Here is a 144,179-nt window from a genome sequence, read left to right as displayed (position 1 = left end):
GTTGTCAGTTCTTTTTTCAGATCTTTTTCTTTATTTCTCTTTGTGTCTCTTTTTGTCTGTCTCTCTGTCCTTCTGTCTGTCTGTCTCTATGTATCTCTCTCTTTCTCTGTCTATCGCATCCTCTTCATCTTCATTTTGCTGTCTATTGCTTTCTGTCTCTGTCTCTCTATCTATCTTTTTTCTTTGTCTCTGACATATTTCCTAAAATTTTCATGGGGTAAAGGAGAGAAGAGAGACAATGCTGCTTGTTGTCAGTGAGCCCATAGCCAAGAAATCCAAGAATGATTGTTTGTTTATAAGCACTTTATGGTCTGAACATGTTCAATAGTATGTTTCAATTTGAAGCAATTTGAAGTAAGCAAAGAACATTGGCTAATCTATCATAAATTTCTGTCTTTGCCCTGAAGAAAATGCATTTCCCACTTTCACCATTCAATTACATGACTCCTTCTTGAGGTTTGTCAAGCCAAAGCTTTGAAAGATTAAAAGAAAGGTGGAGGTTAGTCCTTGGGTTGAGATATTATTATATCTTTACATGTTTTCCTCCAGTTATTCCTTGCTGACTCCTTTATATATTCAGTGTACTTTACAATAAGACTGGGCAGTTTGTCAGAAATGATATGTCAGTCTACTGACCTCTGCTTTTTCCCTGCGAGAGACTGGATTGTTGCCCCTATATAGCCTTAGAACCTTATAATATTTTTAAAATATAGTCAGTTTGGAAGAATAGTCCCTTGAACTTTGGACTTTTCAGAGTCAGGGTAACCAGGAGGCCTCAGGTCAAGGATGTAGGATGGTGGGAAAGAGCCTTCCTCTCCATGCACATTCCTCCACATGTCCAAAACACCATAATATTCTAAATAATTTAAAATACCATATTTGACATGTAGACTATTACTTGAAACTCCCTGATTCAGGTCAATAAAGGAAACCAGGTCAAGTTCTGGCTGCTACCATAGTAAGTATACAATAGATTGCCAATGAATACACATCATTAACTAACTTCCATGGATATTTTGGCCATAAAAAAGACTCAATGGGAATAATATCATGCTGGGATAAAGACAACACAACAATAAGTCAAAGAGATCAAGAAAGAAGCCAGAACTGGGGAAAGGGACAAACATATAAGAAGAACAAATATTTGTTTGATGAATTAAAGAACAAAGGATGGAGCATAAGTGGATATGAGAGTTGGTATATAAACATGAGCCAAGGGAAGACAAATATTGAAGTTCCCAATCTGGTAAGAGGTCCAAGGTCCAAACAAAAAGTTACAAAGAGAGCACCACAGAATTATGAACAATCAAAAAAAAGGGATGATCGTTAAAAGTCAGCATGAATCCACCAAGCATGTTATAACAAATTAACCTCATTTCCTTTTGGTGAATATTGTGGTATAGAAGTCAGTAAGCAAATCAACAAGTATTTAAGCATTCATTTTGTGCCGAACACTGTACTAGGTGCTAAGGACAGAAATACAATGAATAAAATAATCTTTACTAGCATGGAGCTCACTTTCTGTGAGGAAGACATTCTAATGAGAACCCAGTCCTTATTGTCATGCGAAGTGTACTTCATCTGCTGTACTTCATCACACTGAGGATTAGGCATTCCAAATTCCATTCATTGGATATATCCAATTACTTGGCGAAGATTATCAATCCCATATCCATAATATCTCTTATATTCATCTATTCCTCTTCACTCACATTATAATACTCTTGATCAGGCCTTTATCTCTTCTGCTAGAGAGGAGATATATTATGATAGAAAGAATGTTACATTTAGAAAAAGAAATATTTGGATTTGAACCCTTGTTCCAACACTTACTGGCTGTATGACCATTATCGTTTCCACATTGCCTGCCAAAGAAAGTATAAACACCTATTCTTGGCATGTACATTTCTCCATGATTTGGCATCAAACTACCTTTATAGACTTATTTCACACTGCTCCACTTATGTTCCCTGTCCAATCTCAATTTTACTTCTCTCTTTATGCTACTCTTCACTCTCATTTTGCCCTTTCTCAAGCCTGTATCTCCTCTCATGGTACCTATTCCCTATATTTTAGTAGATTTATTTCTATCAAATTCTCCAGGTAATGAAACTTCTCTCTTGCTTCAAAGACAAATTTAGGTGTCCATGCAATTTTCCCAGCCTCCATACTTTTATCCAACTAACTCAATATGTCAATGCTATGATGTGACTGCTTTAAAAAATTAAAAAAGGAAGTTCTATTATAAAGCACATTAATAGAAAAAAATGTTTAAATGATAAGACAAGTAAGTCATCTTCCTCTGGTAATTGATCAAGAAACATCTGGAATATTGCAATCAGTTATCAGCCCCTTATTCTGACAACTGGTAGTCCAATGGATAGTACACTAAACCAAAAATCAGGAAAATTTGAGTTCAAATGTGACCTCAGATATGTACTGGCTATGTGACTTTGGGTAAGTCATTTAATTTCTTTCTGCCTCAGTCTTCTCATCTTAAAATGGGGATCATAATAATACCTACCTTCTAGGATTGCTCTGAGGATTAAATGAATCTACTTGGTCAAGTAAATGCTTCTGGCAGAGGACTATATCTGCTTGTCCACCCTCATCCCATCATCCCTACTAGGTAGCTGGTTTTAGTTACCATTACCAGTAAGACTTCCAGTCAGCTTCACTTGGGATTGACTCACAATTACAGAGAGAAGTTAACAGTATCTAACCTCTGGGATAATAAACTATCATATATCAAAGTTATCCTTATTCTTAGTGGGACTGTTGCCTCTAACCTGTTTGACCCCTGCCCATATTTTTTAAAACCCTTACCTTCTGTCTCGGAATAAATATTGGGTATTGGTTCCAAAGAAGAAGAATGGTAAGGGCTAGGCAATGGGGGTGTAGTGACTTAGTCAGGTCTCAGAGCTAGGATCCCTTCCCTACTCTTCTAGTTCTCAGAGACAAGGAGACAGAATGGAATAGGGAAGTGAGTGCTAGAATCAGATTAAAAAACACCTGGAGTCAGGAAGTCTAGCCAATTGACCATGAATTATGACTTCATCCCTTTGGACCTCTGTTCCTTCATCTGTAAAATGCAGATGATGATAAGTAATTTTAGTGCATAACTGAGAGGGTTAAGGTGAAATAAAAATGAAATTATGATATAAAATATTACATATTAATAGCTAGGATCTGTATAGTGCTTTAAGATGTATAAAATGCTTTACAAATTTCATTTGATCCTCACAGTAATCTTTTGAGGTGGGCATTGTTTATTACCCTCATTTTACATCAATAAACATTTGTTAATCATCTACTGTGTGCCATGCTTAACACTGGGAACACAAAAACATTTTAAAATTATCCCTGCCCTCAAGGAGCTTATAATCTAATGAGATGAGGAAATTGAGAGGTTAAGTGATTTTTCCCAGAGTCACACAGTAGGGAAGAATATAAGCAGAGGGTACCAACTCCCAAATCAGATAATTTGTTAAATTACTGTGGATGCTATGGATTTATTCAGTAGATATCAATACCATTAGTATGCATATAGCCTAAGTCCATGAAAGGCAGAAAGATAAATCACATTTACACAAAATTATTTATACCAATACTTTTGTAGAAGGAAAACCATGACCCAATGATCAAAGCATGACTAAGCAATAACATCTATTAAGAATTCAGAAAATCTTGAGAAGACTAGTACAAGCCAAGGCAAAGTAAGCAGAATCAGGAAGAATAATTCCCATGATGAACACAACATATAAATGATAACAAAATGGAAAGACTTCAGAAGGGACAGCTAGGTAGTACAGTAGATCGAGTGCCAATCCTGGAGACAGGAGGACATAGATTCAAATCTAGCTTTAGATACTTCCTAGCTGTATGACCCTGGATAAGGCACTTAACCCAAATGCCTAGGCCTTGCTGCTCTTGAAAGAAAGAAAGAAAGAAAGAAAGAAAGAAAGAAAGAAAGAAAGAAAGAAAGAAAGAGAGAGAGAGAGAGAGAGAAAGAGAGTGAAATAAAGAGAGAAAGAGAGAAAGAAAGAGAGAGAAAGAGAAAGAAAGAGAGAGAGAGAAAGAAAAAGAAAGAAAGAAAGAAAGAAAGAAAGAAAGAAAGAAAGAAAGAAAGAAAGAAAGAAAGAAAGAAAGAAAGAAAGAAAGAAAGAAAGAAAGAAAGAAAGAAAGAAAGAAAGAAAGAAAGAAAGAAAGAAAGAAAGAAAGAAAGAAAGAAAGAAAGAAAGAAAGAAAGAAAGAAAAAGTGCTAGAGGTGACATAAAGGAAGAAAGAGAAAGAGGGAACAAAAGAGAGAGAGAGAGAGAGAGAGAAGGGAAGAAAAGAGAAAAACATTTTATAACTGATCACTTCAGCAATTATAATTTTACCAGATTGATGGTGATATATGTTTCCCACCTCTGATTAAGTGGAATATATGTAAAGCCCTTAGCACAGTGCCTGGTATATAGAAGTGTCAGTGATAGAAAGTGATATAAAAAGTGATATGAAAGAAGTAATACAAAGAGATCAATAACACATTTATTAAAATGTGATTATAAAAGATGTTTGGTAAAAGATGGATAGACAAATGAGGAAAATCGGTGTATAAAGTGGCCAAACTAGAGCAAGATACAGCTAAAGTCCTTGCTTAGATGATCTTGGTTTGGAGTTAGCTTGAGCTCAACCTGGGCAAGTCACTGAACTTCTTTGTGTCTCAGCTTCTTAATTTTTAAAATGAGGCAGGTGGACTTAATGGCTTCTAAAATGTGAAGCCAGTATCCTGTGATCCTAAGTGGTGCCTGAGGAAAGTATTTAAAAATACCTATTAAGAACAACCTGTGACTCTGCCAGTTATCTATAAACACTCACTGGACTTGTTTACTGTAAACAAACCACTTCTAGGTCTTTGCCAAGAAAAGACCAAATGGGCTCACAAAGAGTACAATACTACTGGGGGAAAAAAAAAACCTGACTGAACAACAACTTGTTTACTAATCAAATACTTCAGGTTAAATGGGTGGGAAAGAAATTAAGAAAGAGCTAAAGACATAATTAGTAATTGTGATGACTAGGTGGCAGTGTTGTGTAATAGAGATTCCAAACCATAAAGGTGTAGCTATAGTGGGTAAGTGTGTGAGCCAATGTAATGTTATTTTAACTGATTATTATAATTAGATGAGAATTTATTATCAATAGATAATATGCTGGAGTTTTTTTCCTTGAGAACTAGCTCTTGAGGTAAGTTATATCCACCTAGAGGAGTGCAGGTAATGTCAACACCCTCTAAATTTCAGTACCCTGGGAGAAAGCACTGATCATCCAGCCCTGGCTATACTATTGGGGAGAACTGAAATGGGGAATCACTTAATTGTTATTAGAATAGGCTTGATGATTCTTTTACATACCTGGATTCCTCTATTGGCATCACTGTATTTAGCAAACCCATTGCTTTCTTTCTTTCTTTCTTTTTCTTTCCTTTCTTTTCTTTTTTTTTTTTTTTGGTAGTTACTGCTTCTGGATCCTCCATGACAGTGTAATGAAAGAGATAATATGGCAAAAGTCATAGGTCCAGAGTCAGGATCTCAATTCAAATCCCACTTTGGATGATTACTACCCCTGTGATTGGCAGCTAGGTGACACAGTGGATAGAGTCCCCAGCCTGGAGTCATGAAGACTCATCTTCCTGAGTTCAAATCTGGCCTGAGACCCTGGGCAAGTCATTTAAACATGTTTGCCTCAATTTGCTCATCTGTAAAAAAGATATGGAAAACCACTCTAGTATCTTTACTGAGAAAACCTCTAATCTAAAGGAGTCACAAAGAATCATACATGACTGAAACAACTGAATCATATCTGTGGGGTCCTGAAAAAGTCACTTTACCTCTGGTTAAATAAAACTAAATGCCCTCCAAAGCCACATGTAGCTCAAAATCTATGATCCTATGAAGGAAAGAGACAATTTATTAAGGATCTACTATGTGTATAACACCAAAGTAGGTATCATGGGGAACATGGGAAGTATTGGAGAAGAGATACAAAAGAAATCAAAGCAAGAACTGGGAGAAATTGTTCAATCTGTTAGAGATCTTTCCATTTGACCACTTTCCCTAGATTATGTATGCCATACAATTTTTCCTGACCACATTTATTCTTCTCACAAATATTTTCCCTGAACCTTTTCCTGATTCCAGGATAAAGATTCTCTACACAAAGAACCAAAGAAATGACCTCTCTGAAAAACATTCTCCTGATCTGTAAAAGAAGGCCCACTTGGCTTGTTTTTCCTGAGAGGACAAGAGGAAAAAAGAAGAAATGGCTGACCTCATATTCTGTTATATATAGGAAGCACAACATCAGATAATGTGGAAGAATAATTCATGGTTTCTCTGTGCCTGAATTGGAATTTAACACATATCATATACCCTGTATCAGTAGGATGAAGGGATATGAATACATATGTGCTTATTATGTAGTAGAGACCTCTTCCATATAAATTGTAGCACTCGACAGTACCCAATTTGTCCTTCTAACAAGCTCTTGGGGATTTTGTTCTTACCAGGTACAAGTGTAGGCTATATTTTGCAGCATAAGCAGTAGAAATGGCTGTACTGAAAATTTATTCATTAGCACCGGTTCAATAACCAGTGCCATATATTTCTTCATCTGAGCTCATGGAATTTTTACACTTTAATCAAATATTCATATGGGCTCATTTAATAGCACTTACAATGCTTATAGAGAAAGATGCAAAGGAAATATCCTACCAGGCTAGTGCATTTAGACAACAAACATTAAATAAGCTGCTTTAAGGGGTTAGCATCTTGTTACTGAAGGTCTTGACTGTTGTTCATCTGGAAAGTGAACATTACCAAATGTTTCTGCACCTTTTTCTTCTTTTTTTTTTAATTTTTGTTTTCCCTGCCAGACCTGTCATTTTAATCAGTAAAGGGAATTCCTAGTATAAACATTCCCTTCACTGATACAGACAGGTCATTCATCCATAACTGAGAAAGGGAAAGAGAAAAAGAAGGGAATGTGCCAACTTTACAATTATCTTCTCATTTGATCTTCTAAATGACTGTGGGAGGTAGGCACTGTTTTTATCCTCATTTTAGAGTTGAGGAAACTGAGGCAAACAGAAGGTAAGGGACTTATCCAGGGTCATGCAACTAGAAAGTATCTGAAATGAGATTTGAATTCAAGTTTTCCTAAATCCAGGCTCAGAGTTTTATCCACCGCACCACCTGGCTGCCTCTAGGATCTGGGACTCTAAGAGGTTAAATAACTCCTCTGTCCTCATCCAGCTTCTATATATCCAAAGCAAGGCTTGGGCTTAGATCTTCTCCTCCTTATCACTCTACATGTTCCTGTCTCTACACCCAACCAGAGCAAATTCCATTCTCCCACTTAACAGTGAAGAAGAAAAAGAAGAAACTAGCAATAATTAGGGCAGGTTTTCTTTCTCAGAAAAGGAAAATCTGCTGGTCACTGAAAACCTTGCTCTTTTTTCTTCACTTCAGAGATTGGCATCAAGTATGCTTTTCTCTCCCAAAGACAGACTTGTCTCTTTCCTCTCCGATGGGGATGGGGGGAAGGGATCGTGTGGAAACGATCTTTCTGCCCGTGGCTAATGAATTTATCTTCTGAAATGAATGTATCTTTGGGGATGGGATCAATGGCTTCTCTAATGAAAAGCACATTTCTATATGTGCTCCTAACAAGAACGCATGAAGGCCCTATTAAAATTGGAACCATATAAATCGCCCGGCTCTTAAAGCTAACTGTTTCCAGGTGCCAAAAGAATAGAACTTTAGTGCTGGCCGAGTCGATTTTGAACCTAATGCCTGCCTTGCTTTGTTCTTGAAAGTGTAAAGTTTCCCCCATTCCCTGTTTTATGACCACAGGTTTCTGGGTTGCATAACACCCTCTCAGAGAGCACCAAAGGGCTGAGTTTTATTGTTTTGTTTCGTTTTATTGACTACATGCTTTATTCGGCTAATATGTGCCAGAGAGGCAGGCAATAACATCTCAATTACACCACCAGCACTCTTCCTCCGAGCTCGGCAGTAGAGGCAGCGCACTTTATTACGTCCACATGCAGATGTTAAAAAGGAAGAAGAAAGAAACCAGGCAGGGCTGCAGCCCCTTTCCGGTTGAAGTGTTAAAACTGCAAAGTCTCCTCTCCCAGGTGATCCTTGAAAGCGAAGCATTTCCCAAAGAATAGCATTTTTGTTTCTGGAGCCATCCAGCAGCCAATCACCAGATCTCTCCTTTGGGAGAAAAGTATCTGGGGTCCTCGGGGGAAAAAAGCCAAAGGAGGTTTTCTCCCAGCCGGTGGGGAAGTGGGGAGGGAGGGCAGACGTTGGCAAGACACTGACTGTGCAGGCACATACCCAGCAATCATTAGGCACTAGACGAGACGGCAGAGTCCCAACCTTGGGCATCAAAATGCTTTTCATTGAAGGAAGAGAAGTTGGCTCGGGCATCAGGAATTATCCCCTTACATTTTGCAAAGACGCCAAGGGAGTTCTCACTCCCCCTTGGCAGCTCTCGGAATTGGGAAGGAGTGACCCCAATTTGACATCTCATTGGGAAAAGTGCATGCTGAGTGTCTAACTATACATGCAAAAAAGAAATGGAGAATGGAGGCAATTTTCCAGATTAAGGTAGGGGCAGGGGGGGAGGGCAGGATATGCAGGGAAAGCATATTTTTCCTGAAGTACAATACTTTAAAAAATAATCAGGAGTGGCGGGATTTCTTATTTCACCTTGACCTCTTTAGATAATTGCCATCATTCTCTATATTACATTATTAGCTCTAATCTTAATAGCATTGGAGGCTGCCTAGTGGAGGGAGGGGGAAGCACTGGACTGTGATTCAGAGGACCTTAATTCTATTACTAAGTATACCACTAATTATGGGATCTTGATTGACTCACTTTCATTTTCTCACCTGGGAAGTGAAAGAATTGGTGCTTTGGGGTGGAGTGGAGTGGGAGTGGACAATACACTATTTTTGGACGGTGGGGAACCCACTGAGTTTGGAATCAGTGTACTTGGGTGCAAATCTGGGATCCTATATTTATTATCTTATGACCTTGGGAAATTCACTTCACAGCTCTGGCCTTCATTTTTCCTACCTATAAAATAATCTGATTTCCAAAGTCACTTTCAGCACTGAATCTGATGCTCTCTAAGATTACTTCAAGCTCTATCATTCTATGATCCCTTTTCACATTTCTTGGCCATTAGTTCAAATCTCCGTTCTTTTTAAGACAGCATTTCCCAAATTAATTTGGCTACAGAATACTTTTGGACTTGAAATATATTGGAGAGAATAATAAACATTGGTCCTTGGGGCCTAGGATAATCACAGAATCCAACATTTGGAAAGGAGCATGAAGACTATCTAATCCAACCCAATGGAATAACCTTGAAATCAAGGTGGGAGGGCGAGGTCTGGGAAATTTTAGAAGAAATTAGATGAAATTATGCCTATTTTCATACCAAAAGATTGCTGCATGAAGCAAGTATTTGTATCTGTATATGATTTCATATTTAATATTTTAGAGAAGAAAATAGTACTAGTACCCAAATTGGCTCACAGATCCCCTATTAACATTCTATAAAACTCCAGGATTCAATAGAAAACAGAGTTTTGGGAAAACTGACTGGCTATTTGTGGCCTAATGGTTTGAAAATTAGTCAGTGGTAAGTAAAGATAAAGGAGATTTAAGTGAGTCAAAAACAAAACTCCAAACTCATAGGTTAAATCCTTTTTTGATTACTTTAAATTCAAATATTATAAAAGGGAAACATCGATGGAGAAGGTAAACAATTTACCCAAAATCACATGCTCTGAACAAAACTATGTTTTGCTAGATCAGAACTTAAAGAAAATTTCAAGGTCTAAATCTGCTTTGCTTGAAATATTGAAGAAATATCATAATACAGTTCTGGGAAACATCCACTACTTCAATGAAAGACTGTGTTTACTGCTATCAATGAGGGCACACAATCTAGGATTTAGAACAATAGGGGGCCTTATAAGTCATCTGGTCCAACCCTCTTGTTTCACAGAAGAGAAAACTAAGGTCTAAACAGAGATGAACTAAATTGTCCAAGGTCACCTCACTAAGAAATATCAGAGCTGGGATTTCAGCCCAGATTTCTGACTACAAGATGGATATTCTCATCACTAGACCATCTTGGGCCAGAACTTAAAGACAATTTTCCAATATCCAGGCAACTTTAGGCTAATGTTAATTAGGTATGAGGACTGACTAAAGTGGAAAGAAGGTGGGGAAAAAAACAACTTGATAAGTAATCTTTTAAAATCACCAGTAACTCAGATTTATAATAAACCAGGTCTAGCTAGTGAATACTAGCAAAATATATTATTCTTTACCCCCAACTAAAAAATGTTAACAAGAACAGAAACTGTGTTTTTGTTTTGTTTTTGTTTCAATAGTCAATTACATGGTGTAGTGGATAGAGCCTTGGTTCTGTTGTCAGAAGACCTGAGTTAAAATTTAGCTCCCTTCCTAGCTATATGGTTCTAGGCACGTCACTTAACCTTTGCCTACATCAATTTCCTAATCTGTAAAATAAGGAGAATACCACTACCTCCTGGAGTCTTTACAAGGATAAAATGAGATCTCTGTAAAATGCCTGGAAAATCTTTAGGTCTTATAAAAATACTAGCTCTTATTAGATCTTAAGATATCTGTAGTTATCACAGGACTGGCTATATAACAGACAACTCGATTCAACAAGTTCAGTTCAGTTCTGTGTGGAACCCGGTGCTAAATACTAGGAAAGATGCAAAGACTAGACAAGACATAGTTCTTGCTCACAAGGAGTGAAGTAATAAATTAATGAATAAATGCATGTGTATAAAGAAATAAAGTATAGAGAAAAAAGGAAAGAGAAACCAAGAAAGAAAAAAAGAAAGAAACCAAGAAAGATCATACTTTAGTCCTTATTGTGTGCTAAGATCTATGCTGACCCTGGGTTTACCTAGAGAAAAATATTACAATCCCTTCTGTAAAGTAGCTCACATTCCAAAACATACATATAGGAGTTTTAAACTCCAAGTCAGATGGAAAGGTCCAGGGGTCCAGGGTCCATAGAGTATGGTGGCAAAGAAAATGGTAATGCATCTTCCTTAATGTAATTTCTGTCAATAAAATCATATCAGTTTCTGATGCTGAGCCATTTGATGGGGTAAGGACTTCCTTTAGGAGTAGTATTTGGGCTGGGCTCTAAAGAATAAGAAAGCAAGAAGGACATCAAGAATTCTTAGCACATAGGTGAAAAGTCTTTTGGAAAAGGGGATAAAGGAAGAGAAAAAGTATACTTTGGTTGCCAAAGAGAACCTATGGAAGGGAGTAGTTTGAAATAACAAGAAAGATAGAGTGAAGTCATATTGTAAAAGGCCTTGAATTCCATACAGAAGAGTCTGAATTTTACTCAACTAGGGAGATATTGAAGGGTTTTGAGCAGAGGGGTGGTATGGCACAATCTATGTATAAGATAGATAAATCTATCAGCAACAAGAAGGAAAGTTTAGAGGGAAAGGAAAAATGAAGGCAAACATAATAGTTAGGAGGCAATTGCAATGGGCTAGGAAGAAATGATGGAATAGCTTCCTGGGGTGGTAAGCAATGGAAATGGGGAAAAAAAAAGAATGGATGTAGGAGAGAGTTCAGAGGAGAACTGCCAAGAGTAGGTAATTGAATAGATAGATAAAGACTTGCAGGATATTGAGAAGGGAGTAGGTGAGGAAGAAATAGAGATATCAAGTTGAGATAACTTCCTGTAAAACATGGGGTCACAGATCATCAAATCATGGGATCATAGCTCTAAAGATGCCCTTTAGGTATCTAAGTCTTTCATTAAAATATAAATTCCTTGAGAGGAAGAACTCTTTGTTATTCTCCATGGAGTCTTCCAGTAAAAAATAAACAGCCACTTCTTAGAGATGCTGTAGAAATGATCTTTGGTAAGTTACAAGTTGACCTAGAACCAAGATGAAAAACCTATGGCACATGTGTCAAACTGGCAGGCAGAGCTCTCTTTGTGGGCACCCCTGCAGACATCCACCAGAGTTTGTTACTAGAAAGTGAGAGTGACTTGGAGTGGAGCTGTTCCCCTCACCTTTGCCATGTGCCTGTGGCCATTTCTCACTTCACCCTTCTCTCTATTCCAGTAGCCCAATGAGACTGCTTCTCCCCTCCCCTGTTTGGGGTAAGGTACTGGGGGTGGGAGGCTCACACATTGCATGAGAGTATGGTACATAAGGCAGCTAATTGAGTTTTTGACCATGATGATTCCTATGGTGGGGTTGGAGAGGAGCTAGGTTTGAGGGGAGCACTCCATTTCTAAAAGTTTGTCATCATTGGCCTAGTGGGTTTCTGAGGTCTTGTCCAATATCTAATTCTGAGATTCTACAAAAGAGAAGTTCTGATTGCTAAAGGAGGTAGGAGGGGGTGGGTGAATAGGCAGAGGAATTAAAGTTAGCAAGGAGTACAATGGAAATAACTAGGAGAAGCAGGTATAGGGCTCAGAGCAAATAAAACAAATTTAGAAGAGGAGAAAGAAGGAAAAATGGGGTGGATATATTAAGGAAGGGCTCATTTTCCTGGTATCTTCAGAGAATAAAGTGTTCCACATAAATAAATTTTCTAGCTGCAACTTTAGCTTACATCTTCAAATGCCAAAACTTTGCTTATTTTAGAAATTTTTTTAAATAGAAATACCTCTTCCTCTGAGGCAGGAGGCAAGGAGGAAAAAGTTTGTAATGATGCTGAGAAGTTGTAAGGAATAGAAGAGGGAAGCTGCAAGCTCTGTTTGGATGACTTTGATCATTTCAATGAAGTAGGAGGTTAAGTCATGGCCTGTAAGGGTGAAGATGGGGGTACCACAGTCAGGAGATTAATGATAAGAGGCAAAATTTTAGAACAAAATGTTTCAGGGAATAAAATAGGAGTAAAAATGAGTTTGTTGATAATAATAAGGATGCTAGCAAGAGTTCTGGAAACTATTTCATATGTGAAAAATATTTTAAGGCAACTGGAATTCTTTATTCTGGAAAACAGAAGACTTACAAAGGACTTCAGACCTGTCAACGAATTGCCTCTAGGGTTAAGTATTAACTACTCAGGATGGCATTTAAGTCCTTCCACAAGTTGATTTCAACCCACATTTCAAATTACAGCCTGAACACACTCTACATTCCAGCAAAAGCAGCCTAGTAGCTCAGTTCCCTAAACTTGACATTTCATCTTCTTCACCTCTGTGTATATACAAGCTGTCCTCCATTCCTTGAAATGTGGTCCCTCCTTATCTCTGCCTTTCAGAAGTCTCTTCCTAAAATTCTCTGCTCATTACCTCCTGGGAAACTTTTGAATTGCTGGAGTTCTTTCATTCCTCAAATTATCTATATCAACTTATTCTCCTCCCCAAGAAAATTGAAAGCCCCCCCCCCCCAGGGAAATGACTGCTACTTTTTTGTGTTTCTATCTTCAGTGACTAGCTTAGTTCTGAATAAATAATTTATTGAATTCAGTGGAATCAAGTTCTCTTCTATAAAAGAGAACAGCCACTTAGGCCTCATTTCTCCAGTGAGAAGAACCAGGGCCATCCAGGGAAGCAAAAGGGATTCTTACTCAGCCTCAAAGTAGAAATATACAGTGGGAACAATTTTGCCCTGAGAACCAGAGGACCTATGCCCTTCATCAGGTAGTTGACCATGGGCAACTTAATTCATAGCTCTGGGCTTCTGTTTTCTACATTCAGCCACTAGTGATTTTTTCAAGCACAGAACTCCATCCCTCTTCTCACTAAACTCCAGTGGCTCCCCTGTCTCCTCCATGATCAAACACAAAATGCTCCCTCTGGCATTCACAGACCTTCATAATTTAGGTCCCTCCTACCTTCTCATCCTTTTCACACCTTATTCCTTGACATACTCTTCCATTCACCAGCACTAGCCTCCTTGCTTATTCCATGAACCAGACACTCCATCTTTCAGTTCTGGTCATTTTTTCGGGCTATTTCCAATGCCTTGGAAGCTCTTCATCTATATGTCCACCTATAGCCTTCCCTGGCTTCCTTCAAGTCCCAACTAAAATCTCATCCCATCCCATCCCACAAGAAGCCTTTCCCAACTCTTATTCATTCTAAGGGCATTTCTTCTCTTAAGTATGTCCTAATTCTCCTGTATTTAGTTTGTTTGTACATATTTGTTGGCTTGTCTCTCTCGTTGCTCTTTGAGGACCATCTTTTTGTATCCTCAGAGCTAGCACAATGACTGGGACCTACTAAGTGCTTAATAAATGTTTTTTGACTGACTTCAAGAGAAGCTGTAGGAATTAGGTAATCTGTAAGGTCTCTCCAAAGATCAGATGACAAAGAAGAAATAAGGGGAATAGGAGAAGAGGGAAGAAGAAAGGAGAAAAGGGGAGGGAGAATGGAAAAAGATGAGAGAGGAGGGGAACAGTGTCCCTTTAATATGTTTATACAGTCTTTCAGGCCATACATTTCAAACAGTTTTAAATTGATTTAATTAAATTCCTTTATAGGTTGAGGCTTCACTCTCCTAGTGAGTGGGAATTTCTACAAGGTGACCTTAGCTGTGGGATTTTTTTAATCCTCTTTTGGATGCAGAGATACTTCAGGTAAGATTTTCCACATCCTGATTTAGCCTTGCTATGCTGGGGATATAGGAGGCACAGTGGATAGAATGCCAGACGTGGAGTCAAGAAGCCTCTTCATCTTGAATTCAAATATGGCCTCAGACACTAACTGTTATAACCCTGAGCAAATCCCTTAAACCTATTTGCCTCAGTTTTATCATCTGTAAAATGAGCTAGAGAAGGAAATGGCAAATAACTGAAAATGACTAAAAAACAACAACAAAATCCTGGGTGTCACATTTTAAATTATCTCCAAGAAAAAATTTTCTCACCCCATAGCTTTATTTTAAGGAACTTAGAAACATATAATATTCCCACCATAGTTTACCCACACAAGCAGAAAAAGGCATACCTGTAGATTACTACCATGGGTTGCTCTCCAACCAAGAGAACAAGATAACTAGAATTCTCTTTCCAGGGAATGGTGAAAAAGACAAAGCTTCTCTTTGAAGCAGAGTGATCAAAACCAGAAAGAGAAAAAAGTGCTCTAATTATGCTGTCTGAAAACTACAAAATAGTGGCCCCTTACCCCTATTTTCCTAAATCAGTCCTTAATTTGTCTCTTCCTTCCTCTGTCTGTATCATGCCCCTATAAATATCTTTGGTTGCAACAAATAACTTGGAATGATCAAACACTCTGAACCAAGCACCATTGCTCTTATATCCTCCTATAATTGTTAAAATAAGATTATAGTTAGCTTGTCAACAATAATCACAGCAAATGTTTATGAAGTGTTGATTTGGATAAATATATTGTGCTACCACAATGAAGATATAAGGAAAAAACAAAGAATTCCCCACCCACAAAGAACTTGGAATCATAGATTTTTTTTTTGCTAGAAATGGTCTTCAATGTGATTTAGTCCAATCTACCCTCATTTTTAATAGATGAGGAAACCTGAGGTCCAGAGAAATTAAGTGAATTGTCACACATTTAACAAGTGAACAGATTTAAGTTTGAACCCTACTTCACTCTTGTGTCATGAGTTTATATTCTTATATAAAATTCTGTAGCTAGGTGGCACAGAGGAGAGTGTGATAATCTTGAAGTCAGTGAGATTTGAGTTCAAATCCTGCATCAAACACTACTTGGATAAAAACTTAACCTATTGAAACCTCAGTTTTCTCATCTGTAAAATATGAATAATAATGGCATCTCCTTCAAATGCTTATTATGAAGTTGAAATGAGATAAACTTTTAAGCACTCTATAAATGTTAGTTAATATTACTATTCTAGTTCATTAATTTTATTTTGATTGACAAATGTTTGGTTATAAATTTTGAACTTAACAGAGGGAGATTTTACAAGAAAATAGTTTCTGGTCTCATCATTAGTTATATTAGGGGGAGACCATAGTTTGAATAAAAGAAGAAAATTAAAACCTCATTGAATTGTTGAATGTGAAAGTAGAAAAGAAGAACCTTAAAGGTCATTTAATCCAATCCCTTCATTTTAAGGCTGAGGCATCTGAGGACTCAGGAGGTTCAGGGAACCATAGTAAAATAATAACTTCCTGGATCATTAGCTTCACCTCTTTGTGAGCCTGTTTTGATCTCATAAAATTTACAAATCATACATAATCTGCTACTGAAGTGATTTTTCCTATAGCAAAGGTCTCATCTTGTCACCCTCCTACCCAATAAACTCCAGGAATTTACAAAATGTTCTGTTTGTCATTCAAAGCTCTTCATAACTTAGCCCTCTCTACATTACCAGTCTTTTCATTCCTTACTCCCCAAAATGTTCTCTTCAATCCAGTGACACTAGGCATCTCGCTATTCCACAAACAAGAGAGCCCACCTCTCAGCTTTGAGCATTTCCTTTGGCTTTCCCTCCTCTTCTTGGACTATCCACTTCCTTGGTGTCCTTTAAGTCCCAACTGAAATCCCACCTTGTAAAGAAAGCCTTCTCCAGCCCCTCAATTCCAGCACTTTCCTTCTTTTGGTTATTTTCTATTTATCCTGCACATAGCTTGTGCTTTTTTTTTGTATGTTATCTCTTCCATTAGGTTTTAAGTTCCTTGAGAACTGAAACTACCTTTTGTCTCTTTTGGGTTCTTTAGGATATAACACAGTGGCTGGCATATAATAGATGTTTAATAAATGTTTATTGAATGAATGGATAATCTATTTTGATTTCTTGGACACAGGATCCATTACCACACTCCAAAGGAATTTGTATTGAAATTATTAAACATTTCATAAGTGAGCAAGAAAAGAAGCTTTGGAATTTTCTACTTTTTGTTGCTATTTTGATCACCAAATCATGAGAATTTATGACGGCTCAATACTCAGATAATCCATGATATTGAAGGCTTCTGTTGTTGTTCCATTGCACTGGACACAACCCTTCTATGATTTAGTAAATGACTTCAAGAGGTGTGAGGGCCAAAAATTCATCCCCCCGTGACCAACATAGTGATGAGCTTCTGCCAACTTTTAGCTAGGCAGATTCTTGTAGGAGAGACAGACAATCCATCACTAGGTAGTTCCCACTCTATAGAAACTGTCAGAACTTCTCCACTGGAATGACTTTTATTTTTTACTCTTACCTTCTATCTTAAAATTGATACTAGGTATTGATTCCTAGGCAGAATAGGCAATGGGGGTTAGATGCCCAGAACCACATAGCTAGGAAGTATCAGAGGCCATATCATCTCTGGGCCTGGCTCTCAATCCACTGAGCCACTGAGCCCCAAAATCTTTTAATAAGTGAATATGCTGTGCCTTTCCATGGTAGAGATATACACACATGCCATGTACTTTTCTGTGTACATTGTGAGAATAAACTGAGGCAATGCTTGTAAAATATAAGAGAGAGAAGCTGGCATAGCCAATAGAAAGCCAACCCCAAACCAAGAAGACAGAAGTGTAAGTCCTGCCTCTGGCTCATCCTGGCTTTGTGGCCACTGTCACTGAATGGACAAGTCTCTTCACCTCTCAGTGAACTCAGAAAATTCTCAAAGATAATAAGGTGCAGGCAAATTGCTGGCCTGCATCAGGGAGGGACTCCCCAAGATGGGAATTCCCCAAGGTGATGAAATCATAGGGATCAAAGAAGACTGAATACTTGATTCCAAACAGCATCCTCTGTTCTCCATACCCCCTGGACTTCATTGAAGTGGTCAGCTTTTACTCCTACCCTCTGGCACATAGACCCAGAATCAAAGACTGCTTCACGGACCAAATTAACTCAAGGGCACACAAACACAGAAATCATACATCTGCAAGTCAAAACATAAGCCCTCATACACACATGGATTCCGGAAATTTTTACAATACTCATTTGCTTCAGAGAAGGTCCTTCAGACATTTTAAAAGCTTAGACATAACTTAGCTCACTTTCCAGGATCCGTGCCAAGTCTTCCAACGTTCCCTGGGTTTCATTTTATTTACTCTAATGCCTTTCCTGCCACCCCCATTATAGTGGAGTTGAGAAAAGGGTTAAATGGGTGGGGAAAGTTCGACATGTTTAAAACCATTTTTTTCCTTTCTGTCCTGATTTTTGTGTGAAGGCAAGAAACCACAATAGATTCAATGCTCAATTTAAAATCAGGAAGATTTGGGTTTGAATCTTGCTTAAGACACTGTGTGTGTAATCATGGGGAAGTAAGTTTCAGCCTCAGACTCCTCATCTACAAAATGGAGATAGTGATGATTGCCTATCTCAGAGGGAATTGTTGTGGGAAACAAATGAGATGCTTTGTGAAACAGAAAACACTATATATTAGTGTCAGATATTAGTATTTGGGAAGTTAAAAAGCTGGTGACTTTCATCTTAAACTTTTAGCTCATCCATTTCAGCTCCAAATTGGGTTCATGTTCATTTCATATACCCTAAAGTTTTCTAAATCCAACACACACACACACACACACACACACACACACACACACACTGAGTGGGGCTGAGAGCTTTGTTTCAATTAGTTAAAAACAAAAAAAATCTGTAAAATTATTCCTGGTTTTCACTGCATTTACCATGAACTTTCTTCAATCATTATCTATGCCAGCTACAATTCCACCATAACGGACAACTTTAAGAGTTACTCAGCCCTGGAAATCAAGGACCAGAGCACTAACAATCTGGAATCCATATCATTGGCCCAATAACCTCTTTTTCCTCACAAAAACACATCCTGCGTGAGACTGTTAATTGTTTCCTTTAAAAGCACTGTCCTTAGTGCCAAAAATCTTTCAACTCAGGATTTCAAGGGCAGGAATACAGCTCCACACTCTAGTACCATTAGGCTTATTAATAATATAAACACACACACAGACACACACACACACACACACACACACACAGAAATGATAGAGTGGTTGGTATGTGTGTTATACCTTTTTAGGGGACCACCTAGGTCTCATTCCCCCTAGTTTCTGAGTCAAAGTAGCACATCTGATAATTCTAGATCAATACTTATTTATTAAGCACCTACAATATTAGAAGTAATTAAAAGCAAAATGTTACAGTGAACAGAGTTTTGACCTCTTTGCCAAGAAGACCTGAGCTTAAGCCCTACCTCTGACAAATGTGTGACATCAGGCAATCACTCAACCTCAGTGACCCAAGCAATTCTCTAAGACTATAAAATTGCAAAGAAGGTGTCAATCTGCTTTGGGAGAGTTTTCTTATTCAGGAATCCCCTACACCAATGAAAACATAAGTCTATCATTATCTTTTTGTGGTTGGCACTAAAACTATCAAGCAAAAATATAACACAATTCCAGTCTTCAAAGAGAGTACATTCTAGAGGTTGGAGTTGGGGCAATGATGTGCTGAATATACCTTGAATCAACTTGCAAAAACTGTTAAAATTTCAGTGTAAGCATTTATATATTTAAAATCATCAAATGCTACAAAACAGGGTTTGATTTATTGCTTTGTTGATTTCTAGAGTTAAGAAAATTATGGAAAAAATTCTAATGATGCAATTTAAACTGAAAAGTATATCCTGTGCACTTTCTTCTTTTTTTGGAGAGCCAGTTGTTAAACATTTACCACCCATTTATGGTGGGGGAAGGGCAGAGTGAGAAAAGAGACACATGACATTCATACTCATATTAGTTTAACCAATGTGGTAGATAGACTACAATAAGGACAAAGGAAAACTCTGAACAAGGTGGAAAATGTGAAGAAGGTAAAAATACTTTCATCTGGGGGAACAGAGAAGACTTTATAGAATATGAGATATCTGTGCTGTTTCTTTTATTTTAAACCCTTACCTTCCATCTTAGAATCAGTACTGTGTATTGGTTCCAAGACATGTAGCCCCAAGTAATGAGAGTGAACCCCAGATTGAAAGATCTCTGGGAAGCCATAGTCTGGCCAAAATCAGTCATGTAACCTGGGCATCATATGAGGCCCCCCAAACCCTTCCTGTACTTGGAAACAACTGGTTGTACTTGTTCTACCCACTGAAGCCTAACATTTCCCTGAGAATCTGGACTAGATGGTTACACATTGACATATTGGATTATTATTCTATAGAAAACTCTGTCTAAGTTTCAGTGAGGTAAACTAAGTCACTGTTCTAAGATTGTAAATCATTATTAACCATTGTACATGTAAAAAACTTGCCTAATCCCTTAACCTACATTATTTATCCTATAAATTATGTACCCCCAAATCATTAAACTTTGTTACTACTCAGTAAAAGATCTTTTCTGTGAGTCTTTGTCAATGTCAATCTCTGCCCTCCTATAATTGCACTGTCATTTTCCTCACCTTGGTTTGGAGACCCACGAACTGTTTCTGGAGCTGGTATCCTTCAAAGACAGGAGAGTAGTAAGGGCTAGGCAATGGGGGTTAAGTGGTTTGTCTAAGGTCACAGAGCTAGGAAGTGTCTGAGGTCAGATTTGAACCCCATCTCTAATTCTCAATGCACTGAGCCACCTCGCTGTCCCCAAGTGCTAATTCTTTAAGGAAGAAAAGGCTTCTAGAAGGTCATACATTTGCATTCTGGGCAAAGGGAGTAGCTTGTATGCCTGTGAAAAGCCAGGAGACAGTTATCCAGTTAGGCAAGAATATAGAATACTTGAGGTAGATACATGTGAAATGACTAGAAATTTGAAGATGCCAGCATGAAATTTCCTTACCTGGGCATTCATTATACCAATTCACACTGCAAGTCCAAATTGTGACAAGTTTTGCATGTTAGATTAAAGTCTTTGTATTTTATCCTAAAAGTGACAGGAATAACTGGAGGGCTTAGAGAGTATAAACGATCAGACCAAGACCTAAAGAAAATATTTTAGCAACTATATGGAGGACAAATCAGAAAGAGGAGAGTCTAGAGGCAGAAAAACCAATTTGGAAGCTATCAGTCTGCACAAGTAGTGATGAAAGTCTGAACTAAGGAGGTGGCACTGTGTATGTGTGCAGGGAAGGGGATGTTTGCAAGACATGTTACAAAGGTAGAAATGATAAGATATGGCAGTGGATCCGATATGTTTTGACTGATTGTCCATTGCCTAAAACCCTATCCCTACAAATCTACACATAAATTCTCACTCATTTATTAGGCACAGATCAGTCATATGTTCCTAGTGCCCAAGACAAAGATCTCCTCCCTTAGGGTTAAATTTCTTGATCCAGTGGAATGATCCAATGACAAGTTGACAGTGCTGTGATCCTGACCAGTCTCTCCATAGAGCTTGTGGCTGTGCTCCCTCTTATGGCTTCATTTATAATTCTAGCCTTTGGAGAAGGAGGAAGGAAATGAGGTCTAGCACTGGTTCTTGCCATAATTCTAAGTAATGGGGTCTTTGAAAATGTATCTGTACGTTCTTTGCAACTGTTCTAGTATATATCAAGAACAAGACTGATGGTGTACCATCCACACCAAAATTTAATTGACATTTAAATATATTCAAGTGGAGACAGCTGACAGTAACCCTCCTGACTGCTCAGTGTTCCTCTTGATCCTAGAAACTATGGTGTTCTGTTATCCAGAACAAAACAAGAGAGGTTGCTTCTTCCCTCTATAGTACATGATTATAGCTTGGGAATTAGAAGAGAGTTTAAAGGCTATCAAGCCCAATCCCCTCATGAGACACAGGAAGGATGTGTCTTGTCCAGGATCACACAGCAAGTTTTTGAGTAGAATTTGAACCTAGGTCTTCCTGACTTCAAGTATATAACCCAGGATACCAAGCTGCCTAAAAAAGAATCATCTTCATTTATACAAGACACAAAATTTGTCCTTCAATTCCAGGAATAAAAGAGTACCTAAGAAACCATTTCTTCAAAGAAATGAATATGAAATTAAAAGTTCTTTGGGGGATGAAAAGGTAATAAAGCCTCTGTCAAGCTCTAGACTAAAAGAGGTAAAATAGCACAGTAGTTCAAGAGTTATAATTTAGAGCTCCATATTTTGAAATCCCATGGTAACTGGCAGATGTTTAAGCAAATCAGAAAGGATTGAACTCCTTTATCTTAATATCTGTCAAAGTACCCAATAGTATGGAATAAAGGGTCTTTGGGAAGTTGTGGATCATTCAAGCTGACAAAATGAGATTGTTTTTCCTATCCTTTTCTAAATATCTTCTGATAGGATACGAACCTATATTTTCATTTGTAAAGAATATTTCTTACAATCAGAAAACTTTTAAAGTTCCCAGTTTGTATTTCATCTTGAAAGAAACTGAAATAGCTGGTCAGTACTACTTACTAACACTCCAAGCTCTAAACCCTTTAATAAGCTTATACCCAACAATCTCTGACCATACTTTAAAAAATAATAATAATTCAGACAATGAAGACATAGTCAGTACTAAGACAAGGAATAAGACTCAGGGCTGCAAAGTTATGCCTGAATTTGCTTTCAAAAGAGTGGGTAGTTTTCTAATTCATGATTAAAAAAACTCTACAAACATTTATTGAGTTCCTATTATATGCAAATTACTGTGAAATGTTGTGAGATCCAAAAAATAATTTTTAAAAATCTCTTGGCAAGGGCAGCTAGATAGTATAGTAGACTCCAGGCGAGGCCTTGAGTCAGTAGGACCTGGGTTCAAATAGGACCTTAGACTCTCACCAGCTGTGTGACTGTGGGCAAATCTCTTAACTCCCATTGCCTAGCCCTTTCTACTTTTTTGTCTTAGAATTGATAATATAGAAGGTAGGAGTTTTTTTCCTAATAAAATTAAATTTGAAAAATAATCTTGGCCCATAAGGTGCTTAATGAACTAAAGAAGGATGATTGTGGCAACTTTGTGGAGGATGGTTTAGAGAGAGGAGTAATAGTCTATAAGAAGACCAATTTGGAAGCTTTTAAGATAGTTTTGCAAAGAAGTGATAAGGACCTGAATTAAAATGTTAGCAATGAAAGTAAAGAGAAATGTTGGATACATTGTTTGGATGTTTCAGATTGCTTAGAATCAATGGGATTTCGCAGATGATTGGATATGAGGTAAAAGGGTAGGATGGAGAAGTCAAGAATGACTGAGAAATGGCTACATGAATGACTAGAATGATGATGGTACCCTCAATAGAAACGGGGATGCCCGGGGCAGCTGGGTGGCTCAGTGGATTGAGAGCCAGGACTGGAGATGGGAGGTCCTAGGTTCAAATCTGGCCTCAGACACTTCCCAGCTGTGTGACCCCCACTGCCTAGCCCTTACCACTCTTCTGCCTTGGAGCCAATACACAGTATTGATTCCAAGACAGAAGGTAAGGGTTTAAAAAAAAATAAAAAAATGGGGATGCCTACAAAAGGAATGGGTTTGGGGTGGGACAGCTAAGATGGCAGATATGAGTTTGAGATAATAGTAGAGTTTAATTCTTTCCCACAACTAAACAAGCAAAGATTGGGGTACAGGGGAAGCAACATACTAATTGGGAAATTCAAGGAGAAATCATTTGGGGTTAGTTTGCCAGCCCAGTAAGCAAGAGAAAATAGTTAAGTGGGGGTAAATCCAGGATGCACCTTTCAGAACAAGTAATGATCAGGATCCTGTGCCTATTACATACAGGGGAGAACCAAGCCTGAAGTTCTGTCACTCTGAAGCTATAGAGTGCCTCAGCTAGCTGACAGAGGCTTGGACAATCAGCTGGCCATTAAGCTCCAAACAAGGGCAAGCCTAAAATTGTCCCCAACACCCAAACTAGGCTTGAGAGTCTGGCACAGCTCAGACCAGAAAGGCAATAATATATGATCTAGATGAGAACTCTGAGGAAATGCTGAGAGTTTTCACATCCCTGGTTTGAGCCATCTCTGACCTTCTTGAAAAACACAAAGGAGAATACCCAGAGAAAGCAACATCAGAATCCCAGTTAATGTCACTCAGTACTAAATATGATCCCATTATTTCCTTCAGAAATGCACAGTCTGGGCCTAATAAAGAATACTAATTCAAGGAGTGATGTTGAAGGAATTAGTGAACAAAAAAAGACACTGACAAAGAGTTACAATGGATTCAGAGACATTCAAGACACTAATCAGAAAAAAAATGATTTTGTAATATCTAAACTGTTTGGCACAAAAGCAAACTAGAATTGCTAGAAGAAATAAAACAAACAGCACTTTCTCTCTGTGTATATATGTATATATATATGCACATATATAAGTATAAATGCGTGTATGTGTTATAAATTAAGAATGCTAGAGGAAAGAATTAGAAAAGAAATGAAAGTTCTAGAAAAAAATACTTGGAAGAATTAACAGTTTGGTTCAAGAGATACAAAAAAAAATTTTAAGAGGTCCAAAATCTTACCTGAGTAATAGATGCCCTAAAAACTGAAATGGATGACACCAAAGTTAATGATTCTATGAGACAAAAGAATTTTTAGAATATTTTAAAAAGTAATAGAAAATGAACAGGGCAGGTAGGTGACTCAATGGATTGAGTCAGGCTTAGAGATGGGAGGTCCTGGTTTCAAATTTGACTTTGGATACTTCTACTTGTTGGACCCTGGGCAAATCACTTAATCCTAATTGCCTAGTGCTTACCAATCTTTTGCTTTGAAACTAATATTTATTGTTGATTCCCATATGGAAGGTAAAGGTTTTTTTTTTTTTTTAATGACCAGGAAAACATATCCAGAAGAAAAAAATATATGAGAATCATTGGATTACCTGGAAGCCATATTCCACAGAAAAGTCTGGATGCCTTGATTTCTTCAAGAAATCATACCTTGACCCACTGAAAATGGAAAGAATTCTTGGAATGGAAAAAAAAACACCAAGTTGAAAACTTTTGGAAATTAAATATTTAAAATCCAAACTTCTATGTTAAAGAAAGAAGTAAATAGCTAGAAAGAAAGAATTCAAGGACAAAGAATCTAGTCAGGATCTGGCAGCTAGCTCTTTAATAGAGAGAAAAGTTTGCAATGCAATAACCCAAAAGGCAACTAAGAAATATATAGAAATATAACTAGGAAAAATTTAACCAGTAAAACTGAGTTTAATCCTATTTGGGGAAATCAACTGATCAATAAATCAATGAATCAAGTGTCTGCTTTGTGCCAGACACTGTGCAAAGCACTACAGATTCAAAAAGAAGTAAATGACAGTCTATGCCTTCAAGAAGTTGACAATATATTGGAGGAGACAACATGCATGCAAACAAAATGATACAAAGCAGGTTATCCATAGGATCAGAAAGATGGTACTTAAATAAAGAGATTGAGGAAGGCTTCCAATAAAAATTAGGATTTTATCTAGGACTTAAAGGAAGTCAGTAGTCACAATGGATTTTTTGTTTTCTTTTTTTAAACCCTTACCTTTTATCTTATTGCTTCCAAGGCAGAAGAGTGGTAAAGGTTAAGCAATGGGGGTTAAGTGACTTTCCAAGGGTTTCACAAATAGGAAGTGTCTAAGATCAAATTTGAACTCAGGGCCTCTTGTTCCTAGGCCTGGCTCTCAATCCACTGAGTCACCTACCTCTCCCTACTACCCACTGCAATAGATTTTAATGAAATATTTTATTTTAATAAAATTTAATAAAAATAGAAGGCCTCTAAAAATTATTGGTTTAATAAATTGAGCTGGATAGAAATTTTAGAATGCAAATACAAACATAAAGACATTTTTAAAAGTTAATTCATTTGAGGAAATATGATAGATTATACAAGAATGAAATACTTACATTCTAACAGAATAAGCAAGTCTTTACTCAGAACCCTGATGGCATCAGAATTTCCAGAGAAAGCTAAAAGAGAGTAGTTTTGTTTGCTTTGAAGATTCTAGAAGGGGGGAAAAAAGAGGGTGGGGAAGGAAAATGCTATGTGTCATTTCACAAAATGATGAACAAGGAAATACCTATTATATAATAAAATATGTACCACCTATATCATATGACCTGCCTTCTTGGGGGGAGGACAGGGGGAGAGAAAGGGAATGAACATGGATTGCAAAATGTCAGGAAATGAATATTAAAAATTACATCAATCTGTAATCTGGAAAAAATACTTTTTAAAAAGGGAAATGGATTCTATTAGGGAATAAAGGATAAGAAAAATGGAGCAGGGCATTTACTATCTCACTTAATAGACAAGTAGATGACAATATCAAAAAGAAGAAAGGTGTGGGAAAGTTGACAGCAGTTGAATTTACTCTGACCTGATCAAAAGAGTTTAGAAAATGCACACAGAGTTTGGTGAGGGAACATATTCTGCTCAATAGAGAAACAGAAAGGAATTGGGAAAGGAAAAAAGGAAGAATAAAAGGAAAGGTTGTTATTGTTGTTCAGTTGTTTTTCAGTTGTGTCCAAATCTTCATAATCCCATTTGGAGTTTTCTTGGCAAAGACACTGGAGTAGTTTGCCATTTCATTTTCCACCTCATCTTTCAGAAGAGGAAACTGAGGTTGATAGGGTTAAGTGACTTGCCCAGGGTCTGAGACCAAATTTGAATTCAGGAAAATGGATGACTCCAGGCCAAGTACTCTACCTACTGCACCACCTAGCTGACAAAGGTGGATAGATTTATGGGGGAAATGGTCATAAGCAAAATAAGCACCAATTTCAGATAGCATATCAGAGAGAAAAATTTAAAAGGAAAAGAAGAACTAGTAAAATATAGATGGGGAGAGAAGATAATACATTCTGTTTTTTGGACATATTAATTTAGATGTATCTCTGTATTTCCAACCACTACTAACAAGAAAGGGAAAAAAAACTGCTTTGTTTGTTAATTATCAGGATTCTTTCTCAGGTACATCAATAACCTGAAGGTCAGAGACATCAAGCAGATATCTGGTGTTGTGAGATGAGTTCAAGAGAAAGATTAGGTCTGTATATAGAGATCTGGCAATTATCTGCATAGAGATGATGGTTTGAACCATGGGCATTGATTTAAAAACCCAGGGAAAAGGTGGTAAGAAAGAATAAAAGGACAGGGAAACCCACAGTTGGTTATGGATCATGTATGCTGTTCTTGTCAAGGAGACTGAGGAATATTCAGAAATGTAGAAAAAAGAGTGAAGAGAGCAGCTTAGCAAAAACCTGGGAAGGTGACAGTAGCTAAGAGGAAACAGTGGACAGTGACAAAAAGAACTCAAGAGAAGTTAAGATACATGAAGACTAAAACAAAATGCCATTCATTTTGTAATAAAAAGATAATTAGCAAGCTTTGCAAGAAATAGGTAGAGTTTATAGCCAAATATCAAATTGAAATGGTTAAGGAATTGGGAGGGAAAAAAATAGAGGGAAATGAGCAAGTAATGTTATTCTTGAAGCTACAACTATAAATGAAAAGAAAGAAAAAAAGAGCTCAGTTGCCCTTTCAACATCAAGGAATCAATGTGAAGTAGGAAAAAGCCTAGGGCAAAAGAAAAACCAGCTTGCTGTTCTTAAGATACCACCTTCAACCATAAAACTTCCTGGTGGGGCAAAATCTTGCTCCTCTTATTAATTACCTTGAAGAAATAAATCACAGTTAAAAGCACACAACAGGAAACTCACCCTAGACATTCCCTAAAGAGCTCCATATTCTACCCTTAATATCTCAAGTGTGTATGAGTGCATGAGTGTGTGTGCCTATTAACATGAAATTAGACAGAGAAGGTACTGATTCCTTCCCTTCCCCATAAATGTGAATTGCCTTGCCAACACCCTGCCAAAGTGAAATGGTTTGGGTGGAGAGAATCAAGCAAATTGATTATTTTATAATGCTTTTCTTTCTTAGAAAAATCACACTGGGTGGGTTAACGCCTCTTTGTCTCAGTTTGATTTGAACATCTTGTTACATTTGTCTAAATGTGGTTTAAAAAGTTTGAGATTTATAAATATAAAAGAGGAGAACGTCCCTTTAAAAGTTACAAAGTAGTCATTGCTTTATGGAATGGTTTAGACAGCAAAATGGAGATACTAGGAATAATTTCCTCTCAAAGAATACAAAAAGGAAAGAGACTGTCAGGTGGGGGCAGGGTTGGGAAATGTTCTATTTAGGGAAACAACAGTCACAGGAGTTCATACTGCCAGTGAGGGGACAGGCTGGGTGACTTTGATCTTTCTCTTCTGGTAACTGTGGAGATCAAAAAGGAGCAGCCCCTTCATCCAGCTAAGGAGATGGGGAGTGCTGAACACTACTAGCGGAGTGAGAAAGCTGGTAATAATTAAAAGACTCCTGCTAAGAGAATTAAAACCTGTTGGAGAAGAAAGGCTGCAGGAGTTTTGACATCTGGTGAAAGTTCCTGAGCTGTGAACAACCCTCAGGAGGGCTTAACTCCAACTTAAAAGATTCAGGATGAAGTAATTCTATGCAGGATTTAGACTAGAACTGAGACTGATTGAAAAAGTGATTTGTAACTGCTAAGGACTAGTGAGTAAGGTACCTAATTGTACCTAGGGGATAGTTTTCTTTAACATCTTGCTCTAAGTGTCTTTTCTTTTAAAGATTACCTAATCTTATTAGTTGTTTCTGCCTAGCCATTGTAAGGTGTAACTTTTTTTATTAATTTAATTTTAAATACAATTAAATAGAAAAAAAACACTACTTTCTCTTTCTCAGTTAATTATGCCTATAGGAATTCCAATTGTTTGTACCACAAGGCTACAGATTAGGCATCAGTCTCTCCTTGTGTCAACTTCTAAGAACAGCCAAAGTATCTAGGAAGGACTAAATAATTTTGTTTGCTGGACTTAGAAACTGAAACTTAGAGTGAGGACAAATGTCCCTCAGAGCTTCTGTGAAATAGTATTCAAACATACAGCCAAAGCAACCTTTTCATCAAATAGAAATACACGTATCCCCCAAAATTCTGCAAGATGGGAAATTGTGTAGTTGCTGCTATTATGCTCCAAAGTTAATTTCCTATAAATTAGGCAGGTGCCATAGAATATGGTTTATTTGCTGCTACTCCTTTTTTCTATCATAAACATAGTAATAAATTCTGAGGTTTAAAATCATGTTTCTAATGAGAGATTAAAGGCTAAAATTATGTTAAACAGAAGTCTTAAAATTGTTATATGTCAAGTCTTGATATCTTAAACTATAATGTTTTGTTATTGGAAGGAAAAGTGATTATTTTTCAACATCTTTTCAAACTCAGGGCACCAATTTTATGTAGTACTCCTAGAGCAGGAAATACCATCTTTTAACAGTTACAATATTCATTTTCAAGGTTTCTGTTTTATTATTGTATAAGATATAAATTGTGCACATATTTAAAAAATAACCTTTCTTAACACTCCTTTAAAAACAATGATTGTTTTATGTGGGCTTCATTATCCTAATCAACTATTAAACTCTAAAGGCAGTACTGCCTGTTTACTTCTCCTATGCCTTTGCAAAATATCTCAGTTCACATGTTTACTATTTCTGTGTCCAATTAAGCCAAAGAGGAGCTTCATCTGAGTTTTACAGCCTAGCAGCCCACACAAGGCCTTGGGGAAAGACAAGGGAGAATAAAAGGCTGATACATTAATAGTTTCTCTCTGAATTGTCCATAATGCATGCCAAGAATTGTCACTCGGATTTTTGTTGTTGTACAAAAAGAAAAGAAAAAGTAGGGGAAAGGGAGAATAAAATTGCCATACAAATATCATGTCACCGTGCAATTAATTACTCTTTATAGTTTTTACATTGAGTTGGCATACTTATATTATTTCATCTTCACATATTCCTGTGGGATAATCAAGGCAGGTATTATTATCCCCATTTAGAAATATAGAAACTAAAGTTTAGAGAAACTAATTTAATTCCCTTGGGTCATATGATAAATGACACCTCTAGGACTAGAACCTGTGTCTTTTTATTTTCAATACAGTGCTCCCTTTATACAACTTAAATCCCATCTTCCACAGAAGCCTTCATAAGTCAGAGTTCATAGGTCCATGTTGTAGCAGAAAATTTTCCCCAAATTTTTGGTGGGCAGATCTACTTTTACTACACTACCACTTCCACTATCACTCCCACTACATATTTAGTCGTTTGTATGCTACCTCCTCCATTAGAAAATGAAATCTTTGAGGGCTAAGACCACATTTTGTCTTTCTTTGTATTCCTAGCTCTTAGCACAGTGCCAGGCTCACATTATGATTACCATGACAATTAAAAATAAATGCTTCTTCACTGGCTAACTGACTATGCTAAAAACACTAAGAAAGATAATAATTGGAGTTTTATTGGAGTGATTATTAAATTCACTCCCTTTTAATTCTATTTTTTAGAGAATATATATACCCCACCATTCTCTAAACATTTCCTTCGCCTTCCTACCCTCTTAGTTGTAGCAATGCTAATCTCTCCACTTGGAATATCCTTTTTTCCCCATCTATTGAAATCCTAATTGTCCTTCAAGTTTAGCTCAAATATGACTTTTTCATAGGATCTCAATAGAATAATAGAATCTCAGATTTGAGAGGTACCTCAGAGGTCATTGAGTCCCACCCTGACTTAGTCTAGAATTTCTTTGGAGACATAACTGACAAAAAGTGTCCGTGTCTCCTCTTGAAAATCCTCAGGGGAAGGGGAACCTGGTGCCAACAAAGAAGCCTCACTCTTCTTTTCAATATTTCTAGTTATTAGGAAACAATGTGCTATGCTTTTGACTGTACAGATTTATCCCCTCAGACTCAACCACTTTTTCACCTTTGAAACTTCCCTCAGTGCCTGGAAACTTCTCATGATTGATCATCATCTCACTGTCATGTCTGTGCCCTTCCCCTTTTTGTGGGTGCCTTCTGGGGGCCTCCATTTTGGAGCAAGGTATGCTATGCTTCACCCCCTTCCTAGCTGGATTTCACCACACTGTCCCCATGAGTAGCTTTCCCCCACCCACTTTTTACTTCACTTCAAAAATTGTCTTCTCTTATTAGAAAGTAAAACTCCTTGAGGACAGAGATTAGCTTTCTTTTCGCTGGTATTTTTATGCGCTCTGCTTAGCACAGTGTTTGACACATAGCAAATATTTAATAACATGCTTCTTATTTTGTGTTGCTTTTTATTTACAGCAAGCAAAAGTCTATATCTTTTTACCCATTATTGCTTGTTCTGTCCTCTGGGACCAAGCAGAACAATTCTAATCCCTCTTACATGACAGCCCATCAAATACTAGAAAATAGCTATCTCATTTCCTCTAAGTCTCCAAAGCAAATAAGCTCAGTTCCTTTGATCAATCTTCAGAAGACATGGGCTCAAGAACCCACACCATCCTGATCAACTTCCACTAAATACCCTCTAACTTGTCACTGCCTTTCTTAAAATGTGCCACCACTACCCCATCTAGAAGTTCTCTCTCCCTCCTCTGAATTTCCATAACATTTGGTTTGTACTTCACTTATTTCATTTACAACATTTTACTATAACATCACTTCCTCAACCCTAACTGGAAGTGACAGGCTGGATCCCCAGAGGATGGATCACTATTAATCTCTGGGTTCCAGAAGTACCCCTGAGGGACTAGATTTCTAGCACTGTATCACAAGCCCCTACTGGTGTGTTTACCACTGATAATGATTTAGTGATGCCTTCGTAAAAGGCATATGCTAAGACGGTATAACAAAAACAATTATACAAAACAAAAGTCTGGGCAAACATTTCTACAAAATAGATACAGTGTCTGTAGGGATAATGAGCTCAAATTTAGAATACAGAAGTGGTGAAACATATATGTTAGATATACATATAGCAAAGGTGCTTTATGTCCTCAAGTCTTTTCTTGAATTCATAACTCTCATTCTTCTCTGGTACAAGGGGACATGCTCCTTGAAGCTTTTAACCTCCTAGGACGACTATTTTTCTACATCTGTTTGTCTCCAATGTATTATTCTGTTTCAGGTCAATTGTTTTCTCCTATTGGTCCAGCACAGTAATGATAAACCATTTAGAGACCAAGTGCTCAAAATGCAACCCTTATATTACATGTGAGCTCCCCCCCCCCAGATAGGGGAGGGAGGAAACACTTCCATTGGGCTACTGGGCAGAGGTTGGGTGATGAGAGAAGAAATGCCCACAGGAGCACACAGAGAGGGGAGGAGTCCACTCCAGCACATGTGCCATAGGTTTGCCAACACTGGCCTAGTATTTCTGATCTCTCCTAGATATACTATATGCTACTGATCAAATATTTCAGATAACATGGTCAGAGAAGGAATGGGAGGAAAGAAACTCTTTTTCCCCTCTCCTAAGAGAGATACCCTTTCATATATATGTATGTATGTATGTACACATGTATGTGTATACATACATGTATGCATATATTAATATATGCATATAAATATGAATTATATATAATCGGATGCCCAATTCTTATCAGAGAAATTTTACACAGAGATTTTTCCTACTACTTCTTTTCTTATCCTAGGTGTGTTTATTTTGTTGGTGCAGAAGATCTTTAGTTTCAAGTAATCAAATTATCTATTTTATCTTTTCGAACTGCCTTTTTCTCTTGTTTTATTACACTTATGTCTACAAATTTCTTTTCTACTACTCAATCATAAGCTCTTCTATGGCAAGGACTTGCTTTAATCACTTCTATATCCCCACCTCATTTACCAAGTAGATAGTTAGTAGATGTTAGTTGAATTTTATTTAAAGCTAGGCCAAAAATCAATTGTTAGAATTAGGTTTTTATTATTTCAAAGGGCTATTAGTTAAAACTATTAAACTTCACGATTGTTTAAAGCCTTCTGTTCTGGGACCTTTTTCCCTGGAAACTCAGACAATCAATATAGAAAACATAGGTCAGCAGTCAACCAACTATACACTGAGGCAAAAAGCTTATGGCTCAATTAGGGAGATTCAATAAACATAGCCTTTTAAAAAAAATCTTAATGAAGATCAACAATAACCATGTGATATGTTCATTAAATAAAAGTATTTTATTTATATACATATAAATAAAAGAGCCTACTATGAGCAAGACATAATGTAAACTGGGCACTGTATAGATTACAAAGAAAGGCAAGACATGAATCACTGCCCTCTCTGAAAACTAAGTCTAAAACTGGGGGAGGGATCCTGTTTCTATCAGAGACCATAGATGCAGAGGGGAAAAAAAAAACTCAATTGAGGACCAGAAGCATGAGAGGATAGCAAATATTAAACAAATGACAATCCTTAACACATTTTAAAGTTTTTTTAATCTGCATTATTGAGATTTTCTCCATCATTTTATTAAACCCAGACAATTAACTAAACCATAAATCAAACCCTAGCTTGCTGATTTCCAGAGTGTGAAGGCTCACACTGAAGATTTAACAATCAGCTCTCTTAGAAAGCTGGGCCTAGTATATCCAAGCAACCAAAAATAACTTTCTAATTTTATTTGGTTATTTTCTTCTTCTTGGAAGGAAAGAAAGAAAAGTTTCAACTTATCTGCTCTTTTAAATGTGTTGGTCAGATACCATGCCTAGAATGCTCTCTCTCCTTTCTGATATCCTATAAAGTCCTTCTCTTACATTAAGTTATCTCAAGTACCATTTTCTATATAGTCTTTTCTGATGCACAGCTTCCCACCAAATGTGTGTCCTTCCTCCCAAACAACCTTTATTTAACTACTTTATATGTGTATATATGAATGCATATTCATTAGGTTAATATTTATGCTATATGCATCTTTATGTGTACTACTTATCTCTCCTGCAGAATGCAAGCTCTTTGAAAGGAAGGATTGTTTCATTCTCCGTACTTTTTTCCCCATTACCTACCATGAAGTAGATGCTTGATAAATACTTGTTGGCTGAATGATTAATGAACAGCTTATTAGGGATTGAAAAGAGAAAATGTCAGGAAAAAGAGGAAAAGAGGACAAAGTGAGAGAGGACAAAAGAATGGTAATCACTGGAGGACTAAGAGAAAGGATTCAGAGAAAGAACATAATAAAAGGGACAGAGGATTGATAACAACCTATTGGAAATATATGGAAATATATGGTAGATGGAATTCATGGTTTGTTAGAGTCCAAATAACCCCCCACAATATGTCTCTTTACCTAAATTCCCCACAAAACTGGTAAGTTTCTACTTCTATCCCTCAGGATCCTTACTCTTTTAATCCATTAACCCAAATTGACCAACTTTTTTCTAGTACTGAATGATCTTTGGTCAGAATCTGCTCCCTAAAATCTCCAACTTCAAATCCCAACCACTCCCATAGAATGGCAGCATTGGGCATTCTAACATACATCAAAATCACAAGTCCCAGTAAACAATCATGTCCTTGAGTATTTACAGTGATGGAATACTCACTACCCATGAAGGCAACCCATTTAGAAGTCCCATATCTCATCCAAACACAAACACACACACACACACTCACTCACTCACTCACTCATTCACTCACTCACTCACTTATACAATGCCTAACTAGAATATCTGGTCTACTCAATCTGTGTCCATTATTCAACCTCATGATCCTGGGTCATGTCCTGTTACCAATTCTCAACATTCACACTCACCAAAATTCACCTCTGATTTCTCTACCTTATAGAGTTATGTCCCTATATCCATGTATTAAGTATCTGCTGAATTCAGTTACTTTCAGTTGACCAGGAGGAAAAAATTAAAAATTTGAAAAATTCCAGAAAAAAATTTAATGGTTCATAAGTTTCAAACCACCCGCCAAACAATTACAGGATACAACATAATAAAGTCTATACATGACTCATCTCCCTTTGTTCCCATTCCAATGCTCACAATTGAAACTTTCCTCCAGTTTGTCTCTAACATTCTCGCTGATTACATTCTTGATAGCATTATCATGATGCCTTTTTTTCTTTTTAAGAAAGCACTTATTTACTTTAATAATGATCCCAAAGCCCAAGAGTGGGTGCAAGAGAGAGGTGCTAGGAGTGCAGTTGTGCCCCCATATGTGCTGATCTGGCAATCCACTATAATTAACAGCAGATATTCATTTATAACCATGGTTTTAGCCATCCATATTAATCTTGGAATATAACCCCCATCGATATGGAGTCCCTACTCTATCTGTTATTCCCTCAGATAAGGCTATCCCTGTGTGAAATCTTAGAATCTAAATCTACTACTAAAAATCTCTTCCATAATAAGCACAATTGTATTTATTGATTTAAACTGCTAAGATAGGAGTAAAATACTGACAGAGACTTCATTGTACAAAACTTACGATGGCAGAAGCATTTTAGACCTTTGAGATCCTTATTATATTGCCAAATCCTATGAAGGCAGGTAGTGTCTGTCTTATGGATCTCAAAATATATTTTTTTTAAATTATGTATTATTTTGAGAGAGAGAGATGGGTCCTGGACTTGTGATTTCACTGGGTTGGGGAATGCTGGGGGGAGGAAATATCCTCTACTTTTTGCAAGATTAACACCTTTTCTACAATTTACAGTTTTTGATTGCTGCTAAGAATTCTAAGAGATTAAATAAGAGTTCTAGGGCCAGGATGGGCCAATTGAAGAATTTTAACCCACAGCTTCCTAGCATTCCAGCCCACCTCTCTATCCACTATACCACCACTCCTTTTTCTTCTATAAGGAGTAGATTTTTCATAAATATTTGCTGAATTTAAACTATTACCTGAGGAAACCCAGACCCAGAGAAAGAAAGTGACTTGTCCAAGGTAATATAGTTAATTAGTTTCAAAGCCAGGACCTCTGACTCCTAAACTAGCCTTTTCCTTCCATATCAGCAGACAGATAAAATTAACAGAAGGTTGCATGGTCTAAGGAATTGAGAAAGAAATTATGATAGCCCATTAAAATTACTTCAGTGAAGATACTTTGTGACATATGGGAATGAACAAATCTCACAAGCATTCTTATAGTATCAATTACAGAGCAAATTTAATAACTATTAGTAGTGAAGCATAAATGTAACTCTATAATTTAGCCAGCTGGCTATCATAGCCTTCTGTCATCATCTTGAAAAACAGGACATTTCTCAAATCTATGTCTAAATAATGCAGTCTGGGCTTCATGACTTAAAATGTCTGATGAGAACAGGGAAGAAAATCCTTTTAATTTCTTCAGATTTCATAGAAGAATCTCAGAAACTCAGGTTTATTTGTACATTACCAGAAGTGGAATGTGTGCTTGTGTGTATGTGTGTGTGTGTGTGTGTGTGTGTGTTTATGTTTACACTGAGAGTATCAGATATCTAATACAATAGCTGTCCTTTATGTTTTATGAAATTTGGAAGTTACCAATGATTTACACTGGTCCAGAAGAATGACATGGAAAAAAAATTGGACTGGAAATCGGAATTCCTGTAGCATTATCCCCAGATCTATGACTAATTAGCTCTGTGAATTTGGACGAATCATTTAATTTCTCTGGGCCTCAGTTTCTCAATATTTAAAGTGAGGGAGTTGAACTAGATGATAAGTGAAGTTCCTTCCAGCTCTCACACTCTATAACTCTGCATATTTTGGCTCATTACTTTGGATCTTGGCATTCTTCTAATCTGTTGCAGCATATTTCATTCTTCCCTGGAACCTCCTATCATCCTTCTGGAAATTGCTACCCTCAAGGTGTAAGACAGAACCTTTACTTCCCTTGCATGTCAACTGTGTAGGCTGAAGAGTTATGGCATTCTGTGGGAGCCTAACTTGATTTTTATCCCTGCTTCCCACTACCTTGTGCTTCAAGTTCTTCTGCTAGTCCTGAGACTGTGTCACAACTTCTGGGTTCTCTTGAGTTCTAAAGGGTTTTTTTTGTGGTGATTACAATGGGCTGGCCAGGATGACTGTGAGAGAATAAGGCATTTAGGGGGGAGTACAGCTGAATAAAATCCCCCCAAAGCATCACTGCAAAGGCTAAGAACATTATTAAAATTATAAAATTGGATAAGAGGAGTCAGGAGTAACAATAACAACATAAAATATGGCCCCAGAGATGGTTCAGATCAAAATAAAAATAGATATTGCATAAGCATGTATCACTGAGATAGCAACATTCTGAATCTGCTAAGGGTCAGTACAGAGATATTTCTAGCAATGGCAAATAGTGTAATTATTTGCTAAACTTCAGTAAATAAGAAAATTTAAAAGAAAATAAGATGGGGAAGGGGGCAAGGCAAATTTCATGAAGAAGATAAGCAAGGGTATGAATTATTGGAGATGAATTCATATGTATAGAGTGGTCTTACATGTAGCAAGTCACATATATGAAGAGAACTGTTCCCTCCACTATAGATTGAAGGTGTCACTGTGTGGCTTGAAGAGGGGAAGAATAGATATTTCCAGTACTCTTCTCCCACCACATCCTTCTCCAGGGTTAACATTCTTTCTAGGGGGGATACTTCTGGGGGAGGGAGGGGGAAGTTGGGGCCAGAGACCACTCTACTCTTCTCTGAGAGGGGCTACAGGATTAGAATTAAATCAATCTGCTCCCTTAAGTGAATTTAGCCTAGGGATCAGTTCATTCCAACTTCTAATCACTATTTCTCATTGTTGATGGGAAGGAGGACCCCAAGCTCTATCTGTAAGGATGTAATTCTCTTCCCATTAAATACCAATTCTATAATTAGCACAGAATGAATAGCAAAGAAATTCATTTATCCAGGTGGGTTTTGCTAATAGAAATCAGTGAAAGTACACATAAAATATATAGGAAAATACAGTGAAGATATCCAATTGGAAACAAAATAATTCACCCCACCTAGAAAAAAAAAGTTCTATATCTTATCCAAGGAGAAACTCTTTGAAGTATCTAGTGTAGCAAGCTGTAGATAGGGACTCCTCTCTTGTCTTCCCAGAGTCTTTTTTAAGCAAATTAAAGTAGAGTTGGTCTTTTCAATAGAATTCAATTCAATTAATTCATACAAATATAAGATTATACATAAAGACTTTTGAATCTGTCAAAAATGACTCCTATACAATGGAAATAGAATCTTTAAGCCTTCAGATGTAAAACATACAATCTGGAATGAGAATGACAATAGATCATCATTCCTAGGTAAACTAAACCTATCTTATCATGTCCTAAATGAGATGAAAAGTGAGAAAGAGAAAGGGAAGAGAATGCTAGTCACTACTCTGCCTGCCAGGTGAGCAACCTTTGATTCACTACTACCTACAGAGATGATGAATATTCATCCATGATGCTCCTTGATGCCCTATATTTCAGAAGAAGAGAAGTAGCAGACCTTGGAGGTACTGCCTTCTGTTCCATTACCAACAGGAAAGAAAGAAAAAGCCCTCTGCATATCTGCCAATCAGGAAGAGGGAAAGATAGTCTAAAACATATAGTTGAGGAGTAAATCAGTGTAAGCACGCCCAGGGAAACCTTCAGTGGAAGGAACAACCCTAATACTAGTAACACCAGAGGAAACTGGCAGTTAAGGAATGGAATTCAGGTAAATCCACTGCATCTACCACCTAGGGGAACACAGGCACAGTACTCCCTCTACCCCAGAAGGGGAGCTGAGCCTCAGAATATAGACAAAATAATGGACCCCGCCAAAAAATGAGTAAAATACAAAGAAAAGGCCTAACCCTGGAAAGCTATTTTAACAAAAGGGAGGACCAAAATGCAAGCTTAGAAGAGGATATCAATACCAGTCCCCAAAGGCAAATATGAAAGGATGTCAGGCTCAAAATGAACTCCTGGAAGATATCTAAATGAGGATCAAAAAACAAATAATAAGAGACAAAGAAGAAAAATTAGAAAATTAGAACAATTAGAAAATAAAATGTTTGAAAAAGCCAACTGCTTAGAGCAAAAACTCACTGAAGAAAATTAGTACCCAAAAAAGGAAATATAAAACCTCACACAGAAAAATAACTTTCTAAAAAGGAAGTACAAAGCCTCAAATATGATAATAGCTCTAAAAACTAAAATTGCGCAAATGAAAACTAATGACTCTATTAGACAGCAGGAAACAATAAAAACACATTTAAAAGAATGAAAAAATAGAAGAAAATCTGAAATATATCACTGAAAACAAAAACCAAAAAAATAGAATCAGGAAAGTTAACCTAAGAATCATTGGACTACCTGAAAGCCATAATCAAAAAATAACCTGCACGGCATATTGCAAAAAAATGATCAGGGAAAGATGACTATCACCACCCTAAGACCACAAGCTCCTCTAAATATTTCTACTCTGGTCAAGTCAACTATTACTTGTTTGTTTTATGGTTTCTTCCTGGAATCTAGCCTTTCTCAGCCATTCTTTTGAAGAATTTGGGGTAATGAACTTTTTAATTTAATCTCTTCCTTTTCTAAGGAAGGAGTAAGTTTTTAATCAAGAAGGTCATGCCTTATTCACAACAGGAGTTGCTCTCCTCATTTCCATCAATATGGTTCAGTTTGAGAATCACTCTTTTATTTATATGAGTAGTAAGTAGGAGGAGAATGGTATTATATTTTCTGAGGAGTGAACTAAATTCAATTATAAATCAAGGATTCTGACCTTATAAATTAGGTTGAGTTTCCTTCTCAGGCTCATTACTCTTTGGATTAACTTTTTGGGAACTGGCTTCTGGATGAATTGGAGTGAGGAAGTAGTAAGTGTTGTCCTTCTCCCTCCCCCCAATCCAAACAATGATGAGTAACTAGATATCCATTATTAATTGTGATGTTATCAAAAAGAAGAAAAAATAGGTGCCTGGCAATAAATACAGTCCCCAAATGTCCCATAAGAGAGGAATTTGGGAGGGAACCCAACAATGTGAGCATTCTCGCTTGTGTTTACTTTGTAGTGCAGGTAACCAGGGGAATGGTACAGGGGCATCAAACCAAGCCATGCAGATTCGTATTGACTTAGAAAACCACCAATTAACATTATCTCCGTTGTAGTGTGTTTTTATTTTTTTTGCTAAACATTTCACAGTTACATTGTGATCTGGTTCAGTCTGCATGCCCTGTTTACCCTGGGCGAGTTTGAAACCGCTGCTGTAGTAGAAAGCACTCTGGCCTGGAAGTCAGAAAGACTTGTAATTGAATTGAGCATCAAACACTTACTAGCTGTTTACTAGCATTATTAATATGGCCCTCACCTCTCTCAGCCTCATCACCCGGCTGTAAAATGGTGATAATATTAGTAGCTCTGCTATAGCCAATGAGATAATATATGTAAAATGCTTCATAAACCTTAACACGTTCTGTATGAATATTAATTATTATCTTATTATTGTTATTATAAACCAAAAGGTGAAGATAGGGCAAGCTTTCTGAATTTAAACCATTTGGGGCTCAGTATATTGCTTTGTAATAAAGTAATAACAGGATATGTGCTTCAGAAATCTACTGGCAGATTCCAATTTTGTGCTTCACTATCATTGTGTCCTCCCCTCCCTCTGCTCCAAACTTCTTCTTGAGATATGCCTGTGGAGGCACCCTGGCATACAGAGAGGGGAAGCAAGAGATGAACGTGGTTGGTCCTGAAAGGAAATTCTTTATGACTTTCTTACTCTTTGAAGAAGTAGATTAAATATGCAGCTAATGTTTTGGAAATAATGTACTTAGGAGCAGAGGGGTATTATCTAGTTGCCTGCAGATCACACTCAGGTTATGACAAGCTGTTCAGTCTTTCATCCGTCTTAGATCATTTGGAAATCAAGCCGTTCAATACCTTCTTTTACACAGAAGTAAGAAATAAGATCCTTGGAGAAATCAGTGTTTTGAGTGATTAAAAACAGTTTCCCTGATTGAAAATCAGTCCAGTAGAGTATAAAGGGCAGATCTAGCTCTTTCCTTGAAGCTTTTGGGTCTCACTCCCCCAACACACTACATACTTCCCATGAGAAAATGAAACAGAGACCATTCATTCCATATATATATATATATATGCATGTATATATATAATATGTTGTCATTATATTATTTCTTTTTAATGTTATTTTTTAAATTTTGACTTCCAAATTCTCTCATCCTCCCTACCCACTGAGAATACTAGCAATAGACTATCAAATATACATACGATATCACATAAAAATATTTCCATCAGCCATATTACAAAATAAGAAAAAAAATTTAAGTGAAAAAATTATTAGTTCTCTCTTTGAAGGTGGATAGAATTTTTCATCATGACTCCTTTAGAATTAAAAGACCATTCATTCCTCAGGGATGCAACTCTGTATTTCTCAGTTACAAATATTAGTCATGTAAAGGGCTTTCAAAGTCATCTAATCTAACTCTTTTATAGATAACAGCCAAGCTTTATGTGGTGACTAGTCCAGAGAAGGGACTTGTCTAAGTTCATACATTAAATAAGTGGCAGGGCTGGGGACCTTAATCCGGGCTTTCCTTATTACAGCAGCCACAGAATAGGATTCAGTTACCCCCTGAATCTTCAATATTCCATTTATAAGGGAAAACACTATTTTATTATATTATTAAATAGACAGAGAGACTTTCAAAGCTTTTCATTTCATTCCAAGAGCATAATTGGCCAAAAGTCTGGGATAGACGGCTGAAATGCGGCTCCCTTCAAGGATCTCATTATCTCAAAAACTTCCTTCCCATTCCTTGATCATCTCTCCCTCCATGGCATTACCAGATTTTCCCTATACCTCTCTTACCTTAGTATCTGACAAGTAGTAAACATTTAATGTTGTTGTTGTTGCTGTTATTCAGTCGTTTTAGTCATATCCAACTCTTTATAACTCAATTTGGGGTTTTCTTGGCCTAGAAAGGGCTAGAAATTTGGTATTAAGTGACTTGCCCAGTGTCACACATCTAGTAAGTATTTCAGGTCAGATTTGAATCCAGGTCCTCCCAACTCCAAGAGTGCTACTCAATTCACTGTGCTACCTAGCTAACCCAATGAGCACATCTTTTGTTGGGAATCTCAACCACCCTGAAATATCAGAACAACAGGAGAAAAAATTAGATTTCTCATAGAATTTAGATTGATAGGATTCATGTAAGAAAAGTAGTACCAGTATTATGTCAGGTACATAAAACTATTCCTCTCAAAGATTTAAAAAAAAAATGCATGCCTCTTTGAGACTTCACACAAATTGTGTTACTTGTATCAGTGTCCATGTTTCTTATGGGCTTTGTATTTATAGACCTAGGTACTGAGTTAACACACTTTAGGGAGTTTAGATCCTTTCCTCAATGAAGGAGCCCCAAGAAACCAGACCAGAAGCCACAGTAGCAGGGCCCTCATGATCCAACTTAAGGAGCAACAGCTAATGCTAAAAACCTCCAAAGATTTATAAAACACACCATTTTCATATCTGTGCTTCAAGGAAACAGATTGAAACTAGGGGCACAATTGGGATGTGTGTGATTAAGAGGCAAAGGGTAGTACAGAGGATAGAGTAGTAGGCTTGGAGTCAAGAAAGCTCATCTTTTTTAGTTCAAATCTGGAGTCTATCTAGATATATGGAGTCAAATCTAGATATATGACCCTGGGAAGTCACTTAACCTTGTTCACCTCAGTTTCTTCATCTGTAAAATGAATTGGAGAAGGAAATGGCAAACCACTCCAGTATCCATGCCAAGAAAATCCTAAATGGGGTCAAAAAGAGTCAGACCTGACTGAACCACAAAAAATATTTTCACCAAATGATCACTTAAGTCCTCTAAATTTATAGAAAGGAGATACTACAGTACTGAAGAGGAGCTACTTGCCCTATTAATATCAATCCAGTCTAACCTTTATGATATAAATAGCTTTTCTGTCTACCTAGGAAGTTTGAGTTCTGTCTCTGAGTGGCTCAGTGGAAAGAATCAGAGCATCTAGAATTTAATCATGATTCTACCACTTACAACCTCTGTGATATTGAGCAAATCACATACCCTCTCTGGGTCTCAGTTTCTTTATATGTAAAATGAGGAGGTAAGACTAGATGGTCCCTAAAGGTATCTTTAGGGCTTAATCTCTGATATTTTTATCTTTTTATATCACCCACCACATCTCAAACACTTCAAGATAGGAGTACAATGGCAAGGTTTAAGAGAGCTACCCTTTCCCCTTAAATCACAGATATATCATAATTATACCACTAGTAGGAATCTACTTTCTCCAAAGAAAGGATAGAGTTTTCCTCTTGGCAGCAACTCCTTCTCAAAAACCTTGGAAAATTTTTCCCCTATGTAGCCCAGAATGTTGGCACCAAAACCAAACTAGGGAGTGTTTTTCATTCTATGTTCTTCAGAGAATACCTTGCATTCACCTTTAGGTGCCATAGATCCCACAGTGAGTATTTTCCAAGAACAGCCACCATAGTGCATTTTTAGCACTCATCCCACAGTGTATGGGTATCAATGAATGGTAAGCCAACATCCTCTCCCAGTTATTATCATCACTTGGACTTTCCAGTTATCCACAGCTTGAAGAAGATGCAGGTGATCATAGACTCATAAATTTCCAAACTAGAAAGGACCTTAGAGATGACACACATAGGAAGACTTTGCTTTAAGGACAATGGAAAGTTCTTATCAGAATATAGTGTCATGGAAGATGGCAAAGTGCAGGAGTTGTTAGGTTACAATGGTAAATCTAGTGGACAGAGCTTAGGGAAGATGGTAAGGCACATTTTAGTGGGAGGGCTGCATTTGGTAGCACTCTACTTATCCAGAAAATGTGAGCAGCCATATCTCTAAGACCTGAGCCAGAGGGTCAGAGTAGAGCAGAGCTAAGCAGAACTACTCCTAGTAGTCATCCATTCATCAGTATGTCAAATGGAAAGGAAATGAGTGCTGGGGCAGCTCCTGGCCTAGAGATAGTAAGTCCTGGATGTAAATCTGGCCTCAGACAATTCCTAACTATGTGACCCTGGGCAACTCATTTGATCACTTTTGCCTAGTCCTTCCTGCTTTTCTTCCTTGGAACAAATACTTAGTATTCATTCTAAGACAGAAGATAAGTTTTTTTTTAATATTATGAAATTTAAAAGCACAAGCTTGACTCCACAAAAAGAGATATAAGAAGGCATCCTCATTCCACTACTTTTCAGATATTAGAGGTTCATGGGGGTGGTACACTCCACACATATTCAGATCATTTTGATTTGTTGATCAGTTTTGCCAATTTTTTTCTCTTCTTTCTCTTTTTCTTTTCTTTATTTTTATTTGTTATATGGGATGGCTTTATGAGAGGAGGATAATGGAGAAATATGAATGTAAAAAGTTATCAACAAAAATAGTTAAGAAATAGAAAACCACATTTTTTAAATTTAACTTAAAATACCTATATTGATTAGCAGCTAGTTGATAGTATGTTGGTTTGGAGGCAGGAATATCCGAGTTCCAATTCTACCTCAGATACTTAGCCATGTGAGTCATGATAAGTCATTTGCCTTGCCTCCATTTCTTCATCTGCAAAATGGTCATACTTATAGCATTTACCTCAGGAGGTTTTTATAAGGATTAAATGAGATGATCTATGTAAAGCACTAGTTGGCCCCTGCCAAAAGCATACCCTACATCCAATATACATGCATATGTTCTGCCAATTAAAGATATTTTAGGCTGTGTTCTATTTTAAGATACATCTGAATTAATCTCTTGATCATTTGTACATTAATCTGAATTATTTTAATCAGATAATTCAAATATCTAGCTGAGGGTATTTAGACATTTAATTGGTGAGAGGAGTAGGGAGAAACAATTGTGGATCTGAAGAGTTGCGAAAATGGAGGCTTTATATATCTAGAGGGCATCATGAAAGCACAGGGGCAGAAGAGCAGGGAAGAAGAGGCAAGAGGTGAAAGAAAGATAAAGAAAGAATCTGAAATGGTGCCAAAATGTATTGGGAATGAATGGAAAGAGGTTGACAGTTTGAATTAAGATAGGAGAGCAAATTTAGAAAGTTATAAAAATAAGCATCAACAAAAATTTAGCAAATTCTTACTAGATGCCAGGCACTGGCTTAAAAAAATGGGGATAGAAACAAAATTAAAAAAAAATCCAAACTCCCAAAGAACTCACGGGCTAATGGAAGAGATGACATGCAAAGAGCTGTGTATGAACAAGATATATAGAGGACAAATTAGAGATAATGGATAGAGGAAAGGCAGTAAGATGAAGGAGGACAGGGAAAAATATTTTGAAGAAAGTGAAATGTTAGTTGGCCAAAACATTATTGAGGAACCAAAAGGAAGAGTTATTTGGCACAGAATTAAATAAAAATGATCCTAAGATTTAAAAATATACATTAATTATTAATATACAAGCAATAGTATCTATAATGCCTAAAATTTTTATAGCTCTTCAACATTTGCACCAGGCCCAAAAGACAGGAACTCAATCCTCACTTCTGGCTGTCTAGGAATTTTGGAGTTCCAAGGACAACAGACTAGGCACCTGTTCTATCCTGGTTGCAACAATTGAGAAGAAGAGTGATGAAGGAGCCCTCAATGATGGAGTGTGACTACTGTAGGACTCGGGCTCTGTCGGTTGTGGTCACTCCTATAAAAGTGAATTCCCTGGTTGTGGCCACAGGGGAAGACAGACTGACTACTTGCAGTGACAGTGGCAGAACTGCCCAGACTCTGTTTAGACTTCTTAAAGACCATCATAAACTGGGATTTGAGTAAGGAACCAGGAGTACATATGAACTTTTACTAAAAAAAAAAAAACCTGCAAGAACTAAATAGGACCCAGTAAAAAGTAAGCATAAAAAAATCCTGAAATATGAGGTAATATGCCTCAATACATTAGAAACTCCGGAACTCTGGCAAAAAATCAACAAATCTATTGGCCTGGCTGCTAAAATTAAAAAAATAAATAAATAAAAATAATCAAAGGAGAAAAAACCCAGCTATTGTTAGCTACTATGAGGACAAAAGACCTTGGCTCAAAAATCAGAGGACTTTGAAGTAAAAACGCCTACTTTGAAAACAGCAAAGAAATACAATAAATGGCTATGAGCTCTAAAAGAACTTTGGGAAGGACTTTAAAAAGGCCTCAAAACCCAAATTGGAGAGGTTGAGGAAAAATGGGGGGGGGCATTGTAATAAAATCAAGAAAATTATGAAAGAAAGATCGCCCAAATGGAAAGATATCCTGAAACTCACAGAAGAAAATAATTTATTAAGGTCAAAAATAGGGCAAGGGGAAGCCAACAATTTCCTAAAACCATAAGAAATAATAAAGTAAAATCAAAAGAATGAACTAATAGAAGAGAAAAGAAATATCTTATCACAGAAACAACTGAACTAGAAAATAGACCAAGGATATAAGAGTAGTTGGACTCCCAGAAAGCTGTGATGAAAAAAAGAGTTTAGCTATCAAAATACAAGAAATCATCAAGGAAAATTGGCCAGAAATTCTAGAATCAGATGGTAAAATAGAAATTGAAAAAGTCTACCAATCACTACCTCAAAGAGACACCAAGATGAAAATTCACAGGAATGTCATTGTTAAATTCCTCAGCTCCCAGATTAAAGAGAAAATACTATGAGCAAAAAGAAAAAAAAAACAATTCAACAATTCAAATACTGTGGAGCTAGTTGAGATAACAGAATTCTAAGTACCCACAAAATTAAAAGAATGCAAGACATGGAAAACAGCATTTTGAGAGCAAAATAATTGGACTTCCAACCAAGAATAACATGTTCAGAAAAGATGAACATAATTATAAAAGGAAAAAATTAGTATTTAATAAATTAAAGGAGTTTCAACTATATCTGAGGGGAAACCAGAACTCAACAGAACATTTTATCTATAAGAAAAATACAAAGATAATAAAAGACTAATCATAAGGCACTAAAAAGATTTGGTTCCTATATGAGAAAATGTTAGTTATGGCCTCTGGGAATAGCATCATTGCCTGGATATTTTGAAGGGGTATATGTGGATTGAAGACTTGAGGTTGAAGAGAATGGAATGGAATGAGCTGAAATGGTAGTGAAATTGACCTGTAGGAGGTAGGGTGGAATAACTATCTCATGTGGAGGAGAATGAAGGGAGGAACTGCCACAGAATAGGGGAGGATTGAGTGGAGGGCTGGTGGCACTAGAAGCCTACTCTCATCAGTCCTGGGATAAAGAGAGCACAACATACACAATTGAATTGTTTTATTTTTTAACATAAAAAAAGAATAGGGAAGGAGGATGGGATAAAGGAAGAATTTGGAGTCCCCTTGGGGGAAGGAGGGAATAAGAGAAAGAAAGGTGAGTGAAGAGTAAGAAGGGCAAGAGGATAAGTAAAGGGAGGGAAGGAAAAGATCCCTAGAGGGGAGTTACATCAAGAGGTAGGGGGTTAAGGTGAGGAGATAAGGAATGGAGTCTTAGAAAAAGATAGGGGATATATTTTTAGAACTGAACTCATATCAAGAAGTAGATTGATATGGCTTGGGAAGAGGAAAGGAAGGGATTTTAGAAAAGATGGATAGAATAAAAATTAAAAGATAAGAGGGAAGGGGTAAGGGAGGAATATTTGGTAAGGTGGGCTAATTTGGAACTAAACAGGCAAAGAAGGGGAGAAGATAAGGGAGGATTTTTTTTTGAAAGGGGTATGAATTAGAGAAGAATGCTCAAAGGAAATTACATATCTGAGAAAGAATACAGTGGAAAAAAGGAAGAAAGGGACAGACTAAGGAAGAATGGAGTAATAAAAATGTATAGCTAGAAACTATGACATTGAGTGTAAATGGGATGGATTCACATACAGGAAGAAAATGTATAGCAAAAAAAAAAGGATAAAAAACCAGGACCTGACAATGTACTATTTACAAGAAACACATTGAAAATGAGAGACATGCATAGAGGGAAGGTGAGAGACTGGAGCAGAATATATTATGCCTTAGCTGATCGAGAGAAGGCAGTGGTAGTAGTCATGATTTCTGACAGAGTTGGGGCTAAACTGGATATATTGGAATAGATGAACAGCATAACAATATTATAAAAGGGGCACTGTAGAAAATATGGCATTATCAATATGGACAGGTATGCACCAAGATTTATAGCATCCAGATTTTTAAAGAAAAAACTAAAAAGATACAGATGAAAATAGATAACAAAATAATAGGTGGGAACTTTGATTTTCCCCTCTCAGAATTAGATAAATCTAATCCCACCCCCCCAAAAAAAGAAAAAAAGAAATATATAATCTAGGAACACAGCCTTCTTGTTGCCATGTCACACTTTTGATTGATACTGAACTTTTAGTACAATAAAATCCTCAGATATTTTTCTAAAAAGAAAAAAAAGTTCCATAAAAGATATACAAATGAAAAATAACTTTAAATTAAATAATGACAGAGGGGAATGAATCCTGATAAATATTTAGAGGGAGTGATCAAGAAGTTTTCATATATACTGAGTTGAAATAAATTTTAGATAGTTACTAAGCAGATTAAATTAGTGCATTGATATTAAATATTGTTCTTAATTTTAAAAAATAAACACTCGGAATTGGAGCCTGATTATACTGATTTGAATCCCAATTCTAACACTTGTTACGATTTTAATATTGGGCAAGTCATGTGACTCCAATTAGACCAAGTTTTCTCATTTGTAAAGTGAGGGAGTTACATTAAATCATCACCAAGGTATCCTTGAAATCTGGTTTCCATCCTCATCAGCTAGCTGTTCTCCCTTTATTGTCAAATCCAGTGATCTTTTCTCAGACCTCATAATTCTTAACTGTTTTGTGACACTGATTCTTCTCCTTCCTGTCTGGTCTTTCTCAGTTTCTTTTACTTGAATTTCATTCATGTCTCACTGCCAGATGTGAGTGCTCCCTAATGGTCATTTTTGCTCTTTTATTCTCTCTATATTCCCTCTTTCAGTGATCTCATCAGCTCACAGGATTTTGATTATCATCTCTTTGCAAATGACTCCCAGATCTATAAATCCAGCCCCAACCTCTCTCTGGAGCTCGATTAAATCTTGCATTGCCAGCTACCTATTAGACATTTGGAACTAGATTGTTGTAGGAATCTCAAACTTAATGTTCAAAACAGAACTCATTAGCTTTTCCATAAAACTCACCCTGTGTCTATCCCCTTCTTATCAAGGGAATCTCATGTTTCCAGTTACCTTTAACTCTTCACTTTCTCACACTCCTTATATCCAATTCCCAGGATTTATCAATTCTATCTTTGTCTTACATGCAATATCCTCTTCTCTCAAACCACAACCACCTTAGTTCAAGCCCTCATCATATTTCTTACCCATATTATTTTAATAGCCTCCTCATTGTTCTCTTTCTTCTAAATCTCTCCTTTGTCTAATTATCCTTCACATAGAAATTAAATTAATATTGCTAAAGTACTTCTCTGATCATATTATTCCTCTTCTCAAAAAGTTCCAAGGACCCCTGATTACACCTAAAATATAAAACACTTAAAATTCACAATTAACGTGAATTTTCAACCTTTAAATTTTTGAACCTTTAAACCATTAAAACCAACCTTCAACTTACTTTTCCAGACTTGTCTCACATTTACTCTCCTGCATACTTTACATTTTCCAACCAAACCAGTTTCTTGTACATACATTACATTTCCTCCATCAGGTCCTCACTTTTGTATAATTATTCCCTGTTCACATAAGCTTCTTCATACTCCCAATTTTTTCCATATTTCATCTACTCTGCCACCACCTATACCAGAACATTCCTATTCCCCTTCCTAGTTGTTATAACCATGCTCTGCATTAATACTATACATGTATATCTGGTCTCAGACACTTCATAGCTGTGTGACCCTAGTTAAGTCATTTAATCCCTGTTGCTTAGCCCTTTCCACTCTTCTACCTTGGAATCAATACTCAGTATTGATTCTAAGATGGAAAGTAAAGGTAAAAATATTATTTGTATATGTGCATGTGCATATATATGAATGCTTACATCACATATATGCAAGCAGACAACATAACATAAATATGGCTGTCATGTATATATATATGCATATACATGTATATTTCTTATTTCTTACTTATATCAACAAATGTGGGCCTCATTACAATATAAACTCCCTGAGGGCAGAAACTCTTCATTTTTTCTCTTTATGTCTGATACCACTATGGCAGTCACAGGATAGGCATTTGATAAATGTTTGCTGATTTAATAAAAATCTATTTGGACTCTAAATCCTAGCATCTAATGGCTACAATGTCATGATTCTTCTTCTCTCCCTTCACTTTCTTTATGCTTGCTAACACAAACTCTGGACAGTATTTGCCTTCCTCCTACCCCATGTGGAGTGTGGGAGGAAAATAACCCTAATTCATTTTAATAACCCTGCCATAACAAGTCATGGGGTTAAAGAAATTGTGTTAGAAAGAGGTAAAAGAGGTGAATGAAGTCTTAGAAAAATTAGAGTTGACAGATATATAGAAAAAAATAAATAGGGACAAAAAGGAATACACATTCTTTTTAGCAGCACATGGTACATTCACAAAGATTGACCATATACTAGGTCATAAAAACATGGCATACAAATGAAGAAAAGAAAAAATAATAAATGCAACCTTTTCAGATCATAAGGCAATAAAAATAATGATCAGTAAGGGTACATGGAGAGATAAATCAAAAATTAATTGCAAATTAAACAATATGATTCTCCAAAATTGGTTAGAAAACAAATCATAGAAACAATTAATAATTTCATTGAAGAAAATTACAATAATGAGACATCCTTTCAAAATCTATGGGATGTAGCCAAAGCAGTACTCAGGGGAAACATATCTTTGAGTTCATATATTAACAAATTAGGGAGGGCAGAGGTCAATGATTTGGACATGCAAATCAAAAAACTTAAAAGTGAACAAATTAAAAATCCCCAGAAGAAAATCAAATTAGAGATCCTAAAAATTAAGGGAGAAATTAATAAAATTGAAAGTGATAGAACTATCAAACTAATAAATAAGACTAGAAGCTGGTACTTAAAAAAAACAAAATAGACAAAATACTGGTCAATCTAATAAGAAAAGTAAAGAAGAAAATCAAATTAACAGCATCATAGATGAAAAGGGAGAACTCACCTCCAATGAAGAGGAAATTAAGGCAATCATTAAAAAAATTTACTCAATTATATGGAAATAAACATGCCAATCTAGGTGATATGGATGAATATTTACAAAAATATAAATTGCCTAGATTAACAGAAGAAGAAATAGAATTCTGAAATAATCCCATATCAGAAAAAGAAATTGAACAGGCCATCAAAGAACTCCCTAAGAAAAAATCCCCAGGGCCTGATGGATTCACAAGTGAATTCTATCAAATATTCAAAGAACAGGTAATCCCAATACTATACAAACTATTTGACATAATAAGCAAAGAGGAAGTTATATCAAATTCCTTTTATGACACAAATATGGTACTGATTCCAAAGCCAGGCAGATCAAAAACAGAGTACAAAAACTACAGCCAAATCTCCTTAATGAACATAAATGCAAAAATCTTAAATAAGATACTAGCAAAAAGACTTCAGCAAGTGATCAGGAGGGTTATTCACTATTATCAGGTAGGATTTATACCAGGAATGCAAGGATAGTTCAATATCAGGAAAACCATCCACATAATTGATCATATCAACAAGCAAACCAACAAAAATCACATGATTATCTCAAGAGACACAGAAAAAGCCTTTGATAAAATACAACATTCATTCCTATTAAAAACACTAGAAAGTATAGGAATAGAAGGGTCTTTCCTAAAAATAATAAACAGTATCTATCTAAAACCATCAGCCAACAATATCTACAATGGGGATAAACTAGATGCATTCCCAATAAGATCAGGAGTGAAACAAGGATGCCCATTATGACCTCTATTATTTAACATTGCACTATAAACACTAGCAGTAACAATAAGAGAAGAAAAAGAAATTGAAGGTATTAAAATTGGCAATGAAGAGACCAAGCTATCACTCTTTGTGGATGATATGATGGTCTACTTAAAGAATCCTAAAGAATCAACTAAAAAGCTAGTCAAAATAATCAACAACTTTAGCAAAGTTGCAGTATACAAAATAAACCCACATAAGTCATCAGCATTTCCATTTATCTCCAACACATCTCAGCAGCAGGAATTAGAAAGAGAAATTCCATTCAAAATCACTCTAGACAATATAAAATACTTAGGAATCTATCTGCCAAGACAAACACAGGAGCTATATGAACACAACTAAAAAACACTCTCCACACAACTAAAACTAGATCTGAGCAATTGGAAAAACATTAACTGCTCATGGGTAGGATGAGATAACATAATAAAAATGACCATCCTACCCAAACTCAGCTATTTATTTAGTGCCCATCAAACTTCCAAAAAACTTTTTTACTGAATTAGAAAACACCATAACAAAGTTCATTTGGAAAAACAAAAGATTAAGGATATCCAAGGAAATAATGGGAAAAAAATACAAAGGAAGGTGGCCTTGCAGTACCAGATCTCAAACTATACTATAAAGCAGCGGTCATCAAAACAATTTGGTACTGGCTAAGAGACAGAAAGGAGGATCGGTGGAATAGACTTGGGGTAAGTGACCTTAGCAAGACAGTCTATGATAACACCAAAGTTCCCAGCGTTTGGGACAAAAATCCACTATTTGATAAAAACTGCTGGGAAAATTGGAAGACAGTATGGGAGAGATTAGTCTTAAATCAACACTTCACACCCTACATCAAGATAAACTCAGAATGGGTGAATGACTTAAACATAAAGAAAGAAACTACAAGTAAATTATGTCAACACCGAATAGTATACATGACAGATCTTTGGGAAAGGAAAGATTTTAAAACCAAGCAAGGCTTAGAAAGAGTCATGAAATGTAAAATAAATAATTTTGACTACATCAAATTAAATAGTTTTTGTACAAACAAAAACCAGTGTAACCAAAATCAGAAGGGAAATAACAAACTGGGAAACAATCTGACAAAGGTCTAATTACTCAAATTTACAAAGAGCTAAATCAATTGTACAAAAAAATCAAGCCATTCTCCAATTGATAAATGGGCAAGGGACACGAATAGGCAATTTTCAGACAAAGAAATCAAAACTATTAATAAGCACATGAAAAAGTGTTCTAAATCTCTTATATTCATAGAGAATGCAAATCAAAACAACTCTGAGGTATCACCTCGCAGCTAGCAGATTGGCTAACATGACAGCAAAGGAAAATAATGAACACTGGAGGGGATGCGGCAAAGTAGGGACATTAATTCATTGCTGGTGGAGTTGTGAATTGATCCAACCATTGTGGAGGGCAATTTGGAACTATGCCCAAAGGGTGATAAAAGACTGTCCGCCCTTTGATCCAGCCATAGCACTGCTGGGTTTGGACCCCAAAGAGATAATTAGGAAAAAGACATGTACAAGAATATTCATAGCTGCATTCTTTGTGGTGGCAAAAAATTGGAAAATGAGGGGATGCCCTTCAATTGGGGAATGGCTGAACAAATTGTGGTATATGTTGGTGATGGAATACTATTGTGCTCAAAGGAATAATGAACTGGAGGAATTCCATGGGGACTGGAACAACTTCCAGGAAGTGATGCAGAGCAAAAGGAGCAGAACCAGGAGAACATTGTACACAGAGACTGATACACTGTGGCACAATCAATTGTAATGGACTTCTCCATTAGGGGTAATGCAGTGATCCTGAACAACTTGGAGGGATCTATGAGAAAGAACACTATCCACATGCAGAGGAAAAACTGCAGGAGTAAAAACACCAAAGAAAAAACAACTGTTTGATTGCATGGGTCCAGGGGATATGATTAGGGATGTAGACTCTGAATGAACATCCTAGTGTGAATACCAACAATATGGAAATGGATTCTGATCAAAGACACATGTAATACACAGTGGAATTGTGTGTCGGCTACAGGAGGGGAGGGGAGGGGATAGTGGAAGGAGGAATAGAAAATGATTTTTATAACCAGGGAATAATATTCGAAATTGGCCAAATTAAAATTAAAAAAAGAGAAAAAAAGAAAAAAAAAGAAAATTGTGTTGCAGGAAGTCAGGTATTCTGTCAAGAGTCTAAACCTGGGGACTATTTACTAGGTAAAAGGTAGACTGTCCAGGTTATGAAGAAAGGGGACTAGGGATCAATAGATTCACCTTGAGCCAGCCTTCTGTCAATGATAGAGGCTTCTTCAAAGGTAAGAAGGTTGGGTTTGTGTTTCTGGTGACTGAGGATGATGGGTCCCCAGAAACAAAGCCCAAGTGAGAAGTGTCAGACTGGCCTGGCCCTGGACCTTGAGAGATTGTAGGGCTGCCATCACAGGGAAATGAAACATATGGTCCCCTACTCCACAAGGAAGCAAAAATTTACAGGAAACAAGCATATCAAAAGAAAAGAGCAGTGACTATGTGCTCAGAGGACCAGAGTCTTCATCCTGCTTCTGTCAAATTTACTTTCTGAATGACCCTGGTCAAGTCATTTAACTTTGTTGGACCTCAGTTTATTTGTTCATAAAATGGGAGAGGTGGAATGGGTGATAGACTAGATGGTCTCTGCAGTTTCTTCCAACTGATCCAGAGAGGCTTTTTTTTCTTTTAAGGATTAATTACATCCTCTACCAGAAGCCTCAGAATGAGCTCAGATTGCAAGGTCAGTGGGACAAAATGTTCTCCCCTAAGGAGTAGAGCAAAGAGCTGTGGATTGCAAATGTTTTTAGGGTCTAAGAGACAGTGAGGTGGAGAAATCAAAGGGTGCATTTTTGTGTCTCAAAATATCAAACTGGAAATAAATAAGATTGTTTTATGGTCTGTAGAGATACTTTTGTGTGGCTTAGCTGAAGGACATTTAGACCTAAAGTCAAGAAGACAGGAGTTCTAACCAGTCTTCCTTAGCACTTACTAGCTGTGTGCCTCTGGGCAATTCACTTTACCTATTTGCCTCAATTTCCACAATTATAAAATGAGGATAACAGTAGCACCGACCTCCTAGAGTTATTGTGAAGATCAAATGAGATAATATACGTAAAAAGCACTTAGGAAAGCATCTAGGAAAGAGGAGACTAAACAAATGCTTTTTCTTTCATAATTTCTTTCATAATTGCTGAATGAATATCCCAATAAGTGAAAAAAAAAAATCACTGCCCCTGCTGTCAACAGACCTGGGTGACCAAAGACTAGACCCAGGAAAGCAATGGAAGCCCTGATATAGTCCAGTGGTTGGAGTCCAGAATGTAGGCATTCTGCTATGTACCTGCGCCAATGGAGTCATAGTGCTCCAAAGACAGCCTAACTTCAATCTACTATCTAGGTTAAGAGAATTAGTTGAATTTCTTGTTCTTGAGGGTGCAGCATTTTGTCAGTTCTCTTTTCAGAATTTCTCTACAGGTAAGAATAGTATATTGATGTTCTGGAATGTTGAGGTAAAGTGCATTATACATACAGGTAAAAACAGAAAGGAACTATTTTTTGGTGTGATATTTTATACATATATAATATATCTCTATATATCTCATACATATATACATATATCACATGCATATTATACATATATTAAGTTGAGAAATATTATGAATAGAAATAGCTTCCATCTGAATGACTTTCCTAATCTAAATAAGTCAAGAAGATTTTTGTACACTTTTCATAAAAATCACAAAGAGAACATTATGATTATGAATGAAGGAATATTCAAACAATCCAAACACTGGCACTTTTAGTCCTTGTGGTCCTTTTTTTTTGTTTGTTTGTTTTCCTGAAAATATATAATTCTTATATCAGTCACTTTAGTTAGCCAGGATTTTAGCTTTCATTTTTAAGTGTTTTTTTTTTCTTTATGACTAAATAATGATGACTAGGGTAACCAAAAATCAAATTTCTTTCTCTCTGGTAAATGGAATCTTGATGGCCTTGTAATGTTGTACCCCTAGTTCTCTAATCAAATATATTCTCATAAGTCTTTACAAGTCATTGAGTTATGGGCTCATAAGGTTTTCTAGATCTGACTTAGATTTTTACTATATTTTAGTGCTTTAATGGCATTTTATATTGAATAGCTATAAAAGAAAAATATTTTATTCACCCCTTGCCCCTTAGATGGGTAAATTAAAATCACATAAAATTATTTTATAAATGATTAAGGATTCTATTAAATGGTTTAATAATTGAAACTGTGATATAATCAATATCAAGGAAATAAAAAAATAAAAATAAAATACCACCCATACTGAATGCCATTCCACTGAATCATAGAATCTAAAATTGGAAAGGGGACTTTAGAGGTCATCCAGTACAGCTTGTGTCTGAATAAGAAACCTCTCTATAATATCCCTATCAAATGCTCATCAACTTTTGACTTAGAGGCCAACAAAGAGGGGAAGCCACTACCTCCTTAGTCAGTCTATCCTACTTGTCCATAACTCTGATTTTTAGAAAGTTTATCCTTCAATTGAAACTAAATTTATGGGGCAGGTAGGTGACACAGTGAACTGAGTGCCAGGCCCAAGGATGGGAGGTCCTGGGTTAAAATTTAACCTCAGACACTTCCTAGCTGTGTGACCTTGGGCAAATCACTTAACTCCCATTCTCTAGCCCTTACTATTCTTCAGACTTGGAACCAATACACAGTATTGATTCTAAAATAGAAGGTAATGGTTTAAAAAAAAAGAAAGAAAGAAAAGATTAAATTTGACTCGGTGTCCTGCCTTTTGTCTTAAGGAATATCAGGTCTTGTTATCAGACTTGCTATTATAACTGTACTTTTGGGACCTCCAGGACTTTCCATTTACCCTAGACTTGAACTTTCTTCTATGTGTTGTCTTCCTGTGAGAGCCTTGAGAGCAGACTTTCTTCTTTTTCTATTTGTAACCACAGCACTTAAAGCCTTTTTATTCCTTCATTCATTTATTCCACATCATTGTTCCTATTTATACCCTCTGTGCTCATGCAGAACAAGTTTAATCTTCTTCCATATGATAGCTCTTTTTGAAAAAAAATTATTATATATTTATTATTCCCAAATACATATTCCCAAATACATACAAATACACATACATTACAAAAAAACAACTTTTAAATTTTGTTTTTTGACATTTTGTAATTCAGATTCTCTCCTTCCCTCCTTCCTCTCCCTACTCCCTGAGACAGCAAGTAATCTGCTATAGCATATACATGTGCTAACATGCAATACATATTTCCATATAAATTATGTTGTGAAAGAAGGCACATATCCCACATACAAAAATAAACTCATGAAGGAAATAAAGTGAAACACTGTATGCTTTGATCTGTATTCAGAATCCATCAGTTCCTCCAATGACAATGGATAGCATTTTTCACCATGGTTCCTTTGGATCTTAGACAACTCTTTTAAAACTTAAAGATAGCTACCATGTGGCCCTCCACTGAGACTTTGTTTCTCCAGACTACAAATCCCCAGTTCTTTCAACAGAGTTTTATAGAGACTTTTTATTATAGAGATTTTGGGGACTCAATATCCAACACCCATCATAAATTGTGGTAACAAATACAAAGCACAATACTCTAGATAGTGTCTGACCAGAGCAGAGTACCAGGGAGCAATCTCCTCCCTAGCCCTGGATACTATATCTCTTAATATGGAGTTAAAATGGATTCTTAATATAGTCTAAGATAGCATTGCATTTCTTGGCTGTCATACCATTCAATTAACTTATATTGAGTCCTTAAGCATTATTTGAAATGAACTACTGTATAACCAAACTTCCATTTGCATCCTGTATTTGTGTATATTTTTAAATCTCAAATGAAAGACGGTATCCATCCAAACTAAACTTCATTTTATTATATTCATCTCAGTGTTCTAACCCATTAAGATCCCTTTGAATCCTGACTTAATCATCCAAAGTATTAGTTATTCCTCATGGCTTTGTGTCATCTGAAAATCCTATCCTATATTACCTTTATCTAAGCTGTTGATAACAGTTCTAAACAACACAAATCCTTTAGGTGAACTGGTTTTAAGACTATGTGGCTCACCTTTCTTTAAGTTACATCACTCAACCAGCTCTGAACCTACCTAATTGAGGATAAGCATAAATCTAGCCCACATCTATCAATCTCCTCTGAAAAAATAGCATAAGAAACTGTCAAATACATTGCTAAAATTTACATCAACTATATACAGACTCTCTCTTTAATCTTCCAGACTAGTAAACCTGTCAAAAACAGAAATGAGGTTAATCTGTCATGATCTTTTTTTGTAGTTGATATGATGTCTCCATGATCATTGCTTCCTTTTCTAAAAATTTACCAGCCATCCTTTGTAAAATTTTATAGTCAAGTTATAATTTAGAGATTATATTCCACTTTCTTTTACTTTCTCCAATTCTATAGTACTTCGAGACTAATTGATTGAAAGTCACAATGACAATTAAAAGGCACTTTCCCTTAAGTTTCTCATTTTCTCTCTAGCATATAGTCTCACCTTATTGGCAAGACTTAAGAGTCAGAAAAGTTTTGCCTTTTTTATTTTTTCACCTGTTAGAAGGATGAAATTACATTAAAGTAAGTTATTAGAAATTGTTAGTTACTTTGCTTCTGACAAAGCTCTACTAGGTACCTAGATAATTAAAGTCTCCATTATTATTTGTATTTTAATGAATGTGTCTCAGACTCATAGACTATCAGAGAAGGAAGGGACAAGCGTGACCCCTGAAATGAGAGGTCCTTTTATTTTATTTTTTTTTAAACTCTTACCTTCCATCTTCCAAGGCAGAAGAGTGGTAAGGGCTAGGCAATGGGGGTCAAGTGACTTGCCCAGGATCACACAGCTGAGAAGTGTCTGAGGCCACATTTGAACCTAGGACCTCTGGTCTCTAGGTCTGGATCTCAATCCACTGAGCTACCCAGCTGCCCCTGATGTCCTCCTTTTAAAGGTGAGAAAAATGAGACCTAAGGAAGGTATTATTTATTTCAGTTAGAGGAAAGGCTAAGATTAAAATATAGATCTCTCATATCCTAGAACATGATGCTTTCCATTATACCATACTCTACTCTGAAATGTTGTATTTGGAATTAGATACTTGACCTAAGAGTTGTGGTGACATACATTTCATTATATACTTTACTATGTTACCTGTGAAGGCACAGGAATACCTTACAGAAGATACTTTATGCCAGAATGAATTATTGACTTTTAAATTGTAATAGCAAGAAGACAGCAAAGCATTCTCAAACTGACCCTGTTTGACACAGCTAATTATCTCTCTGTAGAAGAGTTAACACCTCATCCCTCTGTATAATTAAGTCTGAATCAATGGGGAGGGGTCGAAGTGTGGAAGAGATTCAATAAGGATTGTAGCATATAGTACATATACTCCTCCTTTATATAGCAAGTGTCAGGCTCATTACCAAATTTCCTCTTCATTTTTCTGTGCATTCATTTTGTTACCAGATTGATCCTTGAACATAATGAATGATATCTTAAGAGATCGTAACTACTATAGAAATGAGAATTTGAAAATAATTTTCCCAACAAAAAGTGTCTCAGTCCTATAGAAATAGGATTATAAAATTAAGAGTTTAAGTAAAGTTGAAGATGGTTTTGCAGAGGCTAGCATGGGCACATGCTAGGAACTCTGGAGAAAGGATTCTGGAATGTGGTGACAAAGGAAGGAGAGTTTTGAAGGTGCAATGGTCAATGGCACTTGCTTCCTGTTCTGAAACCTGAGAGGAAGGAGCTGCTTTTCACTGCTGAGCCTGTCTAACCAAGCCTGTTGGTGAGAGAAGGGAAACCTTTTGAATTCCTTTGGGAGTACCTTTTCTTACAGAAGAAACATACTTAAAGATCTTTATACTATCAACCCTGACTAGGAAGAGGCATTATCCAGAGTCTGTTGTTGTATGAGGTCCAGCTGGGGTGAACTGTCACCCTGAGTTCATCCTTATCCATCTTGGCAAAACTAATAACATCCATATAAACCAATAGGGGAGGATTTTAGTGTCAGGTAGCATAGACAGGATTTGGGAATATTTAGCCAGAAGCAGGGAGTATTAGGGCGCAACAAGATCACAAGGACTCCATCTCACAACAAACTAAGGGGGAAGAGGGAAATAAGAGTCCTTAAAGATTAGCGTATTCTCCTTCCTAAATCCTCCCTCCTTACCTTTGGTTTAACTAATGAACATGTTATTGTTACACCAAGAAGTTTTGACGACTGTTTTGTGCTCTGGCCCTAGTGTGATAAGATCAAATCAGTCTTACTTCACTAAAGGGCACTGGGGTATCCCTTGGTGAATAACAGCATTCACACATCTCAGTTTACCTAAATATTTCAGTCCTTTCTGAGAGAAATTGCCTACTCCGATAAGTTTGACAGATGGTTGATCATTATCATATTATTAGTTAGATTCAACAGGACCCTTTTTAAGAAATGGGCAAAGAAGCATAAAGTCAAGCTTACATAGAAAGGCACATACACTGCCATGTATGTATATATATATATATATAATATATTTGTAGATTTGTGTACACATATATATTGCATATTTATATATTTTCATAATACATAAATATAAAATATCCTTTAATTCTTCTCAAATTATATAGGAAACATAAGAATCTAATAGACTTACTACAAAATAAGAACTGAGGGAGGAAAGCAAAGGATATAAAAGGAAAAAAAGTAGAGAAAGAGGTAGTAATAGTAGTAGTAGTAATAGTAGTAATACTCAGAATTATAACCATTTTAGCATTTTAAAGTCCAGAAAGCTCTTTACATATCTCATTTGACCTCACAGCAATCCTATAAGCTAGGCACTATTATTATTCCTATTTTCAGATGAAGAAACTGAGGGATTAATTCATTTACTCAGGGTCTTATATAGCTAGTGGGTATCTATACCAAGATTTGAAATCATGCTATAGCCATTGTACTGCTCAGAGAATAAATATTTGTGTCTGTATTAAAGGCAGCTATGTAGCATAGTATATAGAACACTGGACCTGGATTTAGTTAAGGTCAAATCCAATTTCAGATACTGACTAGCTGTGTGCCCTAGGCAAGTCACTTAACTTCAGTTTCCTTAAGCCTTGGTATCCTCATCCATAAAATGGAAATAATAACTTCTACCTCCTAGATTTGCTGTGACAATCAAATAAAATCATATTTGTAGGGCAACTTGTAAATCCTAATGTACTATATGTCAACCATTATTGTTAGTAGTTGTTAGTAGTGAAACTCTTATAGTCTCTCAAATATTTTATGAAGAAATGCAAAAGTAATGCCAAGAACAATGGACCTACAGTCTGATTGGGGTAAGATCCTGTCTCTGCCTCTCAGTTTCATGAGCAGGAGAAAGTAATTTAGCCTCTTAGAGTCTCAGTATCCCAAAGAGGGATAATAATGCTTCTACTAATGATGGCTAGTTTCTTGAGAAGAAAGTATACTGTTGTAAAGTCCTAGATAAATATGAAAACTTATTCATAAACAATAGTAGAGAAGAGAGTATTTAGAAACACCCAAGTTATTTATATATAATATATTTATTATTTAGTTATTTTCATCAACATTCCGAAAAGGAGAATGACATCAATGGGTCCATAATAGGTAGTAGAAAGAACATTTACATATACACAAAACCTCCAAGTTGAAAGTACCTCAGAGGCCATGTAATCCAGAGCATATCTGAACAACAATTTCTTCTAAAAATATACCTGACTTAATGATTTTCAACAAGGTAAGGATCTAGGACAACTCCAAGTGATTCATGACACAAAAGGATATTTATGATAAAAGAAGGAACAGATGGAGTTCAAATGTAAACTGAAATATGTCATTCTTCATTTTTTACTCCACAAATTTTTCTCTGGTGTAGGCAATATATGTCTCTTTCACAGCACTGACAAACAGGGGAATGTGCATTGTATACATATGATTATGTATGTACAACCTAAACAATATTACCTGCATTCTTGGGGGACAGGGTGAGAAGGAAGGGGGGAAAATAATGAGAAGTAGATTTTGGACATAGCTAATGTGAGAATTAATTTCTCTTGGATAAGTATATTTATTATATATTAAATATTTATAATCAATCACGCATTATGTTGTTATGCTACATATTTTATTATGTTATATATACATACATAAATGGTAATTCAAAAAATAAAATAAAGCCTGGAAAGCTGTCATTCAGTCTCTACTTGAAGATCTCTAGTAACAGATAGCCCACTATTTCCCAAAACACCATTTCCTTGCCAGATTTTACTATTACAAAGTTTTCCCTCAAATTGAATCAAAATGGAACACTCCATAACTTTTATGCATTGTTCTTAGTTCTAGCCTCTGGAGATACATCGAATAAATCTAATCCCTCTTCCATATGATAGTCCTTCCAATGTTTGAAGACATGTCTTCCCACTAAGATTTGTCTTCTCTTCTTCAGATTAAAAACCTCCCAGTTTCTTCCATTGATCTTGGCATAGCATAATCCTGATGTCCTTTACCATACTAGTCATAGCCTCTTAACAACATAGAATTTGTCAATGTCCTTTCTAAAATATGGCCCCCCAGGACAGAACACAATACTCTATATGATCAAAAAACAAATACAAAAAGCAAAAGATCAAGGCAAATTCCTTAGTTGTGTAGTTTAAGCTCACATTAATTTTTTTGTCAGCCATGTCATGATTTAGACTCATGCAAAGTTTGCGATTTCCTAAAACTCCCAGATTTCATTCAGATTAACTGATACCTAGCCACATATTCTACATCTGGTACCTGTGAAGTTGATTTTTAAAACACAAATACAATTTTTTTTGTGTTCATTCCAGTTAGACTCTGTCATACAATGAATTAACTCTCTCTCCCCTTTGTGTCATCTGAAAGGTTGATAGGCTTACTTTATCCAAGTAATGACAAAACTGGCAGATAGCACAGAATAAAGTCTATGCCTAGAATATGCCACTAGAGAATTACTTGTAGGTTGACATATGAGTTAAGGTCAGACACTAAAGCAATTTGAATGCAAGCTCTCTGTGTGAGTTTGAAGAACTTTAAAATGAAAAGAAGACTTGACTTGTTTATCCTACCCATTTCAATTCCTACATTTGGCAGCAAAGCTCTCTCTAGATGAATGATTATGTGATGATTTTACTTGTGCTAGAGAGGAGAAAAGGAGAAAGCCCATAGACAAGACTTACCTGTCCAAATGAAATGTAATAATGAATATTCTTTATGGCAAATAGAGGGCCTCAAGAAGGCTGGAGATAGGAAAAGGATGCTATTGCTTTTCTTTCATTTTTTTAAGCCCTTACCTTCCATCTTAGAATCAATACTGTGCATTGGTTCCAAAGCACAAGATAGGTAAAGACTAGGCAATGGGAGTTAAGTGCCTTACCCATGGTCACACAAGTAGGAAGTGAATGAGGCCATATTTGAACCCAGGTCTCCTTGTCTCTAGGCCTGGCTTTCAATACATTCAGCTCCCTAGCTGCCCTGATGCTATGGATTTTCAAACCTTCCTCTAGATTGGAGTTCTATGAAAGTTCCCAAAATAACTCTCTGCTTTTGTATAAGAAAAGTCTCATCTGTATTAGGAACTCATTCTCCTTTGGGGGGAGTTCCAGGATGACAGTTGATGAAGAGCGAGGTAATATCTATTTGGGCTCTTTGGGTTCCATAATTAGTTAAAAAAAGATGAGAATCACAAGATTAGAATTCTTCTGAGCTACTTCATGTGGGCAAATATGGCAGATGCAGAGGTTCTTTGAGGCCATTTGAACTTAAGGGATACTTATTTATGAACTTATGACCAAAAAGTCAAGATGAGACCTTTTTTGAAAAATTTTGGGGTAAAAGTAAAAGAAAGTGTGAATCTAATGTGATTGTGTATGTGTGTGTGTGTATATATATATATATATTGTATATATATATATATATATACATATAATATTAACTAATTAATGTGAGTCTGACTTTTCCCAAGGATCTTTCCTTCTAGACAGTCTGATCATTGCCAAAAGGATTGTCTTCAGTTGTTCCCTGAAGAGAGGATAAATGATACTCCCATGGAGGTGCTTTTCATCTTTTCCCCTTGGGATTCTACATTTATGAATGCCAACTAAGTTTCTGAAGGAGAAAGGAAAAAATTTCCAATCTACAGCAATCCTAAAATGAAACAAAAGGTTCAAAATATGAATTATATGTGTGTGTACTTATACATTCTCTAGGTAGAAATAGATTCATTTGCCTTTCTTAGAAAAGGAAACATGGCACTTGCAGACACAAAATTCTAAAAAGCAAATAATCTTATTGTAAGGAAATCATATAAGCCACAAACCAAACACTATAAAATGAATCATGTCAAACATAGTTTAGCCCAACAACAATATCCATCCATTCATGACTATTCTTTTGATCCAGGCATTCAACCACTTTGTTTTATTGTCTAGCCCACAATGATCCATCTTCTCCACAAGGATGATGCATGGGGCATTCTATCCCATACTTTGAGAAAGCCTAATCAACTATCTATGGCATTCACCTGACATTGCAACCCTGTTAATAAAAGATATGAGACTCACCTGGCATGATGTGTCCTTGATTCAGCAATGTAAAAGTCGTTGCTTCCTTTCCTAGATGTTTGTTAACCCTCTGATTTTTTATATGATTTCACATTTTTGCTAAGATTCAAAGTCAAATTCCTAGAGTGCTCATACTTTATATTAAATATATATGTGTGTAATATTTGCTCCTTTCAAACCCTGAAATTCCTCTTCCATTTTCAATTTCTTTTTGAAAGATCACTGATGGTAAATTAATAATCATATCTTTCAGTTCTTTCAGAACTCTAAATTGTAATGTCTTTGGTTCTGGTGACTTTAAATCATCAGCAATAATTAAATACCCTCTTATTATCTCCTGACCTAGCTTGGGTTTTGACTCCTCATTACACATTTTTTTTTCCTTTTTAGTCCCAGAATAACTTTCTTTAGCAGAGAAAAAAGAAGTAAAAGGAGTTGAATAACATTTTTTTATCTCCATCATTTGTGATTATCTCAATCAACATTGTACCTGGAGGCAGAACACCTGAATTTGAAACCAAGTGGCCTCTGGACAAATCACATCCTTTTTGAGGTTTAGTCTCATTCATAAAAAAAAAAAGAAAGAAATAATGTATGGAGGTGGGGAAGTAGGACGTTCAGTGGATAGAGAGACAGACTTTGATACAGGAAATCCTAGGTTCAATTATGACCTCAGATACTTCCTAGCTGTGTGACCTTGGGCAAGTCACTTGACCCCCATTGCCTTGCCCTTACCACTCTTCTGCCTTGGAACCAGTATATAATATTAATTCTAAGACAGAAAGTAAGGGGTTTTTTCTCTAAAAAAGGGGGGGGGAAATAATTCTATTTTTACTATTTGCTTCTTGGGACTCTTGATTAAATGAGAAAACGTGGGCTCCAAAATCACTCTGCACAAGCTACACAATGAATTCAAATTCTATCTGTAAGATGATGGGGTTGGGCTTTATGATCTCTAAGACTCCTTGCAGCTCTAAGTCTTATAAAATATGTATAAAGTTCTTTGAAAGCAAAAAGTACTACAGTGTACATACAACATAAGTGACTGCAATCATCACCATAGTTACTGTGATGAATTAGATAAATATGATTATAATCCTTGGGCTAAATGTCCAATTCAGGCTACCCAATATTCTTGCTTTCATTTTAACTTCCAATGCCTAAGAGTTTGGAATATGATTTTCCTAAAATATGACCCAGAACCACTGCTCTTTCTCTTTATTTTCACAGTATTCCTCTTCAATAACAAGTTATCAAATCAGTCGATCAATTAACAACATTCATTAAGCACCTACTATGTACCAGATGTTCTGCTAAATGCCGGCTATATAAAGACAAAAAATGAAACAGTTCTTGCCTTCAAGAAGCTTATATTCTAACTACATATATGCATATATGTAAACATATGTACAAAAATCATATATGAAATAAAATTGAAGGCATTTGGCAAGTAGAAATAGTAGTAATAATAACAAAAGTCAGCAGATATGTAGCACCTATTATATTCCATATATATTCAATCTATAGAGCTTTATATATATTAACTTGTTTCTTTCTCACAATCACCCTCACAGATAGGTACTTTTATTATCTCCATTTTGCATAGGAAACTGAAGCAAATAGAAGTTAAGTGATTCACCCAGGAGTCACACAGCTAAGTTAGTAAGTATTTGAGGCTAGATTTGAATTCAGGTTTTCCTGATTCCAGGCTCAACATTCTATCCATTCACGGGGTCATATGAGATCACTTGTCAAAATCTGGCACATAAAATACTCACTTGGAATCCTGTCAAGCTGATTACAATAGGGGAAAAGATCTGATGATATTGTCACCAAAACTCTAATAGAAGATAGCTTGTGTTTTGGGTAAACATTTATAAATTGGAGCACTTCCAAAAGAGGGCGATAAGGATTATTAAACAAATTGCAGGGAGGGTTATAGGAGGAATTAAAAATGTTTAGAAAAAAGAAGAGGTTGAGGAAAAATATAATATATGGATCATCTCCCCATGTAATTCCCAAAGACAGAATCAAGACCGAAAGGTAGAAGTTACAAGAAAGATTTCTGCTCATTATAAGGAATTTTTTTCTAATAATCTGTGCTTCAGAAACAGCATTGTTCCCTGAATGGAAGATGAATTGCTGTGGGGAGACTGGAGGCAGACAAACTCAGTGGCAAGCTACTGCAATGGTCCAGGCATGAGGTGATAGGAGCCTGCACAATGGTGGTGGCAGTGTCAAAGGAGAGAAGAGGACATAATCAAGAGATTCACAAAGGTAAAATAGATTTTGCCAACATATTAGCTATGGGGAGTGAGAGATAGTGAGGAATGTAGGACGACACCTAGCTTATAAACCCAAGGGACTAGGAAGATGGTGTATTCCTTTATAGCAATAGAGAAGTAGAGGTGGAGGATTCAGGGATAAAGATAATTCCATTTTAGATATGTCGAGTTCAAGATGTTTTTTGGACATCCAATTCAAGATGTCTGAAAAGCTTGAAAATGTAATATCAGAGTTTAGCAGAGAGTTTGGGACAGGATACATAGAATTGTCAGCAATTTGGCCCAGTGGATAAAGTACTAGACCTGGAGTAATGAAGATTTGAGTTCAAATCAGATGCTAGCTTTATAACCCAGGGGAAGTTACCTAATTTTTTTTTTTGCCTTAATCTACTGGAAAAGAAAATAACAAACCATTCCAGAATCTTTGCCAAGAAAACTTCATGGACATTATGGTTCCATGGGGCCACAAAGACTTGGATATAACTAAATGACTAAATAACATAAAAAATAACTGATGTTATGGAGGAGATTTCTGCTTTGGGTGTAAAGTCAGACTACAGGATCACTAAATTTTCTTTGAACCCTAAGAGTCAAGACTTCTGGCACTGACTGAGTTGGTCAGTTTCTTTTGATTGCCTTCCAACACTAAGAAAAATGTACCAAATAAGACAAATTAGCAAAAAGGTAGGGGGAGGCTGAAGAAGATGAAAGATATTTTCATGGAATGAATCACTAAGAAAAAAAAATAGAGAAACTAGAAAAATGAGTAAGCCAACAAAGAGGTCCAAATACATTGAATAAACTTCGGAAGACAAAAGAAATTTAAAAGATATCTCAATTCCATTACTACAAAATATTAAGGAAACTTGATTCTCTCCTTCTGGTGCATGTGTGTGTGTGTGTGTGTGTGTGTGTGTGTGTGTGTGTGTGTGTGTATGTGTGTGATCACCTATGATTATCTCCTATGGACCATTGTTACTTGCATCCAATAGTCTAAGACAGAGCACAGAACAGATGTTTTCTCCCCTCCTATACTAGTTAACATTGTCATTGGTCAGGGCCTTGTGTGTGACCCAATTCATAATTCAAGGTACCACTGACATGTTTCTACCTGAGAAAGTAAGACAAAGGAGTGGGCCAACCCCTTAAGTGGGATTAGATCTACAATAAATTTATTGTACACTGAAATAGCCAGTACTAACTTTGTAACAGGAGATTTCTCTTCCTCATTATAAGAAACTCTTATTTTGAATAGAATTTATTGTGAAAGGAGGGGCAGCAAGATGGCTCAGTGGATAGAGTAATTGGCCTAGAATCAGGAAGATTTGAGTTCATATTTGACCTCAAAAATTTAGCTTTGTGACCCTGAGTAAGTCATAATTTCTGTTTGCCTTAATCCACTGCAGAAGGAACTGGCAAACCACTTCGGTATCTTTGCCAAGAAAATATGGACAATCTGGGTCCAAAAGGTTCATGAAGAGTTGGACATGAATGAACAACTAAATAAGAGCAATTGTGAAGGAATAAGGTTACATGTTGATAGCTGTTTGCTTTTCCTACATGTATCATAACATTTTGTAGCCATTAATTTGCTTGTGAAAAGTTTATTTTTTCTTCCATTATATCTTTGGTGAGAAGCCTTAGTATGAAGATTTCTCCCATCCCTTTGCCCCCACTTCTCCAAAAATACTGATACTTTCCTCAAAATCCTCCTTAGATAATTGAGAGAAACTGCCAGGTATAAGCCTACTATTCAGATAGCCACTGCCACCTAAGGTATTTGTGCCAAGGCTAGTCTACCAAAGAAAATAATCATGACTTCTGAAAACTATCCATGAACCCAATCACTTGCATCCTAGATAATCAGTGCCCTACAAACCTTCAAGTCCAGATTAAAAACATGGTGAGATTTTGCTAATGACCATGTCAGAAATAAGGCTTTCTGTTTAGATAAGCCAGATGATCCTGACTCATATTACAAAGCTGCTGAAGATTCACTAATGCCTGTCCTCTACAGCTGTACAAGTTTATCATTAGTGTGGAGACATAAAGACCCATCTCAAATCCAGGAGGAGGATCTGAGTCAATTAAATACCAATACCATTATCTTGGGATTCATGGCTGTGCTGTATCCATCAATAAACATAACTTGGATTTTTAAGTTAAACATTGGACTCTACTTTCATTCTTTAGGTGCACATTGGTTCACTTACCACGGAGCCATTCATTTTGAGACTATTTGCTGAATTGTTGGGAGAGGAATAAGAGAAACTGATCATTTCTTGAGTCTGGGAATTTAGCCCCTCAAAACCAGGACATGAAGAATCAAAGATGGCCTTTATATATCTGAATTTTCTTGCATTTTCTGAATCTCCTTGTCTTAGCTTTTTTTTCCCCATGATCTAAACTCCTGGCCTTTCTGGAACCATTTCTGGCTGTCAGATGACTCTTGCTTAAGCAGACTCGTGGGTCTTATGGCCAACCATGTCCCATGACTGTCCATACACCAGGGACACAACCATCATCATCTGGAAAGAGAAACAGCTGTGCTCTGGACTGCCTTACCTCTTATGACTATCTGATCTCCATCTTTTAACTGGTCTTGATTCAGAGTTCCTTTCTAAGATCCTTTCCCAGCCAACCCTTCTACAGAATGGCACTTTACCAATATTAACTTTATTGCTACCTGATACACTTCTGTATTATTACCATGCCCCCACAGGCTTCTATTTCACTTTTAAAATACTCTACACTCCACAGTTATAGTTGAGTAAAGTTCATTAAATCTGGCACAATGGAAAGAGCATTGGAATAAGAGTTTGGAAACTTAGTAACCTGTTAAACTATAAAATTAACCTGTAATGTGATCTTGGGCAAATCACAACCTCTTTCTTTGGCCTCAGTTTCTCACTGGTAAAAATGAAAGGGTTGGTCTAGCTGAGCTAAAGGTCCCATCCAGATCTAAATTCAACCCCCTTTCTAGGATGTCTTTTCAAAGGTCAATGTTCTCCTCCTTATAGCAAAAGGAATCTTAGGAGGGAGAAATGTAAAACAATTAAACCTGCTGTCTTTGGGCCTCCAATCTTAATTAGCTACCTCTCAGTTTTCCCTGAGGATCTCACTTGCAGTTGAACTGGCCATGTTAGAGGTCCCAAGTTGTAATTCAAAACCCAGACTAGATCTTCCTGAAATAAGAACAGGTTCCCAGCTGGGAAAGAAACAGAAAGCCTTTTAATTTGTTCTCCTCCACAAAAAAATTCACATTCCCCCAACATCAACTTTTACAGACACTATTATGTTACATCTTGGGTGCTTAGAGTCTAACATATTTTATGTTGCCCCCAGTGTCAAATTTCATAGAGATTTCAATTTTGTCAGGTACTCTGGCTTATACCCAGTTGTAGGATGGTTGGAATTACAGATGGCTTTCATATTCATAGGATCCCAGATCTGGAAGGGACCTTAAAGATCATTTAATTTGGTAGTTCCCAACTCTAAACCTTGGGATCCTTTTTTAACATCAAAAATTTACCAGAACTCCCTATGGTAGTAGTAATATTTTTAGTGTCTATTGAAGAAAATACATCATGACAAAAAGTTACTATTAATTCAGCAATATCTTTAAATGGATTTCTTTTTTAACCACAATGACAGTCATGTACTTTTGAAAAATAGCAATACATGTATTGTGGGATGTGTTATCATTTCTGTTTGGAGAGGGATGTTTATGAATTCACAGTCCTTTTGCAGAAACTTGGTAGCTCCTCAAACATCCAGACCCCAAAATTTAAATCCTTTATTTCCATATAAGGAAAGCCAGACAGATAAAATGACTTGTCCAAAGACTTGTTAAGGACAAACTAGTTAAGGACAGAACCCAGGCTAGAACTTAAGTCCTCTGACTCCAAGTTTCATTATCTTCTCTGTAAGTTTCTCTCAGTTTATATCACTTAGCACAATGGTAGGCATTCAACAAGTTTCAATTGCTTTGATCAATAAAAAGAATTAAACTTCTAAGAAAATCTTCCTTCTAAGCTTAAAGCAAATGTAAGAGTGTATTTGTTGTTGTTGTTGTTTTTTAGGAGGATTTTAAATCTAGGAAAGCATTTAGTACAGGAGTTGTTCACTTCATTTATGTCATGGGCCCTTTTGTCAGTCTGGTGAAGACTATTTACCTCTTTTCAGAAAAATGCTTTTAAATGCAGATAATAAAATGCATACCTTTTTAAAAGCCAATTTTATTGAAATGCAGTTTTCAAAATATCTTTTAAAACAAGTTCACAGACCTCAGATTAAGTAGACCTAACTTATTCTTTAAAAATTTCCCATTTTATTGCTTAGACAATAGGTTCGAGGTGAAAGCTTTTCAAGGTCTCTCAGAAGGGTAGTGACAGATCGGGGATCAGAAGGCAGAACAAAAGGTTTTTCCTTTTCCCAAGGAACTACACCATGCCTTTGGAGCTAACTGGTTTGGACAGCATGGACTGAATGCTCCCTGGAGTCAATATATCTAGCTGCCAGCTGTGCAAAATCCTCAAAGTTAAGGAGAGTGTTGACTCTACCTTGGCCCTGAGCCAGAGACCCCTGGAGCTGCAGCTGTACTGTTATACCCTTGGGGTCTGTCTTGAGGGACAGCTTTTGCTCTCTTTTGAGGCCCACAGCCATGTCTAAAGACTTTGTCAACAACAGCTGGCCATATGCACAGGAGATTTCAAGACCAAGGTTTCCTGTCTTGCCCTTAACTCCTAAGAGGAGGGTGGGGAACTGGAATGAGGGTGGGGATGGGGAGAAATCAGGCAATAGAGGTTGTAGCCCAGCACACAAGCCAAGTTAAGATGCATGATACACGAGAACAATTCAAATCTCTATCTGTATACTTTGTATTTTTATGATTTTGAAGAAATAGTGATAAATATAGAAAAGTATTGGAAGACTTAGATGAACTGATGCAAAATGAAGTGAGCAGAAGCTAGAAAATAGGAAACAATATCTACAAAAATGCAAATGTAACAAACAAACAAAAAACCCTTCAATGCTATGAATTATGACCAAATATGATCTCAAGGGCAAAAATGTGAGAATGTAACTTTCCTACTTTCTCCCTAATCTGCAATTATGGAGGACTGGGTATGGCACACTATATAATGTCAGATGTGATTGATATGTTGGTTAATTTTGCTAGGTTTTTTTTTCTTGATATTCTTTTTTAAAAGTTATTATAAGGAACTACTCTTTGGAAGAGTAAAAGAGTAGGAACATAATGGGAAATGAAGGTGAAATAAAATAAAAAGATATCAACAAAAATTTAAATTAAGAAAGAAATGATGCATTTTAAATCCATTATACTATATATTCTAGAATGCCAAAAGAATTAACGGAGAGAATTCATTATCTCATTTATTTCATTATATCATCTCACTTCACAGGCATTGTTCTGAGGAAAGCACTTTATAAACTGTAAGGCTTTATATAATTGTGAGTTAATAACACCAATCAATGGAATGAATTATTGTGAGAAAATTGCTTTAAAAGTCACAAAGTACTATATAAATGCAAGTTAATTTTTTTAATTATCCTCATTTTAGAGATGACAAAATTTAGTGTCATAGAGTGCAAAACCATAAAGCTAGTAAACAGTGGTGCTAAGACTAGAACCTAATGTCCTCCCCAATGGAATACCCTTTACATGTATTTTGCTGCCTCTGATTATTAAAAAGTTCAAGTAAAAACCCACTGATAAAAGCTCTAAAAATGTAAGCTATGAATTTCCTGCAGTGTCTGGGCTTATGAATTCCTCTTTGTGCATCCCACAGTGAGTAAAATTAGTGAATCTGAGAATTGCATTTCCCACCCTGAATTCCAGATGGCATTAAAAATTCCATTTTTGGAATGTTGGGTGTCACTCTCTCTGTTCAAGCCTACCTTGAGGCTTTAAATCTAAACTAGCATGGGTGACAGTAGGTAATATTCACTAACTTCTTTATTGTGTATAAGTAGATTATGTTCAAATCTGACCTTTTGACTATAAAGAAGATGATTTCTAATGTGATTGGCCAAGAAATTTCTGTAGATCTATTGACCAAAAAAAAGCAAGTTCACTTTCATCTAGTCTAAGAAGTGGATTGAACAGAGGCTTCTTTGTAAAATAATATTTGGGATCCAAGACTGTAGACTTGGAGATAAGATCGTAGCTGGAAGAATTATTGGTTATCATCTATTCTGCCCTCTTCAAATCTCTCTATTTTAAGTCTCATGTAGCCAGAGGTGTTATCTTATTCATCTGTGCAGATTCCACACACACCCCCAACATAGTATTGTGCAGATGAAAAGCATTTCTTAAGAAATTTGTTGAATGGATTTAATTGATAAGAAAAATTATATCCCCAATGGCACAGGACTAGAACCTATATCTTTTCATTCCAAATTCAATGTACTATAGAATTACGGAATTCAATTGACTGAAAATCTCATACTCTGAACTCTACTTACTCAGAACTTTCTTATCAATGGCTAGCATCCTCCTTCCAACTTACCTCTCAATGGTCCACTACCACATAACCATAAACAAAACAAAACAAAAACCTTCTCCATCTTGCACCATCTGTGCTCTCATCTCTTTTCTAATCAGTCCTGAATCTTTTTCCACTACATGCATTCTTCAATAGCCCATTGGAAGTTTCATTTTATTATAATCAAATTCAATTTAACCCTTAGTTTTTTCTTCAGTTGTCTCTTACCTCTCTTCATGTAAATGAAACTAAACTTTCAGGAAGGATAGCCTCTCTCTATCAATTCTTTCTTGGGTTGTGTTTTTTAACCAGAGGTTCACAGACTTCCAAGGAGCTTATGGAGGGTTTTCAAGGCATCCATAAAATGAGAAAAAAAAAATACATCTTTATTTCAAAAGAATAAGTTTCCATTTTATGTGTATTTTATTTTATGCATTTAAAAGCAGTATTTTAAGAAGGTGGCAATAGGGATCACCATAGCACCAGCAGGATTAATTCCACCAAAAAGGTTAAGACCCCTGCTCTGATGTTACCTAGAGGCAACATGATACAGAGGGAAAAAGTACTATCTGGAGAGTCAAAGGACATAAATTCATACTCTGCCTACCTATACAGCTTTGGGAAAAACACTTGATTTTCTTTGAATTCAGTTCCCTCATCTTTCAAATTAGGGGATTGGACTAAAGAGATTCTGAAATCCATTCCAGCTTTTTATCTATAATCCAATGCCATTTCTTTTAGAAGCCTATCAGCTTAGCCAACATTGACAATACAATTTTATCCATAAATATCCCTTTAGACTCTAGCTATATAGATTAGAATACTTAACAACATGACCTCCCTGGATTCAGCTCCATCCATGACAATACATCTCAAAGAAGCATGCATCACACCAAGTTGTGTGACTAAATTTAGAAATCATTTTCAATTGCAAATGAAATGGAATATGCACTCTTTGATGTAAAATATTTGCCCCTTGAAGGAGGAAGGGAAAGGACATGTCCATTGACAATCATATCCAACAAGGAGCTTAGAATATAGCTTCTGACCTAAATAATTAGAGAAAAATTAAGTGGTCATGTAATATAATAAAATTTATTTTGTTCATATAATAAAATGACAATACTGCCTCAATTAATTCACATATTCAGAGTCTTTCTAATAAACTAAAAAAAGATTACTTTGTAGAGTTTGAAAATAATAATGAAATATATATGAAGGAGCAAAAGTTCAAAAATTCCAACAGTAATAATGGGGAAAAAAGTGAGAAGGAAGGTTGCCTAGCAGTTATCAGATTTCAAACTCAACTGCAAAGTACTCATTAAAATGATGTGATATTAGTTAAAAACTAGAGAGGTTATTCACTGAAACAGATAAATCACACAATATAAAGAATAAAATGAACATAAAAGCACGTAAGAAACCCAGAGAGCCTAGTTACTGGGGTAAGGATTCAGTATTTGACAAAAAACACTGGTAAAATTGGAAAGCAATTTGGAAGAAATTATTTATAAACTAGCATCTTTCATAACCTTAAAATACATACATTTCTTAGACACAAATGTAACATGGTAAGCAAATTAGAGGAAGAAGGGGAAAAATTATCTTTCAGATCTATGTATAGCAAAGAAGTTCATGACTAAACAATAGAGAAGATCACAGAAAACAAAATAGATAATTTTGATTCCATAAAATTGAGATGTTTTTAGACAAATAGATCTAAATCATTTAAAATTTGAAGTGAGAACAGAGGTAGATTGCTCAGTGGATGGAGAACTAGGCCTTCAGATAGGAGGTCCTCAGTTCAAATTTGACCTCAGACAATTCCTAGCCGCATGTAACCCTGGGCAAGGCATTTTACCCCCTACCCCTTGCCTTGTCCTTACCTTTCTTCTACTTTGATTCTAAAATGAAAGGTAAGGATTTTTTTTATTAATTAATTAATTAAAAGAGAAATAAATTTAAAAATCTTTGTAGTAAATTTCTCTGATAAAGGTCTTATTTGTAAGATGTATAAGATCTTGATTAAAATGCATAAAACCAAAAGTCATGAATAGGTAATTTTTCCAGAAATTAATCTCATCTTTATTTTCCTTTAATAACAAATTTCTACATAAGTTTTCCAAAGTTATATGATTCATGTTGTCTCCCTTCTTTTTTCCCTCCCTCCTCCCAGAATTGACAAGCAATTCAATCTGGGTTACACATGAAATGAACAGGTAATTTTCAAAGGAGAAATCTAAGCTATTAACAAAAATACTGAAAAAAACTCTTTAAACAATTAATGATTTAGAGAAATGCACATTAAAGGAACACTGAGATTCATATCTATCAGATTTAAAAGGTAAAAAAATAGAATAATAAATAGTGGAGGAACTGGAGGAAAATTGGAACATTTGTGCATTGTTGGTAAGGCTATGAATTGATCTGGCCATTATGTCCAAAAAGTTACCAAATTATTCATATCCTTTGATCCAGATATGCCACTACTGGGTCTGTACCTTCATAGATATCAAAGAAAGAGGTAAAGGACTGCTACATATAAAAATAATTGTATCAGGTTTTTTCACGGTAGACTAAAACTAGAAACTAAGAGGATGTCCACCTATTGAAGAATTGCTAAAAAATTGTGATTGGTAATGTGACAGAACATTATTATCTCAAATAAAATGATAACAGGGGCAGTTTCCAAGGAAACTGGTGAGACTTCTATGAACTGATGCAGAGTGAAGTGTGCAGAACTAGGAAAACATTTGCATATTATATAAATGTATACAATAACAATATAGGAAAATAATTTTGTAAATCTTTAGAACTCTGATCAATACAAAGACATACACCAAAAGCAGAGTACTAAATGAAACATGCTACCTAATTTTTGCCAGCCAAGTGATTGAATTTGATAATGAGGTGCTATTTTAAAAATAGCCAATGTGGGAGCTTTATTTGCTGAACAGCACCCAGTTGTAATTGAAAATTTTCTTTTTCTTTTTTTTATTGTTCAATTGGGGAACAGTAAATAAGAGAGAGAAATTCCTTTATAAACAAACAAATAAATGAGGAATGAATGAAGATGCAGTCGCTAATCCAAAAACTGGCAAAGCAGCAAGTATTAAGACTAGTAGTAGCAATTCCCTCTGATTTGATGTGGTAAAAGCACTTCAAGATTCAAATCTTCTGATGACTCTGCCTGTATTTCCTCCTGAAAGACAGGGTAACAGAGAACAAAGCACCATTTCTTTTATCTACTGTTTTTGGAGAAGGGTAACAAAAGGACTTCCCTGGCATCCCAGTGATGGGCAAAATTATTGTTCTTCATTTTTCTTTCAGACCCTTCCTGGCATGCAGAGGGAAAAGAAGTAAAATGTCTCCTTTCTAGGAGCTGGGAAAGCAATATGACCTCATGTCAAGATACTAACTAGGCACAGGGGAAATAATCTAATCCCATTCCAGTTTACAGAAATCTTTGTGTGCCATGCAGTAGTAATAGTCAACATTTCTATAAGACAAAGTGCTTTACTTATGTTATTTTGTTTGATACTCAGAGCAATCCTGAGAAGTAAGAATTATTTTTATCCCCACTGTTTAGAGGAGAAAACTAAGGCTGAGAAAGTTTAAGTGAACTGTGTAGGGTCACATAACTAGTAAGAGTCATATACACAGTAAGAGCCTAAAGCAAGATTTTAATTCAAATCTTCCTGTTTCCAAGTCCAACCCTCTATCCATCATACCCCCCAGCTTCCTTTTATCATCAGGGTCACTATTAAGAATTAAATTTGTAATTTATAAAAGTCATTTTTATAGATTAATCAGTTGTACTAGCTAGAAATTGCTCCAAAAACTGATAATTGATGTCTCCTAATCCTCATCAAACTCTCACTCTCTCCTCTCTCTTTCTCTTTCTCTTACTCTCACTCTCTGTCTTTCTGTCTGTCTCCCCTTTAATTAAGTGAAGACCAGCCTTTCCAGCATCCTGCTATCCATTATTACCACAAAGATCCCAAGTTGGAGAGAATTGATACTTAAGAGACTTGGTGGAGAATTGTTGGTATGATATGTAAAATTTTATCCACTGCTCTTAATTCTCAAGTCAACGGGGGAATATTTGTGCAGTTCCTACCTCTAGTCCTACCACTTTTAGACCACATTTCTGCTATCATCACTGAATTTTTCAAGCTTTGCCATTGCAGTCTAAGATACTTTGCTTCTCTTCCTCCATAATTATGGCAACTGATTTCATAAATCTCTTCTCCATCTCACAATCTTTTGTCATTCTTAGTGACCTTAATTTCCATTTTGATAACTTATCAAAAACCCTGTTTTTGTTCTTTAGTCTCCTCAGCTCCAATGAATTCTAGCCCTACTTAACTTTAGAATCTCAGTAGTATTAACTTTAGCTCACTATCACTCAATACTACTATACCGGAAAATCTTGAACTCTGAAATTCCCTCCCTTGACTATCATTTCTAATTATGTTCACTCACTCCTCCTGAAACTGAAACTTTTTTCATCCTCATCCTTTAGTCCTTCTATTTCTTTCTATTCTTCAAGACTTTTACTGCCCTGCCAAGCAAGGATTCAATTTTGCAATAAAGCCAGAATCAGTCAGGAATTCTTTACCCCATTGACTCTTCTCCATTCTTACCTTGTTAATCTCCAAATCTTGGTAACACTAACATCCATTATATTCTGTACAAAAATGTCAAATAGTATTGGGGAGAAAAGTCAAAAAAATTTCTCACTTGATCCATTATAAATTTTTACTGCATAACTTCAAATTGACCCTTGTTGCTGCCTGACAATCATTTTATTTGCCAGCCTACTCAACTCTCCATTTCTCTACAACATCAACTCATATCATTAATTTTCCTTCTATCTTGTCCTTTCTTTCGGTCCTGGTTTTTCTAGTCAATACTAAACCCTCCATTTGTGTCCTTGAACCCATTCCATTTTGTCTCCTTTATAACATTATTATCCTTTCTCTTTCATACATCTCCAGTTTCTCTAAATATACTCCTAACTCTACTTATAAACATGTTCTCACCTTCCTATGTCAACTGATCTCTAGTTTCCACCTCCTACCAGAACCAGGGATCCCCCTAGGCTCTTATTGGTGAGTATTTTTCTCAGTCTCCAGCCCACTATGCCAAGTCTAGGATATCACCTTTGTTTCTCTTCCCCCTATCCATTTCCAGTCCCAGATCTAAAAACAGTAATCAAATCAACATTATCATTCCTGGAAAGGATATGTCAATTATTTTCCTTATGGATCTGACTTCTCTGTCCAAAACACTGCTCCTTGGCCACTATTCCCTTATATGTATTATCATTCTCTGTTAGAATATAATTTCCTTGATGGCAGGAACTATCTTTTTTGCTTATGTTTGTATTTCCAGTATTTAACACCATGCTTAAGATGTGATAAATGCTTTATAAATTATTTGTCCTTCTTTTCTACCTTACTTACTTCTTTCATTCATTCATTTAACTTCCTTCTGCCTGCGGAACATCCTTACCTACTTCCTCGTGACTCCTCTAGTTAAGTAAATGTTACCAATATTCTCCTATTCACTCATGCTAATATTCTTGGGATAATATATTATTGTTCCCCTTATCTCAAGCTACTTTCATGATACAGCACACATAGTAAATAGTTAATATAACATCGTTTCTGAATGAAGATCAAAAAACAAAATTAATATAGGCAAAATAAGAATTAGGTACTGAGCAGCTCAAAAGTCTTTAATAGATCTATGACCTCAGAAGTATAGATGGTATCTTCCAAAGATGTGTATATATATATATATAGGTTTATAGGTATGTATGTATATATGTGTGTGTGTATGCATGTGTATCTATACATATAACAATCTAGTCATTCTTTATTTATGTAATTCTTGTCCATGGACTCCAATCAGTCTTTCTCAGGAGTTTGACCTAATGTGCTGGTAACATTCCTCTAACTTTATACTGGTTCCAATGCAGTAAGATTGCTATCTTTATGTAGTCTCATGCAATTAGCAGTCTACTTCCTACTTTGGTCAAAATATCTTTGATTTATGGCACTTTTGCATATAATTTATCCTTGGTAATATGCTGTACTCTATTGATTCCCACCATACATCTCCTGATTTTCCTTTAAAGAGCCCACAATTCTGATTCTTCAGAGATTGAGGTATTCTGTGATTCATACATCTCTTCTTTGGTGGGCCAAGTTCATTGCTCCTCTCCAATGTCCAAAATACATGATGAACTAACTTTCTGCATTCTGGCTACCTAACTGCATGTAATATTCTGGAAAATAGGCATTTTTCATCTTCCTTTTTTCCCTATGAGGATTCTTAAGACAAACTCTTTTTGAATGATTTCCTATCTCATAAAGGAGGTGCCACAGTGTTCTGGAATTTGAGGAAATGAGTACAATGTCATCCACAGACAAGAACATCTGGAAAACATTTCTATCTATAGGTAATCCCTTTTTGATTTGGACTCTATGCTTGACATTATACATGATAGTAGCATACATCTTTGGTAAACATATTTTCCTCTTTTTTTCCTCATTCATCAAAAATAATAGGCAAGTTGAAGGAAGTTTTCTATTTTTATCCAAGGAATCATACATGATCTTCATATATGCATAGGAGATGAGTTATTATAATAGCAATGTAATAGTCTCAAAGGCTATATTTTATTTATCTAAATCATTTCTTACAATTAAACAACAAATATAGTGGAATCTTTTAGTTTGTTCCCCTTTCAGTAGAGTGTGACTCTAAATAAGTCATACAAAGTAAAATATTGCTTATTTTTCCCATTTCCTTTCCACATTTTCACAAAAAAATAATACTTTTGATACATGGGTATACACAGGTATGAAGTAATTAATATCCTCCTTAGAGCTTTTTTCCAGTAGTAATAGTTCCTATGATTTTCTCAATAATTTTGTATCTTTCCATATTTTTTATACATCTCAAAAACTGATCACTTAAAAATATAAAAAAATTTGTTTCCTCTGAGTGTGGATCTCTCCTGCATGTTTTTCTGGTTTAGCTGATTTTGTTTTCTGTTTCCTGACTTTATTTTCTTAATGCTAGTTATATTTCTTCACACAATGCATTATAGCATATAAAGTCAGAAAATGATGCTTCACTGTCATTGATGAAGAATAATTCTAAAAATGTTCAGAAACCTATTCAATTTTTTGTCTCTTTGGTGTTCTATTCAGTTTCATCCCTAAAATCCCTTTGCATGATCTGATTTAATTAGGTGTCACATCAACCTTTCTGTGAGCTCATTTTTCCCTCTACTACTTTTAATTGAATATCATGCCTTCTGCTCATTTTTTCCTTTCTTTTCTTTCTTGTTGTTTTTCAATGTTGTTCTAGCAAATCAGTGGTCTGACTCTTCAAAGACAGTTAATTCAGAAATTATTTCCATATCAGTAACCATTGCTTCTTGTCTGTTAAGACTGCAAATCAATTTATTCATTTTTGAATCTGATATTATTGGTGCTTATCTTGTCCAGTACCAGGTTTTTTTCTCAAAGAAAATTTTCATGATACATAAAAATAGTTTCCACATGATTAACAGGCTTCTCCACTCTTGAACACTATCCCTCCAAAGACAAAATTTAGACTGAAGTCACTAAGTTTTTTAAGCATGTGTTCATTTAATTGGAGGGTCTTAGTGTTCTTTTGAGAATTTTTCTGCCCCACTTATTTTCTGTAACAGTCATAAAGGTAGAAAGTATATTTATCTTTTTAGTGATCTTTTTTCCTTGAGCTTTTAATGTGGAATAAAATATAAGATGACCAAGTATCATTTATAATGATTTATCTTGCTGCATTTGGCCATGTGTTAACATCAATTCTTCCAACTCCTTTACTTGTTCTCCAAGGAGAGCCTATAAGAGCTATACTTCCATTTATATTTTATGGTTTTAATCATAGCAAGAATGCCAATAATAGTATATCAATTCATTGGTTATTGGATAAGGATCTCACAATTTGTCACAAATTAAGTCAATATGTCTAAACTACATTAAAAACCATGTGATACTTATCATTCTTTGTCCCCTTTTCTAGCTCTTGTCCCCAATCATTATGGAAAGAAAGGAAACAGGATGGGATGGTATACAGATATGTGTTTTTCTCTATTTAATAGATTGACAAAAAAACTTTCAACTAATGGCTAGCCTGTTGACAGTGAGACTCTCTACCTATCTAGTATGGTTTTTAGATAGCTGAGAGAATTTCTGGTCCATCCTTTCCAAAATTCTAGAACTAATAAAGCATGTGTTCTGATGAAATGACCTTTGAGAACCTGGCTTCAACTTTTCTCCATGAAAAGATGTTGGAGGAGAATTTTTGTGGGATTGATTAAAGACATAAGCACAGAGAAGCAAGGCTGGTTTTTAAAAGCTGCACGAAGGAACTGAGAGTCAAGCCAAGTTCTAAAGGATTCTCTTAATAACTAGAGGATAGTAATAGGGGCAAACAAAAAAGACAGAGAGGAACACAAAAATAATGCTGAGGATAGCATACCTTCACTAATATGGCCTCCTCTTCTGATTGATGAGCTCCTCCCAAAAACCTCCTTTTGAGGAAAAAGTAAAGCTCACTCTCACATGATACTCCTCCTAAATCTCAGGACTTTCCTACCTTGTTCTCCAGAGGTATATGGGTAATCCCTTCATTTTTCTCCCTCTTTGTATGTGATGTCTTCCTCCATTAGAATATAAGCTCCTTGAGGACAATTATTTTTTTTTGGGGGGGGGGGAGTTAAGTGTATTTGTATTTCCAGAGTTAGCACAGTGCCTGGCAAATTTAATAAAGGTTTTATCTAATATAATCTGGTATGTTGAAGGAGACAGTGTGAAAAACCAGACTGCCTGGAACAGAAGGTACTGTGCAAAAGAATTTATCAAGGAAGGATGGGCCCATATTTTGAGAGGAATTTAAAGGGTTAAATAGAAGAATCCAGTCGTGGTATGAGAGGAAATAGGAAAAGAGGCTATGGAGATGTGACATTATAAAAGCCCAAGATTAGTTTGCAATGGTGTGCAAGATGGATTAGAGTAGAATGGGAATATGACTAATAGGGTATGGTGGAATTTCAGGTATGGGTGAGAAAGGAATGAACTAGACTAGTGACAGGGAAAATGGAAGAGAAATGGGATAAGTCTAAGATATTTTAAAAGAAGAAATGGCAGGGCATGGTGGCAGTCATAAAAAGGATAAAAGAGAGGGGGAAATTACCTGACTGCATGATTTCTTGACTGAGAAACTAAAAGAGTGATGACACACTGAAATGGATGGAATAGTTGAGGAGCACAACTGATAACCAAGGTTGGTACTTAGAGCTGGGGAGAGACAATGAGTAGTTTTGCACATAGTGAATTTCAGTGCAAGCAGGGTAGCTAGGTGGGTGCTCATCTCATCAAGTCAACAGGAAATACAATGAAGAGCTAAAAAAGCTAGGGCTTATATATTGGCAGATACTGTAACTTGAAGTCAGCTTTTACAGTCTCTCTCTTCTTATAATGAAGGGATTTTGCTGGGCAAGGGCAATGAAACATTTAAAATCTCCCTCATCATTCAGTGAATCTCCCCAATTTAAATTATCCCAGTTTGACAACCCTGCAGCACAGAACCCACATTAGCCAACAGTCACTGGGCACACCAAAGCTCCCATTCCCTCAGGCTCATGCCTGAATTTCCCTTTTGATCTCTGCAAATTGAATGCAAATCCCTTCTGCCACCTAAGGCTTGAACACCTCAAAGTTTCTTTATTAAGGCACCATCTTTTTCAAGCATCTTAAATTACACCTGTAGATAAGTTTTTGCCTCTATATTTTAACCACAGGTGCAGCTATGATAATTTATAGCCCATGATGGAGGGTGGGAAGAACATGGGGGATGAGGGAGAGAGAGAGAGAGAGAGAGAGAGAGAGAGAGAGAGAGAGAGAGAGAGAGAGAGAGAGAGAGAGAGAGAGAGAGAGAGAGAGAGAGAGAGAGAGAGAGAGAGAGAGAGAGAGAGAGAGAGAGAGAGCACGAGAGAGAGCGCAAGCTTCAATCAAGTAATGAGGTCTGTAGTGCACAGAATTTTGATGGGTTCTGCATTTTTTTCACCAGGTCCTTATTAACACATAAAGTGGAAAACTATAACTAAATACGCCTAAAGGGCACAGTCACCCCCAATCATACACAAAAATTAATAGAAAAGAATAATGCAGGAGCTTTCTATTTTTTGACTTTCTTAAGTCAAAACAGGAAGCTAAATTTGAAATTGTTCAATTCTGATATGTTCCACCTGGCCAGAAAAATCAGCCTGGCAATAGGGTAAGTCTGATTATACAGAATCCCATCTGTCCTCATTAATCTGGGTAACGATGTGTACAGCCACAGTCAGATACCACTGGAAAAGACAGTGTTGAAGGCTTCAGTGGCATACAATAGCAGGCTTTGACACTACTGTACACTGAAACCTTCTTTGATCTATAGGGTCTACTTCAGAGCTGGTGACAGCCTGAGGTCTAAACATATCCACCCAGGCAAGTCATTAGCTAGTTTCTGTGTCTGAGTGACTAGGTTTCTACAACGCGAAAGCTCAGTTACATCTCCAGATGCATAATGGATATATGGTGAACACTCCTTGCTTTCTTCCTCTGTTTCTCCCCAGCCTTTAAAAATGAACCTCTTTTCAGAAAAAAAAAATCATAATTTGGAATAGGTTACTTCATATTTAGAAAATAAAAACTAAATTTCATATAGCTTATGCCTTCATTGCCAGTGGTCAATAGAGCTATCATTGGAAATAACGTATGTAAAGCACTTTGCAAATCAAAGTCTTTTAGAAATGTCAATTATTGTTATTACAGTATTGTATGGCATAGCATAGTATTACAATGAGGATAATATCAATATAATCATCATGAAAAAATAATCATTACTAATGTCTACTTGACCCAAACTAAAATTCTACTCAGGCATCTATGCCCTAAATATTATTAGCCTGCCCACAAATGGATCTGCCATATGTTTCCACTGTGAGAAAAAGGAACCAGGAGAGAGAGCTCTGTGCTCTACTTTTCCTCATACATTTTCTCAAGTTGTTTCTTTAAAAAAAAAAACAAAAAAAAACAAAACACTTTACCTTCTGTATTAGTATCAATTCTAAGACAGAAGAACAGCAAGAGTTAGACAATTAGGATTAAGTGACTTGCCTACAATCACACAACTAGCAAGTATCTGAGGTCATATTTGAACCCCAGTCCTCACCAGACCTGACTCTCTCTCCATTGCACCACCTAATTACCTCTTAAACAATTTATTTCAATTGAACATTTAATACCTGCTCATAGTAGTTGACAATAGGGGTAAATCATCTGGTTTTCAGGAAGAATAGAATAGAATAGAAAATAAGGATTCCTTCCAATCTCAAAAGGCTGAAACATTGGGTCATAAAAAATACAATGAAATTGAAGAGAGACAAAGGTACACACACATCTGGTCAAGAAATCAAAAGCCTAAGTGAAGAATGGAGATGTCCTGACAATTTTGTGGAAGCAGTTTATTTTTTTTTAGCTTAAAAATAAAAAGAGAAATTTATTAATTTAGAAGATAATGTTGAATCCGGTCTAGGGGACAGCATGGATGGGAAGCTGCCTCTTAGAGGACATCAATTCTGGGGTCTTTATACTCTTTTTTTAAAAACATTATTTTATTTGGTCATTTCCAAACATTATTCATTGGAAACAAAGATCATTTTCTTTTCCTTCCCCCACCCCCACCTCTCCCATAGCCGATGCATGATTCCACTGGGTATCACATGTGTTCTTGATTTGAACCCATTTCCGTGTTGTTGGTATTTGTATTAGAGTGTTCATTTAGAGTCTCTCCTCAGTCATATCCCCTCAACCCCTGTAGTCAAGCAGTTGCTTTTTCTCGGTGCTTTTACTCCCACAGTTTATCCTCTGCTTGTGGATAGTGTTTTTTAGATCCCTGCAAACTGTTCAGGGACATTGCATTGATCCTAATGGAGAGGTCCATTACCTTTGATTGTACCACAGTGTATCAGTCTCTGTGTATAATGATTTCCTGGTTCTGCTCCTTTCACTCTACATCACTTCCTGGAGGTTGTTCCAGACTCCATGGAATTCCTCCACTTTATTATTCCTTTTAGCACAATAGTATTCCATCACCAACATATACCACAATTTGTTCAACCATTCCCCAATTGAAGGGCATCCCCTCATTTATCAATTTTTGGCTACCACAAAGAGTGCAGCTATGAATATTCTTGTACAAGTCTTTTTCCTTATTATCGCTTTGGGGTACAAATCCAGCAGTGCTATAGCTGGATCAAAGGGCAGACAGTCTTTTAGCACCCTTTGGGCATAGTTCCAAATTGCCCTCCAGAATGGCTGGATCAATTCACAAATCCACCAGCAATGAATTAGTGTCCCTACTTTGCCGCATCCCCTCCAGCATTCATTACTTTCCATAGCTGTCATGTTAGCCAATCTGCTAGGTGTGAGGTGATACCTCAGAGTTGTTTTGATTAGAAACAGTTTATTTAAAAGAGACCCTGAAGGGGGCAGCTGGGTGGCTCAGTGGAATCAAGAGTCAGGCCCAGAGACAGGAGGTCCTGGGTTCAAATGTGACCTCAGACACTTCCTAGTTGTGTGACCCTGGGCAAGTCACTTGACCCCCATTGCCTAGCCCATACCACTCTTCTGCCCTAGAATCAATATAAACTATTGATTCTAGGATGGAAGGTAAGGGTTTAAATGACTAAATAAATAAATAAATGGATGAATGAATGAATAATTAAATGAATGAATGAATGAATGAATGAATAAATAAATAAATGAATAAATAAATAAATGAATGAATGAATGAATGAATGAATGAACAAATAAATAAATAAATAAATAAATAAAAGAAACCTTGGGTTTTAATGTCCTGCTAGCCCCAAAAGTCAAATGATTGACATGGCAACCAAAATAACTGTGAGCTTAAAAAACACAAAAAGTGTTAAGTATCTCCTATGTTCTATGATAGTCCTAATGTCTACTCTAGATATAGGCAAGACATTTTAGGCAGGAAATTGACAAGCTGGGGTATGACTAGAAGAAGATGACTAGAATGGTTGGACAATGCCAAATCATGCTATTTGAGGGAATGTTGTGACCCCTTTCAGTCTGGCTTCTGATCCCACTGCTGAATGGAAAACTTCTCTCCAAGGTACCAGTGCCCTCACTTGCTAAATTTAGTCACTTTTTCCCAGTATTGATTGACCACTTTGAAGGTTTTCAAACAATAGCATTGGACCATCCTTTACTCTTGAATACTTCTCCTCCCTAGATTTCATAGAATGGAAATCTAGAACTGAAAGAGACCTCAGAGGAGATCTATTCCAACCACTCCATTTTCTGTATGAGGATACCAAGGCTGAGGCCTGTCCAAAATCCAATTGGGAGTATGACACTACTCTTTCCTGGCTCTTGCCTATCTGGCCATTTTTTTCCAGTCTCTTTTATTAGGTACTCAATCATATGCTTACTCTCATGTGTGGTTCACCACAGGACTTTGTCTTAAACTCTCTTTTCTTCTCTCTATATTCTCATTATCAAGATGTCAGGTCTTGTGAGTTTAATTATCATCTTTTTGAAGATGAGAAGTCTACCTAGACCTCATCTTTCTCAAATATCTCCAGTTTACATCACCAACTGTCTACTGGACACCTCCACCTGGATGTCTTCTAGTTATCTCATACTCGTGTTCAAAGCAGAACTTATTATCTTTGCTCTTGAACCCATACATCTTCCTAAAATTCCTATTGCCATAAAGGACATCAACATTCTTGTAGTCAGTCACTCGGGTTCATAAGTTTAGAGTCATCCTCAAATCTTTACTCTCATATCAATCAATCAATCAATAAACATTTAAGTGCCAGGCACTGTATTGGCACATAGCACTAGACTTACTTGAATATTTAATCATCAAGCCTTGTCATTTCTACTTCTAGAACATGTGTCACATCTGACCCTTTTCTCCACTTATAGTAGCTCTACTTTAGTTTAACTCTTAATCATCTCTCACATGGATGATTGTTATATAATCCTGAATGGCCTAGCCTCATCCTGTCTCTCCCTTTTCTGGTCCAGTGGCCACAGTGGCCACTAGTTGCATTTGTTCCATAACATTCCTAAGAATGACCTGAATGATTAAAATATAATTGGGAAATGCTTAACAAAAAAATACAATAATACATATTATTATATATTCAAACTAAGTCAATATATGGCCTGAAGGGATACTTTACAAATCAAAGACCCCCATTTCTATTTGAGTTTGACATCACTACTCTAGTTTATTTTCAAAAAAAAAAAAAGACCTACCATATTTATGTTCCCAAAGCATAGGGCTGACCAAATCAAGAAGCTGCAATGGTTCCCTCTTGACTTTTTTTTATTTTAATTTTTAAATATTTTTCCATGTTTACATGATTCATTTTCTTTCCCTCTCCACTTACCTCCCACCTCCCAGAGCCAACATGCAATTCCATTGGGTTGTGCAAATTTTATCATTTGATGCCTATTTTCATATTATTTATTTTTGCTTATAGAGCAATCTTTTAACGCCCAAACCACATACCCATATATACATGTGATAAGTGATGTCATATGTTTTGCTTTTGCATTTCTACTCCCATAGTTCTTTCTCTCAATGTGGTTGGCATTCTTTCCCATAAGTCCTTCAGGAGTGTCCTGGCTTGTTGCATTACTACTAGTAGCAAAGTCCATTACATTGGATTGTTCCACAATGTTTTAGTGTTTGTGTACAATGTTTTCCTGGTTCTGCTCATTTCACTCTTCATCAGTTCATTGAGGTTCTCCCAGTTCATATAGAAATCCTCCAGATCATCCTTCCTTACAACACAATTGTATTCCATTACCATCAGTCATTCGCCAGTTGTGGGACAACCCTTCATTTTCCATTTTTTTGCTTCCACAAAGAGTGTGACTATGAATATTTTTGTACAATTATTTTCCTTTATTATCTCTTTGGGGTACAAACCTAGTAGTGGAATTGCTGGATCAAAGGGTATGCATTCTTTTAAAGACTGTTGTGCATAATTCCAAATTGCCTTCCAGAATGACTAGATTAATTGACAACTCTGCCATCAATGCATTTGTGTCCTGATTTTGCCACCACCCCTCCAACATTTATTATTTCCCTTTACTGTCCTATTGGCCAATCTGCCAGGTATAAGGTGGCACCTCAATGTTGTTTTGTTTTGCATTTCTCTAATTATAAGAGATTTAGAACATTTTTTCATGTGCTTATTGATAGTTTTGATTGCTTTATCTGAAAACTGTCTATTCGTGTCCCTTGCCTATTTGTCAATTGGGGAATGGCTTGATTTTTTTGTACATTTGACTTAGTTCCTTATTAATCTGAGAACAGAGACCTTTATCAGAGGTTTTTGCTATAAACATTTTTCCCAGTCTGTTGTTTCCCTTCTAATTTTGGTTACATTGGTTTTGTTTGTACAGAAACTTTTAAAATTTAATATAAGCAAGATTATTCATTTTATATTTTTAGTGTTCTCTATCACCTGCTTAGTATTAAATTCCTTCCTTTCTCATAGATCTGACAGATATACTATTCTATGGTGACCTAATTTGTTTATAATTTCCTGCTTTATATTTAAGTCATTTACCCACTCTGAGTTAATCTTGGTATAGGGTATAAGATGTTGATCTAAACCTAATTTCTCTTATAATGTTTTTCAATTTTCCCAGTAGTTTTTGTCAAATAGTAGGTTGTTGTCCCAAAAGCTGGGATCTTTGGGTTTATTGAACACTATCTTGCTATTGTCATTTACTCCAAGTTTATTGCATTGATCCACCCTTCTATCTCTAAGCTAGTACCATATAGGGTTTTTTTTTGTTTTGTTTTTTGTTTTTGTTTTTTAAAACCCTTACCTTGGGTCTTGGAGTCATGTGTATTGACTCCAAGGCAGAATAGTGGTAAAGGCTAGGCAATGAAGGTCAAGTGACTTGTCCAGGGTCACAAAGCTGGGAAATGTCTGAGGCCAGATTTGAACCCAGGACCTCCCATCTCTAGGACTGGCTCTCAATCCACTGAGCTACCCAGCTGCCCCCACCATATAATTTTAATGATCACTGCTTTATATTATAGTTTGAGATCCATCCTTCACATTGTTTTTTTCATTACTTCCCTTTATAGTCTTGATCTTTTGTTTTTCCAGATGAACTTTGTAATAATTTTTTTCTAATTCTCTAAAAAAAGGTTTTTTTGGTAGTTTGATAGGTATAGCACTGAATAAGTAAATTTATTTAGGTAGGATTGTCATTTTTATTATATTAGTTCAACCTATCCATGGGCAATTGATTTTTTTGCAATTGTATAGATCTAGTTTTATTAGAGTGAAGTGTTTTGTAGTTATGTTCATGTGATTACTGAATTTATCTTGGTAAGTAGATTCCCAGGTATTTTATCTTGTCTAGAGTGATTTTAAATGGATTTTCTCTTTCTAACTCCTGTTGCTGAATTTTGTTGGAAATACATAGAAATGATGATGATTTATGTGGTTTTATTTTATACTCAAAAACTTTGCTAAAGTTGTTGATTGTTTCTACTAGTTTTTTAGCTGATTTTCTTGGATTCTCTAAGCATACCATCATGTCATCTACAGAGTGATAGTTTAGTTTCCTCATTGCTTACTTTTATCCCTTCAATTTCTTTTTCTTCTCTAATTGCTAGCAATTAGACTACTAGCTAGACTACTAACTGCTAGCATTTCCAGTACAATATTAAAAAGTAGTGGTGATAATGGGCATCCCTGCTTCAGTCGTGATCTTATTGGGAAAGCACCTAATTTATCCCCATTGCAGATGATACTTGAAGATAAAACTGATGGTTTTAAATAAATATTGTTTATTATTTTGAGTAAACCCCCTTTTATTCCTATACTTTCTAGGTTGTTTTTTTCAATAGGAATGGGTGTTCTATTTTGTCAAAGGTTTTTCTGCATCTATTGAGAGAATCATGTGATTTCTATTAGTTTGGTTAGTGATATGGTCATTTATGCAGATAGTCTTCCTAATTTTAAACCACCCTTGCATTCCTGAAATAAATTCCACCTGGCCATAGTCAATAATCCTTGTGATAACTTGTTGTAGCCTTTTAGCTAGTATTTTATTTAATATTTTTATATCCATGTTCATTAAGTTAGTCTATAGTTCTTCTCTGTTTTTGGTCTTTCTGGCTTGGGAATCAGGGAATCTTTAAATGTTTGATAGAATTCACTTGAGAATCCATTAGGCCCTGGTGATTTTTTCTTAGGGAGTACATCAATGGCTTGTTCAATTTCTTTTTCTGATATGGGATTATTTAAGTATTCTAATTCCTCTTCTGTTAATCTAGGCCATTTATATTTTCATAAATATTTGTCCATTTCACCTAGATTGCCATATTTATTGTCATATAATTGGGAGAAATGATTCAATAATTGCCTTCAATTCCTCTTCATTAGAGGTGAGATCACCTTTTTTCATTCATGATACTGTTAATTTGGTTCTCTTCTTTCTTTTTCTTTGTGAAGAATGAATCAAACTTTCTTTGTCTATTAATCAGCAACTTTTAATTAAGTTAATCAATCAAAAACTTACTCAAATAATAAAAATATATTTTAGGAGGTTTATTGAATGATCATTAGACATCAGGGAATAAAGAGGATATAAAATAAAAATCACATGCCCATTACTGATTAGCCATTTCAAAATCCCCACCTTACCACCATCAATGCTGATTGCAAGCCAAAGAGGAGCCTGGGAGGAGTTACCACAGGATAAATACCAATAATGTAATCTCGCCAACATGGAGACACAGGAGAGATTATAGGGAATTTTGGGAAATACTAAGGACTTCTGGGAATGAAGTCAAAGGTTCAAAATCTCCATTTATACACTTACCAGTCACTAAGAACGAGAGTTCATAAGTCACTTCCTAGAGTGGGTGACAACTCCAGAACCCAATGCCCCCTCATTGGGCAATACTAAGAAAACTGAAAGAATGTAATTGGTTCTTGTAATGTGGGGAAACAACAGGAAATGATGTCAAGAAAACTGTTTTTAAAAGGCCAGCTCAAAGATTCAATCTTGGACTCTGTGGTGGTGAACCAGACTGGAGGAGGAGACTCTTTCCTTGGATTCTGTGGTGGTAAGTGGAGTAATTTCTTCCTTGGTTCTTTGGTGAGGAGACCCTCTCTGCTCATTGACACTTCAGAAGAACACTTCCTTCAGCATGAGTTATGGTGATAATCTTGGCAGTTTTAGCCTCATGTGCAGTGAAGGTGCTCAGCAGATTCTTCAGCATCTCCTCATTCTTTGGATTTCAGCTTCCTAACTACGACTTTGGATTCTGGTAAGATTCACTTTTGGATTCTCATTTGGGGTCTGGAGACATTAATATTAAATTTAGGGTATTTTGTATCTAGACAGTACTTTCTGTCTCTTTATCTATATTTTTCTACTTTCACTCTTTCCACCTCTTTGTAAATAAAACTGCTAAAAGTCATTTTAACTTAAGCTGTAATATTTTAAAATCAGAGACCACAATATAACTTTAGACCTTTTATATTAACACAAAAACCTAAATTTAAATCCTTACCATCTTAACTAGATTAACTAATACTTTATATATTTTATTTGGTTTTTTTTTCAAAATACTAGCTCCTAATCTTACTTATTAGTTCAATAGTTGTTTTACTTTCAATTTTATTAATTTCTCCTTTGATTTTTATGATTTCCAAATTGGGTTTTATTTAAGGTTTTTAATTTGTCCTTTTTCTAGTTCTTTTATTTGTATGCCAAGTTTGTTAATCTCTGCTTTCTCTTTTTGGTTAATATGGACACTCAGGAAAATAACATTTTCTAATTGATGCTTTTGCCATATCCCATAAATTTTGATATGTTGTTCCCTCATTGTCATTCTCTTCAATGAAATCAGAAATTATTTCTATGATTTGTTCTTTAATGAACCAGTTTTGGAGAATCAAATTATATAATTTTGAATTATTTTTAAATTTGCCTTTCCTTGTACCCTTAATCATTATAATTTTATCACATTATGATCTTAAAAAGTTGAATTTATTATTTTTGCATTATGCATTTGTTTGTAATGTTTTATGGCCTAATATTTAGTCAATCTTTATAAATGTGCTGCTGAAAGGAAGGTATATTCCTTTTTATACCTATCAACTTTTCTCCATATATTTATTAATCTAATTTTTCTAAGATTTCATTCACATCTCTCACTTTTTTCTTATTTATTTTTGTGATTTTACTATAACAAAGAATTCTGTGATAATTTACTAGGTTTCTACAGCACTCTGTGATAAATATGATTAATGTGAATAAAGCCATTTGTAGGTCAATACTCCTTGACCTGCTGAGAGGATCATTGTGCTTTTGGTCAGCTTTCACTATCCATCATAATTGCTTGGGAGAGGAAAAACAAAACATCTTTGTATCTAGGTGTAAGGACTTAAGCAGACCAGTTTGGGGGTTTTCGTCAATTTGCAAGTGCTGTTTTTCTTCTGTTACTTTGAAGTAGCTAGCAATGCTGCTTGACTTCTGTTCCAACAAATTCATTGGAGTGTGGTAACTATAGGAAAAGATTCATTATAGTACTCAAGCTTTTGGGTAGTGTTTATTGTAAGGCCTTGGACCATGTCTTGTGCTTGAGAAAGGAGGGGTCATGGGCAGTAATCTTTGGGCTTTAATTCTGTAACTGAAATCTTTTGGGGGGTAATAACATAGGGAGTTTAAAGTGGGGTGTATATTTATTGATCCTATAAGTATTTACTCTCATATTATTTCTCCTGTATTTGGGAGAGAATTAAGATCTCCTACTAGTATAGTTTTACTATTTCCTCCCTAAAAAGCTCTGATAGTTTCTTCTTTACAAATCTGGATGCTATACCATTTTGGTGCATACATGTTGAGTACTGATATTTCTTCATTGTCTATATTGTCTTTAATAAGATTGTAATTACCTTCCTTATCTCTTTTAATCAGATTGATTTTTACTTTGACTTTGTCAGATATCATGATTGTAATGCCTGCCTTCTTTTTCTCAGTTGATGCCCAATAAATTCTGCTCCAGTCTCTTACCTTGACCCTGTGTGTCTACTGCCTCATATGTGTTTCTTGCAGATAACATATAGTAGGATTTTGGTTTTTAATTCACTCTGCTATCTGCTTCTATTTTATGGGTGAGTTCATCACATTCACATTCAGAGTTGTGATTACCACCTGTGTGTTCCCCATCATGTTGATTTCCTCTTTTAATCTGCCCTTTATTCTTTCACTATTTCCTACCACATCAGTGTTTTGCTTTTAATCAGTCCCCCTTTTTCTCAACCTTATTTTATTTCCTTCCCAACCCCTCCATTCTTATCCCCTCCTATTTCCCTTTAAGATCTATTAATCACACATACACACACATACACACACACCCCTTTCCTTCCCTTCTAATACTCCCTGCCCCACTCTCCCCCTTTGTTACTCCCTTTCTATTTCTCTCTAGGGTAAGATAGAATTCTAGATCTGGCTGTTCCTCCCTCTCAAAACTGATTTAAGTACTACCCATCACCAGTCTCTTCTTCCCCTTCTAATAATAGTATTCTTCTTCTCCCACTCCCTCTATGCACCTCATTAAGTGGTATAATTTAACCTATTTTACCTCTTCCTTTGAGTTTCAGAAGGGTCCGGCTACTATACTGCCATTTTGGCTCTGCCCCCACTGATACTCCCTTATTGTTTTTAAAACAATAAATAATGTATTTAAAGGCCTTTCAAAGGCTTGGTTCATCCTTTATAGTGTACTTTTACATGATTCTCCTATGTTTCTGCACCACTGCCCTATTTATCATGACCCACAATATTCCAGCTCCTATTTCTGTGCTTTTTCCCTGGATTTCCCCATGACTATAAGATTCTTCTACATTATATTTACTTCCTTGAATCTCTAGTTCCCTTCAAGACTCAATACAACTATATCCTCTAAGAAAATGCCTGTAGTGATCCTTACCCATTGGCAATTTTCTCTTTGCAAATATGATATTACTTTTTCATACTTTATATTTTTGTCTCTATTTACATATTTCCCCATTAGAGTGTAAGCTTTTTAAAAAATAGTGCTTAGTCAATTTAGAATATTTTCCCTTGGTTACAAAAGTTATTTTCTTTCCCTCCCATTCCCCCACCCCCTCCCATCGCCAATTCAAAATTCCACTGGGTTTTAGATGTGTCCCTGATCAAAACCTATTTCCTTATTATTAGTGTTTGCTCTAGGGTCATCATTTAGAGTCTATATCCCCAATACTATCTCCATTGACACATGTGATCAAGAAGTTGTTTTCTTCTGTGTTTCTGTTCCCATGGTTATTCCTCTGGATGTAGATAGTGTTCTTTCTCATAAATCCATTCCAAATTCTTGTGGATCATTGCATTGCTACTACTAGAGAAATCCATTACATTCAATTGTACCACAGTGTATCAGTCTCTGTGTACAATGTTCTCCTAGTTCTGATCCTTTCACTCTGCATTAATTCCTGGAGGTCATTCCAGTTCACATGGAATTCCTCCACTTCATTATTCCTTTGGGCACAATAGTATTCCATCACCAACATAATCCACAATTGTTCAGCCATTCCCCAATTGAAGGACATCCCCTCATTTTCCAATTTTTTGCCACCACAAAGAGCACAACTATGAATATTCTTGTACAAGTCTTTTTTCCTTATTATATCTTTGGGGTACAAACACAACAGTGCTATGACTGGATCAAAGGGCAGACAGTCTTTTATGGCCCATTGGGCATAGTTCCAAATTGCCCTCCAGAATGGTTGGATTAATTCACAACTCCACCAGCAATGCATTAATGTCCCAACTTTGGGACATCCCCTCCAGCATTCATTTCTTTCCATTGCTGTCATATTAGCCAGAAATCTGTTAGGTGTGAGGTGATACCTCAGGATTGTTTTGATTTGCATTCTCTATGAATATAAGAGATTTAGAACACCTTTACATGTGCTTATTAATAGTTTTGATTTCTTTAACTGAAAATTGCCTAATCATGCCCCTTGCCCATTGGACAATGACTTGATTTATTTGTACAATTGATTTAGCTCTTTATAAATTTGAGTAATTAGACCTTTGTCAGAGTTTTGTTTTGTTTTTTTTATGAAGAATGTTTCCCGATCTGTTGCTTCCCTTCTAATTTTGGTTACATTGGTTTTGTTTGTACAAAACCTTTTTCATTTGATGTAATCAAAATTATTTATTTTACATTTTATGACTCTATGTCTTGCTTGGTTTTCCCTTCCCAAAGGTCTGACATGTATACTATTCTGTGTTCACATAAATTACTGATAGTTTCCTTCTTTATATTCAAGTCATTCACCCATTCTGAGTTTATCTTGGTGTAGGGTGTGAGGTGTTGATCCAAACCTAATCTCTCCCATACTGTCTTCCAGTTTTCCCAGCAGTTTTTTATCAAATAGTGGATTTTTGTCCCAAAAGCTGGGGTCTTTGGGTTTGTCATAGACTGCCTTGCTGAGGTCACTTACCCCGTCTATTCCACTGATCCTCCTTTCTGTCTTTTAGCCAGTACCATATTGTTTTGATGTCCACTGCTTTATAGTATAGTTTGAGATCAGGGACTACAAGGTCACCTTCCTTCATTTTTTTTTCATTATTTCCCTGGTTATCCTTGATCTTTTGTTCTTCCAAATGAACCTTGTTATGGTTTTTTCTAATTCAGTAAAAAAGTTTTTTGGTAGTTCAATGAGTATGGCACTAAGTAAGCAAATTAATTTGGTAATTAAGTAAAAAATAAATAAATAAAAATCCTAATAATGGGATTATACTGAACCTTAAATAACAAACAGAGGAGTCTGATTTTGTCCAAAAAGGAATTGAAAACTAGTGAAGCTTCATAAGCAAGGGAAGGATATGGTCAGGACCATGCTTTAGGAATATCTACCTGGCAGCTGTGGAAAGGATAAATGAGAAAAAAGGGAGAAAACAGAGGCAGAGGACCAATCAGCTCTTACAATATATCTTGGGAGCAAAGATGAGTACCTGAACTAGGATTTGGGAGTTATGTGGGTTTAGTTGCCAAATCTTTTTGAATTTCTTTCCCTACATCTCTTGTATCTGAATTCTCTCCATTCCCATAGTCAGCACTCTAGTACATTATTATTATATTATTATTTTTAATATTATTAATAAAAATTTAATTGTCATTCTTTGATAGATACATATTTCCAGAAGTGAGGGAACTCCCTTCCCTATCTCAATCCCTCAACATCTTCTCATTCCATGCAGCTCTTGACTTGTCCTCCCATAAAATAATAATAAAACTAAATTTACACAGAGTTTTATAGTTCACAAGGTACAATAATCATTTAAGATAAGAATCCTCATTTTAGAAATGAGGTCCTAAAAAAATAAAAAACACCTGCCCAATGTGCTGGCAGCCTACCTCTGAATTTTTTAATATTTTTATGGATGCTGGCCTTAAATCTGGCCTCTGACACTTCCTAGCTGTGACCCTTGGCAAGTCACTTAACCCCAAATGCCTAGCCTTTACCATTCTTCCACCCTAGAACAGATACTTCATATTGATTCTAACATAGAAGGTAAGGGTTTGAAAAGAAATATTTCATGGTTACTAGTGCAAAACTTATTCTATCCCTCATTGTCACTACAAACACTTCTTCTCCTTCCAGTCATGCGTATCCTCCATGATTAGTCTTGTCCTCCATTTCTATGGTTCTTTTGTTATTGGAGAAATACAAACGCCTGCTTCCAACCTTCTGTGAATATTCCTGTTACCCTCCAGATCAATCAGATCTCTCAAAAGTGGTATTCCAAGCTAGAAGCAGTTGGGTGATATGGTGGCTAAAGTCATGAAGATCTGAGCGCAAATCTGGCCTCAGACATCAGCTGTGTGATCCCAGGAGAAATCCAGGGTTAAAAAAACACACCAAAATTTTTGGTGGGAGCAGCCTGGGCTCATTGAAAGCATTATACAATACAATTTCTTTAATGTAATTCAACCCATTACCTCCACTTGGGATCCAAATCCATTGTTCATATGAATTAACCATCCAAGATGTACATAATAATGGGCTAACTCAACAGGCAACTGTCCACTAAAGCATTTTTTCATCCATTTGCTTTTATCTTGTAGGAGACTAGTAGGCCTGCTTTTTTTTAATAAATTTGTGTCTGATCGAGGAGGTCCTGTAGTGTTATGGAACTCTATGTCATCAGAACAATACCCCAAAGGGGGAACTAGAGGACCTCACTGACTATGGGAAATGCTTCTGCCAGTTGGACTTTGTGCTGACTGCCCTTGGTGATGAGAATAATAAGTGGTATATTTACACATACATCCTGATGTTGAGAAAGATTTAAGGCAAAATGAGGAAATGGCAGAGGTTGAGATGTATAGATAGTGTCATGGAAACAATGAAAATGACCTTGGAAAGACTTTGAGAGATAATGGACCATAGAAGAGCCTGGTGCCCTATGGTCCATGGAGTCACCAGGAGTAGGACACAACTGAACAATTAAATAATGATATCTTTTTTATATCTGAGATAAGAGACTCAAAGGGATCCCCTTCTCATTGACCAAGGGAGGAGAAGGGAAAAGAAGGGAGCAAGTATTAAGTATTTACTAGGGGGCTCAGTGGATTGAGAGTCATGCCTAGAGACATGAGGTCCAGGATTCAAATCTGACCTCAGACACTTCCCAGTTGTGTGATCCCAGACAAGTCACTTAACCTTAATTGCCTAATCCTTTCCACTCTTCTGCCTTGGAATCAAATTACAAGATTTATTCTAAGACAGAAGGTAAGGGTTGTTAATTTTTCAAATTTAATTTAAAAATAACAAATTTTAACACAAAAAAATAATAATTTGGTTAGGATTTTCATTTTTATTATGTTAGTTCATCCTACCCATGAGCAATCAATGTTTTTCCAGTTGTTTAATTCAAGTTTTAATTGTGTGGAGAGTGTTTTGTAGTTGTGTTCATATAGTTCCTGTGTTTGTCTTGGCAGATAGATTCCTAAGTATTTTATATTGTCTAGGGTGATTTTAAATGGAATTTCTCTTTCTAATTCTTGCTTCTGGGGTGTGTTGGAAATATATAGAAATGCTGATGACATATGTGGGTTTATTTTGTATCCTGAAACTTTGCTAATTAGAGGTAAGGTCTCCCTTTTCATCTTTAATACTGTTAATTTGGTTTTCTTCTTTCCTTTTTTTTATTAGATTGACCAGTATGTTGTCTATTTTATTTGTTTTTTTCAAAATACCAGCTTCTAGTCTTATTTATTAGTTCAATAGTTCTTTCACTTTTGATTTTATTTAGTTTTCATCTGGGGATTTTTAATTTGTTCACTTTCAATTTTTTTTATTTGTATGTCTAATTCATTGACCTCTGTAATATTTATAGGGAAAATCAGGAATAGAGGCATTTCTATCCAGAGACAAGTAGAGAGCATTCCTTCTAGTCCCAGGGTCAGGAAGAGAGTCAGTCCCAAGACCAACTGCTACTCCCAGTTCCCCTCTCCCCAACTGTCATTCTTCTCAATATCTTCTCTCTAACATTACAACTGCTGTTTGTTCCACCTGATTGGCAGAAAGTCCAAAACTTGCTTTAGTTTTCCTTTCCACAATCATCCCCTTTTTTTGTTGTGACCTTCCCAAGGTCACTTATTTTTATTATAGTTACTAATCTACTAATTCTAAATAGTAAATACTTCCCCCAAAATAATAAACTTCCCTCAGTTACTGTATCATGATTCTATGCTAACTTTATCTACTCTAAGGAATTCTATGCAGGAAAGTTTGGGTAAGAGTAGTTTTAAGGTTTTACAATAAATTCAGTACAGTAAATGTTTGAACAAAACCATTACAAAGAATTTTAAATCTTAGTGCTAATACTACTTACTCTTGCTAAATTAAACTAAAACAAACAGTTTTCCTATTTTATATATCTATTATTATTTGCAAACTATTTTATCTATCTATATATTTCCATTAAACACAATTTCAGCATCAGCTTTACAATAAACAATTAAAAATTTACTATCTATAAATGCAGCTTAAATCTATTCCTAAGTATAATTAACTGTCTATGCTATGCTTAACTTAACTTACTCCTAATCCATTCCCTATTTATTATAACTATTCTCTAAATTTATAAGCTATAGTCTAATTTATAACCTAATCTTATGTACAACATATATACATGCTATGCTAAATATTTATAGACTCTATCACTGTTACTAACCTAATTATAGTATATACATTATTTATAGAGATTATTTACATATAATACAATAATATACATTATTCTGCATCCTTATGTCAGTCAAATAGATCCGTTGATCTTTCTGTTTGATTAAGACCTTATGGAACTAACTATATACATATTTACATTTTATATAAATACAATTTCAGACACTTGGTTATTTAAACAAGGTCTCCAAAGATGTCAGTTTGTGATTTTATATTTTGTGTCTAATAGTGTTGTGTTGAATTAATACTTATCAAGTTTCTTCAGATTTCCACTTTTCATGTTGATTGATGGATGTCTTCTTTCTTCCAAGTTATATAGTGATGGGTGCTATTTCCCTAATATATGAAATTAATATTTTATTAATATTAATATTTTTAAAATTTAATTTAATTATTATATATACTTATATATATAATAATTATATAATATATAATATAAAATTTAAAAATTAAAAATTTTAAATTAATATTAATAAAAATAAAATTTCTTTTATTTCTTCTTTTCTTTTTATATTTTTATATATTTTATATTTTATATATTTTATTTCTTTTATTATTTTAACACACTCAGTCTTACATATAAGTTCTGTTTTCTGTCCTCATTTATATAAACAAAATTATAAAGTTCAAAGTCTTAGCTGTCCATTTCAGCTTTTTCTCTTTGTTTCTTCTCTCTAGAAACTTTTCTTGATGCTTTTCCTCTGGGATACTTTAAATCTTTTCCTCTGGTCTGGCTCAAAATCTTTTCCTCAGTGATGGTTTTCTTCTGGGCTGGAAAGTTGTCTTCTCACTGTGGCATGCTTGACTGCTGGGATATTATTATCTCGAACATTATGTGTCACTATTGTTTCTTTGTGGTATATTTTTTATGTTAATCAGTTTTTGTTTTCATTTCTCAGTACTATCTTTTATCTAATTATCTTCTTCTATGTCTGTTTCAGTGATGTTGAATTTTTCTGGTTTTATATGGGAATAGTGGAACCATGAGTCATTCCCTGCAATTTTTATAGCTGTTGGGGTAATAAGCAATACTTTATGTGGTCCAGTCCATTTTATGTCCATAGCCAATTTTCTATTGAAAATGTTTAAGTATACTATGTCTTGTGGTTTGATGTTGTGCAAATTGTAATCCAGGGGTACTGTTTGTTGTATCAAGCCCATTTCATGTAACTCTGCTATTTTTGTTTGTAAAGCTTGTATATATTTTGTTAATTGACAGTCTGGTTTGTGAGAAGTTCTATGTCAGAGAAAGGAAGGTGTGATAGGATCATTGCATTGTTTGCTTCTTCTGTTAGTTTTCTATAAGGTATATAATTTTGTTCTACTTCTAATTCAGTGTCTTCTTCCTCAAACTCATACTTTTCATAAAGTTCTTGATAATTCTTGACTCTCAATGCCACCAGCATTTCTTCTAATGTGTTTGTATATTCTATGTCATGAACTAACTCTTCTGACAGGATCATTTGTTCTTGATTTGAGTTGTTAATGTAATCATCTGTCTCCCACTCTTGTAAAACTTTGTGATCTTGATTGTAAAGTTTGATATATTCATAAGGTTCTTCCTTGCTTTCTGATTCAAATATCATTGTATGTCGTGGTTCTGTGTGATTCATGTCCTGCTCTGACTCTTCATTTTTATATTCCCCATGTCTTTTGCAAGCTCTTGCCTAGTATTATGCTGTAATAAAAAGTGTTTGTTCCTTCCTGTGTATCTACTATCATATCCCAGTTTTGCTCTTTAGCTACAGACTTCTCTTGTTGCTTTGAACATTCATTTTGCAATCCATCATCAGTTTACAATGGAATTGCATTATAATGGAGACTTAAGGATGGTGTAATAATGTTTGTGTTTGCCTTTTCTTGTGCAGTTACTATTGGTTGGAATTTTTTGGCATAAGGATTTAAGTTTGACTTTTCTATTATGTCATTAGTATGTTCTTTTGAAATATCATTCCTGCTTTCATTGTCACTGTCTCCAGGAAGTCTGCTAATTTGAATGTTCTCTGTCATTATATTTTCCTTCCCCTTAGACCATTCTGTTATTTGCTCATGTGCTTTAGTTAATTCAGTGACAGTTTATTTAGAATCTTTAGAACCCTTTACTATTTGTGTCTTATATGGTTCTGTTTTTTGTTCTATACGTTCCATTTCTAAAGTATATTCTTTCCTTTCAGCTAAGTTACTTTCGTCTTGTGCTGAGACATGTTGCAATTCACTATTGCTTGGATCTACTCTTTCATGTTCTTTGCTTTTTAAGTTATAATGTCCTAATAAGTTTAAGGTTTGTGTATTACAGACTGTTGCCAGTTCTGTTCCTTTCCCTTTTTTTTGTATTTTGTTCCACCGTTCCGAAAATTTTCTCTCTAATCTCTGTTACATCATTATCTAATTGGATTTCTTCTTCTACCTGCTCTTTAGCTTTATTTTATGCTTTTGGAACCCCAAATTCTATTTTCATGCAGACTCCTTCCTTTGTATTTTCCCCATTTCCTTTCCCATTTTTCTTTTTTTTTTTTGTTACCCCATGTAACTGGCTTCATAACTGACTTTGTTTAGCAGGACTTGAAACTACTTGCAAAAAACATGGTTTTGTCCTTTGTTGGATGTATCTCTCCATGGTTTCTAAATTTGGTGCTTGCAATGAATTCTTGCAATTACAACATTTTGTATGTGTTTGTGTATTGTTGCTGCTATAGTTTATGTTGCTTTTCTAGGACCTCTTTTTGTTGTTAGCTTGTACTAATTGTGCCTTTAAATAATAGTCTCAAGCCATGTGACCCATTTTTCCACAACGGAAACTTGTGGGTACATTTCTCCTTTGATTATTTTGTGTGCAATTTCTTGTGGGTTTGTATGATTGCAGAGAGGCTAGATTTTTTTATTTCTTCAATTTCTTTATGTTTAATTGTGCTATTTACCTCCTTGAGCTTGGTTTTAAGCTCTTTTATTATTTCATCCTTTTCCTCTAGGATTTCTTTATGACCTGTGAATAGGTAAGTTACAGTTTTTCTTAAGTCTTCCAGACTTAGTGTTTCCCAACCTGGGCATTGAAGTTTAAAATATGATCTAATATGTGTGTTACTGCCTTTCACAAATTGTCTCCTTATGTGTTAAAGGTTTTGTTCAGTTAGATTTTCAAATCCAAGCACATACTCTGCTAGTACAATCACTCTTATTGAGGAACTTTGATGGATGTTTCCCAAATTCCTGTCTCAATTTCTCAAATTGTCCCCAAGTGTCTGGTCTTTTAAAAAAACTTTTCATTGCCTCTAATAGATCTTCTCTGGCCCTTTTTAGATCATGTAGATTTGCATTGTTATATAACTCCAAGTCTATTCCTTCCTCTGGGCATGATGTTAAATTTGGATTGTTTCTAGTTTAATCAATGAATTTTTTTCCCTTTTTGAAAGTAATTCTGAGAGAATTTCAGTGTCCTGGGAATTTGGGTCATAAAGCCTAATTGCTCTTTTAAATTCTTTCAAACATCTCACAAGCTCTGAAAGCCAGGAAGGCATCCATTTTTTCAGACATTCAAGGTCTGATGTTGTAAGTGGCTTATATGTTTTAATATGAATTATGCTGCTGTCTGGTTGTAGGCTTCTTTGATCTCTTAGTGGCAATATTGGTATTTCCCCTTTAGCCCCTCTGTCTTTTCTTGCTCAGCTACATTGTTATTTGTAGGTACATCTTGTTGTATGTTAATATATTTGCCACTTTGTTTCTCCTCAGTCAGTTGCTTAATCATTTGCTTTAGTTGTGTGATCTCCCTCATGGCTAAAATCATCATAGCCATTTCATTGTCTTTTGCTTTTTTCCCATAAATTAGATGTATACCTTTTTTAGGGCATAGTATAATAGGATTAAGAAGAATAATGCTCCAGCATATGTGGGTACAAATGAAATCAAGTGATCTACACTTATCTTCAGCCATTGAAAGCTTTCATAGATGTTAAGCAGAAAATAAATATAATTTGGAATAGACAAAAAAATAGGTTGTAAAACATATAAAAGAAAAATAACCCATGGCAAGTAATAATTTCTTTGCTGTCTTGTATCTTGAAAAGCCTTTTGCAATGGAAAAAAATGTTTTTGTTTTTTTTAAGTTTAGCCTTTTAAGAGTTGCCTCCTCCTTTCAAAAGGAGTAGTTTCTTTTGGCTATGGTGTTGGTAGGCAGAATAGTTGCACTCAACACTGCTCTCAAAATGGCTGCTTTCCACAGTCACACAGGTTTTTGAAATGTATATAGGCCCAATCTCTCTGAAACTTCTCTGACACCTCCAACTGCTTTCTTTTTCCCAAAATTTTGGCAAAATAAGCTGGAAAACCTAGCTGGCTCTGCTAAAACTGTAATATTTATTGGGAAAATCAGGAATAGAGGCACTTCTATCCAGAGACAGGGAGAGAGCACTCCTTCCACTCCCAGGGTTAGAAAGAGTCAGTCCCGAGACCAACTGCTACTCCCAGTTTCCCACCCCCCACCAACTGTCATTCTTGTCAATATCTTTTCTCTAACATTACAACTGCTGTTTGTTCTACCTGATTGGCAGAAAGTCCAAAACTTGCTTTAGTTTTTCTTTCCACACCTCTGCCCCCCCAACTTGTTAATATATGAACTCAAGGATATAAATTTCCCCCTGAGTACTGTTTTGGCTACATCCCATAGATTTTGAAAGGATATCTCATCATTGTCATTTTCTTCAATGAAATTATTATTTCTATGATTTGTTCTTTAACTAACCAATTTTGGAGAATCATATTATTTAATTTCCAATTAATTTTTGATTTGCCTCTTCATGTAACCTTACTAATTATTATTTTTATTGCATTATGATCTGAAAAGTTTTCATTTATTATTTCTGCTTTTTTGCATTTGTTTTCCATGTATTTATGACCTAGTACATGGTCAATCTTTGTGAATGTACCATGTGCTGCTGAAAAGGTGTATTAATTTTGGTCCCTATTTATTTTTCTCCACATCTCTATTAACTCTAATTTTTCTAAGATTTCATTCACATCTCCTACCTCTTTCTTATTTATTTTTTGGTTTGATTTATCTAGATTTGATAGAGGAAATTTCAGGTCTCCCACTAGTATAGTTTTTCTATTTATTTCATCCTTGAGCTCCACTAGTTTCTCCTTTAGAAATTTGGATGCTATACCATTTGGTACATACATGTTGAATACTGATATTTCCTCATTGTCTATACTGCCTTTTATCAGGATATAATTACCTTCCCTAGCTCTTTTAACTAGATCTGTTTTTATTTTGGCATTGTCAGATATCCTCATTACAACTCCTGACTTCTTTTTCTCAGTTGAGGCCAAATAGATTTTACTCTAACCTTAAATCCTTACCCTATGAGTGTCTACCTGCCTCATGTGTGCTTCTTTTAGACAAGATATGGTAGGATTTTGGTTTCTAATCCACTCTGCTATTTGCTTGTGTTTTATGCATGAGTTCATCCCATTCAGGTTCAAAGTTATGATTGCCTCTTGTGTATTCCCCAACATTTTGATATCCTTTCCTAGTTCTGGCCCTTCTTATTTCACTATATCCTTTTAAATCAGTGATTTGCTTTTAATCAGTCCCCATAATCCCTGCCCTTATTATGCTTACCTTTCCACCCCCTCCCTTTTTGTTTCTATCGTATTATTTTTTAGGGTCTATTAAATTCTCTCCCCCCTCTCTTTCTTCCCTTTTTGTACTCCCTACCCCAATCTCTTCCCCCTTGGATTTTCCCTTCTCACTTTCCCTGTAGGGTAAGATAGAATTCTATACCCCAATGGATGTAGATGTTCTTCCCTCTCAAAATTGATTTCACTGAGAGTAAGGATTAAGTATTACCTATTAGCTCTCTCTTCCTTTCCCACTTATAATAGTATTCTTCCCCTCCCCTTCCCATGTGCCTCTTTGTGTGATATAAATTATCCTATTCATCTTATTCCTTCAAGTTTCTCTTGGCACCATCTTCGATTCCCTCGTCCCATTTTCTTTTTTTGCTTATCATCTTAGACCATTTATTACCCCAATCTCTACCTGTGAATGATTCTTTTAATTACTAGAATAGTGAAAATAATTTTTGAGAGTTACAAATAACATTTTCCCATATATTAGTATAAAAAGTTGATCTTATTGAAGCCCTTAAAGAAGAAAATTTAAATAAAAACATTTTCCCATTTCCCTTCTCTTTCTTATTTACCTTTTCATGTTTCTCTTGATTTTTGTGTTTAGATATCAAACTTTCCACTTATTTCTGGTCTTTTCTTTACAAATACTTAGAAATCTATTTTGTTGAATGCCCATACTTTATCCTGGAAATATATAGTCAGTTTTGATGGGCAGGTGATCCTTGGTTGAAGACTCAATTCTCTTGCCTTTCTGAATATCATATTCCAAGCCTTGCTGTCCTTTACTGTGGTAGCTGCCAGATCTTGTGTAATCCTGATTGGTACTCCTTGATATCTTAATTGTCTCTTTTTGGCTTCTTGTAAAATTTTCTCCTTAGCTTGGAAGCTCTTGAATTTGGCAATTACATTCCTGGGGGTTGTCTTTTTAAGATTTAGTGTAGAGGGTGTTCTTTGAACTCTTTCAATGTCTTTTTTGTCCCCTTATTCAAAGACATCAGGGCAGTTTTCTTGGATAATTTCTTGTTGTATGATGTCAGGGTTTTCAGGTAGACGAATGATATACATATTGCCTATTCAAGACCAGTTTTCATGGTCTATCATCTTGTCAGTGAAATATTTTATGTTTTCTTCTATTTTGTTAATCTTTTGACTTTGCTATATTAATTCTTGCTGTTTTGCAAGATCGTTGGCTTCCAATAGCCTAATTCTGGTCTTTAAGGACTGGTTTTCTGCTATAATTTTTGATTTTCCTTTTCAGTTTGGTCTATCCTATTTCTGTGTGTGTGTGTGTGTGTGTGTGTGTGTGTGTGTGTGTGTGTGTGTGTGTGTGTCTTCCAGCTATTTCTCCAATTGGGACTTCCTGTCATTCAAAATGTTAGTTTCTTTTGTGAACTATTTCCCACTTTTCTTGCCAAAATTCTTCCATCTTTTTTATAATCCCCAATTTAAATTCTCAAGAGCTTGTGGCCCATTTCAATTTTTTTAAAGGTTTGGATACATTTATTTCCATATCCTCTACTGTTATTTTCTCTGTATTCTGTTTTTTTCCTCCATAAAATTATCCAGGATCAATACCTTCTTCTTGTTCTTCTTGGTGTTAGGAATTTGTTTTTCCTGGGCATTATTTGCCATCACTATGGTGGTTTTTCCTTCCCTTTCCAGTCAGAAGTCTGAGTGAGGAGGGCAGTTATGGAAAACTGGGTCTGGAGCTAAGGAGCAAGGTTTTTTTTTTCCTTGAGGCTACCTCTTGAGTCCCTACAGCTTCTACAATTTATCACCCTTCTCTGTGCTATCTGCATGTATGTCCAAGGTCTGAGCTTTTCAGCCTGCTGGGGTCTCAGGTCTAGCTGCTCTTAGAGGTAGGTCTTTGGTGGTATTAGTCAGCTTCTCAGTACCTAGATGTGCCCCTCACTGGCTCTAGAGGTGCCCCCTGCTAGCTAACTGATTCTAGCACACTGACTCTAACTCTGGCTCCATAGCTGGGGTGGAAGAGGGTTGATCAGCTTGCATTTGGTGGAAGCTATTTCACCACCTTATAGCGTGGAAATACCCCAATCCCACATACTTTCAATACTTTTCCCTTTATTCATATGAATTCAGGTTTTTTGGCCTTTTGAAGTAGACTATATCAGTAGTGGTGAGGAGAAGAAGAGTCCTAGGTCTACACTGCCTCCATGTTTACTCCGAAGTCCCTAGCGTGTAAGCTTCTTGATGGTAGGGATGGCTTCCTTTTTGTCTCTGTATCCCCAACACTCAGCAAAATGCCTGGAATATAATAGGTACTAAGCAAATGCTTATTGAACTAAGGTTAAGGGAACTAGAAATAACTGTTCTGGAGAAGATAAAATCCAAGGAAAACATGGTTGCATTTTTCAAATATTAGAAAAGTTGTCACATAGAGGAAGGATTGGACATATTATTAACTATATAGAACAGAATCAGGACAATAGATGGAAGTTTCAGAGGTGCAGATGCAAGTGCTAATAAAGTAAGACTCTCCTAGGAGGCAGATCCTTTGATATTAGATAGCCATTGCCCCTCTAGTTTTAGTACCAAGTGACCATATGAACATGGAGTCAGTTTACAGCCATGGTGATACAGGGATGGGCACTATGTCTTTATGGGAATCTTCTAATTGACTTTGGAGCTAGAAGAATTGATGACTATGGATTTTAAGTGAGTACAGAGTGTGAATACAAATGAGACAACTCATTATTTTACTATTTTTTACTTTGAAGTGTCTGCAAAGAAACAGAACTGCTTTGAGTTGCCTTCAAAAACTAGGATGAGGAAAAGAGTTAAGGCCTTTGTTTTATTTCTTAATCAGGTACAGCAGTTATGAACAAATGTCTACCTTTTCCTCTTTTAACTTGTTCTTTCATCTGAGGAGAATCAGTATTTCAAGATTAGAGTGGCTAGATAATCTTTCAAGAGTTGTCACTGGAGGTTGGAGTTCAATGGTGAATGTAGTGTTAAGAATTATCTTCACCTGAGTGGGTCATCTTATCTTATAGTAAGTCTTATCTGTTTCAATCATTGTGGTACCAGAGGAGTGGAAGATCAAATGTGTAAAGATTAAAATTGTGGGGAGAATGAGGCAAGATAGAAATTAGTTTCTCTCTGCAAGGAATATTATATTTTTATGAGGTTTATTAAAGGTTAGGAATTAAAGAAAATACAGGATAAGAAAGCACCTGTCTAGGCCAGAGAGAGGCCTAGACACAACCTCACCTACATTATGGAAAGAGCCACATCTGCTTGCAAGCGGAAAACAGGGAAGAAAAAAAAAAGCCTTTGCAATCAGGTTAAATACCTATCTCATTCTCGGCCCAGGTGAGGTTTTCAGTGAGATTACAAAGCATTCTGGGGAAGTGGAGCAAGGGCTTCTGGGGATTGAAGTCCTGGATTCAAGTCTATTTTTTACATTTCTCCGTGTGATTATTTTTGGAAAAAATTAATTTTTCCCCCAAAGAATCTTGAAAACATAATCAACTTAAAGATTACAATAATGTGAGTATAAGAGGGAAAAAAAACAAAACCAATAATTGTTGGTCGCATTGTCAAAAAGTCAGTCAGTTAAGGGGCAGTCCCCTTTGGCATGAAAGTATACATACAAATAAATGTTCAATCAGCCACACCTAAACTTCATTTTTGTGCACTTGTGATCTGGAGGCTTCTTCATTGTATCTTCAACAGTTCAGTTTCTGGATTCAGTGAGGTATCATCTTTCTCTACCTAAAATTCTTCTCAAAAAGAATTTAAACTTTGCAATTTAAATAATAATATTTTTTTTTACATTTCCCCGTGTTGTGGGTGATTGAAAAATACACAATCACTTAGGGATGCATGGCTGAGGTATGAGGTATATGAATCAATTGGCAAGAGATATTAAAAAGATATCAGAAAATCCAAATAAAAAAGAAAAATTTCTGGATGAAAATATAGACTATCAAAGTCTTATGTGTAAAAATTCCAAGTAAAAAGAAAAATAAATCTATAACAGGTCCTTGAATCAGGGCCCAATCAAAATGATCTAAGCAATGATGCATTTACTCAGTCAATAGCCAGTACTACAGAAAGGTACCACACTATGAAAGACAGAAAGAGGGGACCAGATTATATGAGCCAAGGTTTCAGGGATTCTCGTCTGTATTTTCAGAATGAGTGTGGACACAAGGAAAGCCTATGTCGTAACAACATGTTAAACACAGTAACCTCAAGTCTTCACACTAGGTTCAAGACCTTTGTATTGGCCTAGAGGTGCATCAATCCATCCTGGATTGGCTTTTCTTTGGCTCTGTGCAATGGCTCTGTTGTGTGTATATCTTGTTCTGGAATCAGACAGAATCATTCAGCAAAGTCCCATAATTTTTTAAAATAATTAGTGGCATCATTTTTATAGTCACAAGCTTTTTAGGGCATGCATTAGCAAATGTATTTTAAACTCATAGTACTGCAAAATCAAAAAGTTAAAGAAAATCTTAATACTGGTGACATGTGCTTCAAATATAAAAAAGAGAGAGAAAAATAGTATATTGCATATGCAAGGAAAATATAATAATAAAAGAGCTTTGAAAATTCAAAAATATAGTTTATAATCATTGACACTCTGTGTCAGCTAAGAAAATATAGAATACAAGGCTTTCTCACCAAAAATGAGATCCATTTCCTCTTCATGTGGCCATGATCCGCTGTATGAGCAAATGAATGTTACAAGGTTTTTTTCATTTTTAAAGAACAGTAGTACAAATATGTAGTATCAATATCCCCAAAATTTTCAATAGCCCAATTAATTACAACAGCAAACAAACACACTCTCATATTTTACATGAGTTGCTGTATGACATTTTAAAAACCCTATGAATTGATGGATATTTGTCACAATTTTTACAAATGTAGCAATTTTTCAACCTTGGTAATAAACATATGTTTAAAACAAAGTAAAACTCATTTTGGGTTTAGAACATCATCAAGAAATCTCATTCTGGTGGAAGTAAAGTAGTGATCTGAAGAGTATAAATAAAAGGATGCTCCTTTTTTTGGAGGCTTATTTAGGGGTATAAATGCCCTGAGATTAACTGCCCCAACTTCCATTCACATATTTAGAAATGTGGGAATGTTGGGGATTATAACTGTATTTCACTTCAGCTATGAGCCTTACCTTGTGGTAGGGGCAGGCAAAAATAACCAGAGATTGTTTAAAAAAATTCCAAAAATCATATTTTGAAAACCCTTAAAATCATGAGATATTTAGCACATTAAATTTTCCAAAGGTTGTTAATACAATTGTAACCAGTTCTGATGAAGTCCAACTATCCTCTATGTGACAATTTACAAAGTCAGAAATAGTAAAAAGCTGTTTTTTCATAATGGGCTTAATTACGATGATTTTTTTTTTCAATATATGGTTATAGGGGAAAAGCAACAGAATTTTAAAACTCAGTACATTAAATGAACAGTATAACAGAATAATATTGAATCCAGTAATATATGAACTTAAAATCACAAAGTTATATCTTAAACAAAACAATCAGGAAAATGCAATAGAAATACAGAGATTTTTTATAAATCATTGTAGTCTGAAATGCCTTAAAATATAGCCTCTAGTCTCTTCAAAGTTCTTTGGGTTCTTATCCATTTAAATGTCTATTGTTGGAAGGCAGAGTGGTAAGGGGTAAGCAATGGGGGTTAAGGCACCCATCCAGGGCCCCACAGCTGGGGAGTATCTGAGGCTAGATTTTAACCCAGGACCGCATGTCTTTAGGCCTGGATCTCAGTTCGCTGAGCCACCCATTTGCCTCCCCAAAGTTAGCTGAATCTTCTCCCTGACATGCAGGTGAAGTCAATAAATTTACCAGAATAGTCAAAAGGTGTCCTTTTAAATAGCCCATTGCTTTTAAGCTCCTGTTTGGAAAAGTCTGTTTCTTCTCCTCTCCCTTTTCTCTCTCCCCTCCTACACTCTGATCCACCCACATGGAGCCAATACCCCTGTTACCAGCTGGTAGAAATGAGTCCTGAGCGATCTGCTCCAAGGATCTGGGTGATGAGCCGGCTGGGGTCACGCTCATGGGTCTGGAGCACAGAAACAGGCAGGCAAAGCCAGGATATCTGGCACCAGGTGAGAAGCCAGGAGCAGGAGCCCAAGCCAGATCGGGCCGCCGGGGTGGGATGGGCCAGGACCAGGTGAAGACGGAGAGAGGTCAGGATAGGGGGCTGCAGACAGGAGGTGATCTAGATGATTTTCTAAAAAAGCATCTTGGAGAAAGGTGGCTTAAAAATCATTATCTAGGCTATCATTAAAAAAAAAAATTGAGAGTCTTTTCTCCCATTAGGTCGCCAACTGGAAAGATTAAAATTTTGGGGAGAATGAGGCAAGATAGAAATTAGTTTCTCTCTGCAGAGAATGAGGCAAGATAGAAATTAGTTTCTCTCTTTTGTGAGGTTTATTAAGGATTAAGTATTAAAGAAAATACAGGATAAGAAAGCACCTGTCTAGGCCAGAGAGAGGCCTAGACACAACCTCACCTACATTATGGAAAGAGCCACATCTGCTTGCAAGTAGAAAACAGGGAAGAAAAAAAAAAAGCTTTTGCAATCAGTTTAAATAACCCATCTCGTTCTCGGCCCAGGTGAGGTTTTCAGTGAGATTACAAAGCATTCTGGGGAAGTGGAGCAAGGGCTTCTGGGGATTGAAGTCTTGGATTCAAATCTATTTTTAACAAATGAAATATATTTATAACATATGGGAGCCCTGTCCTCAATATTGTTAAAAACAAGCAACCATCCCACTTATAAACTCAATTCCATATGCACAATCAGATTTACATGAGGGGAACTTTACATGAAACTTATTTATATTTATCCAAATACATAGCAAGTAGTAGTAATCAACCACTCTCTGCAGAGGGATTTTGCCAATTTAAGTATGAATTCAAGTCACAATCTCGATAGAGGTGCCCCATAAGGAAAAAACATCAAAGTTGTCCAGAAATGCCAATGGCTACCTTGGAAGATAAAAAAGTTTTAACAAGTAAAGATCTTAAAGAAAAGTCCAGACTGGATATTTTAAAGAGGATTCCCTTCCAGTTTTTTGATCTTATAAGTCTATCCAAGTGAATCTCTTCATTTGGATATCTTACCAGCCAAAAAATCATTATTTTTGACAAATCATAGTGATATTCTTCCTATCCACAATATATTAGATATATGTATAAGGACCATGATGCTGATAAATTAAAAATATCCTGAACTAGAATCTTTCTCTATACCTTGCAGAATTATTTGAATCACTTAAGGGTGATATATGTAAATGTTAAAATTAAATCTCAATAATAAAAATATTATATTTTTAGGAGATTTATTAATGATCATTAGAAACCAAGGAATAAAAAAGATACAAAATAAAGACACATGCCCATGGTTGATCAACCCATTTAAAATCCCCGTACTTAGCTTACTACCAAAACCATGCTAATATGTCATCATGCCAAAGAGAGAGGGGCAGGACCACCCACTCAATATTTATCCCCTGTCTACAGGAAGTACATAATGACAGTAAGTCAGTGGAATATCAGGAAATGTAGTTATTTTTTATGGTAACAGATTTTCAATTATACTTTCCCCCCTAAGATCCTTGGAAGACTAGCTCTCCAATGGATCTCTTAAACATAACCAACTTTTAAATTACAATACTTTGGGGATAAAAGAAAAAAGAACAAACCCATGATTGCTAGGTGCATTGACAAAAAGCCAGCTAGGGAGCAGTCTTCTTTGGCATAAAGGCATACATACAAAACAAATGTATTCAACCCTACACAGGTCAAATCACCACATTCCAAAGTTCACTCTGTATCTTCTGGTGCAGTGTGTGGTCTGTGGAGGCATCTTCATGGTGCCATCTGCAAATGGTTCACTTTCTGGATTCAGAGAGGTATCATGATTCTTAACCTAAAATTACTCTCACAAGAATTTAAACTTTACATTTTAGAATAATACTACATTCCCCCCTGAAGAAGGTGTTGAAAAACACAGTGATCACTTAGGGATGCATGGCTGAGTTATGAGGTATATGAATCAATTGACAGAAATAAAAAACATCAAAAAAATTCAAATAAAAGAGAAAAAATAACTTCTGGATGAAATAGAGACTATCAAAGTCTTATGTGTAAAATTTTTAAATAAAGGAAAATAAACCTATAACAGGTCCTTGAATCAGGGCCCAATTAAAGCAATTTATATCCCACAAGTCTGTAGGACAAAATGCAGTAATATTTCACTTACCCATTTATAGCCAAGACTATAGGAAGTTGCCATACTATAACAGAGAAAAGGGACTAGATTAAAGGAGCAAATGGGAGTCAGGATAGAGCCAAAATAATCGATGTCACATTTTATATAGAGTGTATGGTACAAGGAAGACCTGTATTTAACATATGTTAAACAGCCTTGATCTCAAGTCTCACACATGATTAAGTCCTTGAGCTCTTTGCACAGAATGTCATCAGTCCATGTAGGATTGGTTTGGACTCTTTGACCTTATTCTCAATTGGCACTATGCAAATAGCTTTATGGTTCTTTGGCACTGTGCATTGGTTCTTTTTGTACTCCCTTCTCCTGTGTAACAGGCTGGAACTAAAGAAAAAGTGCCAGGCTGAAGAGTATGTGAAACTGATCACCTTGACAGGGGAGGGGCCCCAAAGGTTTTGGAATCTGGAGGAGGAGGAGACTCTGGCGGGTAGAGGAGTTGGTCTCTCAGTCTTGAAAAGCCAAAGAGAGAAGGTGGGAAAAGACTTTCTCCTGAGGGTTACCCATTTTTCCTGCTGGTGACTAGAAATCTTTCCCCAAAATTTTCACAATTAAAAAGACTTTTGAAGAGGAAGCCTAAGAAAGACATTCTAGATCTCTGTACAACTTTACTTCAGCTCCTGTTGCCCTGAGTCTGAACTGTGGCCAATGGGCCAAACTGTGAAGATTGGATTTAGCTATTTCCTGATTGCAACAATGAAGATACTTAGTTTAACAAAATCAGGAATGTCTTGGGAACTCTAAATTACTCCACCCTACTTAGACCATAATTTAGGGGAAGACAAAGTTGTAGTCTCCTGATTGAACAATGAAGGTACTTAATTCTTACCTTATAGTGAAGCTGGAACTTTAAGTTAAGTCTATTTTAAGATCTTAATACAAAAAAGGTGGTAAGCAACTATGAAGGTTAAATTAATCACAAAAAAGTCAAGTAATTCACAAAAGGCGAATTTAACAAAGATGAGTTAAGTAACTAAAGATATAATCTAATCAAAGAAGATGAGAACTAAAAAGAATGGGCATTTAGAGGAGGAGACACAAGAGTGAAAGGTCTATATATTTGGATCACTTCCTATCTCTGGTACCTTTTGCAGCAGAGAGTTGGCTGATAGCAGCATTCTGGGCCTTTCGGCATCTTAGTGTGGCTACAAACTATTGTCCGGTTCGGTGGTGAGTTTCTGGCTGAGTTTCCCTCCTTTACTTTTCCAACATTATCCTCTTAGAATCCTATAATCTTCTTCAGAGACTTAGAGGCAGGAATTTTAAACTCCCCCTGGCACAGGCCAGGCAGGAGAAATCCTATATCCTCTTTACTCCTTCTCCTTAAATTCCTTCCTTCTATATTAATTAAATTACCATAAATTTCCAGACTGACTTGGGTATTTTATATGGGATTTCCCCTGGCAGTCAATTAAATCTAGATTTTAAGTCACAACCCTAAAATTATCTTCACAAAACCCAGGGTGAGTCAACTTGACTTTCTCTTAGGGGGCTCAAGCTGCCAGAGCTTTTTCCATTCCTCCCTGCCCATTATTCCTTTTGTATTCACTGATTGAGTTGACATTAAAAGTTATCTGTTCCCCAAGCTGAGTGTGAGTTAACAGATCAAGGGAAGACCCTTTGGTCTATAGTAGTTGGGGGGGGGGGGGACAAGAGGAACAAGAGCAAATTAGGCAGAACATCTTTAGCTAAGGAGGGAAGGCAGAAATCTTCAAACCCCTTCTCCTTTCTCTGAGTCAACCCTAAACATCAGCTGTGTCCCATATACCCCACTTTGAGAAGGGGGGGTGGTCTCCACTCTTTCCCCTTCTCTATACTGAAAGACTGAACCCCTCAGATACAAATTAACTTCCCCTTATAATACGCCTGGAATCAGACAGAATCATTAAGCAAGTCCCATAATTTTTTTAAATCATCATTGGCATCATTTGTATAGTCTAAAGTTTTGGGTATACATTAATATTATAGCAAATGTAATTTAAACATATTACTGCAAAATCAAAAAAGTTAAAGAAAATCTTAATGCTATTGACATGTGCTTCAAATACAAAAAGGAGAAAAAATTAAAACTAAAAGAGTATATTGCACATGCAAACAAAAACAATAATAAAGCTTTTAAAAATCAAAAATATATAGCTTACAATCATTGACACACTGGTTTAGCTAGGGAAAGGTAGAATACAAAGGTTTCTACCCCAAAATGAGATCCTTTTCCTTTTCAAACTTGACTATGATCCACTGTTTACAGTTTTTATAAAAAAAAATAGTACAACAGGTATGCACATTCAAGAATTATCAAAATCCCCAAAGTTATAATAGCCCTTTTAAGGACAATAGCAAACAAATTCACTATCATATTTTACATGAGTCTACTGTATGACATTTAGAGCTAATGGATACTTGTCACAGGTTTTTCAGGTGTAGTAAATCTTTCAACCCTGACTGAGATATTTTTAAACAAAGTAAAACTTATTTGGGTCTAGAACATTACTAAAAAAATCTAGATTGTTCTGGTGGAAGTAAATTAAACCAAAGATTTACAAATGAGAAATGCTCCATCTTGGGAGCAATCTAGGGGTACCATGCCCTGGGATGAACTTCCCAGATCCTTTGGCATGAGACTGTTATGTCCCATCCATTCATATTTTTATAAATTTTGGAGTTAGGGATTATAATTGTACTTCACTTCAGCTACTAAAATGGACCCTTTAGCTCTGGTTACAAATAACTCAGAGGTAGGCAAAATGATCAGTCAGAGTTGTTGAAAAAAAATTTTTTAATCATGTCTAAAGACCCCTTAAAATCTATTTGAGATATTTAGCTCATTAAATTTATCAATGGAGTACATCCATCATCTGTGTGACAACTTACAAAGCCAAAATGGAAGAAAAATCTGTTTTTATATGGGCTTATTCAATAATATTTTTTCAGTATAGTTATAGGGGAAAGGTAACAGAATATAACAGTAGTTAAAACACAGTAGATTAAACTGATTCAGTGTAACAGAATAGTATTAAGTATATATACATATGAACTTAAAACCAACCACATTAATTTGTAAACAAAACAATCAGCAAAATTCAATGAAATACAGAGACTTTTATAAAACATGGGAGTCTGAAAGGGCTTAAAATTTCACCTCCAGAATCTTTAAATTTCCTTTCTTTAACCATTCAGACACTATTTGTCAGAAGTATGATATTTCCCATAGCAAGGGAGAAGATGGGTTTGGGGAATCTCAAACTGAAAGAATCTTAGAGACTGGGCAGGCCCAAATGGCAAAGAGTTGTAGGGAGATGAATTTCTTCCCTGAATCTCAGGAAAGATAATTGAAAAGAATAGTGCATTCATGAATGGTAAAATCTGTTTGAAATAGTCAGGGTACTGCTCTTTCATAGAGTATGCCATGCTCATAATTTACTTCCTGTTTGGTAGAGTAATTTCCTTCTTTCCTTCCCCCCAAGGTAAAACGCTAGTTTCCCCAGCCACGTGGAGAGGGAGTTAGGAAGCTAATTATTTCCTAAGGAAAATACACCCTGGTTTTTACCATTGCCCTGAGAGTGGCTCCAAGTTTGTGAATTCCAAAGATACAGTGGCAGTTACCAACAGGAACGAAGTTGGGGCTGGGACCAAAGCCAGAGCAGGAGCAGGAGCAGGACTAGAGATTAGGAGGATGATCGCCAGAGGCAGCAACGAGGAACTAAAGAACATGGGCTCAAGCAGAGTCTACTGGTTAAAAATAGCCCAGCCAGTAGGGAAGGCAACCAGGCAAAAAGTAAGGAAAGAAAAAGGCAATAGCTCCAAAGAAAGGGTGGGTGGGTGAGTGGGGTGGGCAAAAAGCCTTGGCAGGAGAAACATGGCGTAAAATTTATCTAGGCTATCTTTGAAAAATTGAGTTTTTCTCATTCCTTTTGGTTGCCAAAAACTATAAAAATTGAAATTAATGTCAAATAATAAAAATATTATATTTTAGGAAATTACTAATGATCATTAGAAATCAAGGAATAAAGAGGATACAAAATAAAAACAAACAAACAAACAAACAAACATGTGCCCATAGCTGATCAACCCATTTAAAATCCCCGTGTTTAACTTACCACCAACACCAAGCTCAATGTCATCATGCCAAAGAAAGGACCGCCCAACTCAATATTTATACCCTGTCTACAGGAATTACATAATGACAGGAAGTCAGTAGGCTCTCGGGAAATGTAGTTCTTTTTTAGGGTAACAAATTTTCAATTATACATATAGTAAGAGAGGAAATCAATGATGCATTCTTTTAGTAGGTTGCTCAGCTCTTCTTTTTAAATAACTATTAACCACACAAACACACATAATACAAAGTGCACACATAGATATACACAAGCACATAACTTTTCATACATAGCACATATGCAATTTTATCTTTTGAAACTAGGTTAAGTTAATTTCTCATCATTTTTTTTTTCTAATTTGGTAGAGGTCTGAGTGTACTGACATATTTTATGAACAAATCAGGGATCTTTTCCTCCAGAAGTTATTCTTCTTATTTAGTTTGTATCATGTTTTATGGGGCAGGATATAGTCTTTGAGTTTAGTTTATCACTATAAAATAAGAACTGGAGATCTGGGTGAGTGAGCTTACACAAAGTTCTTATACAGTACAATTTTTAACTATGTCCAAACCACCTCCCTTTAGGTAACCTCTCCCACTTCTTGACACATTTTCTCTCCCTTTCAACAAGTAATTTATAGTCCCATTATTCCTTCTTCAACTTATTCCTCTAATAGTATCCTTCAGATTTGCTTCTCCCACAAAGTACTCAAGATTCCAGAGAAGTATCTCCTTCTCTCTCCATCAAGACCCTTATTCCCTGTAGGAGTAGATAAATCATTCAGAGAGGACTAGCACCTCTAATGTAAGAGCTTTCTGAGTGTTTTCCAGGGCACCTTTGGTGTCTACCTTTCCCAATTCTCATCTGTGGCTCCAAAAAACTGTAGCATGTGCAATGGCTGTACCCTGGTAAAACCATCTTGCAGTCAAACTAAATCAGGTTAAGTGGAACTGACAGGCCTCAAACCCATCAGTGAGTTAGGGGCATGTCTACCCCAAGCATGTGAAGATGAGATGAGAATAATTTGTACTAATAGCCTTGAAGGAAAATGAAACATGCACTGTAGAGTACTTAGAGTTTGGTCAGACATCATAGCTGCCAAGGTCATCCACCACATCTGGGACCATCTTGACTCCTCTTATTGTTGGACTTCTTTGACTGTGGAAGAGAAAGTGAGGCTGATGACTTTGTGCCATTCTGCCTCAATTAAATCCAATTCACATGAAAGTCAAGATATCACTCCATGATATCAATGGTCTTCTTTGAAAATGAAGGACAAACAACAATATTTCCTGTAAAAGAATATTATTGCAATAAGAAATTTCAAAAGTAAAGAATTCATAAAAGAATGGAAAGACTTATGAACTGATACAGTTTGAAATTCATAGAATTAAGATAATAATATACACAATCAGTATCATTGCGTCTCTCCCCCTGAAGCCACCTAGACCCCACTGGGATGGTAGAACAATAATAATTGCCATTAATATCCCTTCTCTTAGCCTCTCTCCAAGGAAATGATACTCATTTGCCTTGCAACTTCATTCTAAGGATCTCTGGACCTTAGTAGCTACTACACTCATCCACGTCATGCCCTCTAACTGTGGGGGTTCCCCAAGACTTTTTACTGGATTTTCTTTTCTTCTTCCCCTGTACCCATGATGGCTAACCTTTTAGAAACTGAAGGCCCAAATTGTACCCTCACACTTCATGTGAGTCACCCCCTTACCCTAGACAGGGGAGAGAGAGGAAGTGCTCCCATTGGGCTGCTGGGCAGAGGGGCTGATGATGTGAAAAAATGTCCTCGGGCACACTGGAGAGGGGAAAGGGAAAAGACCCCTCTAGCACGTACGTCATAGGTTTGCCAACATGGCCCTATACTATTTTCCTTGGTGTTCTCATAAGCTCCCATGGTTTCAATCATATTTTTGAAGATGACTCTCAGATGTATTAGTCCAGCTTTTACCTCTCATCTAACCTCTAGTCTTGCATCTTTACCTATTAGACCTCTTAAACTCAATATTTTTAAAACTCAACTTCATCTTTTCTTCCATTTTCCTCCCCCTTTATAACTTCCCTATTATTGTCAAAGTTTCCACTATCCTCCCTGTCACCCAGACTGACAAGCTAGGTATCATGCATGACTCCTCATATTCCCATGTCCAATTAATTGTCAAGTTCTATAATTTTTAACCATTATAATATCTCTCATATATAAACACCTTTCTCCTCTGACACTACAACCACCCTGATACCATCAATTATCACCTTCTGCCTGGATTATTATAGTAGTCTTTCTTTTGTCTCCCCACCTTAAGTCTTTCCCCCACATAATCTATCCTCTACTTGGCTGTCAAATTAATCTTCATAAAATGAAAATCTAACCATATTATATGGCTATCCCAATTTGATAAACTTCAGTGGCTTCTTATTATTTCTAAGATTAAATAGATAGTGTTCTGGCTTTTAAAGATGTTTATTACCTGGTTCCTTCCTGTCTTTCCAGTCTTATACCTTATTCCTCTCCATATTTTATATAATCAGTGAAACTGACTTCTTCCTGTTGTTGTTTCAGGATAGTCCATTTCCAACTCTGAGCATTATCAATCACTGTCCCATGTGTCTAGGATGCCCTCCATTTTTAGCTCTACCTCCTAGATTCCCCACTATCCTTCTGGTCTCAGAAAACATCCCACTTTCTACAAGAAGCCTTTTCTAGATCTCCTTAGTCTTAGCACCCTCCCTCTGAGATTATCTCCAATTTATGTTGTTTGTGTGTGTGTACACACACACACACACACACACACACACACACACACACACATACACACACATTTATATACATATATATTTGTTTTTGTAAAAAGTTGTTTGTTGTCTCTTTCATTATACTATAAGTTCTAGAGAACAAGAAGTGGGTTTTTCCCTCTTTCTTTGTATCCCTAGATTTTAGTACATGCCTACTACATAGTAGGCAATGAATAAATGCCATTTAACCAACAGACAATAATTAACCCCACTCACCACCATCAATGCTGATTCTACATCAGAGAGAGGCGTCTCCAAAGCCCACACCCTTTATCCTCTGTCTTGTGAAGATAATTTTAGGGTTGTGACTTAAATCTATATTTAATTGGTTGTCAAGGGAAATCTCAAATAAAATACCCAAGTCAGTTTGGAAATTTTGGGTAATTTAATTAATATAGAGGGAAGGAATTTACAGAGAAGGAGTAAAGAGGATATAGGATTTCTCCTGCCAGGGGGCGTTTAAAATTCCTGCCTCTAAGTCTCTGAAGAAGATTAGAGGCTTCTAAGAGGATAATGTTGGAAAAGTAGAGGAGGGAAACTCAGCCAGAAACTCACCACCAAACCAGACAATAACTTGTAGCCACGCTAAAATGCTGAAAGGCCCAGCATGCTGCTATCAGCCAACTCTCTGCCGCAAAAGGTACCAGAGATAGGAAGTGATCCAAATATATAGACCTTTCACTCTTGTGTCTCCTCCTCCTCTAAATTCCCATTCTTTTTAGTTCTCATCTTCTTTGATTAGATTATATCTTTAGAGTTACTTAACACTTCTTTGTTAAGTTCACCTTTTGTTAGTTACTTGACCTATTTGTGATTAATTTAACCTTTATAGTTGCTTACCACCTTTTTATATTAAGATCTTAAAATAGACTTAACTTAAAGTTCCAGCTTCACTATAAGGTAAGAATTAAGTACCTTCATTGTTCAATCAGGAGATTACAACTTTATCTTTCCCTAAATTATGGTCTAAGTAGGGTGGAGTAATTTAGAGTCCCCAAGACATTCCTGATTTTGTTAAACTAAGTATCTTCATTGTTACAATCAGGAAATAGCTAAATCCAATCTTCACAGTCTACAAGAAGTATGTAATGACAGGAAGTCATGGGCTCTTGGGATATGTAGTCCTTTTTTAGGGTAACGGTTTTCAATCATACAATACTAAGATTGGGAACTAATAGATTAATAGCTCATGTGTTTCATTTATATCCACATAATGTCAAGAGATGTAAAGGAAGACCCCTTAGATTAGAGACATCAGTGAAATGGTTTAAAATGTCATTGGAAAATGTTTAACAAAAAATGCAATAAAACATAGATAATGTTGATTTGTGGTTTTCTAAATCAATGTACAACCTGCAGGAATCCCTTTCTATTTGAGTTTTGGTGCTTCAAATACTAAATCATTTGTTGGAATTCACAGAGACTTTATTGAACGAAAAGAATGAGTCATATAGCCATATATGGATGAGTCATATGTAGAATACAAATTATAATCTGAATTGCTGAAGGGAATAAAGCATTTCCACATGTTCCAGAGCTATCTGAATATGAAAGAACTTTCTTAAAAAATCAGATAAATTACAGACCTGGGCCAGAAAGGAGCTGGACTCAGAGACTTGACAGAGGACGCTAGTACCAAAGAATCTACAAAATGTTTAAGGAACAATACAATCATAGAATATTTACAACTAGAAGGGGAATCATGGTCCAACAAAATCTAGTCCAAGAGTTCTTAAACTGAGCTCCATGAAAATTTTTGATAGTTTGATAACTGAATTATAATATAATTCATTAACTTTATTATCTTAGATATTACCTTATGCTTATAAATAATTGAGAAAGATTCTGCAGTCTTCACCAGATCACCAAAGCAATTCATGATGCAAAAAAAGGTTAAGAACCCCTTATCTGGTCTAACTCCCTCATTTTATGGATGAGAAAATTGTCTCCTGATTTCTAGACCAATTTGTGAACAAGATGGTGAAGCAAAATCAGAATAATAGGGAGGCAATGTGAATAAATAGCAGGCTACGTAACTATACCTATTCAGTGTTGGTTAATGAAGACATTTCAGTCTAGAAGAAAATATCCAGAGATAAGCAATATGGCTTCCAACCTCATCAGTTGGCTCTTCTCTCTCCAAAGTTTCCAAAAGTTTCTTAATTACCAAATATAGAAAATTACCCTTTTCTCATTCCTCGTAATTCTTAAACTCTTTGTAGCCTTTGAAAATGTCATTAATCTTTTCTCTGGATACTCTCTTCTCTCTAGGTTTTCCTGACACTTCTCTTTCTTAATTCTACTCATACCTGTCTGAATTTTCCTTCTCAATCTCCTTTACTAGACCTTCATCTGAGTCACTCTCACTAAATGTGGTTTCTTCAATTGTATATCCTGGGGCATCTTCTTTTCTTCCTCTCTACTATGTACCTTGGTGATCTCCCATCCACAGCAGGATTTGAACTTGGGAAGATTAGTCTCCCTGACTTCAGGCTAGGTATTCTATCCACTGCACCACCTAGTTGAACTGACTCCATACCATTACACTAAAATAGAGCTTTGTTGAAGTAAATTGAATTATAACCTGGTTTCTTTCTTTCTCTTCTTTCAGGATGAATATCTAAGACCCATAGACTCAGACTCATAGAATCTTGGAGACAGAAGACACTTCAGAAATATACATCCAATTCCTTCATTTGACAAATGACAACATTGAGTCCTGGAAATGTGAAGTGATTTGACAGCTACACAGAAAATTAGGTATAGTCCTCAGTTAATTATTCTTAGTGTTATGCCCAGATCCTTCATTTATTCCTAGTTCCTTTATGATTGGCAAATGTAGAGTCAATTGGGGTGTTTGTGAAAGTTAATTAAGTCAAGTCCTAAAATCCACCTTGCAGTTCATAGAATAAATGCACTAAAGGAGAATTAATCATACTATGGCTAAGTAAAAGAATAGATTATCACAACAAAGAATCACTTAAGTGTATTATCAATGTATTTATGCTGGTAAAATTAGCTAATTCAAGTGTATTCATAGACCTGAGTAAGGAAGTTGCACCTTTATCTCTTTCATGTTGCTATTTATCAAGTTCTTTATTTTTAAATGTATGTATCCATGCCATAAATTTAGCTCTTTACATTTAGCTCCAAACTTCCAATATCAGGTCTTCCCTGATGAGGCCCATCAGGCCAGTATCTTATTTTATTGTGAAATATGAACAAATTAAAAAAAATTAAAATGGAAAATTCACTGCATCACAGGATATGAGTTGGAAGAGGTCTCATGGGCCAACTAGATCATCCATGTTCCAATAAAGGAAAGTGAGATAAAAGACCAATCTACAGAAATGAGTAACAACTTTGGATGTATTTCCAGAGTATACACACATACATACAACCTAACATAGAATTTGTTATCCAAAGGTATATAATCTAATTTTAGCTCTGTTATTTGCCCAAGTATATGATCCTTGGTTAGCCCCTTAATATCACTGAATTTTACTTTGCTTATCCAGCAAATATTGCCTATATCAAGGGTTGTTGTTGGAAAATATAGTACCTTGTAATAGTTTAATTATTTCTTCAATACTTTAATGAGTTTGTAGTCTAATAGTTATTCCTTTCAATAGTACAGATTGAAACTGATCCATACCTCATCCCATATGATTCTTTTCCATATCTTCTTATAAATCTTCCAGGAAGAATCCAGCCAACAAACTGGAGATTTCTTCTAGGTCTTTTAATACTCACTGGATATCATGTAATACTCCAGCTGTCCATCTATCTTCTCTCACCATCCCTACATGACTAGTCTAATGCCTTTTCCAAGCATACATTTCTGGGTGCTAGCTTTTGCATCACACTTTTCATATGTTTTTATTGGTAAGTTACATCACATTGCCTGTACCAACCAAATATTACTCCATTATCCTTTAGTTCATATAGAGTTTTGCTTCTTCAGAAATTGTGTTCCCTGAGAGAGAAAATAATAGCTGCCTTCAGATATTTAAAGGGCTATCATGTGGGAGAAAGATTAGACTTGCTCTATTTGGAATAGAATTGGGAAGGATAGGCAAAAGTTACAATGAGCCATATTTAGTTTTGATGGCAGGAAAAATTTCTTAACAATTAGAACTATACAAAAATGCCACAGACTTTCTTTAGAAATGGTCAATTCCACACCTCCCCACCATTAGAGGTCTTCAAGCAAAGAACGAATGGGTGCTTCTTAAGCATAGTATGGTGGTGATTCCTTCTAATTCTAAAATTCTGTGATTCTGTGATGCTATGATGTCTGAGGACTCACTGCCTTGTATCATCATCAGAAAATTAGTGTTAAAAAGGTAGAATTTGGGGGGCAGCTGAATGGCTCAGTGAATTGAGTGTCAGGCCTAGAGACAGGAGGTCCTAGGTTCAAATCTGGCCTCAGACACTTCCCAGCTCTGTGACCCTGGGCAAGTCACTTGACCCTCCCATTGCCTAGTCCTTACCACTCTTCTGCCTTGGAATCAACACACAGTATTGATTCCAAGATGGAAAGTAAGGGTTTTAAAAAGGAAAAAAAAGAAAAAAAAAGATAAGAATTTTATGTCAGGGGTCATGTTGCAATCATTGACTTTGGCAATGCCCATGAAGTAAAGCTATCATTAATCAAAGTGATATTATTCCCAGGTGTGAATTTAGCCCAATTCAATAAACATTTACTAAGCACCTATCATGAAAAAAATCACTGTTAGGTAGTGAGACTCACCTTGCCCTAAAAGAATAGAGAGGAAGGAATGAAATATATACATATATATATATATATATATATATATATATACACACACACACAAATAAATATTGCACAAGGGAAGTTGATGAGGAAGAGGCCAATAATATGTGAAGGGATGGAGACTTTACCTAAATGACATCTGAATCAAGTCTTGTAAAACAAGGATTCTAAATAGAAGTGAGGGAAATATGCTTTCCAGGCTTAGGGGATTGCTTATACAGATACATAGAAACAGGAGAGAATCAAGTTCAGATAGAAGCTGGTAGTCCTGGTGGCTTGTATTGTCGGAAATATGTATTTCACAAGGAAAAGTAATGTAAAGCAAGGTTAGAGAGGTAAATGGGGGACCAGATTATGGAGGTCTTTAAATTCCTGGTTAAGGAGGCCAAATTTTATCCTATAGGCAATGTAGAGTCACAGAAAGTATTCTATTAAGGAAGAGGCATGGTCAGACTGGTGCCTTGGGAAGATTATTCTAGCAGCTGTGTGGCAAATGGATTTGAGAAGGAGAAATGAGAGTCATAGAGAGCAATCAGGAGAATATTCTTGTAATCTAGATAAGAGCTGATGAAAGTTTGATCGAGGGTTGTAATTGTGTGAGAGGAGAGAAGGAGACAGATGTGAAATATATCTGTAGGCTTCAGTGGATGGCAAGCTTGATCTGGGGTCAACAATGTGATATGGCAGCCAAGAAAACTAATGTGGTTTTATGCTGAATTAAAAGAGGAATAAAGTCTAAGATTAGGGATGTGATCACTCCAGAGTTCCCTTGCCAGAATATAGCTGTAGTACTATGTCCAATTGGATGCAACATTTTAGAAAAAGCTCTGATAAACTGTTAAATATCCAGAAGAAGGCAACTAGCATGTAAAGGGCCTAAAGATCATGCTGTATGAAAATGATTTCAAATATTTGATAGTATTTTGTCAAGAGAAAAAAATACTTAGACAGGATAGGATCTCTGCTTTCAATATCAGAAGAGCTATCATATGGGAAAGGCAATGGACTTGTTCTGGTGGCAGAAAGAAATTAACCTAAATTAAATTAAAATGAGAGAAATAGGTAGAAGTTGTATAGTAAAGGTGGAAGACACAAGCATAATAAGTGCTTCCACACCATTCCCCCTGACCCAACTGATGTAATCACAGAAAGTGAGGGCCATCTAGCAAAGATGACAAGATGGTAAGATTTTTTTTCTTTAGTCATTTCTCTTTGTTGTAAAAACAAATTCACCCAAGTATTTCCTAAACCAATTTTTTACAAATATGGTACATTTCCTTACTACAAAAGTGAGTTTAAAATGATTCAATTTTATTATTACAATATGTATTCAACTTTCACAAGAATATGGATTGGCCTTTCTCCTTTGCCATTTGATAGATATTTCTATCTAAATTTTATTCTAACCATATTTTGCCATAATATGATCATTCAAAGTAAGATATGGTAATAACCATATCAAACAGAATATTACATGTTCTTTGTTCAGGTATTCCTCAGAGTGGCACTTAAACAGATTATGCTCTTGAGAAGCTGAATCCTATTAACCTCTTAATCACCTTTCCATTTACTAGACTCTAGGACCAAAAATGTGGCCTTACCCTATGCATAAGGGAGATTAATAACATGTCTTTATTTGTCAAAATACATTAGAAAAATGTGGAAGTTTGGCTCACAACTATCCTAGTTACAAATACATGAATATTTCAGTAGAAGATCACATGGTATGTGTCTAATATGTATATGTGTCTAATATAACTAACTTGTATGAACTTAGTCATTTTTTTTCAGTGGTAAAATGAGATCCTTGAATTTCCTACCCATCGTCAGTTTTCATTTTAACTCAACATTCTGAAGTTTCAATAAACTATGGTATCATTTTAATAGTGCATTTTCAGAGAATTCTTCATTTCCTATAAAAAATAGACATTGTAATTATATTATGATTTCAATGAGAAAGTTCTTGACTCTCAAAAATAACTTTGATGAATAACTTATCCTGATTTTTTCCTTTCTCCTTTAGGAATCTTCCTCCTTTTCTTTCTCTTCTTGGGTATAGTTTCTTGTGGTTAACTACAATTCAGTTTGACCTATGAAAGTTTCATTGTCTACTTGCACCAAGATGTTTTCTGGTTCCTCCATTAGAGGTAAAGAATGGGTCATCCCAGACCATTCTCTGGAGCAAATAATTGATTGAAACCAATTCTGAAGTAACTGAGCTGGTCCTTCAAATTAGCAGCATCTCTTCCTCCTTGCAGAGTTCCTGCAACAGACTCCATATTTCACTTCTGCTTTCCCCCTCCATCTCCTTTGCCCATATCTCTCTTTCTGGTTTCACTGGTAGGGTCATAGTCTGGCTACAATGAGGCCTCACAGGGAAGAGCAAGATGTAAATATCTTAAATACATTATTCACTTTTTAATCTCTCGCAACTACAACACTATGTACACTCATGGATAGCCATAGATATTTTGACCTCAAAAGTGATAGAATTTTTTAAAAGATTGCCACTGACTCACCTAAGATCAGTCACATCTCTATTATTCAGTAAAAGGCAAATTTTCTAGCATTGGAGGTAAGTCAAGACAATTGTGAGGAGAGTGGCAACAAAGAGGATCCACTTATGAAGAAAGGACTCAGCACTTAAGAAGTGATTGATTTGACTGCCTCTTACAGAGGATAACTGATGGTTAGATTTCTCTCTCCTCTCCCATCATTGGCTGTGAACCTTTACAACAGAACTACTCATCAGGATAGAAACCTCTAACTCTTACTGGAACAAGAAATAAAGAATCAGGGCAGGAAATGGATTTAAGAAATATGATCCCTGTAATAAGGAAGAAAGCCCACTAGAAAGTTGAGATAATTAGCTCTGAAAGTTGAACATCAAGAAGCAAAGGAGCAAGCTCCAAAGTCTAACAGAGAAAATGTATCCTCTATGGAGAAATATAAGAACAATACAAGAAGAGAAAGAAGGTCAGAACCCAACAGTACCAGGCATGAGTAGTTTTGACCGCATGTGTTCCTCATCTTTCATCCTCACTACAAATGAATTCTAAGTATATGCTTATGTATATGTAAGTATATGTAGGTAAGTATATGTAGGTAGCAAAATGGATAAAGCCTTGAGTCAGGAAAACCTAAGTTCAAATCTAGCCTCAGATATTTATTAGCTGTGTGAATCTGGACAACTCCACATCTCTTAGTCTTAGTTTTCTCAACTGTAAAATGAGGCTAATTACAAAATCTACCTCTCAGAGTTGTTGAGAGGACCAAATGTGATAATATTTGTATAGAACTTAACACAGTACTTGGCACATAGTAGGTGCTACATAAATGTTATTCTCTTCTTCTCCTGTCACATTAACAATTTATATATTTGTATGCATATATTTTCATCTCAAACTAATGGGACAAGAGGCTCATAGGCTACAATTTTAAGAGTACAGACCCATGAAGAACATTAAATATAAAATGGTAATAGCCTCATCACTAGGACCCAACTCACCAGTGTGAATATGATAAAGGGAATTTACCTTTCAGGTTGGAAGAAGAAAATATAGGAATTATATTTTTAAAATAATATTTTAAACACATTACTAATTAATAATTAAATAGTCAAAAGTAGAGTGAGTGAACTAACTTGAGAGATAATAGATTCCGCCTCAATGGAAGATTTTAACAAAAATATTAGATGGTCATTTATTGGGTCTAGTAGAGAATGAACTGTTGTGCAAAAGTATAGGTTAAACACTATGGTCCCTGAGATCCTTTCCATTTCTTTTTTTCTTTTTCTTTTTCTTTTTAATATTTTATTTGATCATTTCCAAGCATTATTCATTAAAGACATAGATCATTTTCTTTTCCTCCCTCCCACCCCCCATAGCCTACACGTAAATCCACTGGGCATTACATGTTTTCTTGATTTGAACCCATTGCTATGTTGATTATATTTGGATTAGAGTGTTCATTTAGAGTCTCTCCTCTCTGTCATGTCCCCTCAACCGCTGTATTCAGGCAGTTGCTTTTCCTCGGTGTTTCTACTCCCACAGTTTATTCTCTGCTTATGAATGGTGGTTTTTTTTTCTCCTAGATCCCTGCAAATTGTTCAGGGACATTACACCGCCACTAATGGAGAAGTCCATTACGTTCGATTATACCACAGTGTATTAGTCTCTGTGTACAATGTTCTCCTGGTTCTGTTCCTCTCGCTCTGTATCACTTCCTGGAGGTTGTTCCAGTCTCCATGGAACTCCTCCACTTTATTATTCCTTTTAGCACAATAGTATTCCATCACCAACATATGCCACAATTTGCTCAGCCATTCCCCAATTGATGGGCATCCCCTCGTTTTCCAGTTTTTGGCCACCACAAAGAGCGCAGCTATGAATATTTTTGTACAAGTCTTTTTGTCCATTATCTCTTTGGGGTACAGATCCAGCAGTGTTATGGCTGGATCAAAGGGTAGATATTCTTTTGTCGCCCTTTGGGCATAGTTCCAAATTGCCCTCCAGAATGGTTGGGTCAGTTCACAACTCCACCAGCAATGAATTAATGTCCCTACTTTGCCACATCCCCTCCAGCATTCATTACTTTCCTTTGCTGTTATGTTAGCCAATCTGCTAGGTGTAAGGTGATACCTCAGAGTTGTTTTGATTTGCATCTCTCTGATTATAAGAGATTTAGAACACTTCTTCATGTGCTTATTAATAGTTTTGATTTCTTTATCTGAGAACTGCCTATCCATGTCCCTTGCCCATTTATCAATTGGAGAATGGCTTGATTTTTTTGTACATTTGCTTTAGCTCTTTATAAATTTGAGTAATTAAACTTTTGTCAGAGGTTTCTATGAAGATTTTTTCCCAGTTTGTTGTTTCCCTTCTGATTTTAGTTACATTGGTTTTGTTTGTGCAAAAGCTTTTTAATTTGATGTAGTCAAAATTATTTATTTTACTTTTTGTGATTCTTTCTATGTCTTGCTTGGTTTTAAAGCCTTTCCCCTCCCAAAGGTCTGACATGTATACTATTCTGTGTTTACCCAATTTACTTATGGTTTCCTTCTTTATGTTTAAGTCACTCACCCATTTTGAATTTATCTTGGTGTAGGGTGTGAGGTGTTGATCTATTCCTAGTCTCTCCCACACTGTCTTCCAATTTTCCCAGCAGTTTTTATCAAATAGTGGATTTTTGTCCCAAAAGCTGGGATCTTTGAGTTTATCATATACTGTCTTGCTGAGGTCACTTTCCCCCAGTCTATTCCACTGATCTTCCTTTCTGTTTCTTAGCCAGTACCAAATTGTTTTGATGACTGCTGCTTTGTAATATAGTTTAAGATCAGGGACTGCAAGGCCCCCATCATATGTGTTTTTTTTTCCATTATTTCCCTGGATATCCTTGATCTTTTGTTGTTCCAAATGAATTTTGTTATGTTTTTTTCTAAATCAGTGAAGAAGTATTTTGGTAGTTCAATGGGTATGGCACTAAATAGATAAATAAGTTTGGATAGGATGGTCATTTTTATTATATTGGCTCGTCCTATCCATGAGCAGTTAATGTTTTTCCAATTGCTCAAGTCTAGTTTTAGTTGTGTGGAGAGTGTTTTGTAGTTGTGTTCATATAGTTCCTGTGTTTGTCTTGGGAGGTAGATTCCTAGGTATTTTATTTTGTCTAAGGTGATTTTGAATGGGATTTCTCTTTCTAGTTTTTGCTGCTGAGCTGTGTTGGAGATATATAGAAAAGCTGATGATTTATGTGGGTTTATTTTGTATCCTGCAACTTTGCTAAAGTTGTTGATTATTTCAATTAGCTTTTTGGTTGAATCTCTAGGATTCTTTAAGTAGACCATCATGTCATCTGCAAAGAGTGATAACTTGGTCTCCTCCTTGCCTATTTTGATGCCTTCAATTTCTTTTTCTTCTCTAATTGCTACTGCTAGTGTTTCTAGTACAATGTCAAATAGTAGAGGTGATAATGGGCATCCTTGTTTCACTACTGATCTTATTGGGAATGCGTCTAGTTTATCCCCATTGCAGATGATATTAGCTGATGGTTTTAGATATATACTGTTTATTATTTTTAGGAACGACCCTTCTATTCCTATGTTTTCTAGTGTTTTTAATAGGAATGGGTATTGTATTTTATCAAATGCTTTTTCTGCATCTATTGAGATAATCATGTGGTTCTTGTTGGTTTGCTTGTTGATGTGGTCAATTATGTGGATGGTTTTCCTAATATTGAACCAACCCTGCATCCCTGGTATAAATCCTACTTGATCATGGTGGATGATCCTTCTGATCACTTGCTGGAGTCTTTTTGCTAGTATCCTACTTAAGATTTTTGCATCTATATTCCTTAGGGAGATTGGTCTATAGTTTTCTTTCTCTGTTTTTGACCTGCCTGGTTTTGGAATCAGTACCATGTTTGTGTCATAAAAGGAGTTTGGTAGAACTCCCTCTTTGCTTATTATGTCAAATAGTTTGTATAGTATTGGGATTAACTGTTCTCTGAATGTTTGATAAAATTCACTGGTGAATCCATCAGGCCCTGGGGATTTTTTCTTAGGAAGTTCTTTGATGGCTTGTTGGATTTCGTTTTCTGATATGGGATTATTTGAGAATTCTATTTCTTCTTCTGTTAGTCTAGGCAGTTTGTATTTTTGTATATATTCATCCATATCACCTAAATTGGTGTATTTATTGCCATATAATTGGGCAAAGTAATTTTTAATGATTGCCTTAATTTCCTCTTCATCGGAGGTGCTGTCCCCCTTTTCATCTTTGATGCTGTTAATTTGCTTTTCTTCCTTCTTTTTTTTAATTAGATTGACTAGTATTTTGTCTATTTTGTTTGTTTTTTCAAAGTACCAGATTCTTGTCTTATTTATTAAATCAATAGTTCTATCACTTTCGATTTTATTAATTTCTCCCTTAATTTTTAGGACTTCTAGTTTGGTTTTCTGCTGTGGGTTTTTAATTTGATCGCTTTTGAGTTTTTTCATTTGCATTTCCAATTGATTGATCTCTGTTCTCCCTAGTTTGTTAATATAAGCATTCTAGGATATGAATTTACCTCTGATTACTGCTTTGGCTGCATCCCAAAAGATTTGAAAGGATGTCTTGCCATTGTCATTTTCCTCGATGAAATTATTGTTTCTATGATTTCTTCTTTAACTAAACGATTTTGGAGTATCATATTGTTTAATTTCCAATTAGTTTTTGATTTGGTTTTCCATGTACCATTACTAATCATTATTTTTATTGCCTTGTGATCTGAGAAGGCTGCATTCATTATTTCTGCTTTTCTGCATTTGTGTGCTATGTTTCTGTGACCTAATGTATGGTCAATTTTTGTGAATGTGCCATGTGGTGCTGAGGAGAAGGTGTATTCCTTTTTATCCCTATTTATTTTTCTCCATATGTCTATTAATTCTAATTTTTCTAAGATTTCATTCACTTCTTTTACCTCTTTCTTATTTATTTTTTTATTTGATTTATCTAAAATTGATAATGGTTGGTTTAAGTCTCCCACTAATATGGTTTTACTGTCTATTTCTTCCTTCAATTCTCCTAGTTTCTCCATTAGAAATTTGGGTGCTATATTATTTGGTGCATACATGTTGATTAATGATATTTCCTCATTATCTAAAGTCCCTTTTAACAAAATATAATTACCTTCCCTGTCCCTTTTGATCAGGTCTATTTTTGCTTTGGCTTTATCAGATATCATGATTACCACTCCTGCCTTCTTTCTGTCAGTTGAGGCCCAGAAGGTCTTACTCCATACTTTAATTCTGACCTTGTGGGTGTCAACTTGCCTCATGTGTGTTTCTTGAAGACAACATATGGTAGGGTTTTGGATTCTAATCCATTCTGCTATTTGTCTACGTTTTATGGGTGAGTTCATCCCATTCACGTTCAAAGTTATGATTGTCATTTGTGGACTCCCTGGCATTTTGATATCCTTCCCTGGTTCTAACCTTTTCTTCTTCGGCTCTACCTTTTAGTCCAGTGATCTACTTTGAATCAGTCCCCCTTGTCACCTCCCTTGATGTTTCCCTTTTTAGTCCCTCCCTTTTTGTTCCCTCCCCCTCCCCCCTCTCTTTCCCTTTCTTTTTGTTTTCCCTCTCCCCCTCCCCCCCCTTGGTTTTCCCTTCTCCCTACCCTTGTTGGGTAAGATAGAATTCAAAATCCCACTGGGTCTGGATGTTTTTTCCTCTCAGAGTTGATTTCCCTGAGATTAAGGTTTAAGTAAAAAACCCTCTCTTCCTCTCCTTCTTATACGAGTTTTCTTCCCCTCCCCTTCCCATGTGAATCTTTGTGTGAGAAAGATTATTCTATTTGGTCTTTCTTTACCCCCTATTTATACATTACATTTTCCCCACATGCTAGTATACATAGATTGTATAATGTAGTCCTTATAGAAGAGAATTTGAATAAAAGAAGATAACATTTTTATCCTTTCCCCTTTCCTTAATATTTACCTTTTCAGGTATTCCTTGCTCTTTGTTTTTCGGTATCAAACTTTCCACAGAGCTCTGGTCTTTTCTTTGCAAAAAGTTGGAAGTCTTCTATTTTGTTGAATGCCCATACTTTCCCTTGGAAGTATATAGTCAGTTTTGCTGGGTAGCTGATTCTTGGTTGAAGACCCAGCTCTCTTGCCTTTCTGAAGATCATGTTCCATGCCTTACGATCATTCAGAGTAGAACTTGCAAGGTCTTGTGTGACCCTGATTGGCATTCCTTTATATCTAAATTGTCTTTTTCTGGCTTCCTGTAGGATTTTTTCTTTTGTTTGAGAGCTTTGGAATTTGGCAATTACATTCCTGGGAGTTGTCTTTTGGGGGTTTAGTGTAGAAGGTGTTCTGTGAGCTCTGTCAGTGGCTGTATTACCCCCTTGTTCTAGAATCTCTGGGCAATTTTCTTTGATTATATCTTGTATCATGATGTCGAGTTTGGTGTTTATTTCTGGCTTTTCTGGGAGTCCAATTATTCTTAAATTATCTCTTCTCCCTCTATTTTCCAGATCTGTCACCTTGTCGGTGAGATATTTTATGTTCTCTTCTAATTTCTTGGTATTTTGGCTTTGCTTTGTTAATTCTTGCTCTTTTACATGATCGTTGTCTTCCAGTTGCCTGATTCTGACCTTTAAAGCCTGGTTTTCCTTTTCAGTTTGTCCAAACTGGTTTTGTAGATGCGTGAATTTCTTTTGCATTATTTCCCACTTTTCCTCCCAGAAGGCTTCCATCTTTTTGGTCATTTCTGATTCAAATTCTTCATGGGTTTGTGGAGAGTTTCCATTTCCTTTGGAAGGTTTCGGAGCATTTTCTTGTGTATTGTCTTCTATATCCTCTGTATTTTGTATTTTGGCTCCATGGAATGTGTCCAAAGTCGCCCCTTTCTTCTTATTTTTCTTGGGATTTGGGGGCTTCTGTGCTTCTGTGGAGTTTGCCATCTCTGAATGGGGAGGATTAACTTTTTTATCTCTGTCTGGTGTTCAGAGGTTTTAGTCCTGGGCAGATTGTCTGTTCTATGAGCTTTCCCTGGGTTGAACTGAGTATGCCTTAAGGCAGTGACTTTCACTGGAACTGTAATGGAAGGATCCGGCCAGGGGGTTACACTCTCCCCTAGCTCTCTCTGTTTCCCTGCTGTTTGGGTGCCCCCTCAACTGGGTCGGTTTGCTTTCCGGAAGTTGCCTTCAGAATAGCTGGCCGTGAGGCTGTCTTGTCGGCCCTGAGGGTTACTGTTGTTTCAGAGGACCCTGCTCTCTGCGGGGGGAGGGGCTGCAACTTCCCGGAGCTCCGAGGGCAGTGACTTTCACTGTGACTCAGATAGAAGGATCCCGCCAGGGGGTTACAATCTCGGGTCTAAGTTTCCCTCTGTAGCCTTGGACTCGGCGCTCCTACCCCGTAGGTCTGAGTGATCTCAGGTTCTGGCTTTTGAGGGGGGCTGTACCTTTTGATCCAGGTCCAGGTCCAGGAGGAGGATTCCCAGGGTCTATGCTATTGATCATTTTGAATTTCGGCGCCCTAGGAGCATATAGTTTGAGATCGGTAGGGAAGGGTTTCCGGAGATCTGAACTTTAGCTTTCTCTAAGCCACCATCTTGACCGTGATCCTTTCCATTTCTAAAATGTTGTAGAGGCAAAGTGGATAAGTCTTTGAAAATGGGCCAATATAGGAATTACGGAAGAGCAAAGAGTCAAGAATGACTCTGAAGTTATAAACTCAAGTGACTTACAGAGGTACTGATGCCATGATGAAATCAAAACTATCAATAAGCACATTAAAAAGTGTTCTAAATCCCTCCTGATTAGCAAAATGCAAATTAAAACAACTCTGAGGTACCACCTCACACCTAGCAGATTGGCCAATATGACAGCAAAGGAAATTGATAAATGTTGGAGAGGATGTGGCAAAACTGGCACACTAATACACTGCTAGTGGAGTGGTAAATTGGTCCAAAATTCTGGAGAGCAATTTGGAATTATGCCCAAATGACTTTAAATGAATGTCTACCCTTTGATTCAACCAGATCACTGCTGGGCTTATACCCCAAAGAGATAATAAGGAAAAAAAAAACTTGTACAAAAATATTTATAATTGCACTCTTTGTGGTGGCAAAAAATTGGAAAATGGTGGGTAGTCCATTGATTGGGGGATGGCTGAATAAATCGTGGTATATGTTGGTGATAGAATATTATTTTTCCAAAAGGCATTTAAAAATGGAGGAATTCCATGTGAACTGGAAAGACCTCCAGGAATTGATACAGAGTGAAAGGAGCAGAACCAGAAGAACATTGCACACAAAGACTGATACATTATGACACAATCAAATGTAATAGACTTTTCTACTAGCAGCAATGCAATGACCCAGGATAATCCAGAGGAACTTGGGAGAAAGAACACTACCCACATCCAGAGAAATAACTGTGGAACCAGAAATGCATTAGAAAATTGTATGCTCTATTACATAGTGCGATTGGGATATGATTGGGGTTTTGATGTTAAAAGATCACTCTACTGCAAATATGAATAGTATGGAAATAGACTTTGAACAATGATACCTATATAAGCCAGTGGAACTACTTATCAGCTTTTTGGGGGTGGGGGGAGAAGCAGGAGGAGAGGATCATTAATGAAAAATATTCTAAATAAAAATTAAAATAAATAAAGTAATAGATAAATAAAAAAGAGGTAGTGAGGCCATCAAGAGACAGGAAAGTTTGGGAAAACAGGCTTAGAGAAGATTATGAGGTACATTTTACCTATATTGAGATAAAAATATCTAGGGATATTCATGAGATATCCAGCAGGCAGTTGGAGATACATAACTAGAATAGTAGAGAGAAAAGACTAATACATAGATATTGATTAATCTACATGGATATTAAGGGAGAAAGAATAAAGAAAGATGAAAAGAGGAATGAAGACAATTTCTTTTTTAAATTTTTATTTAGAATATTTTTTCATAGTTACATGATTCATAATTCCCACTCTCCAACTCTCTCCTCCTCACTCCCAAACCCGATAAGCAGTTCCACTGAGTTATACATGTATCATGAACCAAGACAATTTCAAGTGACCTTTATGCCAAGGGACAAAGCATAGATGATGAAAGGAGACCAGAAATAATAATCATAAAGGTAGGATACCTATGAGAAAGTAGTAGCATTGCATCCAGACAAGAGAATATTCTGGAAGATGAGGTGATCAATAGCATCAAAAATCAAAGAAAAGTCAAAGAGGATAAAAATCTTAGAAAAGGCCATCATATATAAAAGATTGTTGATAACCTTAGAGTAGTGTCAATAGAGTGGTGCAGTCAGAAGGGACTGAAAAATGAACTGGTGTGGAGTAAATTAAGACTGAATATTGACAGCACTGTCTAGGAGATTGTCAATGTAAAAGAGGAGAGTTATTGGACAATAATTTCAGATGGTGACAATTTAAATAAAAGTTTTAAAAAAGATGTTTGAATATGTTCGTTTGTGTTCGTAGGCAGCAGGAAAGGAGCTATTAAAGAGAGACTGATAATAAGGGGGATTATGGACAAGGCAAAGTTCTGACTGGAATGTGGGGAGAGAAGATTGACAACATACACAAAGAGGTCAACAATGGCAAATAAAAAGGTTCTCTGTTCCTCAGGAAAAGAAGTAGAGAAAAGGAGAAATTTAGAGGGTTTTTAAAGTATAGAGTAGGGATGCAGGAACTCATCATGAACATCATTGTATCAGGAAACTAAGGGTTAAGAATATCTGATGTGAAATGGAGGTTTAGAAGACATATTGAAAGTTAGGAGAAATGGAAAAGATTTGGAACAGCAAAAGAGGGTAGTGAAATAGAATGCCAATCAAAGAAAAATTAAAAAAAAATTTTGCCATGTAGCAGTGAGGTCCCTCATCAGAGAAGATAATTTGTATTTATACTAACTTCTCTTTAAAAAACAAACAAACAAAAAAACCTTACCTTCTATCTTGGATTCAGTACTGTGTATTATTCCACAGCAGAAGAATGGATAAGGGCTAAGTAGTGAAAATGAAATGACTTGCCCAGGTCATGTAGCTAGGAAGCGTCTGAGACCAGATTTGAAACAAGGTCCTCCTGTCTCTGGGCCTTACTCTCAGTCCACTGAGTCCCCTAGCTACTCCAATAACTCACTCTCTATAGTGGTTCTCTAGTAGCATTCATCAGATAAGGTTAGGTGGAGATGATTCAATGTTGAAGATTGCTGAGAAATAAATGGCAGAAGAATGAAATAACAGTTAAAGGTGGGGGTCAAAGTATACTTAAATTAGTTAAGGATATGAACAATTTAGTAAATCAAAGTGAACCAGAGTAGGGGTGATAGACTGGGAAAATGGAAAGCATTAGAGGGATTGGAAGTTATGATGAGGACAAAGAAGTTTAGCATTATAAAGGCAACTAACTTGAAAATATTTAAGGAATGACCAACCATGATTCCAGAGACAACTTGTTTACCCAACTCCTGACAGAGAAGCGATGGAGTAAATGTATAGAATGAGACATTTTTGGACATAACTAATGAGGAAATTTGTTTTTCTCTGTTATCAGTATCTGGTCCAAGGGTATTTTTTCCCCAATATATGGGTTGGAGGTAGGAGAGAAAGAAAAAAGAGTATGGTTTATTGAAAAATGTAATTATCTTTTTGGTTTTTAATCAGGGGAAAAAATAGATGGGGAGGTGAATAAAAGATTTTGATTATGATCAAAGGGGAAATTTTAGAACTCAAACATAAGAAGTAGGCAGTTATGTGCAATGGTGAGATCTAAACCCCATGAAATGTAAATATGTTTTTGAATTCATAGAATCACAGAAATTCAAACTTGGAAGGAGCTTAAAATTATCTAGTCCAACTTGTACTGAAATAATAATCTCTCTACAGCATTCCCCAACAATTGGTCATCTAGCCTCTACTGGAAGACTTCCAGTGAATTAGAATACAACTACCTCTCAAGGCAGCCCATCCCAATCTTGGACAGCTCTAATTGTTAGGAAGCCTTTCCTTTTATGGAACAGAAATCTGTCTCCTTAAAACTCCCACCCACTATCCCTTTTCCTGCTCCCTGGGGTCAAGCAGAATAAGTCTAATCTCTCCTCTGAAGGACAGTTTTTCAAATATATGAAGTAATCAGTCACCCCCTTTGACTCTTATTTTCTCTAAACTAATCATTTCTAAGATCTTCATGGGGCATCTTCAATAACAGGCATCTGTCTGGTCTTGGCCAACAACCTTTGGATCCAATGAGGATATGACTGGTCCTTTGATACATGAAAGGAAGAATCTGTTGAAGGAAAGATTATAAGCACTCCCCAGCACTCACACATACAAACACACACATGTATGTGTACATATACAAATATATACACAGTTGGTGCTATTGTATTTCAGGCATTGCTAAGGCCACACTAGTGATAGGAACCAGTGTGTGGCCAGGCTTATCTAGTAGCTTCCATGGCAATCCCACTTGGAACAGAGCATACCAAGGTAGGAGCTAGATATACAGAAGATATAGCCAGTGGTGAAAACAGAAGGTATATGCCAAATCAAAGAAAAATTGCAAATAAATTCAGCACAGTGCAAGCCAAAGTAAACTATTTCCATTCCAACCACCGGAGAAAGGTGGAGTGGAGCCAGAGTCTGCCCCATTGTTCTTGAGCCAAGGTCAGGATGATTAAAATGAATAATCAGTAAGAATATGCCAGACATTGAGCAGAGCCAACCAGAAGGTTCCTCTAAGGTCGGAAGTATTTGAGAAATGTCACTAGGAGGCTGCCGTGAAAAGATTATCTCAAATCGATAACATTTTGCGGATTGCAAAGCTAGCTTCCCCCTCACAGTACTCCTGTTAAGTAAGTAGTGGAGCATTATTGTCCTCATTTCATAGGCACAGTCAGAATAATATAATGGAAAGTCTGTGATGTTTGGAATCAGGGAACTGGGTTCAAATATGGTAAATTGCAGACTGGTTAAGTTACAGTACCTTCCTTGGCCTCGGTTGCTTCTTCTGCAAAATGAATGAGTTGAATTAGATGACCTTTTACATTCTTTTTGGGCTCTAGGATTTCATGAATCTAATGAACTGAACATGGTATCTCTGCTGAACGATGCAGATAAATACACCCTTCAGTAAGGGACAATTAATCAAGGAGCATTTTCTAAGTACCTAGTAAGTGTCAAACACTTCCCTGTGCCTTGGGGATACAAAGGCAAAAAAATGAACTGTAGATAACCTATGCAAGATTTTATTCAATTTACACATATGTAAAATATTAACAAAACCAACCCAAAGGAATTTTTTTAAAGTTTATTATTCCAAACGTGACAAATATGAATATTTCCATATGCGAGAAAAAAAGGGATTTTATAAAAAACTGTGAATCTATGGTGTACAGCTTTTAGAGTAACTAATAAATGTAGATAAACTCCAAAAAAAAATGAACAAAATAAGTATTAGATGAACTTTGAGAGAAACTAGTGCTTCTAACAAGCAGAGACAAGATGGGAACACATTCTAAGCCCAAGGAATCATTTGTTCAAAGGCAAGAAAGGAAGCATCATGTGTGAGGAACAGCAAGAAGTCCAGTCTGGCCAGATTACAGAGTGAGTAAAGAAGAGAGATATACAACAAGCCTGGAAAGAAGGGTTGGAACTAGGTTGAAAAGAACTTTAAATCCAGATGAGTCCATATTTGACTCTATAGATAACAGAAAACTTGAGCAGGGAAGTGCCCAACAGACATATGCTTAGGAATATCAGTTTGAAGCAAAGAATTGGGAACAAAGATGCACATTATTTCCGTAATGACTAAACAAATTATTGGCAGCTAGGTGGCACAATGGATAGCCTGGAGTCAGGAAGATTCATTTTCCTGAGTTCAAATCTGGCCTCAGATATTTATTAGCTGTGTGACTCTGGACAAGTCACTTAACCCTGTTTGCCTCAGTTTCCTCATCTGTAAATGAATTGAAGAAAGAAATGGCAAACCACTCCATAGTCTTTGCCAAGAAAACCCCAATGGAGTCACAAAGAGTTGGACACAACTGAAATGACTGAGCAACAAGAAATAAATTGTGCTAGCTGAATGTAATGGGATATTTTTGTGGAGTTAAAAAAAGTACAATGAATATGACGAATATAGAGAAGCAAGGGAAGAATTACAGAAATTGATTTAAAGTGAAATAAGCCAAACCAAAAATGCAATACACAGTGACTACAACAATGTAAATGGCAGGAATGATGAAAATAAAACAATAGAAACTCAAAGCTAGGAAACTGTAATGACCAATCATAGTTCCAAGGTGAGAGAGGAGAGATTTCTTTCCTCTTAGTCTCAGGGAGGGGCTACGGTTTCGGAACACCGCATATGATGGCAGGGATATTGTATATATATATGCACATATATGTGCCTGCATATGTATGTATATATGTGATGTGTGTGCTTATATACAGTACTTGTCTCCTCAGTTTTATGGCTCTCTGGGAGGGAATGGGAAGGAGGTCATTCTTTTAAACGTAGGTGATATTTCAAAAGTCAACAAAAATCATTTTTATAGGACTATTCCTTTGGCAGCTATGTGGAAGATGAATCAGAAGGTGACAAACAAAGCAGGAAAACCAATTAGAAGGCTCCTGCAATGGTTCATAAGAGAAATAATGATGGTCTAAACTAGAATGGTCACCATATGAGTGGAGACAAGAAGGCAGAAGTGAAAGACGTTGTAAAGGCAGGATGAATATGACTTGGCAACTGACAGGATATCTTAGGGAAAGGAAAGTGACAGGAGAGAAGGAGCCAGAAATACAGGAGATGTGGACTGGTGACCATGGAACGTAAATCAAAAAGATTGCCTCTAATTCCCTGCTTTTTATTTACCTTCTTCCCTTTAGTTAGAGGCAGCTTATATAGGATTACACTCTGAGCCTTGGCTGCCTCACTGCAAAATAAAGATGATTGTGCTTAGACTTTCTACCTTGTTGGAAGGGCTGTGTATCAAATGGGATCATTATACCAAAAAAAAAGGCTTTGTAAACCAAAAAACATTTTATAAGTGTAAACTATATTATTAGCATGAAATCCTAATCCTATTCTGAGTTCCCACATAAATTCCCCATTAGCAGTTTCTACTGGTGGGGTTTTTTTCCCCTTTAAGGAGTTATTTTTTTTAATAAGCATTCAATTTTTCTCTCCAACTGATCTTTCACTCCCAACTGAACTTTTTAGAATGAAAAATAAAACCCTCATGACAAATATGCATAAATCAGCAAAACAAATTCCTACATTGGCCATGTCCAAAAATGTATATCTTATTCAGCATTTTAAATCCATCTTCTCTGGCAGGCGTTGGGTGTTGTGTTTCCCCTTCAAGTCATCTAGACTTTTTTGGTTTATTGGCACTAATCAGATTTCTAGAGTCTTTCAAAGTTGTCTTTTTCTTTAATGTTGTTGTCATTGTATAAATTGTTCTCCTGATATACAACTGAAATTTTTAAGCAGTGTTGTCAAATTCAAATAGAAATTACAGTCACAAAACCATGGGTAAGGATTCCTGTGGGTTGCATATTGACTTAGGAAACCATATGTTCTAATTATCTATTTTATTTTTATTAATTTTGTTATGTTTTCCCAATTATATTTTCATCTGGTTTGGCCTGTACTCAGGAGTGTAAGGGCCATGGCCTCATGTTTGACACCTCAGCTTTACAGGATCTCTTTCTTCTCAATGTATTCATAGAATTATAAAGCATTAGCAATGAAAGAGAATTTGAATCTTTTAGCTCAACCCCCTAATAATACAGTTGAGAAAACAGGCCAGGGAAGGGAAGTGCATTGCCTAAGGTCCCAATGTGTTGGTGGTGAAGTTTGGACCAGGATTGAGATCTTCTGACTCATAGTCACTACATAGAGTTGCCTTTCTTAATTTTGGAATCAGGAAATGCCTATGAAAGCAATTATAAAGTCCCTTTACTGAAGAATCTTCATTCCTATCTCTCTTCTGTTTAAATGTTTAAAATAGTGTTTGGTTAGATGACTAAAGAGAGAGAAGGGGAATATAAATGTATATGTATATGTGTGTATATTCATGTATGTATACATAGATACATATACATGCATATGATATATATATGTATGTATATTCAACAAATAAACTCTGGGAATGCATTTCTTTTTACTTAATAGTTGCTTAGAATGGAGAATTACATTTTTTTAAAGGCTTACCACACTGTACCCAAATAAACAGTCATGGAAGCAGAATGGTGCTTTCAAGAATTAATTCTGCCAACCAGACAAGACTAGATTCTTGGACTAGAGACAATCTATTCTGGAAATTTGAGGGAACAGAAAAAATAGTGATGAGGAATCATATTGATTCCAAAGAAGCCTGGCTTTAAGAAGCTCTTTCCCTGACTCCTATTCTGTCTACCAATTAGCTCCCTTTTCTGAACACCCCCTCTCTATCAGTGGTATTAACAGCAACCCAAAATAGAAAGTTTGGACTCATTTTTGCTTTCTTCAATTCCATCATCTGTATTCACTGTGTCATAAGTCTTATTGATTCTTTATTCAGAATATCTCTGATATGGTACTTTCCTATTTCTCTATCAGGACATCTAGATATTACAGTAGATAGAGGACTGGTTCTGGAGCCAGGAAAACTCATCTTCTTGAGATGGAATATGACCTCAGACACTTACTAGCTCTGTGACTCTGGGCAAGTCACTTAACCCTGTTTGCCACACCGCTCCTGTATCTTTGCCAAGAAAACTCTAAATAGAGTCATGAAGAGTCAAATAGAACTGAAAAATGGCTAAACAACAACATTTCTCAACTATTACCACTCTAGATCAATTTCTCATTGCTCTATACATGCTGCAGTAGCTTTCTTTCTAGCTGACCTCCCTAACTTGTCTCTTCCCTCTCTAGTCCATTCTGCACACCATGGAAAATCTCTATTTAAGAAAATATCATCAATGCAATGATCCAGAACAATTCTGAGGGTCTTAAGAGAAAGAACATTATCCACATTCAGAGAAAGAACTGTGGAAGTAGAAACACAGAAGAAAAACATTTGCTTGATCACATGGTTCGATGTGGATATGATTAGGGATATAGAATGATCACTCTAGTGCAAATATTAATAATGTAAAACCCAGTGGAATTACTCATTGGCTACTGGAGGCAGATGGGAGGAAGGAAGAGAAAGAACATGAATCATGTAACCATGGAAAAATATTCTTAATTAATTAAGTAAAATTTTTTCAAAGAAAATATCATGCTTAAATATATTATGATCTTCTATGATATGGTACAAGCTTACCAACTCAACTCTACTCCTGATGAAAAAGCTTGCTATAATTCAGATGCCTCTTTGTTTTCCAAACACAGGACACCTATATC

General features: G+C 36.0%; 1 long non-coding RNA gene across 1 annotated transcript; it reads left to right on the top strand.

Moving 5' to 3' along the window:
* The first annotated feature begins 59,529 nt into the window (after nt 1-59,529).
* On the top strand, nt 59,530-123,415 carry LOC103106070 (uncharacterized). Its single transcript, XR_001626664.2, has 3 exons — nt 59,530-59,629; nt 66,546-66,714; nt 123,099-123,415. It is a non-coding gene; the product is annotated as an uncharacterized LOC103106070 (long non-coding RNA).
* The last annotated feature ends 20,764 nt before the right edge of the window (nt 123,416-144,179 follow it).

Source organism: Monodelphis domestica, chromosome 1, assembly GCF_027887165.1.
Source record: "Monodelphis domestica isolate mMonDom1 chromosome 1, mMonDom1.pri, whole genome shotgun sequence".
NCBI classification, from domain to species: Eukaryota; Metazoa; Chordata; class Mammalia; order Didelphimorphia; family Didelphidae; genus Monodelphis; species Monodelphis domestica.
The sequence above is the reverse complement of the archived record's forward strand: the minus strand, read 5'-3'. Positions and strand labels throughout refer to the sequence as shown.